Raw genomic sequence first — 127,199 nt, 5'->3', positions numbered from 1 at the left:
GGCTTGGCTGACACTCTGAATCCCTATAAATGTTAACATGCAAACTAGTCTGATTGCAACTATGTACTTTCCAGTTCGTGTGTGTGTGTGTGTGTGTGTGTGTGTGTGTGTGTGTGTGTGTGTGTGTGTGTGTGTGTGTGTGTGTGTGTGTGTGTGTGTGTGTGTGTGTGTGTGTGTGTGTGTGTGTGTGTGTGTGTGTGTGTGTGTGTGTGTGTGTGTGTGTGTGTGTGTTCAAGATGTAGAAAGCTCTCCTTTAGTATTTCCAATCCAAACTAACATCCTGTGTCTCTCCATCAGATATTTCTTTGCTGTGCTCGCCATTCTGACTGTTCTGGGGATGCTGAACGGGCTGGTTCTCCTCCCGGTCCTCCTCTCCATGACGGGCCCCCCGGCCGAGGTGACGCCGGTAGACAATGCCAGCTGCCTGCCGACACCTTCACCCGAGCCCCCGCTGCCTCCCCCGATGACCCACCACGGGTACTACACAGGCCACCATAACCCACGGTCATCTCGTCAACCAGCGTTTTCAGAGTCGTCGGATTCCGAGTATTACTCTGAGCTGACCACCACGTCAGGGATCGGCGAGGACGATTATAAGTATTGCGACCGGAGCGCCTACCTGACATCAAACAACACCGTTCCACAAGCACCATCCCACCTACTGCTGGAAGCCAGCAAGAACCCCAGCTTCCCCAAACTGACGGTACGCTGCTGAGCGACCACACCCTCTCGGCAACTTGACTCTACCCTCATGTCTGTTTCCCCTTACCCTAAACTGACCATAAAAAAGTAAATTTAAACCATTTGTTTGTTTGTTGTAGGTGGTCAAGCCATTTGCAGAAAACGCCACAGCAACTGGCGGGAGGATTGAACCATTGAACGAATCGTCACCTGTTGGCTCCCAGGTTACATGCTGGGATGCAAACAAGCGGGAGCAGCAGAAGGGCCTCCAGAGACTCCAGGCTCAGCCCAGCCAACACTTACCCAGTGACAGAGCTCACTTTCCTGGGAGGACTTGTCAAAATGGGCCCAGGCTGCAGAACGGCAGAGGGCCTCAGCCAAACAGGACTAAAGGGCCGAGCTACAGCCACAGCAGCTCCACCCTGCCAGCACAGCCGGGCCCCAGCGGGGGGCCTGTTACAATGGTCACAGCCACTGCCTCTGTGACAGTGGCCGTGCATCCAAACTTGCCAGGGGCGGCGTACCAAGGCTATATGCATGAAGGTTTTGACACCGACAGCGAATCGGACTGTTTCGAGGCCGCTAGCAGGACTTGTGGTGACAAAACAAACTTTTCTTCATGTAAGAGAGACTCTCTGGAGCTCCAGGACTTGGAAGCAACACAGGGCCAGATGGAGTACCAGCTCGGCAAGACTCAAGGTGAGCAGTTTTTCTACGTTCATCTTGATTACATATGACATCAGACAGGAAGAGGGTTTTTTTTGTTTAAACTGAACGAGGTCTCATATTGTTCTATATTCTGTGTGTTGCAGGTGGGCTGATGATCCAAGCATCCAAAGATTGCTAGACTCTCTCGCACGCTGTGGTCCCTCTTCATTGCTCTTCATTGGAGCGCCTCGATGTCCACCTTGAACTCTGACCTGTACATAGACTTTACATGCAAGAAAAAGAGGATTTACTTCAAGGACATATTAAGAAATAAAAAAAATAAAAAAAAGACTTGTTTTAAGAGTTATATAAATCTATGAGTATATATTTTAATACTAAAAAAGAGGGAAGCTATTTAAAAGAGTACTGTATAACTTGGGTATACTCTTGTGTAAAGTTTCAGATGTAAAAGATTATTTTCATGCGGGGTGGTTGATTAAGCCCCAGACATTGTATAGAATAAGATATGTGCTATATGGTTTCACAAAACGTGAGATGTTATTGAGATATTAGGTTATTGAAAATACATGGTCAGTGTTTTATTTGTATTTGTATTTGTTTTTGTTTTGTTTTTGTTTTTTTGCTGCTACACTTTTAAATAATTTTAAGCAATTTGCCTTAAAAAAAAAAAATGCAGTAACCCCTCTCCCCCCTGCTCGACTTGTAAGTGACTAACTTTCACAGAATTGTACTGTGAGATATTCTGCGTCTGACACACTCTCTGCCACCGTGCACTGTTAAAAAAAAAAAAAAAAAAAAAAAAAATGGAATTACATAGCAAATGCTGTTTTATTAACAGTAGTAACCGTTGTGCCTTCAATGTGTCCCTTTTTTATCACAGCATTCAGAGCTCAGTATTATGTTCTCATTTTTGGTGTAAATATGTTTTGGGGTTTTTTGTTGTCTGTTTTGTCTCAACCAGACACAGATTATTTGTCTGGGGCAGTAGGATGAGTGATATTTGCTTCTTGTCACCATGTGCAGTCTGACATTTGATGAATGCTTCATGTGTAATCTGTGTCAGTCGTCCTGCAGTTTCAAACTACTTGAAGGAGCTGTGATGTTGTTTTTCCTCAGCAGTTATTGTAAGCTCTACAGACGGTGATGTTTACCTTTGTCTTGGACAAAAGTGTTGCTCACCTTCTTGTATTATTTTTGAAAGGGAATTCTAAAAATCCAATGCAAAAGGGAGTGATATTATTTAGTTTTAATGTTTTTCTTCTCTGTTTTTTTAAATCTTTGCTGGCTGCTTTATGGTTCCATCGTGCTGTCGAGACCTTGTCTAATTTTTATTCAGATTGTGATGCTTCAATCTGCTTTGACTCACTTTCTAATTTCACTTCTTATTAATACAAACCTCATACATCCCATGTCATTATTTTCACTTGGTAGAATTTGTTTGTCTTTGTTTGTTTGTTTGTTTGCTTTCCAGAGTTGTCGTCGTTCAGTATTGGTCTCATCACTGCCAGGTTAAATTGCAGGGAGAAACTTTCATATCTATTTCTTTTATGTCATTCTCTAAGTGGCAGCTGTTTCTTCTTTCTTTTTCTCTTTTGTAAATATAGAAGAAGAGTCAAATAGCTGCTGCAAATTGTGAACAATTACGCAAAACGAGCAAAGCACCATTTACAGTTTGGCCGCACCGTAGACAGCCAGGAGGTGTCGTCAGATGGGTGGGTTGAGGGGTTGAGCTCCTGCATTGGTTTGTAGTTTATTTCATTAAAAAAAATGTTAATGTCTTGCCATATAAATTATTTATATTAAAATTTTATTTTTGTAGTTTGTACAGATGCTAGTATCTAGACTGAAGTTCTATTTTTAAAGAGTAAATATATATATATTATATAAATATATCTATTTGTTGCTGAGTTTGCTTTTGTTTTGTTTGCATTTTGGGAGGGAGGGGTTGACAACACTTTAGAGCAGAGGATGTGTGTGTGTGTGTGTGTGTGTGTGTGTGTGTGTGTGTGTGTGTGTGTGTGTGTGTGTGTGTGTGTGTGTGTGTGTGTGTGTGTGTGTGTGTGTGTGTGTGTGTGTGTGTGTGTGTGTGTGTGTGTGTGTGTCTGGAGCAGAGGGGGGAGTTGGAGGACCATGAAGGAGAAGGTGTGTAGGAATGTGTCACTGTTACACCTTGTGTTTAAGCAGCCTCTTGGCCCTTCCTTCTTCATTGTCATTTTTGAAAATGTTCTTGTCCATGTCTGAAACACTGTGACTTCTGAAAACTATGCTCAAGAAAACCCTTGTGTGACCGTTGTGTTCCCTCACCTGCTATAGAAATTTAACTAACAAAATAAATTGAATGAAAACAATGTCCTTTTGGTCTTTGCTTCTCTTTTCAGTTAGCTTTTACCCCTGTAGATACTGAACACTAAAGTCCCACTGTCTAATCCAGATTTTTAAACTTCAATAAATCTAAAAAAAAACTAATGGCAATAAGTGTTACTACAACTAGAAAGTAAGTTCTTACTTGGGAAAGTGTGACACGTTTCTAAACATTTTGCACAACAAACGTTTAAAACGTTTGTTTTGTTTTAAACGTTTAATAAACGTAGTGTTTAAACAATAATAGCATGGCTGTAATGTAAAGGTAAATCATATCTGGGGCTTATTTAATCCTCCTCTCCTTTGATATATGTGATTACAACCTTGTTTTTCTCTGCTTCTGCCTCTGAAAGCAGCAATAAAGCCGGAGGCGGCCATGTTGCTTGTTTGTTATTGTTGTGTGAAAGCTGTAAAGTGGGAAATGGGACCTTTCCAGATGGGAAGTATCCCAGCTCCAACCTGTATTATCTATATTACATAAAGTCAGAGGTGGGAAGCAATAAAAGAATTTCTACTCCATTATGGTTCTTTAATTTTCAGTGGTTTTTTTTTACTTTTATTTTCCTCATTTGAAAAAGACGTGTACTCTTTACTCACATTCTTAAAACTATCTTGTTGCTTCTTTAAACCTTGATCAGAATGATTCAGAGTTAAAGTGCAAAGAGCAAAGCAGGTGAAATAACAGATGTGTAATGAAGTAAAGCTCCTTCAAAAGGTTTTGGCAACTCAAAGTGTTTTTATAAATGACATTCCTACCTTTTCCAGACTCAGAACTATATTGAACTTGAACAATGATCTGTGTAATTATGCTACTACAGTATATCCATACTGACAATACCAATGGTTGTAATGTGTGTTTGTATGCATGTGTGTATGTCACATCAGCATAAAGTAGTCAATACAATACTATTACTCCCAAGACCCAATTCTTTAGGTACAATCTGTGGTGAAATGCTTATATTTGCTGATACATGATAACTACTGGCTACTTCACTTGTGACTTATCAATCAGTGGGTGAAACCACATGTATGGGTTTATTTTTTACGTTTTGCAATTTGAATACATATTGATTTGGTAACCTATATTTCATCTTGTATGTAAAAAAATTTAAAAACGGACAACTTTTAAAAGTTAATCACAGACATAAAAGTCTTGTAAAGTGCTTAGTGCATGTATTTTTATTTTCTTCCTAGGGAACTGCAGAAGAGAGAGAGTTTATCAATGTAATCGCATTTCAACAGTTCAATTAAAAATATGAATAGATATAAAATATTTTTAGGATTTGTGCCTACCTAATGTAACTATTCGACTTTACCCAGCTTTGTCAAAAACAAAGACGCAAGATATTTAGTTTGCTTTATTATTATGATCAAACATTTTTACTTGATTCTGGGTCTTAGTGTTTATTTCCTGCCACAAGAAGAACTTGAGGTTGTACCACTTGAAATATCCGGCTGGTGCCTCTAAAGACAGCGTACCGATTGAACTCAAAACACATTTTCCATCAGATTACTTTACCAACTTTGCCAGTCCTCTCATTTACTCTGAGTGTGAAGAAGTCAGACATCAATGTAAACCATTTAAGTTTCAAAGCAATTCCAAGATGGAGAAGTTCACAAATTACTTCAGATTAAATCCTCTCACAATGTCGATACTTTCCATGATATTTCATTGAGGTATTTATGACCTGTGACTCAATCCACAAAAGAATCAGATTTGTTCATGTTTCCGTTTCCTTATCATGTGACTGTGCCTGAGGCAGGTGTTTTATTTTGGAGTAAGCCTCACGTTACACTCTGTTTCCCGTCAGTCACCTGACACCCAGTGAAGAGATTGGGTTAAATAATGATCCTGTCCACATGAGCTCCCAGAGAGTTTTACTAATACTACATACTTCTCTTTTTTCGATACATTTGCCCATATTTCTTTCCTTACTTTTACCGAGGTAACATCGAAAAACCACTGAACTGAGGAGTCGAACCACCTGGAAGGTGCCTGGGATCGCTGGCTGCCCGAATCATTGTTATGACTCGTCTGTCTTAAATCTCTGCCACTGTGCATGCACACACACGCACGAACGCACGCACGCACACACACACACGCACGCACGCACGTACGCACGCACACACACACACACACACACACACACACACACACACACACACACACACACACACACACACACACACACACACACACACACACACACACACACACACACACACGCATACACACACACACACCTAAGATTCACAGGAAACTCCTCTGCATATTTGCATCACACTCTGGTAAGAAATCACACTCTCTCACACTCACACACACACGCACACACATTAAAACCTTGGAGCATCACTGCCAGCAGATCCATGCACGTACACACACAGGCCCACCTGTGTAGATGAAAGGTGGATGCTGTAAATTCCTTCGCTTCCCACACAACAGCTCCTCGTTTGTCAGCCCAGGCAGAGCAGCCTATGTCTGAATCTGATACCTGATAGTCTTTTGAAGTTGCTGTCATGCACATCCACATCTAAACACACACACACACACACACACACACACACACACACACACACACACACACACACACACACACACACACACACACACACACACACACACAGTCACAGATGATATAAAGCGAAAGCTATATCTGAGTATCACTAATTTCATGTGCACAAGCATGTCATGTGCAACATGTTCCTTTAGTTTGAAAGCTGTATATCAAGAATATTATCTTAAGCTTGATGTCATTCCCTCAGAAGAAGCATATATTCTTCATTAATGCCACAGATCAGGACGCCCTATTATAGGTCAGGGAAAGACTGGAGCTATTCCCAGCAGGCATCTACTGTACGTAAGTCTGCTTCCAGTGAAGGTGAGACTATAGAGCAACATTTATACAACTCTCTGTTTGAAGGTAACGATTTGAAACCAGGAGAAGAACTTCTTAACACTCACTTATCAAACATTCAGCCATAATAGATTCATTTACTGAATGTTTAATGATTTTACCTTCATCCTTAAAGTCTTCAGGTAATCATTTGTGATAGATAGAATTACCAATTAATTTCACCAACGGGAGGCAAATTTGACAGATTTATGTCCTCAAAGTGAGAGTGAAGCAAAAAGAACCTGCACTGTGCAGATTATAAAAATGATAGCTATACAGTTCACCTTAACATTGTTTACATAGGAAGTTTCAATCATGGGTCAAAATGCTTGCGATAGGAAGTAATTTATAATGTAAGTATCAATCGCTCCCGGTGACATACTTATTTGACTTATAATGTTTGTATCATAGTGATTTGATATCTGTCATTTCCTGAAAGTTACACGTCGAAATTTGTGCAGAACCTGTTTATTAAAACGCAAATGTATGGCAAGGAATGAAAAGACATGATTATTATATTAACTGGCGTCTCTAAACTAACAACAGGTGTGAATGTGAGTGTGTCCGTCTGTGTTTGTCCCTCGGTGACCTTAAGTTGGACACAGCATTGGGGGGGCAAACGATATTGTATATATGGGTTTGAATTATTTGATTCTAAGTCTTCAATTTATGTTACATGATGATATGTTACCTTGATCTTGAGCTGATTTGACTTGAATTAAAGTTAAGTCAATTTGTGATCCATTGATCCACATATACAGTAAATTCATCCATCCATCTTCCATACTGCTTTATTTAGTTCATGGCGATGGCGCTGAGATAACAATGACCAAAAGCAGGTTACACCCTGGATAAGTTGCCAGTACATCACAGTCAATAAATCCAGTGTTAAACTCTATTTTAAAATGTGGGCGATTCCATAAACTGTGACCAGAGTTTTTGGAAGAGACTTTAAAGTTTATTTTTCCCTGATTAAATACAGTCTTACAAAGGAATGGTAATGTTCAATGACTCCTCAGCTGGAAAACGTTAATTTGGGAACTTAATTCAGATGTTCACTACACCACTCTAAGGATTAACAAGTATTTTAGGGGCGTGTCAGACAGTGTTTAACATATTAGTGTATAACCCAATAGATTCTTTTGAGGAAATCACCAAATCACTCATTTGATATAATAGAACATATCAAATTACAACATTTAATTTATTGTTTATGTCATATTTTCTTCCAGTACTTTCTAGAACTACAGATTACTCACAGATTTAGGGTTGCAGTCTGGTAGGAAAGGTGAAAGGTTATGGCTTAAAGCCAAAACAAGAACTCATTACTCTGAGCTAAACTTTGTATTACTTTGCGTCTTGTGAGGAAAACCAAGGCTCGGTGTCAGCAGTATGTAACAGTTGAAGGAGCTCCAGTTTTCTCCTTTCTGTGTGTGTGAGTGCAGTGTGTGGGCCCAGATAGCAGCTGATAGCAGCAGATAACACGAACCCTCAGTACCAACTCCTGACCTGCGTGTGGAGGTGAGATCAATGGAGGAGGAACGAGCACAATGGAGGAACAAAGGACAGAACTCATGATCTGGTGATGCCGCTGTCGGTATGCAAGGGCGTGTGTGTGTGTGTGTGTGTGTGTGTGTGTGTGTGTGTGTGTGTGTGTGTGTGTGTGTGTGTGTGTGTGTGTGTGTGTGTGTGTGTGTGTGTGTGTGTGTGTGTGTGTGTGCACTGCTTGGGTGGCCTAAGGATGAGCGCCCATTGTTGCTGGAATTCAATAGGGCTGATTAGTGAAGAAAAGTGCGTGTGTGCGTAAAAACATGCACTGGCATGCGTGTCAGTGTGAAGCAGGGGGTGGTGGTGTATGTGTTTCTACTTTTGCACTAAGCGCGGCGGAGAAGAATGGGGGAATTAGATGTAAAGCCAGCGAGAAAGCAGACTTCGGGGTGACATACCACACAAATCTGGGGAACTGTGATTGTTTGGCTTCACATCCACAGCACTGCTTTGTCTCCGTAGAATAACGATAGAATAATAACTCCGCTACAGTCAAGAAAATATGACAAAAGACGGCTCTTGTGTTGTTTGAGAGGTAACAGTCATATCAGCCAAGGAGCACTGTTGGATTTGAACAGGTAAACAGACACTGGCAGGCCCATTTAAAGTCTTTCTGCAAAGCTGAACCGTCTCACCTCAGGGAATAAAAGGACTATAAATTATGAATAATGAATTAGACTCCTTTTTTCTTACCAAAATTTACAATATATCTTCAAATTTCCCTTTTTTAATGTTTGTGGCCACAGGGACAAGAGGCCAAAGGCAGACACCTTACACAGGTCCAACACATGATTGAATGACACAATCACACTGTTTACAATCACAAATTGATCCTACAAATAGATCTGGGAACTGCAGAGACAGAATAACATGTCAACATGGACATGGAGCCAACACAAACTCACACAGAAAGATCTGAAGCATAGACTTGAGCAACACTGCAGTACCACTACACTGCCACTACTTGTCTCTTTGGAAGTTAATTGAAATTTTAAAAAAATGATTTTTTACAACTATTCAAATAAACAAAGTAAGAAACTTTTTGTAGCCTTACAAGAAGTACATATCAACTATTGCCCACAATGCAGTAGACAAGGTGCCTTATTTGAAAGCTGAAGCACCTGCCCCTCAAATTGCTGTGTACATTTAGCTTCACTTGCTGCCATGACTTGTTTGACCCTCCAATAGATGAAGGATTTTATTTGTATAGTAATTACTGTGAGGTCAATACAGATTTCAATGTCTGCAATTATTCTCACTGTAATTCTTCATCTAATGCTGGATTTCTCAGCAAATTCTAATAATTAACAGCTTTTGGTATCCATAGACAGAGTACTTAGTAAGTAGTATTAATAGCAGTAATATTTGTGATAAAATATCTGTATGATCTTGGTCCTTCTCTTGTTCCTTTTTCATAAGGATATAAAAGAGAGATTTGTATAATACAGTCATTTTGGAAACATTGCAATATACACACAAGTAACTCTGATCCTAATGTAGGACAGCAATGTGTGGTTTTGTTTATCAGGTGGTTTGCATGGAGGAAGACAACAGAAGGAAGACATTGATTGGTTTCCGTGCTCTGGGGCTTTCTGCGGGGAGTTTGCATGATGTCCCTGTGCCTGCAAAGCTTTTTCCTCACATGATGCAGCATTCAATCAAAAGCTAAAGAATAGTTTATGATGTGTCAGGTTAATTGTTACGCCGATGGACGAGCAGTCTGTCCAAAGTTCATCCAAATGTAGGAAAAGGTTATTCAAACGATTGAAATATTAATAAAATAGAGATATACAGACAGTCATTTTTTGGGAAAAAAAATAGCAATGGTTATGCATAGCCTTGATCACGACTCATTCCTGAACTTACGATCAAAAAGCCGTTTGTGTGTTTTGTTTTTATTGTTTGAAAGTTTCCACAAACTTTCATCCAGAGTATTTCTGCTGTTTCTTTGTACAAATCCAGAAAAACACATCAACTGACTCCGGGACTCACCATTCTGAGCGCGCTCTCTAAAACACATCACTCCTTGATGGGTTGAGTTTCCTCACTGCCGCGTGTATTTATGTGTGTCCCTGCTCTGTGATTGCATACTGAACCAGATCGTTGCTCCGACTGAGATCTTCTAATCATGTCTTGAAGAAACAGAGGAAGAACGAGATCAATATTTACTGAAAACGCTCTCCAACATAACAAATGTGTTTGTAATCTATGCCGCGGCGCGTGCGTTTCTCGCTGTGTGTGTGTGTGTGTGTGTGTGTGTGTGTGTGTGTGTGTGTGTGTGTGTGTGTGTGTGTGTGTGTGTGTGTGTGTGTGTGTGGTATACCTTGGCCATGACCGGGCCTGTCGAGGGGTGGCAGGAGGAGGAGGAAGAGGAGGAGTACGAAGTTCCAGGCAATCATGCAGACAGGCGGGAGGGCCCATATAGTGTAAACATGTTTTAAATAAACAGGAACCAGCGTAATGCCCTTTTAATTGATTCATTCTGTGCTTTGCTGTTTACAGAAGGGCCTAAATATGAGCCTCGTAAGGCAGAGGCCTTGTGTTTATAAGTGGTTTGTTTGGTTCAAACAATAACAGTTTCAACACCAGACGTAGTTGTGGATCCGTCACGATGCTGTATTGCTTTGCGGCGTTGCGATTTTTGTTGTTTTTTGTTTTTTTTTCCATGTTCCCTTCCTTTCTCCCGACATCACTTCCTTTGTCTGTGTTCGTTTCCAGTTGAAAACTCCATCTTGGAGGAGAATAAAGGAGCCAGAGTTGCTCTCCACAGTGCCCCACTGTCTCCTCTTTACAATTTGCAGGCCAGCCAGGGTATGCTGGTGTGAGTGCATGTGTGACTGAAGTTTAAATTGCAGCCACAGTGTAATGATATGGTGGCATGGTATTGAGGGGTACTCCAAAGGGATTGCGGGGGCTGGTAATTAAACATATGCAGACACAGACACATACAGAGAGTGAGACACACACACACACACACACACACACACACACACACACACACACACACACACACACACACACACACACACACACACACACACACACACACACACACACACACACACACACAGGGAGAAAAAGAGAGCAAAGCTAAACACATCCAAGTGGGGTAGTAAAAGCTAATGAAGGCTCAGCGCAAGGCTGGCACAGACAGCCATTTCATGTGGTGAAGAGGAGAAGAGGAGGAGGAGGAGGAGGAGGAGAAGAAGGAGGAGGAGGACTGGGGCAGGCTGGGGAGCAATAAGGCGAACCCTTACTCCACAGAAAGTTCGGCAAACGGGGTTATAAACTATAATTGACACCATGCATGATCGTGGTTTTTCAATATCGTTTGTCTCAGGTTCTGCCAAATCATTGTCGATGCAGCGGAAAAAGGCAAACAATGGCATTAACACATTTGCCCGTACTAACAATAAAACTAACACTACAGCGTAGGTTAATTGTTCTAGTGCTGAAGGAGTTAAGTATGTGAGCTCCAAATTATATAAGTAAATCCAGCAGTCAGTAATCAAAATTCATTATTTACTTAAATTAAGTAAAATTTAGATTTCGAACGAAATTTTAAAAGATCCCAGCTATGTTTGCATTTAAACAGTAGTAATATGTATCAATACGTTTTCTATCAGCATTTTCAAAAGGCTGTGTCACTGTGAGATCAAGGTGGTAATAACCAAGATTACTGCCTTCAGTCTAATGTTGTTGTTGTTGCTGACTTCATTGATGATCAACCAAAATTTGTTGTGGTGTTTCTAAACCACACTTAAGAACTCACCGTGTGGCAGGAGATGCGGTTTCTTTATTTTCTGTTTTCTTTTTTCTAATAAATAAGACCTTCAAAGTTTTTGGTGCTCATGCTAATTATAATCTTCTCTTTGTCTCAAGCGTAGGGTGTTGCTACTTCTCTTAATAAGGAAGACTGTGCTTTCTATAAGCCAAAGTAGGATTTACAGGGAATATGCTGCTAATTGAAATCATTCACAAAAGTATTTCGGTATCAAAAATAATATTCTTGTGCGTGGATTCATTTCAAGCACAAGAGAGATGTTGACATACTTTTGTAAAGTGTGTCAAAAAGTTAAAACAAGTGATCAACATGCCAGAGCAGTGAAATGTTCAAATTCAATCAGTCAGTTTATGCTGCTGTATGTATGTATGTATGTATGTATGTATGTATGTATGTATGTATGTATGTATGTATGTATGTATGTATGTATGTATGTATGTATGTATGTATGTATGTATGTATGTATGTTGGAGGGGGGGAAACAAGTTGTGGTATAACATTGCAAGTCCAATACAAACAACAATGCAATGTTACTGTTCTTGCACAAATATTTTGGGTTACCACATGAGCACTGGGATTCAAACCAGCAAATATTTGTTTACCAATGTGCTTCCCTACCCTATAAATCAAAATATAATGCTGCATTTTACTCACAACATGCGTGTTGTGAGTAAAAAACTTCATTTTCATTGGTAACACTGGAGCAGAGCTGTCTGTAAAAGTAATTCTCACAAATGGATTATGTAAACATGTTAAACGGCTCTCTTGACATCAGATATATATAATGGCTCCACGAAGCTGCCCTGAATTTATTTTCATGACCGACTTATAGGGGCAAGATTTTTCATTAATAGTTCTATGCAACCCTGAAAATTTCTGATTCTAGAGGCCACGGGAAACAGCATCACTTTTATGATCTTTGTGTATGTCAGTAAACGTCCATTTTTGGGATTGCACGAGGGAGGCTGAGCTTCTGCAGAAAGCCCACACATTACCTAATGGTTTTGCATGTATGTGTATGTGTTTGGTTCCTCTCTGTGTTTGCCCTGTGGTGAGTGTTGATCTATTGCCCCACAGTTAGCTGGAAATGGCTCGAGTGTCCACTACCCTGAATATGATATAGCAGCATAGAAGATAGATTTCATTATGGGGTTTTTTTATTTTCTTGTTTTTATCCATTTTTATACATGTTTGTTATTGTAAAGCACTTTGAATTGTTTTGTTGCTGAAATGTCCCACACAAATAAAGCTGCCTTGCCTATTAGTCAATATCCTTTGTGGAAATATTTGGCACTTAATTCATCAGACTGTCAGATTTCCACTCTTTAATGCATTCATCAATCTTATATCACTTATATAATACTATATATAATAATAATAATAATAATAATAATAATAATAATAATAATAATAATAATAATAATAATAATAATAATAATAATTTACAGTAAAAACACACACAAAAAAGCCACACACAAAAAAAGGCCCAGAGTGTGTTTTGTTTTTATTTATTTATTTCAAACAACCTCACAAATACTTTCTAAAAGCAAGGATGATAGGAAATCCTTTTGATGAAGTTTTGATTTAAGGAAAAAAGGAGAAACGCAGAGCCAGGCATCCAACCAGAGACAGTTTCCTGTGAGATGGAAGTGCAAACCACTGCAGCACATGCAGCCTTATCATTATTTTCTTTGCAATTCTTTCAACCTGTCAGACTTAATATGAAGGAGAAAATCTAAAGTGCATCCCACCACTGTGGCTTTGGAGAAAGCTGTAAAACTGTGGGTGTAGGTGTAGTTTTTCTTTGAGATCTTTGGGGTCCACATGTTGTACCCCACACTACACAAGCAAACATATGACTGCTCTGGAGAGTCCCCATAAAAAAAAAGAGGAAAAAAAGAAAGACGGGTGGGTTTTAAGGAATAATTTCAAAAGCACATTGACACTTTTCTGCGCTATTCATGGTTTGTGGTTTTCACTGGTGTTCCCTTAAAGAGGTCGAACGCAGGCCTGGTGTATTTCAATCTTTACGGTTCGTATAAAGAAACTGATTGAATTCAAGAATAGAATTTATGGGCTAATTTCACAGGCATGAGGAAAACTGTGTTTCAGATGCATTTAATTCTGCTTCTTAAGTTTCAGTGGACAGGTTTACGTTACATGTTAAGCAGAAAACCTTATTTTGCTTTCTTGATGTCTGCTGTGAGGTAACATGCTTGACTCTCTGCAGTTTGAAGTGGAAAATGATGAAGACCAACACGGAAATTGTGAGTGACAGAGCGGCCCTGTGGACTAGTTACCCACCAAATGGAGAAACAGAGGAACCAGGAGTTGCACACTGTGGCCGAACGCATGTGTGAGGCTTTGATTGTAGAAACACTGACACTGGTAGTATTCTAAGACTGTGGCTCACAGGAAAATAAAATCCTGAAAGCATAATAAAATATTACATCTATGTAGATTTTTATTTAATAATATGGTCAATCACGGCAACCTTGCATGGGAGGTGATGTGCAAGAGGATCTGCTCCTGATGCACACATGAAAGACTCGTTTTCAAAGTCCCATGTTATGCGAAATTCACTTTAAATAGGTTTTTAAACGTATAATGTGTCCCTATAGCTTGTGCATGAGGTCAGCTCCCTCGCTTACTTGCTCTTTCAGCGAATGTGTGTTCATACAGGCGAATCAAAGATTTCCCCTTCAACACATCACATGGGGAATTAACCAGTCCTTCGAGTAGTGGATGCTCTCTTTGATCCTCCAAAATTAGTTTTTCTTTTCACAAAAGCTACCACAAAACAGACATGGAGTAGGTGTCGACATATACAGCTCATTAGCATTAAAAGGGAGAGACACAGAAACAGCCTGTTCTCAGTAGAGCTCACCAGAGGGACTTTTAGACTATTCAGGATCAAGGCTGGATTTGGAGAAATATACATTGAAAACAATGTTGTTGGACCTCTGACTCTTATGTGAAATTCTTGAAAAACGATCTAACAAGAGACTTTTAACGCAGTGGTGTTTCACTGAATTATGGTCTTGGAGAACAAGGTTTCTGTTGCTGGAATGCATCTTCACATAAAGAGCAGCTTGACAGGCTCTCTGATGACACTCTCATTAACATGCAGGAGAGACACAGTCACTGTACCTTAGGTGGTGCAGTCAGTTAAACAGCTCTTTGACACCCTTTTTAGTCTTTCTCACTTTGACAAAATGCCAAAGAAACTTCAAAAACATTCACAACTTCTGCAGTCTCAAGACCAGTCACATTCACACCCACTTGTGGCAGCGTCTTTTGTACAAAGAGCTCAGACTGCCGAATGTAGCATGTTTCACCACCTGAGTCCTGTGTGATCTTCATCACAAAGTCTCTCCAATTGCTTTTTCACAATCGGATATTTTGTTTTAAACAGATTGGATCATGTAGTTTCCTATCTGTGGGCTAATCTGTGGGCTAACCGATCTCCAAAGTGTCACAAAGTGACACTAAAACAACTTCAGGTATAAAAGATAGATGAGCTGATGTATGCTGATGATTCAGAAAATTCTGAAACATATTTAAAAAATGTTATTCAATGTGGGGATTGATTACCTTCGTTTTGTGACCAACGAATGTTGGCAGAGAAGGTAATGTTTTTGTCTGCGTATAATCATTGATTGATTGATTGATTTGTATATTTTTTGGTTTGTTCTGTATGTATGTATGTACGTATGTATGTATGTATGTATGTATGTATGTATGTATGTACGTACGTACGTACGTACGTATGTATGTATGTATGTATGTATGTATGTATGTATGTATGTATGTATGTATGTATGTATGTATGTATGTATGTATTTATTTTACTAACTTTTTGCAAAAACTACTCAGCCGGATTGCATGAAATTTTCAGGGATGATTTGTCATCGTCCAAGCACCAATCAGTTAAATTTTGGGACGTTAACGAATAAATCCTCCAAAACTGCAAAAACAAATTCCCATATAAAGCGGATGAGAGAGGCACCTCATAAAGGAGATTAAAGATCAGCATCTGTTGCCATGGAGATGTTCCCCACTCAGTGTTTCACACAGTGACGTAGCTACCTGACCTACCTAGTTAGCATCGATATGAGCTAACGGCTATCATGCTGGCGATGCTAACTCGGTTTCGCAAACAACTGTTGCGTTGGCGAAGGTCTGCGCTCTCCCGAGTGCCCATTCTAGGCTATTTATTAGTTTGTATGTCGTTATTTTACCAGCGTTTTGCAAAAACTACTCACCCAAATTGCAGGAACTCTTCAGGGATGATTTGTCCTCCAGCTGGGTTCACACACACACACACACACACACACACACACACACACACACACACACACACACACACACACACACACACACACACACACACACACACACACACACACACACACACACACACACACAGGCTCGCTCCTCACCTCACACAGTACACCTGACCCTAGTTCTAGTTGCACATGGATCTCAAGCCAAAAGATGCTGTGATTATTTTTGTGCATAACAATTAAGGGTTCATTCTACAAATACAGACCAAAAGTGTGTTGAGATGTTTGTTTAGGTGATGACAGAGGTGACGCATTACATCTGGAACCCTCGTCCCAACATAAATGTCAACAACTTCCTTCACCAAGCGACCACTGCTGTTTTAATTTAGGACACATCTGCATGGCCTACTTTGTTATATGTTTCCAGAATGTACACTAAATGCAGGATACAAACTAGTTCCAATGTTTTGATGTTGTGGAGGGGGGGGGGGGGGGGGGGGGGGGTTGTCTGGAACCTTAAAGGAGACATATCATGCTTTTAAATCCTTCCTTTTTACATATAAATCATACAGTTGTGGTCTATACAACGCGAAACTGCAATGCTTGGGTCTGAATTCCTCATTATTATAGCTCCACAGGCCCCTTTTCAACCCCTTTTCTGATGCGCTTCTGAGAGCAACTCGTTTTGGGGCGGTCTCTTCAAATGCAAATGACACACTTCATACCCCTCCTCCTCTCCAGGTTGCAGAGGTGACACTCGGTTCAACGTCACCCTGTTCGGCCATCTTTGTAGTTTGATAGAACAGATACAATTATCTAGCGGCGCAGAAACTTTATATTCACACATTATTAACAAAATGTCAACAACGGAAGATTTGTCCATCCAGCCATACATGTTGGAGCCAGAGTCGGACCCGGCGGAGCGAGATGAAAATGACGATGATGCACCTACAGAACAACGTCTTCATATGGATGTAACGCAATGGTGTGTTACTATATTTACACTAACTTCTCCATCCATGCCCACTACTACAATACTGCCTGTATTACAACGACTATTTAACACAGAAGTTACATTATAATCTAAAACGAGCACACAGCGCTAACATATGAAGACGGTGCAACTGCTAATGCTAACAAAACAATGACAGGGACGTCTTATCATCACACTTTTTAGCGTTATATACAGCTTACCGAAGTGCTCTGTTCGTCGTCTCCATAGATAGAAGGAACTGACCGCTCAATCAGACGAAGTCTTTCGGCAAATCCTTCTTTATACTGGCGGAGGTTGCTGAAGCAGTCGTCCTTAAAGTGATTCGCGCACACAAAAATGACCTTACCCACAGATGTGGGTACATTTCTGTGAAAAATAAAACTCAACCAGGCACTTCGAAAAGGTTCTGATGCTGGGAGACGGTGTAACGAAGCTTGTGGGTTACTACATCCAACAACCGAACATTTCCACTTATCCTCTCGTAACTTCGGTTGGACTACAAAATCGCAGCGAGAAACAAAAATGGCGGATTGCTCGAAATGTCGATGTCCTAATTTGGCAGTTCCGCTGAGAATACTGTGACGTCATTGTTCAAAAAACGTAATAGAGAATAGAAAAATCGAAACCGATCGCAAAATATGACCAAAACAGAATATAAAGATATCAACGGAGCACCTGAAGAGACTACTTTGAACTTTTCTGTACTTCTAAACACTCTAAATATACAACAAAATGCATTTAAGGGCTAAAAAAGTGGATTTAGCATGATATGTCCCCTTTAAACAGTGTTTTAAATAACTTAGAACTTAACTTAACTGTAACACCGCTACTTCTGACTTCAAGAACTTAGTATGGCATTAATGACAAAAGCTAGTATCGCTTTGATAATCTGTTAAGTTTAGGGGAACTTATTATTTGTTGTTTTGTTATATGTAAAAACATTTTAGAGTTGCAAAACTGCTGTCTCTCTTTGCATTACTCAATGAATCCACAAATAATTAGCTTTATACATTATTAAAAAAAAAACTGTTGTCTCCACTGTAGACCAGCTGCAATACTATTTCACTAAACTCGTGTTTACCCCTGATCGGTACTGAAGTAGTTCAGGCTGCCTGACAGGAAACAGAAAAAGGTAACACTATATGTGATGCTACCATTGGCTTGTATCAGTAGCTGTGTTTAATATAAGCATATAGGCTCCAGCTTCTCATTTCAACAATTTCATAAGCATGTAAAGCAGTAAGATCCAAATTATAGAGCATATTTCCCAATAAATTACCTTGTCTGAAATTCATGAGTGAATCAATCATTAAGACAGCTTAACACGATACAAAAATATACTCTAATAGGTGTAGTTATCAGTGAGTCATTTTGTAAGTATACAAGTATAGCAAAGATGAAGTTATATAGAAGATGGATGTATGGCATGTAACTTTTATTCCGAGCAGATTAACACATCAGTCCTCAGTTTCCGCTGCGGTTCGAATTATCTTGGTTTCTGTGATATGGAGCCTGAATTGATCGGTGGGGATAAGGTGTGGCTTGTTGTAGACATCCTTGTGTTACTACTGTACTCTGATCACTCTTTGCTACACAAACTAAGCCAGTAAACAAAATTACAGTTGAAGAAACAGATTTTTCCACCTGGCAAAAGTCAGGACGGCCACTGGCAGAGTTAAAAGGTGAATAAACTGTTAAATGAACTATTGCAAAGCTTGAAATGATGTGGTTGAGGAGCGAGCTGAGACTACATGGAAAGCCTTCTAAAATGATGGGCCAGGAACCAAAATGGGTCACTGGCATGTTTCAGTGGATCTCCACATGCCAAGAATACTAATATGCTTTAATGAGTGAATGTTCCAGGCGCACTCGGTATTTGCTTAGTTGGCCAGAGAAACTTTAAATCCCTCCTGAAGCTCTGTGGACGCACACTAAGTTCAGCTATGAAACTATAAATCAAACTTATGCTACAGAGAAATACACTTGAAAGAAGAAAGTTCTGTTCTGACATTGGCTCATGAGTCCTGATGGTGCTTTTTATGTCCAGGCCCACAGTCAGCTGTCATTGACTGCATTCTATTTGTGCTTGTAGCTATAGTGTCCTCTGGTGGCCATGTTATGTAATGCAACAACAGCTCCAACTTGGATGTTTATGTTTAAGATGTTAGTTATTATTATTATCATTATTATTATTATGAGTAGTAGTAGTGGTAGTAATAGTAGTAGTGAGACTGTTTTGATTTTAAAATAATTAAATATTGTCTATCATTCTCTGTCATTCACAAGTTGCATTATGAAGCGATAAATCTTTGCAAATTGAGGCAATAACATAGTTTCCCCCGTGTAAAAGACAGAGCCTTTAATCCATTTATCAAATTTATATAGATCAATCATGATGTGTCAATAATTGGAGCATATTTATTCACATCAAAGCTAAATTGAGGCTAGAAAAAAATGAAAGACGAAGTACATAATGGACTAGTTTGTGCACCTCTTCTGCACTTTCATTTTCTCTTCTCCTTTGTTCCCCTCACTGCTTTTTCCCCTTGTCTGTCACCGTCCTGGGTGGTTTGTGAGTGTGCTCGGCTCACGTACTGTATGCATGTGTGTTTATTTAGTCTGTATAGGGGAACAGAGCAGTGGCCTCTGCCAATTTTCTTTACACTGAGAAAATATGCTTTTGGACAGATGGAAAAAAAGAAAAAGAAGAAGGAGGGAGCAGTTAAACAGACTCGGGGCCAACAGATACAAGACCCCTCCTTCCTCAAATCAACCGCCACCATTTACCAGCTATCCAGTCTGCGGAACCAGCTCTGCTCGGTGCTGCAGCCTCTTTTCCATGACTGCAATATCAACACGTGCATAGCCCCAGTGTAGATAGAGCGTCAGCTGAGAGAGGCTGAGCCTGAAAAGCTCAATTTCCAATTAGCTGCAGCGAAACTTTGAAGCCTTATCAGAGCGAACAATTAAGTGAGTTACAGAGCTGTTTATGCGCCAACGTGCAGAGTTTATTTGAGGGAAGTCCCTCCCCGAAGCCCCTAACCCACACTCAAGCTGCTAAAAGAAAGCATTCAGTGACCTTGATGGTAAACTTTTAAGAAACATGCACAAAAATGTATACATTTCTCAAGTTAAATCACACATGTACGAGACCACTGTTGTTGGTTCACGTTAGAAGGTTACATTGAGCATCAGCACAGACTAAGTTCAATGTTTTGTGGCATTTGTGATCCACACTGTGTATGAAGCTGTGAAAAGGTGACGACAAACAGAAACACGCATGAGGCAGACAAACACAAAAACACTGCACATGTTCACGTCACACATTGGAAGATGTCATGATTTCATTATGTACACACACACACGAGCACACACACAAATCTAATGTAGGTTTTGACAACATCTTGTGATTATATTTTTTGTTGATGTTTATGAGCAAAATTAGACTGTTATCATAACTATTATTGTTGTAACAATTTTTTTTTTTTATTTCATCAGGCTTGAGATTAATTGATCTCTTTTAAAAGCAAGGTCTGGTAAATCGTAAGTGTATACTAACTACAAAAATCTACATATACATTTAAAACTGGTGTGACAATTGTCTGTTTCTCTGTTTCTTAAAAAAAGACGTGTAACTAAAGTGTGGACCATGTAAACTAGACGCACCATGTGTAGCAGCCAAGTGCGTCAACCATTATTGTGTTAAAAATTCCACATGCTACTTTTCAAGTGGCTCAAAACACCACCTTGTGGTGTAAAGTTGTATCATGAGGCTGAACTGTGCCAAGCTGATGAAGATGTTGACTTTGTAGAGCAGAAAACATATTAACACAAGTGTCTATGAGATGAAATCGCGAATGTTGCTTTTATCAGTTGTAAGGATTCACTTTAAGCTAAAATGTTTTATGTTTAATCAAGTTTTAGAGTCAAAATTGCTCAATTTAAGTTATAAATACACAATTGTTTGGTTAAAACGTCTCAGCTGGGAATTAAATTTGCACACCTTCAATGTCTTGCTGCCACCAAAATGCTGTGTCAGCTCACACTTCAACTTTCCTAAGTTGCAGGAACTCAAACTACTTAAACACTTGCCAAAGTCAATGTGTTAATTGTGCCCTGTCTCAAATGATCTTATAATGAACCAGTCTGTTCAGTGTCTCTGTAATTCAGACTCGAGTCAAAGACATGACCAAGAAGACACAAAGTGAAGACATTTTTTCTCAAGCAGGAGGCAGAAGTTTGAAATTACGCTGAGTTTACCCAGTTACCTCAATGCCACAGCGTGTTGAGCGCACAAATAAGGCTGTGAGAATAGACGGAGTGGCTGTCTGAGAGGAGGAGGAGGAGTGGAGAGCAGTGGAAGGGGGGGTGGGGAGGGCGTAAGAGTTTGGGGGAAGAGAGGAAAAGAAGGAGGAGGGAAATACCACCCACCAAGCCAGTTGTGGAGAGGTTCTGGGGGTTGGGCTGCCCACAGGAAACAGTTGTGGCTCCATCCCAGGCCTCACACCAAGCAGCCCTGGGCCACCCAGTCATCGACAGACAGACCTACCAAATGGCCTGGACAGCCAACCGACAGGGATTTGTTTATTTTTCATCCTTTTGGCTGTGGGGGGAAAATTGTTCAGCACAAGATGTTTATTAGACCTTTGATTTGTCATGTGTCAGCGTTCACTCGCAGGGAATGTGTATACATAAGTCCGGCTTGTGTATAGTTGGGAGGCTTGGGGAGGCTGAGAGGGTGTGGGCACATAGTGGGGAGGCTAGAGGGGGCACCGAAGAAAAGAGGAAAAATGGGAAAGCCTCCCACGCTGAAGGCAAGGCTGAACTGCATTATGGGTCATTCTCCAGCTGTCCCTGATTGTTGATGTCATGGGGGACTGAACTGTTGTGCCTGATTTGCAGCGGGTGTGGGAAAAGAGCCGGCATGTGGACAAACACAGGATTCCTCTCACCACATGGATAAAATGCAATAAGCGAAACAGGAGGGTAATAAACAGGATATGGACATGGCAATGAAAGGATCAGACAACAAGACAACTTTCAGGTTAAAGGTCTCATGCCACACACGGACAAATCTGAATATGAAGCTTTAGATGATCTGTCCTCGTCGTAAATGTTTTCTCATATTTCATATTATTAAAGTCTGATCTGATCTAAATGTACTGCTAATCAATTTTATGATACATGCGATAGATGACAAAACTATTTATTGGGGGAAAAAAATGGCTGTAAATACAGTATTATTATCAGAAATACATTATCAAAACTGTCTTGATAATTCCCAGTCAGGAACAAATGAGATGTAATATGTGAACAGATTTACGTGTTCTTAATGTTAATTGTCATGTGCTTTCTTTGTGTCTTATTTAGTACATAGAGGAGAAAAATCATTTAAGGGTTGTTTTATTCATATATATATATATATATATATATAGAGAGAGAGAGAGAGAGAGAGAGAGAGAGAGAGAGAGAGAGAGAGAGAGAGAGAGATAGACAGATATATTGATAGATAGATAGATAGATAGATAGATAGATAGATAGATAGATAGATAGATAGATAGATAGATAGATAGATAGAGAGATAGAGAGATAGATAGATAGATAGATAAACTGTAATGATTGTATTAGGATTTTGAGCTATTTGGCTAACTCTGATTTATTTGCATTTTTCTCATGTTCATGAATGTTCACTGTCCCTGTCAGATAAATAGAAATTGCAGAACTTTGGCATTCATGATACACATCTCACAGTAGTAATGCTCCGGGCTATGTAATCTTAGGTGTTATGAAGAATGAGCATGCAAATATATTATCATTTATTTTTATTGCAACGAAAAGAAAAAAACAGGTATAGTCAGAAGAATTAGACAACACAACTTTACAGATATTCTATATATGTATTTTTTTCAGGAACGGAGCTCAAGTGGTCAACACCTGCACTTCATATGGAAAGAAGTCCCCTGGATCACACCTGGATTTAAGCTTGGGTGCCATTTTGTGTGGAGCTTGCACGTTCTCCCTGTGGCAGCATGGGTTTTCTCCGAGAAATCTGTTTTTTCTCACAAAGTACAAAAATCATGCACTTGAGTGGATGATTGGTGAATGAATTGGTGGATCTAAATTGTAGATGTGAATGTGTGTGGCACTGTCTGTCTTTGTGTTGGCTCTGATGGACTCGCAACAAAGCTTGGGCATATTATTGAAATACATTTTTAGGACCAGATAATTTGTGATAAGTGTGTTAGAGATCATTTTACCCTAACCCGGGTGTCTGCAACCTTTATTTTTTTTCATTTATTACTATAACTTATATTGTATGGCATCTTTAGAAAGGAGTTTATGAAATGTAAAGAGTAAAGTCAACATTTTATTATCTTATTAAGCCATTTCTAGCTTTTAGCTAATTTTGTGTCAGTATTTTTAAGCCATCTGGTGTTTTCAACAATTTTTCTTTTGTTGTTGGAATTTGTATGTTATCCCCGTTAGTGCGTGGGTTTCCTCTGGGTACTCCAGTTTCTTCCCACGGTAAAAAAACATCTATGTGAGGATGGACTTCCATGTGTATGTTAAGAACAACACTGAAAATATATTTTTATTATTATTATTGTGCCTGCCTCTTTTAGAGGCGTGGCCCAAAGATTACTATTCTAGGCTGCATTTATATATTTTTTTCGCATTATTTTTCTTACGCCGTTTTTTTGGTGCGTAACTAGTCTCACACCGTTGGGAGAAACACAGAAAACACATCAAAATGTGCAGAAAGTTTGAGAATGGATCGCCATCACTTTCGTTGACAATTCGGCCACCCGTTTCCGAATAAATCGCGAAAGACTGCAGTTCACATTGACAAATTCCTTGACACATTGACCACTCTGACTTTGGGGAGACGGATTGAAGTACAGACAGACAACTCTCCATACAGACAGACAACTCTCCATATGCATTGACAAATAGTTTTTCTACAATAATACCCCCATATCGCCTTCTTTTTCATTACAAATTTGGCTGATCTCCTTTGAGCTCCTTTGATATCAGCGTCTACTATGGAGGTAGATCCAGGTCAAAAGGTTTGTTCATTTGAAAAAAAAAACGTGATTGAAAAACAATATTTTGAGTCTGAATGTTCAAGGTTTGATCTTCAATTTTGAAAATTTTAAAACGCTGTATTCAAAATAAAGATAAGTGTATGAAACGTTTTTTCACCTTACATATAATTTTGATTCAGCTCTGGAATTATTTTGATAAAATCCTTTATTTTCATTTTTCACTCTTAAATATATTTTTTTAAATGTAGGTGTTATTTTTTCAGGTTTAGGATCTTATTTTTTTTTACATTCAGATCCTGTTTTCAAGTTTCAGATTTTATTTTCACGTTCAAAACTTTCTTTCACTTTCAGATTGTATTTTTTCAGGTTCAAACATTTGGCCCGGTTCTGTTGTGGGGGCGTGGCTTCCATTGGTGGGGCGTGGCTTTCACTGAGAGGGGTGTGCCTTTCTCTGAGAAGGGCGTGGCTTCCACTGAGGAGGGGTGTGGGATCATGTGTGGGTTTGTGAGTGACAGCTTTGCAGATTGTGTTGCCTTCAGGAACAGTGGGTACTTTGAATTATGTAACGCAATACTCTCTATACACTGTATTCACCCGATAGCTGTAAATAACGTTATGCTGAGCAGACAGATCACTTTTACAGGCTAGTTTGGACAATTTTTTGCAATGATCAATATATAAAAAAAGTGAAATATTACAGATTGTTAATTTTAACATCCATACTTAAAAAACCATGTTTCCTATTTCCACATAAGACGTGAATGCAGCGCAGTATTGCTGATAACAATGGTGTCCTCGTCGGGCCAACCTGCTGGCGTGCAGTGAAGAAATACAGATATAAATATAAATAGCAAAGGTACAGTGGAAATTATCCTGAGTATCGTGAGCCTGAGTAACATTCAGAAGGACGATTTTAGGTGTCAATCGAGCAAGTAGGGATAAGCTTTGTATAAACTACCTTCATACTATCAGCTGCTGTTAATGTTCTCAAAGTGTTCAGCTCAAACTTCAGTCCTCCTCAGTCGTCCTTTTTACCAATGTTTATATGTGCCTTCTTTTAACTCTCAATGAAAGCAACACAATCAGGAAACGCCCTGAGCTTTCTTTGCAATGCTGTCACTCACAATACCACACATTATAAAATAATGTAAACTCAATGAAAACCCTTAGTGTATGTTCTTTTTTTATTATTATTTATTTTTGTTTCTGTTTGTTTTGTTCAGTTTTATTTTATGGTTGTTTAGTTGATGTGTGTATGTCTTCTATGTTGGATTGTATTATCAAAGTTATTATCATTGATTGGACTTTTTGTTTAAAAAAAATTAGAACAATCCCACACAGGATCCCACACCCCTCTCAGTGGAAGCCACGCCCCCACGACAGAACCGGGCCAAAAGTTTGAACCTGAAAAAATACGATCTGAAAGTGTAAAAAAAAATTGAAACTTGAAAACAGGATTTGAATGGGAAAAAAAGATGATCTAATCTGAAACCATTAAACCTGCAACTGAAAAAACAACACCTCCATTTAAAAAAATATATTTAAGAGTGAAAAATGAAAATAAAGGATTTTATCAAAAGAATTCCAGAGCTGAACCAAAATGATATGTATAGAGAAAAAACTTTTCATACACTTATTTTTTTTTAATATAGTATTTACATTTTTTTGAAAATTGCAGATCAGACCTTGTACATTCAGATTAAAAAAAAAAATTTTTCAATCACATTTTTTTTTTTCAAATGAACAAACCTTTTGACCTGGATCAACCTCCATACATTCGCCTGTAGTTACTTTTTTAATCTAGTCGTTTTTAAGACAACCAGGAGGTGGCAGTGTTTGGTAAAAGTTAGAGGGAGTAAAAAAAAAAACAATCACAGAAGAAGCAAAGCGTCAAGCTGACCAATCAGATTTAAATCGTTTAAAACGACGTCAGTTCAAATGTTTGGCGGAAGAGCACGGAGCTGAGGGCGAAAGAGAAGAGAAAAAGTGGATATAAGAGGCTGCAGTTGCGTGCGAACAAATATATTCTTCAGAAAGTTCAGTCGGAGGGTTTTACAGTGACAACGACAGAGACTAAGCGGTTGCTCGACAGCCACTTGTTTTGAATCTTTTGTTAGTCAGTTAGCTTTGTCAGTCAGGAACTTCCAGGAAATGGAGCATAACATATCCACACTCCTCATGGGGCTGTCGGTGCAAATCCGCCGCAGCGACGGTGAGTTGACGGTGTATTTCCTAATAACGAAGCCACGCAGTCTGGCAGCGTGACGCTGACTTCAACATCTGCTCGTGTTCCAACCAGGGCGAATCCACGGAGCCACCGTCAAGACTGTGGACAGCGTCAAGTCCACCGCCATGGTGGAGTGGCACGTCGGAAGCCAGACCCAGATGAAGGAGGTTTGCAAGCTCATATCCACCAGATAAGATTTTATTACGCCATTAAGCATCAAAACATCTGCAATCATTATGCTTTGCAACGGATCCACAGCGCAACTGGTGTGACGGTTGACACGTTGTACGCTGTTCGACCAAATCTGTGCTGCAATTGTCTTTTTGTTCTTTCTTTTTTCTCTGAAAACACTGAATAATCAACAAGTCACCTGTCGTGTTTTGTTTAGATCAGGGTTGTCAAACACATTCAGGTGCCACGAACCGCCACTTTTCATCTTACGCGGACCAGAGTGGTAAAATAGTGCCATAATCTTTCAATTTAAACTTCTGAAGATGTCTTTGGGTATACATGGTGATGTCGTTATTGTCACGAAACCAAACAATCACTACAATCTCAAGGTTTTGTTTGACATTTCTACGAGTTACTTGGTGGTTTGGCAGGTCAGATTTGGCCCAATTCAATTAAACTTTATTTATAAAGCACCAAATACAACACAGTCATGTCTAGGTGCTTTTAACAGAGAGAAACCAAAAAACGAAATCCTCCACTGGCCTTATGTCTGACACCCCTGGTTTAGATGGGAATTCAGATTTTTGTTAAGATGCTATATGATTTCTAAGTTACACTAATCACATTAGAATCTTGTGTTTTTATGGTTGTTGTTGTTGTTTTATTTCAGATTGAGCTCGGGGACATATATAACCTCAATCCAAAGCTTTTGGATTCGCTTTTGGAAAATCTCAATGCTGCCGTTCATAAAGAACAACCTGCTCCTCCTCCAGAAAAGGTAAGGGGTTGAACGTTGGACTATCATGTCACCATCTTACTTGAAATAACAGACTTTCTTTTGGGTTAGTCTTTGTTTTCAACTGAACGACTCTCGTACTGTTCTTTATTCGAGGTCAACAAGCTGTAGGGTTGTTTATGAATCCTGAATTTTCAAGGTGGTGTTTTCTGCATCTAATTGACAAAATTGGTTGGAAAACAAACAATGATTCCTCATCAAACAGCTACTCTTTTGTGCCATGATTTAAATATGGAAGGAAACCCTACACTTAAAACTATTGTCCTGAATCAATGACAAACATTCACTAATTTTATTACTTTTACTTTGGTATGAAAAATGTTATTCTGCTGACTAGTATTAAAGGACATGGTAAAACAAAGTGAACCTGTGATGGTCTCTTACCTTCCTGAATTAAATGAAGGATGTATTTGACTGTTTTCTGCTCTCCTCTGCAGCAGTATGAGACTCGACTGCGCTCATCTCGGATTCCTGCTCCTTCCTCAGGTACGTAAATAATGCCAACCATTAATTTCTGATGCAGCCATGGTCATTTCTATCACCTAATTACTTGTTTTCTCCCAAAAGCCGGAACTCCAGGTGAAAAGTCAGGTCGGCATTTACTTCCTGTTACTATGTTTTAACGGTGTATTCGCACTAAATCAGAAAATCCTCCACCTAGTTGTTTAATGGCAGTTGGAAATGATCAAACTCACTTTAGTTTTTGAAGCAACATTTGGGTCCTTCACTATTTTTCCACATTTCTTTACGTTCAACTTCACAGCTTCATTTACTAAGATTTTACTTTCCCACCCCCTTTATTCTATAAAACAAATAAATCCTAGTAAAATGTGTTCAAGTCACATTGAGCTTTGAAACAATCGTTGCTTCAGATATTGGTTTTCAGTAGGTCACAAATAAAAAATCAACACATTTGGGTGTTGGGTATTTCTTGGCATGCTGCTTTTGTTAATCCTCACATTCTTCCTAAAACGTGTGTAGAAATGTACGGTTAACGTGTGAATCGAGTTAAACATTTTAACTGGGATAGATTTCTCTTTTTGCTGATCATTTTTCAACCAGACTGACTTAAAGTTGTGGAGTTGTTTATCTTCATAATGTCTGTAAGTGACTGTTCTGCACCTTGGGATGAGGTGTATTATCTTTTTTTTTTTTTTTTTTTAAGTGAACTTATGACTGTGATGACTTGTGATTTGAGAGTCACCTGCTTTGTCCAGTTTCTTTCAAATGCACCAATGTGAGGCTTAACCACAGAAAGATCCTTCGTATGAATGGCAAGTCATTACAAGGTGTAGGAATTCAGCGGCGCAGCCGGTGACTTGGCTGTGTTTTTCTTTCAGCTGCCACTCGAACTCAGGCGCGTCAGACGTGCTTGTTTCAGAACTTGGCCAAAGAGTCACAGCAGGACGTGATCAGTCCTGATCTCCCTTCATCATCCGTCCTCTCAAACTCTGGTCGGTAGTGATGCTTTATAACCTGAACATGTCTTTGAATGCTTTGGATTTGGGTCACAATTTAGCCTTTCAAACATGACTTTGTCCAATCCTTTTTCAATTTTCATTGCACTTCCCTTCCTTTCCCAGACATTCCCAGTCAGCAGTGTCGGAGGAACAATGCCAAACCCACACAGTCGCCGCCTTTGGTGTGTGAGCCTGCGAATGAAAACGAAGAGCCAGAGCGAATGCCTCCTCCAGCTTTACCCAGGAGTCAGTAACTAATCCTACGTAGTTCTCAAATCAATAGTTCTTACATCAAAATAATGTCGACTGTTTCTCAGCCAGAACAAATCTGCAAGAGGAAAATGTCAAATGTGTTGCAGAGTAAGCTTATGATGTGGTGTTTGTCTGAAAAAAGTATATTTATTAAGCTGTTGGCATACTGATACAGTACCAGCAGCCAGAAGGAAAACCTTGGCTCAACAAGAAGTAAACAAAAACAGCAAACGGCTCTCCTCGGTTATGAAGCCTCCAGAAATCCAGGCAAAGAGGACCAAGGTGACGCACACAGTTATTTTGCCTTTTTATGTTTGTTTTTTTTTTCCAAGTCATGACCACAGTTTCTTACTTACAATTTCTTCAAACTTGCACTACTTGTATGTTTGTTTTTTTTAGCACGGGGAGGCCTCTCGACCAAACAATAAATTTTATGAGATGATTCAAGAGTTAAGGGAGACCTTGGAAATAAATCCCCTGTCAGCCGCTGACGTGGTGAGCGTGATGGTTTTTTTCTTTAAAGTCGCGCCTGAAGGGTGTTTAGGGTGTTTTTTCCTCGTTTCAACGTCTGGAGTCTTTGCAGGTTGAGCCTCACAGGATTTGCGTGTGTGTCCGCAAGCGTCCCCTCAATAAACAAGGTATGTTTGGACGGGATGTCTTCACACCTAATTTCAAAAAGGTTGGGATGTTGTGTGAAATCAAGACGCATTACATTGGAAATCCCCGAAGCCAATTTTTTTAAATTCACATTACAAAATAATTTCTGTAGTTTCTCTGAATGGTTTGAAGGTCGTCCAACATCACAACACATCTCCTTATTTTAACTATTGTTCCACAATTTATCAAATGTTCATTCTGTGTATTGTCCCAATCTGTGAACGGAGGTCATTGATAAATCTGTCATCTAAATATAATATGAACTAGAAGTTTTCATCCAGGCTTTGACATTGTTCCAATCCGTACTTCAGAGATCAATAAGAAGGAGATCGATGTCGTGTCTGTTACTGGGGGAGGAGAGCTGCTGGTCCACGAGCCAAAGCACAAGGTGGACCTCACCAAATACTTGGACAACCAGGTCTTCCGGTTTGACTACACATTTGATGAAACTTCCACCAACGAGCTTGTCTACAAGTAAGTACATCAGTGCCTTTTTCAGAAAGTTTGACGATTTTCCTTAAATAATCTGACATCATCAAGCATCTGGTTGATTTTTACTCAGATTCTCTTTTTGTTCACACTCCTCTGTCTTTCTGGGGAGTATTTTCCTCCCACGTAATGTGAAATGCTTTTCTCTCTTCTTTAAAATGCATTTTGAATTTGCACAGACTGATATTGCATAAAAACCAGTTATCACAGTTGCGTGAGCCTTTTGAAACATGTGCCTTGCACATGATGCATTTTTGAAATGTTGCACAATCCCACTGGAAAGTTAAGATGTTTGTTTTGTTGTTGTTTTTAATCCGTACTCTTATTTTCATTCTAGATTCACAGCCATGCCCTTGGTGCAATCCATTTTTGAAGGTGGTATGGCAACGTGTTTTGCATATGGCCAGACGGGAAGTGGTAAAACTCATGTTAGTGTCTGCTCACTGTGAAGGATCAGTTTGATTGGTGCACAATTTTCTACATGTTACAAAAAACAACTAACTTTTTTTGGTCCTTTTTGTTTGTGTTTTTTTTATAACCCAGACAATGGGAGGTGATTTTAATGGCCGGCAGCAGAAAACCAGTTGTGGAATCTATGCTTTGGCTGGTAAGACACATTAATCCATTCATGCTCTTGCTCCTCCTTTTTCACATGAAACTCCTTCTCCCATGTATGGCGTTCAGGTCTGCGTTTTCCCTTTTTATCAAATGAAAAACATGATTTATTATTATTTGAAACTCCGACTCATTGGCTTTGGCTGACTTTCTGTGAAGAGCAAATCAGCATTGCTCCTCTTCCCACACATTTTACCCTCCGTTTCATTTTAGTTTCATCCCAGCTGTAAATTGGGCGCGGGAAACAAATATAGCTTTGCTAGTGTGGTTTCTTATCACAATGATTAAAATGGCCAAGATATTCTCTTCTCCCCTCAAACTGGTGACTACAAACAACAGACCTGTCGACTCCCAAGATAGTTTGTATGTCTGACGGGCCCCTGGTGTCCTATGTGGTAAAGAACTGCACTTGGATGAGAGGATGTGGAGCCAGGAGCATCCTCTTAACAAGCAATGTAGATTGTTTTGTCTTTTATCAATGAATTCCTGCATGTTTCTGCTTCAGCACAGGATGTTTTCTCCCATCGGAACCACCGGAAATTTGCTCATCTGGACGTCTCTGTTTACGTCAGCTTCTTTGAGATTTACAATAGCAAGGTGAGAATTCTTTCCCATGAAAACTTTCACGAACATTAAAATCCCGAATCGAGAATAATTGTCACTTGTGCGCTTGTTTAGGTATACGACCTCTTGAATAAGAAAGCCAAGCTCCGTGTTTTGGAGGACGATCGCCAGCAGGTTCAGGTGGTGGGGCTTAAGGAGATACATGTGTCCAACGTGGACGAGGTGATCAAAATGGTTCAAGCCGGCAGCACTTGCAGGTAATTTATACTCTGAACAGGTGAATATAAAAGGCTTGTGATAGGCCGTGTTAATTTAAGATGTGAAAAGCGTCATTCTAAAGGATTTTACTGATGCACGTGAAGTGCAACATGTAGTCGGATTAAAATAACATTTTAAAAAGGCATTTCATGTAATAAAGGAATTAAAAATCAGGGGAGAAGACAAACACCTAAAAAAATTTCCACCTCTCCTTCCAGAACATCGAGCCAAACCGCAGCCAACGTGAACTCATCCCGCTCTCACGCCATCCTCCAGATTGTGCTGCGGCGCAATGATCGCGCCAACACACTGCATGGAAAGTTCTCCCTGGTGGATCTGGCCGGCAACGAGCGCGGCACCAACGACGCCGTCAACGACCGCAACACTTTGGTGGAGACTTGTGAGATAAACCGCAGCCTCCTGGCGCTCAAGGTAGACTGTGGCTGATGTGGAGGTGTTGCAGGTTGCCAATATGCAGCTAAAGTAACATCAAATAAGCTGCTGAATTGTTTCATTTGACACTCGGTCATCAACAAAGGTGTTTAAAATCTTTTCTGTTTTTCTTCTTGTAGGAGTGTATCCGTTCACTGGGCATGAACAGTGATCACATACCGTTCAGGATGAGCACTTTGACTAAAGTTCTGAGGGATTCCTTCATTGGCGAAAAGTCCAGGACGTGCATGGTGTGTTCATCCTCTCTGTTCATTCCACATCGAACGAGAGCATACATATGCTAGAACATAAAAATGTCCCCTTCTTGTGTCGCAGATCGCGATGGTGGCCCCAGGCATGGCTTCGTGTGAATACACAATGAACACGCTACGTTATGCTGACAGGTACTAAACCGCCCCGCAGCCTCGTTTTTAGATGGTTTGCTTGTTTATGACGTCATTTTGACACGAATCCGACGTCCGATTCAATAAATACTAAAACTTTTTATTTTGCAGAGTAAAGGGGCTGAAATGTGGTGCCAAAGCCCGTGGAACAGTGAAGACTCAGGAGCCTCTTTCCAGCTCCTCAGAAGAGGTAAAGTAGACTGATCCAAAATCACATTGTTTATTATTATTTTTACTCATCGTTTTTCTTCACTTTCTTTATGCTGTAGGAATCTGTGGACACCAGCGTTTATGACGCAGTGGCCGAGCTGGAGGAAAGCATTTATGTCGAACTCAAGGTAGCGTTCTTCAAACTTGGTTCTTTTCGCAGCTTATAGGCTATAATTGCTTTCAACAGTCTGAATTCTTTTTAACTTTTGGTCAGAGGGCAAATGACTTCATCAGTGCGATGGACCAGACGTCTTACAACATCGAGGCGGCGCTCCCTGACCTGCTGGACTATTCTCAAAAGTTACTGGGTTTGTACAACCTGCTGGTTTATTTTCATGTTTATCAGGAAGCAATTTCATGAATTTATCTTTCTAGAGTGAAAGAAACTTCACCATCATGCCTTTTACAGCGAGTCGTGTCACCTTGGAGAATTTCAAAGGAAGAGCCAATTTTGTCTTAAAGCACAGAATTTTGTACGTTTTATTTTTAACATTTTTCATTTGTTTATTTTTTTTGTCATTCAGATACCATTCAGGCTTTGCAAACTGCTGTTGACCAGGAGGGACAGGCCAGAAGGCCCCAATGAAGCAAGCCCAGAAACCCGCTGTTTTGTTTTTTGTTTTATGTTTATTTAATAAATGTAACTGAACACTACAGTTTAAAAAGTCACCAGCCTCATAAAGCGGTGACACTGGATTGTGTGATTTTATGCAGATGTCAAAGAGTCAATCAACAGGAGGCTTCGGCCACTTAAATTTCAATATCAAATGTTTGTTTTGGTTTGCGGCAGCACACTTGTAAAGTGCTGAACGCAGAAGGTAAACACAGACTAGCCATTTAAATTTAAGAATTGTTTTGTTGGACAAGAACAACCTTGTGGACATTTCTATTTTAAAAGTGGTTTGAGGTTTTATATTATTCACCATCGACTTATTTACGGTCTTTCTTTCGTTTGCAGTTGTGGCACAGATGTTTGTTTGCAGGTGACCCGGATTCATTTTTGATCAAGTTCCTGAAGATCAATATTGTAAATTCTGCCGAGTCCTTTGAACTGACTGACTTTTTGGCGTTTTTTAGCTCCACCTCAGTTTTCAAAATCAGGTGGTCTTTTACATGGTGTAATGTCAAAATGTCTATAAACTATTAATAAAATTTGACCATTGTAATCTTGCATCTTCTTCATTTCCGTACCACACACCACCCCTGTCTTTTGAACTAAACTGGCATCCGAGTTTGTTTTCTGATCTCTTAAAAAGTGTCTGTACAGTATTGGTACTCACCTTTTGGTTTTACATTGCAATAGATGAATATGAGAGTTAAAGTCAGTATCTATAGTAACGGTGCTTTTATCGGTGGGAAAAGTCAAAACTTTCCCGTTTGACTTCATTTATAGAGTAATTAGAAGTCCACTTTACACAAACACTAACTTAAACCATTACAACCATTGGACGGTTACATGATGTGGCTACTCACATTACAGATGAGGTTTAGTCTGTTCGTCCAGCCATCAGGTTGAAAAAGAGGTGGAGTTGTGTGCTGTCCAGAAGGTGAATGATGATCAGTGGAGATGATGTGGGAGCCTGGTAGAAAGGTGAAGATGCAAGGAGTGGAGGGAGAGAAGTGGATGAGCTCAAGAACCCGGGGTAGGGCAGGTAGGGTGGAGTGTCGGAGCTAATGAGTCAAAGGTTTTTGAAACATCTGGTAATATGTTTGGTCTGGAGACGGTGATGTTGTCTAAAAGACAAGAGGCGGGAAAGGCAAGATGCTGATGTATTGACTGGATAGGAAGCAAGATGAACAAACAGCTCAGGTTGAGCTGGTTTGTATATCTACTGAAGAAAGATGATCTAAAATAGAGGAATACTTCAGAGGGAAGTGTGTCTGCAACAAATTTATGACGCTCTGGTATCAGAAGGGTATGTCATTTAGAAAATATTGTCCAATGTCACTGTAGTTTAATATATTCACACCTCACGTGTTGTAATATTGTCTGGACTGCTTCACATCCAGAATTTATCTGAATGAATAAATCTATTAAGACCTTCCAGACACATCTCACATATTTTTCCTCTCATCTTCAGACATTCACTCTTACTCAACAAGAAACCCAACTGACTTTGATTTATGATGTGTGGTTATGTGACTGATTTATTAACTCCTTTGTTAGTTTTACATATAGGCCCCTTGGGCTTCTTTCCTCTACCGCACAGCCTGGTTCGGTTTTTGGTAATCCCTTTCCTTTATTGTTATTTCCTATTTGTGCAAATGAGGGGCCATGGTAAGAGAGTAACAGTGAGGTGAAGTTGAGCCTCCCGAGCAGCAGGTGGCGCTCCAAGCAGGACACCGTGGTGTATTTAGTCTCACAAGAGTTCCTCCTCCTCTCCCACAGTGAGGAGGAAACTCACCACGGAGCACACGGAGATGAAGTGGCTGCGCTTTTCGCTCCTCGTCCTCGGGGTTTTCTCGCTGTGCTGCGCCTCGGCCGGTGACAGCAGCAGCGGGATAAAGAAGATGAAAATGCAGTTCGCCACGGGACCTCTGCTCAAGTTTCAGATTTGGTGAGTTGTAAGAAAATGTGGCGAGTCATCGCAACGGCTAGCCGCCGAACTCCCAGCAGCGGCTAACAGCGTCGCAGGCCGAGATTTATTAACCGAGACCCGCAAGGTGCTGGAATATTTCCCCCTTGATGGTGGGATGAATAAATGTTAGAGCCATGTACATTTTGCTGATGATTGACGCCGCTCTTGTTAACGTTTGGCTGAAGACATGGCCCCACTTCCGCTGTCAAACACGAAATCCTCACGAGCCCCCCGACAGCAGATTAGCTTGTGCGGTTATTTTTTTATTTTTTTCGTACGAGGCTGACGACAATATCGGTTTAACTATCCTCAATAACTATCTATTCAGAATCGCTGGTTTTGAATTCAACATTTAAACGCTTTTTGTCACAGCTTGAAACGGAGCTGTGCGGCTTCGTGTGATATTATTACGAACACGTGTGTCACCTGTCAGGACAGTGACGATGTCAGGTGATCGTTAAAGAAACTCACAGGTTCACTGGAAGAAAGAGTATGAACACTCACACGACACCTCTGCTGCTGCACAACAACCTTTTTTTTTTCATTTATAATTTCAACTACAATAAACAAAGTTTGGGCAATCGTGGTCTTTTTTTTAAGATCTCGCGAGAACCTCACTTGCCAATAGATTGTTAATCAACTAAAGTTCTGTCAACCTACAATTTACGAAATTGCACATTGATGGATTCCCACTTACGTCACTAATATTTAATTGTTCATTTGAGCGCCTTGGGTTAGTTACTATGACCAACGGAATCAACCTTAAGTCATATGTCAATATTTGCTTAACCTTTTGCTGACTCAAACGGTTACCAATACATTTGTTGTCCACGAAAATTACAAAGAACTGCAGTCTCTTGAGGCTGCTGTGGAAGTAACCTTGTCATGCAGCCGCTGTTGTTCTGATTGTCCATCCATGTCTTCATCACAGGGCAAAAGGAAAGATGTTCAGTTGTATGTGTAATTCATAGTCACTGGAGAGCCTGAGTATCCCATCGCTCTTCCATACAGCTTTATCCTGTTCAGGGGTCGATCCCCATTAACTCTGGGTGAAGGCAGGATACAACCTGGGCAGGCCAAGGTCCGTCACAGGGCAAACACACACACAACCACACCTAGGGCCGATTAAGGGTCACCAATTAACCTCACACAGAAAGGCCCAACTAGTATTTGAACCCACGACCTTCTCAGGGAGAACATGGACCAACAAAACTCTGCACAGAAAGGAGCCCAACAGGAGGCTTTCTCAGTATGCGTTGCTAACCACTACCCTTACTGTGCAGCACCGGTTATGATCGCCCATCAGTGTAAACAGGAGATCGTTTTCCTTGTTTTATGGCTGAATTAATAGAACTGGTTCTTTCGAAGCAGTGTGAAGTCAGCAACGTGTGGTATTTGTCCATGAAGCGACAATCACATTTTGTAATCTTACCAAAAAACAAAGAGGAGACTCAGATTTGTGATGTAAATATTCTTCCCTTTTAGCTGCACATAAGCCTCAAACTCAGGACATGCAGCCACTCTCGAGTGTGACCGGTATTTCACGCTTCCCAGCAAATCATCCAAAGATACATTTGGAATTCAGAGTTCAGGGTTAACTTGTTCTGCTGGCACTGATACTATGTTAGTGTGAAAGCTTCTGTGCTCGCAGCTGAACACTGTGCTTGCCTGTCTTCTAACTGTGTGTTTGTCCCAACACAGCATTTCCTGAGGGTACAAGCGGGTGTTTGAGGAGTACATGCAGGCCCTGTACCAGCGTTACCCAGACATCCGCATTGAAGGGGAGAACTATCTTCCTATTCCCGTCTATCGGTAAGGGCGACAGAGAGAGATTATCTTCCTTGTTACAAGTAGATTACACCCAGCTTTATTGAAGCAGTCTGAAATCTGGCCTGGATTAGCCGCAAGTTTACTGAGCAATTGGACGTCCTTGTTGTCTTGAGAGACTCAGACAACTATATTTTGAAGAATTTATCTCACCTGAAATATAAGTTTGTCAAGAGTGGGGGGTGTTTAAGCCATCAGCTTTGGGAATTGCACTGTATGGACTTCTCCATGCTGCGGTCCCTGGTGTTGTAGTTAAAGGTGTGTCATCACTGAGACTGTCTGAACTCCTAATGAGCACACTGGAGATTAGCACTATTAAAGCAGTATCACACCCAGTTTTCCTTGAATCAACCTGTTTGGATTTTCTTGATGTTGTGACAATAAAAAAAATAGTTCTATTGCTCTGCATGAATATAATGGCTGGTGTAAAATGCAGGAAGTTCCTGTACCTCAAGGTGAATTAAGAGTTTTAAGCGATATAAATGTGGAAGTACAGTTTCTGTAAGGATGTGTTCATAACATGCCCTGATGGTGAAGTATGTCTTTTTATTTCCTCAGACATTTCGCTTCCTTCCTGTCTATGTTCAAACTCGTGGTGATCGGGATGATTATCATCGGCAGGGACCCTTTTGCCCTCGTTGGTATGCAAGCTCCAGGCATCTGGGAGTGGGGCCAGGGAAATAAGGTAATGAGATGAAACGCCGTATTTAAGCTCTGCTTCACATGACAATCGGTCTCCCGCAGAATGGCTCCATTCGAGGGCATATCAGGAGGCTGGGATGAGTGGAGATCAGCTTTATTTAAATACTGTTTTTCATTCCCAATTGTGTCCATAATACAAATACAAGCCCAGAGGATTTCATCAGATGCTCATTCAGAGGCTTCGTGTTTAAGTATTGTTTAGCGTCTATGTGTAATCCCCAGTGTGACAGACTCTGTGGGAAGTTGAAGATTGATGACACACACGGTATATTGTCAAATTAGGCTTTAAAATATACATATATATATATATATATATATATATATGCACATAGATAATTAGAAATTCTATTTTTCTGTGATTAAAGTATGTAGGGTAGTCAGTAGTATATATACTTTTAAATCTAGTTTGGGCTATCCATACTTTTTTTTAGATCTTAAATAAAATTAAAATTTGTCCAACATTGAATGCTGGTTGTCAATGGAGGATTTTACTGCAGTAATATTGAATTTCTTTAAAATGTAATCTCCATCTTCTATACCACTCTGTCCAGTTCATGGTAGTGGGCGCTGGAGCAAATTCCAACGAATTCAACGAAAGGCACTGATGCTCATAAAAATGCTAAACGTGGGTCCCGACAAAGTCTTTGCTGCAATGTTTGAATAAATCAGTGAAACATTGACCGTTGTGAGGACTTTGCCAGCAGAGGCTGTGTCTTCATTAGATATCCGCCTCAGTTCTTTCCCACTTAACAGACTCGTTAATCAGTGTCAAAAGCCAAGCTGACATAAAAATGGCCTTACAGACTTGATTGTTTTTTTCTTCCAGATATATGCCTGCATGATGGTTTTCTTCCTCAGTAATATGATCGAAAACCAGTTGATGTCAACGGGAGCATTTGAAATCACATTAAATGGTGAGTGTCTGCGGCACAGCAATCTGACTTGAGACGCCTGCAAACGGTAGAACTAAAGTTGTCAGTTGATGGAACAGTTTGCAGTGAAATAATCATTTATTTTTGGGGGGTTTTTCCCCACAGATGTGCCCGTGTGGTCGAAGCTCGAGTCGGGTCACCTGCCCTCCATGCAGCAGCTGGTGCAAATCCTGGACAACGAGATGAAGATGAACGTTCACATGAACACAAAACCACACCACCACTCCTAACGTCTCGGTTCAGTTCCTGGCTGGAGCTAAACGCCCCTCCATGTAAGTGCAGTCAGGAGCGCCGGGAGGGAAATGTGACTATCTAGTTTTCATATACAAAAATAAACGGTCTGATGTTGCATTTATGAAGTTTGAATTACAGTTTAGGATGGTGGATATTTAAATACATTTTCAGCGGTTGTTGTACCTGAATTTTAGAGGTTTTTTGATAAATCCTTGTCATATTGGAATTGGTTTTTAAACTGTTTTAGCAGCATTTCTTAGCCATTTTCTCCCATTTTAGTTGTGCCTTCTATATAAAAAACCCTTTTAGCCAAGTGTTAGAAATCCTTGAAAAATTGACATTGTGTCTGTAAATAAAATGAGAACCGGATAAAATGCTTTTATTTTTATGTATAAGCTTGTCAAAGGTTGAAGGAGCCACTAAACTGGTCTGTGGGACCATTTCTGCGAAGAGTAAAAATTACAAATAAGTTAAGTGGCCTCGTGTTGAAAGCCTCATATTTTTCTCTAAATTTAAATATACTTGAATAAATGTCAAGTTTTGCATTAAATTCAAGACCAACATTTGTGGCTGTTCACTAGTTTTGACCACACGTCGTGTTGATCGACTTCATTTTATTCCCGTTTCAGGTTTGAGGTGGGTTTCTCACTGGGCTGTGAGGTGATGTTTATGAAGGTCTGCGCTGAAGGCAGGAGGACTGCCGGCACAGACTGGATGCCCCCATCACTCTTCACCATGCCCCTTGGAGATGCCCCGCCCCCGACGCCAGAGCGGGACCCGTGGCAGCCAGTGCTGACCCTTCTCACTCATTTTCTTATACTATTCATACTACTGCAGATTACATCCAGGTGATAATAGTGCTCCCATCATGAGATTTAATGTTGATTCTCGTAGTCTTTAACTTGTTACATATAATTGATCTATGTTGATTATGGGAAAAAAAAATGTCATTTTTACCACTGAGCCATATGTAGACTTTTTTAAGTTTCTGTTTATTGGTCAAACTAGTTACCATGTAGATCAAGCAACATGTAAAAATCTGTCATTACTGTTGGGGAAATTGTGTATTGGTATGATTTCTGAATGATTTTTATATTTACGTACCTTGGAGAAAGCTTAGAAGATTAATAAAACTTAATGTAACTATTTAACCGTGAAGCTGTGGTGTTGGAGGTTTACTGAAGTGTGAAATACTGCGTTTTAGATGAGTAACTATTAGTTGCATCGCCTGTGGTTTATTTGGGGGTTTCGTCACGTGCACTTCTCCTATTTTCCGACACTCGAAAAATAGATAATTACTGTAAAGGACTTCTCAACAAGGTTGTAACATAAGCTTTTCAGTACCACCAACAACATGTAGTGATAATGAGTTGTCATTTTTAAAAGGAAAGAAGCAGAAGTACTTTCTTTAACCTACAGCCTGAAAAACCATAAATGCAGCAGACCAGCAGTCTGGTCATGAGTGCTCATTGATCATCCGCTTAACAAAATGCTGTTATAGGAAGTCTTCTGGCTTTACACGGATTTGATTGGACGGGATAAGTGTTGGTGTCTGGACTGTTTTAGTGCCGAAACAAAACAGCTGCTGCTGCTGTACAGGAGTAACATGATTTTTTTATGCTCAAAGAAAGCAACTTAACTCCTCAGTTTTCAGAAGGCATATTCAAAACAATGACGACCGTTATCAAGTTTTCTGGTAGAATAAATTAGAAATTGTCAATTGTAATGAAGAAAACCTAATCTCCTTGGAACAATGCTAATTATTGCCTCCAGATTCTAATGACTGATTACTGCATTAAAGGGAAACTAATTCTGCATTCAACCATTAAATGTTGCAGCTGTGTGTGAACTAATCAGCATTGTCATAAATTAAACTACAAGTTATACTTATTGTAAAAAAATTACTTTGAAATAACTAGTTTTGGAAATCTAATACTGATTTGGAATTTAAGTGGCGGTGAGGGCTCCGTTTTACTTTTAGTTTGTAGGAGAGAAAACTAGTCCACCAGAGAGTCCAAACCAGCCAGCTATGCCAAAACATTGAGCACAATTCAACAAAAAGTAACTTGCTGCACATTTATTCACCAGAGATTTCTGTGTTTTAGTGAAAGTAGTGCATCTAGTTGCTGGTGAAGATGCACCAGAGCCGCGCTGTGAGGGTGAATATACGAAAACATGGCAAAGGCTGCAAAAGTACCTCCACCAGAGGACAAGGACGGAGACTTTTCACTCTTTTCTTTGCCATGTTCACTTTATCATTCTGTAATCATCCATCTCTGCACTGCAGCAAATGAAGACATTTGGAATTGACCAAAAAGTCATGTGACCGATCTGTCTCGTAGATGGAGACTAAGATAGAACAGCAAATAGCATCTGATGATACTTTAATTCAACAGCATCAAATCAGACAAGTCAGAATAAAAATAGTACAGACAACGGATAAACTGAGGAGTTTAAATCCATCAAGAATCCCTGGGGCGTGTACTCTGGAGGGCTCGATCACAATCTAGAAGTTTCTCTGCAGTGGCGTGGAAGCGAGAGATGATTGACCTCCGCTCCTCGTCGTGCCGCTTCTCTGGCCGGGTCACAGCAACTTTACTCTCACACTGAAACGAAGAGGTTGGTTTGATATTAACCTGAGTGGTCTCGTCTCACGCAACACCAACAAGGTGTCTGGGGGAAAAAAAGTGGGTTTGTGAAGGAGTCCAGCTTCACCTGAGCACAGCAGGGACCCACACTGAACTTTGCCTGTTTGCCTTTTGCCAAGAAGCACACAAACACTTGGTTTTTCTCCAGGACTCGGACTCCCACCATTTTGTTGAGGGACAGGAAGATGGGGTGCAGGGGAGTCGGGGTGTTGGTCAGACTGCTCCAGTTCCACCGGCACACGCTGGCACCCGTGTGCGCAAAACGCTGGCCTCCTGACCCGTTGAGGATCAACCTGCCATGTGGGCACACACACATTCATGACGGAGTCAAAGCTCCCTGAGGGGTTATTTGGTTTGTCTTGTCAAACGCAGTCTGCTTGGAACATTTGTGTGTTTTTACCAGATTTGTCCATTACTGTGATTACACAATGCACGGCCGTGAGAATGAAAAATGGCCCTCATTGGCTGATCTGGAGCACCGACGTCGTCATATACGATGCAGACGCTTCCATTTTGCCCACTGGGAACCACAATAACAGCCAAGAGGCCTGAGGGATACCTGCGACCTCTGTGATAAGGACTGGAACGCTTGATGGACAGTAGATTATCATTTATTGTTAAAAATCATTACAGTGAGTGACAAACCGAATAAAACAAAAGTACAAGGACATATATCAGAAGGTGGAAGATATTTACACCCAAGAACAAATAGCAGAGCTATGGTGATAAGTTGAATCTAATGAGTTACGTTCATGTGCCGAGACACTCATGTATAAAATACCACCATAGTTTAAAAGAGGAAGTTGGCAGCAACAAGTCGTTTAGTTTCTAAGGAAGAAACTTTCATTCTAATCACAGCTTCTTCATCAACTTGACTTTTAAAGTTCTGGAGGAACCTTGTGAGGTCACGATACAGGGTACAGTATCACCAAGAACACTAAGACCTCAGGCTTATCTGCTTTTAACGGCAGTTTGAGCTCTTTTAGTTTTGACTGGACGACGTATCAAAATGCACAAGTCGAGGAAAGAGTAGAAACTCAACTAGACGCAACAGTGTCATCGGCATAAAGTAGATTATATACTGTAGTGTACTATAATTTATCAATAGCCAATTTGTTCTTTTCATTATGTCTGCAAAGCCTTTTGGTCTCCATGTCAAAACACTCAAAATATCAATAATTGGTAATAAACTATCAGCATTTCATTGAAGGATACAAAATGTGAGCAGAGCCATCAGGGGATGCAACGAGAAAAGTGCTGCCATCAGAGTAGTGCCTCTGAACTCCAGCCACATTCTGGTTATATAAACAACAATGCACAAAGTCACCAACGGTTCTGTGTTCACTGGATTCTCTTGAAAGGGTTTTGTATGTAATCCTCATAATCAGCCTATACGATACAGATGATTATTATTTTTGTCTCATAATAAATCAATGATGGTTACACAGCATCAAATCATCAGAATACAACTGAAAATTTAAATCTCTTCATTATTTGATTCAACTGTGAAACTTCCATATATTAGATATTTCACAAACAAACAGAAATATTTCAAGCCCGTCTTTCTTGCTTATGTCATGAAAATTAAAATGATTTTCTGTCTTGAAAAACGCATGCAAACTTTAATTTAGATCACATTTAGTTTATGTTATATGTGTATAAAAACTGACACGTTTATGAATATCTATGAGTTTTTGGCTAATTTGGTTACAAAGAGTTATTAACATTATCTTACTCATTCATAACAAGATTTATCTTGTCAGCCAGAATTTCATTCAAAATCTGAATTGTTTTGTTAGTCATATAAAATTATGGCCTCCAGGTAAAAACTGATCTCATTAATAGTGATATCTTGAGACTGTTTTTTTGATGTTTCTATTTTATAAGATAAAATCATAAATCAAAACCAAACAGTCTTGAAGCACTTCAGTTCATTCGTGATAATATTTAAAATATATGGACGCTTTACTGAACAATACAAAATAAAAATGAAAGTTTTCCATTGGATGCTCACTTTTGAGTCTTTCTTGTCTGTCGGATGCAGTAATAAAAAGTGTCCACTAGAGGACAGTTAATGCAGGTACTCTATCTTTGCAGTGTCCACAAGTTTTTGCCTCAACTTTACAAACAATAAAAATAGATTCTATTAAAAAATTATGCTTAGAGGTCAGTGGAAATGTGATGGCACTGGAGTCAACTTCCAACACTAACATCATTTGATGACATTGAAGATGTGCACATGTACCTGGTGATAACATAAGCCAAACCGAACAGGCCTGTGATCAAATATAGGGAGCACCACCTGCTCATCCTTCCTCTTCTGGTCCACTTCTCCTGGATTACGACGGCGCAGTATCCTCCATTGTTCCACCGGAGGGGCAAGGAGTGAGAACCTGAGGACGTGTGGTTGTGGAGAAGACGCTGTATGACACAAATAAACTGCATTAGTCTCACAAAGTCATTCACTTGTATGCTTTTCCATGTTTCATGGAATAAAAACTACACGGCGACGACTTACATCCCGTCTCTACAGGCAGTTGAACTGAGGGCTTGAGCGGGAATGACGATTTCAAACGCTGAATTGAGTAATCCTTCGAGACAGAGGACTTCTCTTGATCATAGGAGTACGATTTCTGAGGATTTATACAAGTGTCATGGTTAACAGGAGAATTCCTGAGGGACAAAACTATCTTCTCCTTCAGCTTATGACACAGCTGCTGCCACTGTTTTCAGCAGAAATCAGAGAATCCACAGTGCAACAGGTTTATCTATTATTTTCAAACACTGCCCGCCTCACCTCAGTGTTGGAGGGAAATGCTCGATCCAGTGGAGGCCTGGGCCTTTCTCCACAGTACTCCTGTCTTACTGTGTAGTCGTGTGGTGTGGACGACTGGAACCGAAGGGCAGAGTGTAGAAACTTGAGTAATCTGTGACGTGATGCTGCTGCAGATTTACAACAGCAGACAGAAATGTCGATTTCATACCTCCGGAGGAACAGCTGGCAGATTCCGCTTGTGTCTTTCAGACTCCCAGTTGTATCTTAAAACGCCGACTCTGAGGTCATAGAGGGGCGGCTCCCTCAAACACTCCGCGCATCGCTCTTGTGTCGTCTGAACAAACACAGAAAGCCAATAAAATCCCATGAGGTCAGTTGAAACTACAAATTTGATGAAAGGAGATCACTTCACTGTCACTGATGTCTTACATTGTCGTCGAGGATGTGCGGTGGATCGTTTTCTGGAGTTGCACCAGCATCTGACGGAAAACAAAAGCCATCGCAAGGAGATTACATTTAGTCACTGTGGTCTAAAATAATGAAGCACATAAAAACGTGCTTGAATAATATCCCACTGTTTTTTTGTTTTGTTTTGTTTTTCTCACTTGCTTTATTCTTACCGGCAAAGTCAGACTTCATTCTTCTTTCCTTTCTGAGTGAATCAAAGTCACAGCGCTCACATTGTTAGACCCAGACTGAAATTGTATTCTGCTTCGTAGCTATGTGTGAAACCGCAGTCCTGTTGATGGGGAAGAATAGAGTAGAAGAACCTTTAGGCTCAATAAGACATCGCACCTGTGAGCTCTGGAGTCTGCTTTGGCCAGTGAGGAGGAAGAGGAGGAAGGACGAGGCAGGATTTTATTCTCAATGACTTGGTGGTTAGAAGAAAGCAAAGATATGAGCTTTGTAAAAGCAACCGACGGAGAAGAAACAAGTATATCCAGATAACAGTCTGAGATACATACCTGTCTGAGCACGTTTGATGAAGATAAGACACAACCTATACAAACAAGAAGAAAGGAGATCATTTGCTCTCTTTTTTCATAGAAACTCTCATCACTATTTCACATTTTCAGACGGGTGTCAGTGTTTTGCTCTGAATTGAATCAATTGTTAAGCATAAAAGGGAAATAAGGGAGGTCCAAAAGGTATAAATACAATTACATCAAAGGAAATACAATATTGATTTGGTGAAAATCCAAAGATACTGTCAGTTCATTGTTTTAATTTCGAAGTTATATCTTGTAAAAATGGCACAGCTTCAAAAACACAAAGAAGTTGCACTCACCACAGAGGCACCAGTTATTAAGCAATTCTCCCCTTGCTGATGTTGTCCGTAACCATGGAGACTGGCATGAGCTGCATGGCAATATGTAAATCTGTTAGGCTACTTAACAATGATGCAAAACATTGTGTAAAGTTTGAGTCCTAAACTTGAGTAGGACTAGATTTATCATGATCTGTTTCAGTTGGAGGATATTTATGCCTGTTTATCACTTTAAAAAAAATAAATAAATAAAAGTTACACGATGCAATGATTTCTAAAACGTTGTTGGTCTTGTTTTGTTCCACTGTGTAGGCTTTCAAGGGATCATGGGTAAAGGGGAAGTGTCCAACCAAATATTAATCTTCACAGTCATCTGCACCATAATCAGAAAAAAAATGAATGGTAAAGGGAGACGACAAAATAAAGGCATTAAATGAAAAATGAAAAATGTTGGGCCACAAGCCACGAGTTGTTCATGTCCGGAATAACTATTAAAGGAAGATGTCAGATTCTAGATTGTTGATTGATTGATTGATTGATTGATTGATTTAATCACGGTGACAACAGAACTTTAAACTTCCGATCTCTCCTGTATCCCAACACCGAAGGGTTTTGCCAAATATAACCCCACAAGATTAAAAGATTATGATAAAAGAAAGAAAAGAAAATGGTTCACAAAGGGGGGGGGGGGGGGGGGGGGGGGGGGGGCTGAGAAGAAGGAAAGGTAAGCTTTAGAAATGTTGATTCCCCACAAGTTGATCCTCCACAGTTCTCATCCATGGCGCGCTAGTTTACGCAGGTGAAGCCAGTTGACGTTTAACCATCAGTCCGTCTGCCGCCACGCCCGATTGGTTTATTGAGTGACTGCTGCTGGTTGAGCTGCTGATAAAACACAGCAGGACACACACTCCCTCATCAGAGCAGCTTCTGACGTCTTTCACCCTTTCAAGGAGCTACGTGCAGCGGAAAGAATGTGTAAAGAAAAGAGAAAAAGTTCTACTGTTTGCTTGGTTGCAGCTGTTTTTCTGTCAGGTTTCTTTGCCCAGACGATTGATGCCTTTCGGCTGACCAAAACGGCGACGCGGGATGGACAGGGAGGGGTCGGTGATGCCACGACTGCCACTGTCCAGCGGGGGAAAGTCTTATTCGGGACGGATTTTGAGAAGAAGTCAGATTTGGCTTCTTTGGTCCGGAGGGCTGCAAACGCGGAGGATGTCCAGGCAGACTTTGCAGGTAAGTAATGCTCTGGTAGAGGGAGCAGCCGACGCACAGGAATTTTATGTTCAGTGTGTCACACTGACCAGAATGTACTGAGACCATGCTTCATCTTAAATGAAGATGACCATGAGCACAGCCCTGCCTCTTGCAATGAAGCACTTATCTTTGTATATATGACCTAAATTTTAAAGTCTCAGATCAGGCTTATCTTGACACTGACTTAATTTCAAATCATTGGAATGGATGCTAAGAATGTGTCTACTATTCAATGTTTTCCTCTTATCTTAACACTCAAATTCCACGTCTCTTGTCAGGTTGGCCAAATAGACTCTCACAAGATGCCATGGCCAAAGAGGCAACATGGAGGCAGATGTCCCCGTCGCTGCAGTGTGCAGGGGATCAGATGAGGTTCAGAGTTGTTGGACAAGCTGCTTCACAGCTCGCTTTGGCGCAAGGTAAAACGAGGCTGGCTTAGCCGTGCTCTTACATTTGAGTTCCCTACTCTTGCACTGATTTGTTTTGTTTCCCCCTCAGGAAACTCTCTACCACTACCTCTGACCAATATCCCTTCAAACTGTGGCTTCAACATGCAGAGGAACTCCATCGGGCTCATCATGGTGGTCCCCTATGATGGCTGCAATGTAGTTCAACAGGTATTTTCAGTCTTTCTTTACAAAGTGTAATTTAAACCTAAATTCATTCCAAAATATTTCATTTAAGTACATGTGTACTTTCAGACTTTAAGTTTTTTTTTCTTCTCAGGGTGGAACTTTTGCACTCCCTCTTCGCTTTCAAGGAATTCCAGTCCTACTGTTGTGCGCCCGACAGACACTACCTCCATTCCCAAGTGCTCACTTTTTGCCGGTACCCCCTCTAATTGATATTCCTCCGGCACTGCAAGCGCCGAGCCCACCAGTGCCTCAAGTACCCCAGATGCCCATTCCCCAAGTACCTTTGATACCTCCAGTTTTTCAGGCCAATGGGTTCTTGGCTCGAGAAGCATTAGATCCCAGATTCCACTCGCCTCTTTTCATTCCATCCTTTTCACAGTTTCCCACTTTAGCAAACCCTCTATTGCACATACTTGCACAAAACCCAAACTTCTACCCTGCACAGAACACTTTAGCTAAACAAATGTTCCCTTCACAAGCCAATGCACCACTGCCCCGTGCTCACTTGCCCCCTTCACAAGCCAATGCACCACTGCCCCGTGCTCACTTGCCCCCTTCACAAGCCAATGCACCACTGCCCCGTGCTCACTTGCCCCCTTCACTTCAGCCAGGTGTTGGACATTTTCAACCTGTGCCTGACCCAGGAGTCCAACAGTTTCCATTCCACACACATTTTCTGCCAATGTATCCTCAAGGGTTCCCTTGGACTCACCATCTGCCTGAAGAAAGTGACCCCTGGCCAGGTATGAGTCCGTCGCCGAGTGACCCCAACCCAGGAATGACGCACTCTCAAGAAAGGATGCAGGCGCCGAGTGATCCCAAACCAGGAATGACGCACTCGCAGGAGAGGATGCCCTCGCACAGTGACCCCTGGCCAGGTATGATGCCCTCGCACAGTGATCCCTGGCAGGGGAATTTGCCCTCGCAGAGTGATCCCTGGCCAGGAATGAGTCATTCACAAAGTGATCCCAAGCCGGACATTATACCCTTACCAGAGACTGTGGACTTTATCTCCCCTTTGGCTCAGTCGCACCATTACCTGCACAGCCACCCATTCCATCCTGCTTCCCTACCGAGTCTTCCTCACAGTCACTCACACCATCAGTTGGACGTTTTCCCACCACCAAATACAAAAAGCTAATGGTCTAATTTTTGTACCTCCTTCAGGGTAGTCTGCTGAAACTTGAATAAAATGTTTAAAAACAATTTGCCATGTTGACTTTTTTTTTTATTAAAGATGTCCTAGTCCACATGGGAACTCTACTCAAGTCTTTTCACAAGACATTGCACTTAGGTTTTTTTTTTTTTTTTTTGACTTTGAGCTGCCATTTTCATAAATTTCAGAATTTTAAGGTCTGCTTGTCCAAATGGATGGAAGAAGTCACTCTGGATTAAAATCCATGGAGAATAATATGTGGTCAACTTCTGAAAACTGATTCCTCTCTCCAGCTCGTAGAGTATCTCAGCAGGAACTGTGATGCTGCTGGTCAATGGTAGACTTGGTGCTCATGATGGGAGCAGGGGCTCCAACTCTTGGCTCAAGGAGGTTTAAAGATGCCAGTGAGCCTTCCTGACCTGTAACCTCATGTTAGAGGTCTTTTGCATAACTAGGTGATGCTCTACATTCGTTTCCATTTGAACTAGTATATAATGAAGTAGATGGTCAGCAAAAACTCAGTTCATCCCCAATATGACCTATAATTTCTTGGACTTGCCCATTGAGCTACATATTAAACAACCCAAGAAAGGTTTCCAGTAAAGTCAAAACTTTAAAATTTCCCACCCCAACTAATGCACACTTAAGTGAACATGTGTGACCTTGATGGGTTGTTCCATTTGAAATTTGCTGACACTCCCATGAGAACTTGGGTGATGCTCACTGAAGTTTAAAATCTTCTGGACAAATTAAGTCACTGCAAGCAGCTGTCACACGGAAGCTTTGATTCGGAACATGTTGCACTTCAACTGAACTCTATCTTTAGGGCAATAAACCACACAGGCCACCAAAATACCAACTTCATTCTTGACTTTATCAAACTACCGTCTGCTATATGTATGGATTATAACTTCTAATGGTTTTTAATATTCACTGATGATCCAAAGTATTAAACCTCTGAAAATCAGGAAAATATTTTTGACTTAAGTTCCACAAACCAGGGACATGTTCTAGACTTGGTTTTTTTCCTAAGGTCGAAACATTTTGGGAATTGTTGGCGTTTCTGATCATTACTTTGTTTCATTTAAAGTCTCCATCTTGACTGAAGGAAAATGAGTTAATCAGAGAATCTTACATTGATGAAAACACTCATACATTCTTGACCACGACATCCGCTCACACACCAGCTCTGCCTTCAGCTCTTGTCAGTGGCCTTGTAGAGAACTTCAGCTCTGAAGTTATAAACATCATTGATGGACTTAACTCAAGTCAGAGCTAAAGTTGTCAGTGATGGGAGAAAAACCCCATGGAGGAATGATATACTGTTAAGAGTGCAACCAGGCAGAACACAAGTGGTGAAAATCAAAACTCCACGTTTATTATGACATCTATCAGGACACTACAGGAGTCCAATGGTTTTCATGTGGGGGAATGTTAGTGCCATCCTTTTCTACCTACAAGCAGCACCGGGTGTCCTCCACACACACAAAGCATGTGTAATAACTATTGTTCATCTTATTTCTGAAACAATGGAAGTGAATTATATTATTTTCTATTATAGTTTGCTGTTGTTTTGAAAAGCTCATTGTCATCCAAGATTTGAACCAAAAGGAGCAAAAGGTAAGCTGTAATATCTTAGATTGGTGGTATGTTGCATGTAATGTCAGCGCAATATAACTTGGGTCGCTCATATATGCATTGAACCGAATCTGACTAAACACAGAGCAAAGTAAAGTGGGATACTTGTAATACCACAATTATCCACGGAGGGGCGCTCAGATCTCACAACTCACCTGTACCAACAGATGATTGAAGTATTTATATCTGTACTTTGATGGTGTTAATGTGAATTTCCCGTTTTTTTAAATCTATGGCGTGTGTGTGTGTGTGTGTGTGTGTGTGTGTGTGTGTGTGTGTGTGTGTGTGTGTGCGCGGGCGGGCGTGGGTTTGCGCGCACGCGCGCGCGTGTGTAAATGTAGGAAGTAACTTCAAGACAACTTCACGCGCAGGACGACGGGTTGGAGAGGGAAACCTTCCATTTATCGGGAAAAGTTGTGATTCACCAGGAAAATACCGCCATCGGCCTGGAAAACTACTTTATCGTGTTTTATTTGAAGCAGTGTCCACCTTTTACCCGGTTTCACCTTTGTTGGGGACGCGCAGGTGAAGTCAGGCTGTATTTTTCCTTCAAGTTGTGTGGTTGGGAGTTTCGTTGAGTCGGACCTGGGGTGCGAGGATTTGTCCCGTTTCTCCACTTGTAAACATGAAGTGAGCAGTTTTCTCCCCAAGGTGAGACTTGTTTTTATTATTCTCTGCTGTTTGACGGTCCGTGTGTGAAGTGAGAGAATTTACAGTCTAAATGTGAATTATGGCTCATATTATACATGCGCATGCGTACATGCTGTTGACAGTTTTTTTTGTTTTGATTTATTAGTTTCAATATATTTAGAATTGCCAGATCTTCCTAAAGTTTACCTGCTTGTGCTTGGCATGTATGTATAATTTCAACGTTTTAACTCTGCTGTACTCAAGTACATTTTTCAGGATTTTTAATTTTTCTCTCTCCATGTGACAAATACCTGTACTTTCTCCTACTTAAATTCTTAAAAACAGTTTCTCTCCTTGTCTTAGCCTGGATCAGGACGATTCAGAGCTACAGAAAAGAATCAAAGCAGCTGATCATAACAGCGATTCATACTGAAGTAATCAGATTACATCAGTAATGACTGAATGCCAGAAGTTTAATAATCCAGATCTATCTAAAGTTTTGATTTTAAATCATGATGTTTTTTGTTTGTTTTGTTTTTTTAGTAAAAAGCACAATGTAGTTTTAAGAAATTAAGTGTGTGTGTGTGTGTGTGTGTGTGTGTGTGTGTGTGTGTGTGTGTGTGTGTGTGTGTGTGTGTGTGTGTGTGTGTGTGTGTGTGTGTGTGTGTGTGTGTGTGTGTGTGTGTTATGTTTCAGTGCACTGTGTATTCATGCTTCGCAAAACCAAAATGACAGCATTTTAAATTTGAAAGTAGAGTCAGATAATCCATGATTAATTTACAAAAAAATCAGTGAACTACAAATTTTAAAACAATTAGATCACTTAATATTATGCAGCTTTATCTCTGGCTCAAAGTATTCATATAGTAGTTACAATTGCATGTGAAATGTAAACACCACCACCAACAGAAAAGGTTTGAAATGCTTTTAAAGTGAATTGTGCACAAGTGAAGTTTGAGAACCCCTTTTCCCATTCCCAATGATACCATTTATTATTTTGTATTGGTGTGAGGCAGGGGTGGCAAATGTACGGCTTGTGGTCCGAAATGAGCTCATTTAGGGTTGATCCAGTCTGGCAATTACCTCTGGAATTAGAAAGCATTAACATTTTTCAATAAGAGACCTGAGGTAGTTGTGCCAGCATTGTACTTGCATCACAACCATGCAGTGGTGCACATGCACGCTGCAGGCTGGTGAAAACAGTTTCCCCATACAAACAAATAAATACAAATACATGTCCACTGGATGAGTTGGTTTTAGCACATTTTACAGCATTTTGTACAAGAATGGCGGAATGGGGAAATTCCACTAATTTTACATTAAAAAAAGCAACATTATTAGGTTTTTAGAGAAAAAAAAGGGGGAAATAACTGTTGAGTTTTTCATTATGTTTTCATTAGTCTTCATTAAAACAAAAGAAAATATTTGGATTCGTCATTATTTAAAGGTTATTATTCCATTGTTTTATTTTATTGGTGAATTTGGACTGTATGTTGCCCTTGAAGTACTGTTAGTTTGACACTGCTGATTTGAAGGTTTCACAGTGAGATATTCTTTAAAAGTAACGCAGAAACATCAAATAAGAACAGCTTCAAATTCACTTCACAACAGTTTCACGGCCCTGCAGTCCCAGTGCTGTTAAAACCTCTCCCTAGAGAATCATCTGTTCACAAAGTGCAGTTTAGTGATGACAAGCCACTCATGAGAAAACTTTGTGAGCTGAATCCTACAGGTTTATTTAAAATGAAGTGCAATGGTTGAGTGTAAACGGTCTTTTCCTCTGTTTCACTGTGTTTCCCTGCAGCGGATGTCGGCACAGAGTTATGCTGAAGCTTCCCTCTGAGTATCAGGATGAGCAGTACAGATCGAGCCTGGTCCTTTGAGCAGGATGGAGAGGCCCGTGTGGTGCAGATCTACCCCAGGGTGTCCCAGGACACGGCCGCTTACTGCCCCCTGCAGGTCAGCGGCCGCGACACGGCCAGGGTGGTCATCCACAACGCCGTGGTCACTCTGGGCCTGGACTCCAGCCACACATACGGTCTCCTGGAGGTCAGGGAGAGTGGCGGAGAGGAGACGCCGCTGGACGTCGGGGAGTGCCCTCTGGAGCGTGTCCTGCTGTGGCCCCCGGCGGTGCAGAAGTGGCACCCCCAGATCCAGGGGTACTACTTCATTCTGCAGCAGCAGGCAAATAAAGCAGAAGAGAGGAAGGAGGAGTATGACGACCTCTGCAACCTTCCCTCTGTGACTGAGCAGAGCGTCCTGGAGGCGCTGCGGCAGCGCTTCTACAAGCACAAAATCTACACCTACGCCAGCAACATCCTCTTCGCCGTCAATCCCAATAAGTTCCTGCCGGTTTACTACAATCCCAAGTATGTCAAGATGTACGAGAATCAGCCGCTGGGCAAGCTCAGCCCTCACATATTCGCCATAGCCGACGCGGCCTTCCGCGCCATGCTCAACCGGCACGCCAACCAGTGCATCGTGATTTCTGGCGAGAGCAGCTCGGGGAAAACCGAGAGCAGCAGCTATCTGATTCACTGCCTGACCGCACTCAGCCAGAAGAAATACTCCAGCAGGGTGGAACGAACCATCCTCGGGGCCGGGCCGGTGTTGGAGGTAGGTCACCGTGACGCCAAGCTGCACAACAGCAGGGAAACAACTCCGTCTCTCCAGACGTGTCCTCCATGGGACCCTCGGACGTTTAGCACATTTAACTTCAGCCGGTCAACATTTCTAAATTGTTAGATCGACAAATAAGAGATGTTATTATTCTAATTTGAGATCCAATCATCTTCTATGCGGCCTAATTCAATAGAAAGGCCCCCAAACTAAACTTTGTGCTGTGGAAACCTCCATGAAATATATATATATATTTTTTTTAAAAACAGCCAAAGAGATATTTGACTGTCATCATGTAAAAAAAGAAAATACCAAATGAGTATAGATCAATATCAATTTCAGAGCTAAAAATATATAATTTACACAAATACATGTTTATTAATGTAAAGATTTCCAAAGTGCACTAAAATGTATTATCAATACTGCATAAATATGAGGAAGAAAACCTTATTACAGTTATCTGTCCAATCTATCTTCATTAATAAAGCACTTAAAACAACCACAGAGTGCTGCACACAGAAATAAACAATTTAATAATTTTCTTGTGCAATTTAAAGGGGACATATCATGCTAAATCCACTTTTTTAGCCCTTAAATGCATTTTGTTGTATATTTAGAGTGTTTAGAAGTACAGAAAAGTTCAAAGTAGTCTCTTCAGGTGCTCCGTTGATATCTTTATATTCTGTTTTGGTCATATTTTGCGATCGGTTTCGATTTTTCTATTCTCTATTACGTTTTTTGAACAATGACGTCACAGTATTCTCAGCGGAACTGCCAAATTAGGACATCGACATTTCGAGCAATCCGCCATTTTTGTTTCTCGCTGCGATTTTGTAGTCCAACCGAAGTTACGAGAGGATAAGTCGAAATGTTCGGTTGTTGGATGTAGTAACCCACAAGCTTCGTTACACCGTCTCCCAGCATCAGAACCTTTTTGAAGTGCCTGGTTGAGTTTTATTTTTCACAGAAATGTACCCACATCTGTGGGTAAGGTCATTTTTGTGTGCGCGAAGCACTTCCAGGATGACTGCTTCAGCAACCTCCGCCAGTATAAAGAAGGATTTGCCGAAAGACTTGGTCTGATTGAGCGGTCAGTTCCTTCTATCTATGGAGACGACGAACAGAGCACTTCGGTAAGCTGTATATAACGCTACAAAGTGTGATTATAAGACGTCCCTGTCATTGTTTTGTTAGCATTAGCAGTTGCACCGTCTTCATATGTTAGCGCTGTGTGCTCGTTTTAGATTATAATGTAACTTCTGTGTTAAATAGTCGTTGTAATACAGGCAGTATTGTAGTAGTGGGCATGGATGGAGAAGTTAGTGTAAATATAGTAACACACCATTGCGTTACATCCATATGAAGACGTTGTTCTGCATCATCGTCATTTTCATCTCGCTCCGCCGGGTCCGACTCTGGCTCCAACATGTATGGCTGGATGGACAAATCTTCCGTTGTTGACATTTTGTAAATAATGTGTGAATATAAAGTTTCTGCGCCGCTAGATAATTGTATCTGTTCTATCAAACTACAAAGATGGCCGAACAGGGTGACGTTGAACCGAGTGTCACCTCTGCAACCTGGAGAGGAGGCGGGGTATGAAGTGTCTCATTTGCATTTGAAGAGACCGCCCCAAAACGAGTTGCTCTCAGAAGCACATCAGAAAAGGGGTTGAAAAGGGGCCTGTGGAGCTCTAATAATGAGGAATTCAGATCCAAGCATTGCAGTTTCGCGTTGTATAGACCACAACTGTATGATTTATATGTAAAAAGGAAGGATTTAAAAGCATGATATGTCTCCTTTAAAGTCCAAAATACAAAAATAGTTCAGTTGCATTTTAGCCTGAAAACCAAAGTCAATCATCCACAGAGCAGCTTGACACTTTTCTCCGTGTGCAGAAGTATTTTCAGGTAAGAATTATTGCGACAATTATATGATTTGAGGTAAATACTAACAGTTTAGTACAGGATATTAAGTGTTGTTGCCTTCTCCAAATAACGGTGCTTTTATTTTCCCACGAGCTGCGACTGGGACGGACGTTGTTTTGGGTTGTTTTGTTCTTTTTCCATCACATGTGCATTAGTGTTTACTACCTGCAGCTTGTTGCCTTAGTTTTCTTTCTAATGATTCCAACGGTTTAATTAGGGGTTGTGCCGACTGGCGATCAAATTGATTTCACTGGACTCTTTTAAAAAGTTACTTAGTGACGTAGAGACAAACACATCTGTCTGAAGATATTTTCAATGATGGACTTAATTTTTATTTATCTGCATTTATTTTTATTTTTTTCAAATTTGCATGTTTTTAATGTATTGACATTTTTCTTACATGTTTTCTGTGCCTGTTTTGTCTGGAACCTTAATGCACTGCTGCCTGTTTTGGCCAGGGCATTCTTGAAAATTTAGAAATAAAAAGTAAATTATTGCAACGATTGTGAGGCCCACTGCTCTCCATCACTGCTAAACAGGGAGACCGTAACGTTTCTGAAATGCCCTCGACTGCGTTTGTTATGAAAACGGTCCCACACGAGAGTTAATCTGTGCTGGAATGTAAAATGACGCTATTTTCGAGTTTGTCAGTGTGTAAATGTAAACGGAAGCTCTCCCTCCAATTGGTCTTGGAAATTGTTCACAATAGTAAACCAAAAAGTGTGCTGTGCAGTCGACTTAACTCAAAATGCTCCAAGAATACGACCCCTAAAAATGTAATTAGACAGAAATTTAAGTTGTTTTTTTATAATGAACAGATAGTTTTACAATGGATGTAATCCGACATGGCAACGTACATCATGACAGAGACGTTTATAACGCTTGTATGCACAGTCTGTGATGTATACCCTGCCATCGCCCAGCTGGGATTGGCCCCAGCAACCCGTGAACCTAAACAGGATAAAGATGGATGGATGGAACGTTATTGCAGGAGCAGTGGAAAAGAATCTTTTTGTTCACAGGAAGTGAAAACACACTTTAAATAGCACCAACCATAGTTGAGCTGAAAGCAAGAGTGTCGAAACCTTTTTTTTTTTTATTGAGCTGGCACTGCGTTAGTCGTTGACACGACACTGAGACCAGAGATCAGTGATACCGCAGATAAAAATAGCTGCCACATTGTGAGCTATTGGTATTCAATGGTTTTTAATTCTATCATGTTACCGTTCCAGTTGATTCAATTTCAGTTCGACACCCCAGATCTAGAGCGTAAAGACCAAAGTTCCTCTGTTTCTGCTGCAGGCTGAGGAGAGTTTTGTCAAGCAGATGGAGAAGCGGCTTCACACCGAGCTCCTGAGTCACAGGTTTAGTTAGTTTTTTCTTGTTTCATGGCTGCAGCCAACGTTCAACATGAAGCTCGCTCTGTTTATTTTTTTTAATCATGCAAATAATCACCAGCAAGTTACTGATAAAGAAACCTCAGCACTTCCTGCAGCAAATATATCAGTGGAACAGTCAGAGGACTCAGTGTTCGATTCCAACCAGGGGTGAGAGCAACTTTACTTTGCATGTGTCCTTTACTTTGCATTTCCTTTTTTTTTTAACTGTTATTTAACCAGACAGATCAACAAGAAAAAATTGTTATTGACAAAAGCACATTTTTTAACTGAATGCACTGGCCATTAAATCAAATTACATATATGTAATTAAATATAAGTTACACAATCTTTAAGTGTTTTATGTATGTCAATTTCAGGCTCCATTACTCAAAAAATAGCCAATTGATGCACAATGGCAGCCACTTTTGGATATATTCATGACACATTCACATGTGGATTCATTTATTTATGTGGTTTCTATAAAATATTGAGAGTTCACCTTGTTGGTCTAAAAGACTTTTTGATTGGCAAAGTGCAGCCGAAAGATGGAATATGAAGTGTGTGAACATTTACCGGCGTGAATAAGGACGACGCAAACAATGCCGCGTTTTTATCGCACGTGTGTCTTTCGACAGTTTGTGTGAATGAGAAACACTTTGTGTAACACAAGGCTGGAGTTTTCTGGAGGTTTTTCACAGCAGCTGAGTAACCGGACACATCAGCCCTCTTCTCCCTCCCTCCCTCCCCTCCTCTCTCGCTTTCTGTTTCTGTTGCTGTTGCACAACAACATAACATCTAACTGCCGTGTGAAACGCTGAGTTTTGGAGACAGTTCAGCCTTTCAGAGCCTCAAAACTTCTGTTTGCTGCTGAGCTGGCAAGAGCCATGAATATTAATTTAAAAGTGCAAATAAGAACTTCACTTTTTGAAAACTGTTCTGAGGACAATTGACATTTAAACTAATATGTTTGTTTTATTGTAGTGTCAATAGCTGGCATTCAGTTTAGTGTGTGTAGATTACTCAGAGTATTAGTTACCTCTTAACTGTCGGATGTTTTATTTGCCAGTTGCTTTTAAATTATGTATTTAGAGCACATTTTTCAGACAATCAAGTGTCTGGTGAATTGTTTTTTTAAACAGAATTGTCGATAGAAAACAGGAATTCTATACAGAAAGTCTCATTAAAAAAAAAAGATTGAAAATGTTAGTCAATCAGTCGTAATTGAGGATATTTAAAGGGCCATTTCTATAATAAATAAATCAAACATATCTCAATATCTCGACATACAGAATTCAACAATTTGGACAAATCTCTCAGAAGATTTTTGTAAAAGATAACCTATAACCTATTGTGTGTACCACCAGTAATTGTATTAATTGATCTGGATATAACTGTTAAGAAGCATCATGTGTATTTTGATTAAATTGTACAATTATTGATTTGGAAGAAATACAGAAATTACCACAGATGGTCACTCCCCCAATAAAGATTATTAACATCAATTTACAAGCTACAAACTTGCAAATCAAAAGGTTCAATTAGAGTAAAGAGCAGGGATATTAGAATACTAATTTATATTGTTGGTGACTCGTTTTAAAGGTGGGAAAGTAGATCATGTGGTGTAAATTGTATTTGAATGAGGAAAATCACACACTTGGGGCAAAAAATATACTTATATCCCCCAAAAACTACTTAATCTTTTTTTCCCACATCTGATATCACATAATCATTTGAACTTTTTTACTGCCGTGATACCACAGAAATTGTGTATTATATTGAATATACTACATGCATACATATCTATATTTTTGTGTTGCTTTAATACAACCAAAGACGTTTCTTTGATTATCAGTAACACTGATCTTTATGCATTATTCTTTTTCGTGCCAGGCCAAATCCTAACAGTTCTACTTATTTATAGTTGATTACAGGAATGTGAGTCGTTGTAATTATTATTATAATTACAATAAACCAACAGATAATAATCCCACCTCCGGTCAGGAGGACTTGAAAACAAGACCTCCAAAACCTAAGACCAGATTAGTCATTTATGAGCTCCCAGCAGGGTTTTCTAATTTTCTGTGAGTTAAATCCCACAACCAGCACAATAACTATTTTATTTATGCTGCATTTGAAAGTACCGGCTCCAGTTTGTCACTTTGAATTATTTGACTCTGCCCCAGCTCCAGGAATATGGACTCACAATGCGTAAAGCAGGAAGATGTCTATTCCTGGGGTTTTTGTGTGCATATTGTTTTTCATCAGTGAGGTAGTTAAGCTTTCACAAGGATCCCTTACCGATCACGCACATCGAACCACGCACACACAATCTCATGGGAGGCAGCCTTTATCAGGCAGTGTCGAAATATGGATTCTCGTACAATGAACTGAACAAGTAGAGTTTGTGATTTTAATCTGGTGAATGGACCTTTTCTGGCCTTTTTACGTGTCCCAATCAGCTTTTTAGAGAACTGCAGCTGTAACATGAATAGAGGGTTGTTGTTGTTGTTGTTTTTTATCCAAGTGTAATTTGCTGTTTTTGTCTTTTTTTAGCTGAATAAGTGTTAACCGGTATCTAACATCAGTGTTCCTCACCTGTCTGCACTTACACTATTTCCACATTATTTAGACTTGCGGAAACTGCTAATTGCTTTCATTGGTTTGTTGGTGAAAGGGGGGTGTGTGTGGCTTCGCTGTAAAGTTTGAGTAAACAGAGACGAGAGAGTCTACAGCTCGTCTTGGAGACGATCTGAGCTGCAAGGAAAACGATGGAAGGGAACGAGAGGCTGTAAACGCTGCTGAAAATGCTGTAGTGTTTACTGCAGGTATGTGGTGGCCTGCTGTAAACACGTAAAACTCAAAAAATGTGCCATGGTAATTATGGACGCACAAGTGAGAAACAAGTTATTTGTGTGACTTTATAAAACAAACAAATTACAAGATAATGTGAAGATTTGTTGTTGAGGTCAAAACGACGTCAGAAGCACGTGTTCAGTCCTGTAATACTCCTTCGTTGCAGGTTAAGGGAGAAGTGGTTGTATTCAGTCAGCGTTTCAACTTGTTAATGTCTTCATCACAAAGGACGGATACTGATCAGACGCATGTCCACTTCAGTCACTCTTCTCTCTCCTCCTCCTGGGTCAGTGTCCAGAAAAGGCTTCAAGATAGTCCGAACCAACCGGGACTGTAAGCTTCATTAGATAGAAAAGTTGAAGCCAAGCTTTAAGTAGAGACTATGTTTGAGCTGAACTGAAACTAGGAGCTGCTTCCTCATGAGAAGAGTCTGCTGGATGAATGCTCTGCCTCCTACTCTGCTTTTAGAAAACCTCGGAACCTCCAGTAGAACCTCCAGATTCTGAGAACCAAGTGTTCTTCTGGGCTGAAATGGGAATAGCAGCTCTTTAAGATATGATGGAGTCTAGCTGTTTAGAGCTTTTTAAGTTAAAGGAAGAATTGAAGTAAATATTGATGGATTATTTCCTTAAATTTGGTCGCAGCATTGTCTGACAGGCGTCTTGTTTATTTTAATTTCTTACCAGATGAAGCCAGTAAATGTAAATTCAAGCCATATCAGGAAGAGTTGTCAGGAAAAAAAAGTTCACTGATCAGGATCTGTCGTGAGAACACGGTCTGAGTGGGTTGATTCTCTTTCTAAAAGAAAAGTGTGTAGTCAGAGTGCACACGTCTGCCAGTGTTTGGCTTTGCTGTAATGTGCTATCGAATTAGAGAATTGTACTTTGGACATGTTGCTTTTCATTTGAATTTGTTAGAGTTTAGGAGAAATGAGCAACTAAATGAAGCAGAATTTTAGGCCTAATGTTTTTTTTTTTTTTTCTAGTTTTATTGTGAAACTACAAGTTAAGTGTACATGATGTTCACAGTATGATTAATCAGTGGTGTCCAAACAAAGGGATTTACCTTTCTTAAGAGGCAATCTCAGAGTATCCAAGGAAAAAAAAAAAAAAGGTCTGCCACTGAAGTGTTGATACGGATCACTATGGCAGTTTCTGTGAAGCAACTTTTTCCTATCTTGTGATTTCCTTTCTGCTCATGAATCACTCCTCCGGTTTTGTTCCTTTTTCTGTGTTGTCAAGCACAGATTTTCTCTCCTTTTATCAGTCTGACTGTGTTGACTTGCGTCACAATAGCGGCTTGCGTATACAATGCCTATTTTAATCCTCGTGGTTAATGAGTGCGTCAAAGAAGGCTTCAGCTTGCTTGATTCTGAAATTAGGGACCATTAATAAGCCTCAGGTGATGACTCCTCCACCGAAACAAACCTTTGTGTTTTTTTATTTTGAACTGGGTGTTTGGCGATCAGGAGGCCCGGCACGGTGCAGCTCAGGGGGAATGTGCAGGGCGTTGTCTGTCAGGGAATACCGAGGAGAGGAGAGAAACGAGAACGTGTCGGAACAGGCTCGGCCAGGTCTGCTGGCAAACCTGCGCAACAGAGAGTAAATCACTGCCCCGCTCTCTGTTTTAAACCACTGTCTCTCTCTCGCAGGCTCTGCTTCTCGTCCCTGCTTCCCCCAGCGATGTTTACCTCGAAGGATCTGCGACTGAATTTCACACGAGATTTCAGTCCTTTGTTTCCATATACTTGGCGCCAGATGCATCAGGTGTTAATATGTGAAGCAGCGCCGGCCAGGAAATAGCAAGTTAATTCTTCTGTCACTGCTTTGTGAAAGAGTCTTCAGTTTTCTTTTTATTAAAGTTTTCCATTGATTCAAAAAGTTAAAAAATAAATAAATCCATATCACAAACAGTTATAAAATCATTGGTGCGCCTGATTCCATGCCAGACACCTGCCAAGTGCAGAAAGAATTTCATCTGATCGCTGTGACAAATTGTAATTAATTGGAGACGCGACAATGCGGAAATATGCACATTTGCACAAATAATCATTTGGAATCAGACTGATCAGGTTCTTTGTCTAAGTTCTACGAATGTTGCATAAACTGTTCCCACAGAAGAAATCCCATAATGCAAACAAAAGAAGCAAAAGAGAAGTGCAACTAACCTGTTGGAATATATTATATATTACAATGATCCTAGTTGAAGTTGCGACTACGAGATGGACATACTGTATGTGAGAAACAATCTTCCCTTTGAGTCATCCTGAATTTGTGCGTCGTCTTATGTTCACCCCAATGTTTTATAAACATAAACAAAAATGTGGATCAAAATTCACCTGGATTTCACATGCTAGTTGCAGAATATTTGCTCAACGTCACTTGATACTCTCAGATAAAAACATGGAAAAAAGGAAAATATATTGACTGAAAAAATACAAGTGATTTTGTTACAGAAAAGGATATTTCCTCCTCTATGTTTACAAAAAGAAAATCATTGACACTAACCTGCATGCACACCTGGGTCAGAGCGACCATGAGCAGCCAAACCTGTAGGGGGCAGTGTAATGAGAAGCATGAATGAGAATCACTGTTTTTCAAATACCTGGGTACGTGTAAACGTGGCCTCAATAGAGCTGAGAAAAACCCGTTCTTCAATTGGATGCTTGTTCTCACGTGGACGATCTCACTACTAATGTACACAGAAGTTCTTGTGAGATTTTAAAGCTGCTTTGTGTTGATGTAGGAATTTCTTTCAAAGAATCTAAATATACATTACAATTCTTGCATGATTTTTTTTTGGTAAATAGCTGGAAAAAACAAACAAACACACTCATTACAATCTTTTGACTGACTAATATATAAAATACTTTATATAGACTGAGTCATTTTAACATAAATGTTTTTGCTCTTGATAATACTGGCTGGTAAAATGAAATCTAATAGACTCTACATAAACATGGACTCTGCAATTCCCACGTAATAGATCAAGCTTTGTTTAGATAATGATTTAGGTAATTTTAACTTAGCCTACATTATACAACTGTTATTTTTAAATATAAAAAATTCTTGCGTTTGTTTCGATTTTTCAGCCTTGAAATAAATTCCTTCAGCCATGACTTGAGGGTATCGCAAAACATCTTCCTTTTGTTTTAGTTCTCTTCGTTTTCTTTCTTTGATATGACAACATAGGCTACAGCGATGTTGTGAGAATTGTTAATTGTTGTCACATCTGTGGCTGAGTTGAGTGTGTTGTCGCCGACACTGCAGCACAGGAATGCTTTGAATCCCAAATGCTGTTAAATGTGTTTTTAATTTGAAATATATTTAGCTGCATTACGGACTGCATTAACCTTTTGTGTGAAAAACACGGTGCCCACCAGGACCGTGTGGTGTTTTTCCAACAATAAATTGTGGATTAGACTCTCTTTGTCTTCTCCATCTTCTTATATTACTCGCTTCAGGGTATTTTGTAGGATGTTGAGTGTCATAAGATGCATTAATCATCAGATTAAAATGAACCCCATAACTCCTGTGTCCCTGATTATTAGGACGCTTTTCCAAGTTACTGTTATCTGGATGTTTGAGATATTTTTACTTCATAGTGGAACTATTTATGTTTAGTGACATTAAAAAGACAAGAAAAGGAAGAGCAGGTATCTCTTTCTCTGTACCCCCCAAATGAAAATCCATCCTACCGCTTTGGGCCAGTATCCTGGGGAAAAACAACCCTGGTCTTATATTCAAACCAGTATAATAATGCTTACATGTGATAAGCAGAGCAGCAGTATGATAACGCCACAACACTTGGTTTTGGGGTGTTAAGCAACCCCAACATCACTTTAAGAGGTTTTGACACCTTGAAACGAACCAGACTTGGCAGCTATGATACTGCTGTTTATGTGTTTCGCATCTCTGAGAAATCTTTACGGAGGATTTCGCCGTCTGCTGCGATTCAGCCGAGTCCTGATCCCCGAGCTGCAGTAAACCTTCCAGAGGGTCCAGATCTCCACACGTATACGTGTTTGTGATATAGCACTTTTTAGAATATACGGAAAAATCTAAAAGAAACACCTTCATCGCCGTGTCCAGCAGGAGATTAGACCCCAAACCCGAGAGGGCAAACACCTGTTTTCCAACTACCATCTGCTTGTTTTTCTCCCCACATCTCTTTCACTCTTGTCCAGACTCTCTATGTAAATGTCACTGATAAGGAACTCAAGAGAAGGTTCCTGCACATCTGCTCTGTATGCATGCACTGAGGTGCACAGAATCTGGAACATTCCTGTGATTTCAAAGCCATTCCTGACGGCGTGTGATCAGAGCAGTCTGCAGGTCTACCTCGCCATCTGTGCAGACGATGCTCCAGCCTGTTAGGACAGGACCCTCAGCAGAGCTCCAGTTAGGATGATGTGGGCGCAGTTTGGGGCTTTTCTACTCCATCAAGCTTGACTTATAAAAAGGAGAAGCTTATTGGCCCTCTTCTAACTCCTCGAGAGCTCGTGCCAGCAGGCCCTGCCACTTTTTAGCTGAGCTTATATACATATGAGACCAACATTAGGGTTCCTCTGGTGCTGCAGAACATATTTTAATGGACTTTTCCCAGATTAAACAGTGAATTTGTTAAAGTGTCCTGTGTGTGTGGGGGGCGGGGGGACCGGGTTAGGGGGATACCTTTTGTTTGCATGAATTTGCATTCATTTCAAATGTTTAAGGGAACTCACTATAATGATAAAAATAAGCTTCATTGCAAAACCATAAGTGCAACAAATACAGCACTTGTATACTGTTATGTCAGATATTTCAAATTAAAAGGATCTATTTGCAGGAGCGTCCCACCTTCCACAAACGGTGTGTTTGAAAGCCCCTCTCTGCCCGTGTCTGTGGGAAACATTTCTGTATTTGTTTGAGAGAAAACGGTTCTTCATGTCTTCAACAGGCCTTCGGCAATGCCAGGAGTGCAGATAACAACAACTCCAGTCGCTTTGGGAAGTTTATTCAGCTCAACTACCTGGAGAGTGGCGTCATCAGAGGGTGAGGCTTTTTCTGCAGCTCGGTTCACCTTTTTCAGTTGGTCAATACAGTATATTTTTATCATTCAGGCATTCATTTTGCCTCTCGTGTCTTATTTGTTCAGTGTCAGCATCCTCTGCGACGTTTCACCGATTTTGTTTCCATTCTGCCGTGTTTTACAGGGCAGTCATTGAAAAGTACCTATTGGAAAAAAGCCGACTGGTGTCCCGGGATAAGAACGAGAGGTATGACTAAGACTCAAGAAGAGACAAACATAGAAAAGCTGCTTCACAAATGCATAAACAGTAACACCGCTATAACTGCACCAAAATGATTGCAAAAGCTGCCACATCAATTCCAAAGCAACAACCGGATTTCGGAAGTAAAAACACAAATGGATAAGGAACAGTCATGATGAAATGACTGTAAAGCACACAAATGCAAAACTCTACAAGAGAGGTACAAAAGCCACAACACCTATATAAACCCAGACGACAAATGCAAAAGCGGTAAACAGACAGGCATAAACAATAACACCAATGAATGAGCAACAGCACGAATACAAAACCTACAAGACAGATACAACAACTACAAAAAAGATTGCTAGTCCTGCTACGCCCGTGCAAAAGTTACAACGAAAAGCCACAATGTAAGTTTAAGGAACAACATGAATGAACTAAAACAAAAACACTAAAGCAACCACACAAAGTCAAAAGGTCCACACAAACACACTAGTTCAAGGTTCACAGCCTGAAAGCAAAAGCCAGAATATGAATAGAAAAGCTACAACGATGAGATGAGTGAGCAGTATCTGCTTATGTGTGATGGTCATGAGGGATTATTGTTGGTGTTTGAATATAATAATGATTTGATGGGAAAATGCAGCAAAAGTGCAGTTGACGTAGCAACATGCCATTTTGTCTCTGGTGCACTTTTCTTTCTTCTTGCCAAACTTCTGGAGTCTCATCACAGAAACAGTTCCCTCAACATCTCAGTCCACTAATGCAGCTTTTATCTTTCACATTGCAATGACCTGCGGAGCCTCCGTATTAGTATTGGCTGTGACACACACAGTGTTCCCTCTGTGACTTGTAGGAACTACCACGTCTTCTACTACCTGCTGATGGGCGCGTCCAGAGACGAGCAGAAGGAGTTCCACCTGCTGAAGCCACAGGATTATCTCTACCTCAAGCAGGTTGGCCTTTGATTTTTACTACAGCAGCGACACGGAAAGAGACTGAAACCATGAATCATTAAATGGGGGGAAAACACTGGTTGATTATTTATGGGAACTCAACCGCATGGTCTCGAAACCTTCCAGCATGTCAAAGCAGATAAGTGAAACTGATTTGAAGATAATGCAGAAGCATTATCTCCAAAACAACATTGTCATGTGGAGGATTTAACAATCGTTTCAACATTTGTAATGATATTTCAGTGAAAACCTTGACATACTTTACCATTTTCTGCTGTTTATAAATGAAAATGCTGCTTTCAGATTGACTTTAGACTGAAAACACAGAGACCGGCTGAAGAGTGATCTTTGCTTGGGATTTTTCACTTTATAATCACACCGCAGCAACCGTCATTCGTCACACTTTCACCCAAATAAAACAGGATAAAAACAGTCCAAGTCTGCAATGTAAGTGACCGTAACAGGCTGAGACTGCACCTGTAGAAGAAAAGAGAATTCACCAGTTTTACCTGCAGTTTCCTGAAAAGACACAAGTAAACCAGGAGTGTCCAACTTTATGGCAGTGACCACTGAAGTGTCCAGTCAAGATGACCTCGCAAAGTGAAAAACAATACATACAACCTTAAATTATTTTAATCAATTTAACTGGGATTCTTTTTTTTTTTTTACACGGGTGATTGTGGCGTTTGGATTAAATAAAGATGAAACACCTGAGCTTAACAAAATATTATGAAATATCCCTCTTTATTTTTTATTTTCAAAGCTTTCAAACTGAAATTATAAACAATTAAAAAAAGGGAGGGATTAAATATTTCTGTTTATGTGTAATGAATCAAAGTTTGTTCGCTTTTCTTTACTGTGTTTTTTTTTTTTCACTTTCACTTGTTCTTTCCATAATGGTTCTGCTTTGGTATGTAAAGTTAATCTAATCCTTGAAAAGCTTTAAATCAGATTTTGACGTGATTTGAAATGTAAAGAATCATATTGACCCACTTACACTACAGTTGCATTAACATCAGGTTTGTGTAGGGGTTGTTGTTGTTGTTGTTGTTGTTTTTCTTAACCTAACAACATTACAAAGTAAAACTCACAATGCATTAACTTCCACAACTGTGAACTGTGATTTTGTTTTGGAGTAATTTTTTGACTGATTTCTTACTTAAAAATATAATTTTGTTCATCACTGTGGCCATAAATTTTAATTGCATTTATTAATGATGTATTAAGGCTCGCAGACATTTTAAAAAGTAACATTGCTGTTTAAAAAACCCCCAAAAAACCTTGAATATAACCACAGTGAGAGACCACAGAGAAAGATTTAAAATAAAAGTTTGTATTCCATGTGTTTAGAATTTAGATTGACAGTTTAGTCTGTATCCATGCATATCTTTATTTTTCTGTCTGTCTGGTCTACAGGAAGACCTCCATTTGGACCTTGAGAAAAAATGTGGGAATGAGTTCAAGAGGCTCCATCAGGCCATGGAGATGGTTGGTTTCCTGTCCTCCACTAAGAAACAGTACGTATGATTAAATAATGTGCAGCACAACTTTGCCCTTTGAGGAGAAGTCCGTCCGTCCGTCTTCGTTCCCTCTTGGTCTGAATGGGCTCTCGGCGGCAGTATAGAGGGCTCTTCCTCTAGCTCTTCTGGGGCGACCCCAAGCTGTTCCCAGACCAAAGCTGAGATATGATCTCTCCAGCGAGTCCTGGGTCTGAGCTTCAACTATCAGCCTTAAGCCTCTCCGGGCGTATCTCATCCAGTCCTGGGGCCACCAAGGAGTTTTTTTGACTGTCACGTTGACCTCCAGAGAAATGGACGAGGACGCCCCAGAAGCCTCAGGCCCCAGATTCAGGAGATCCTCAAAGTGGTCCTTCCACCTCTGAAGGATATACTCATTTGAGGTCACAGGATGTCCTCACTTGCTGAGCACAGCTTAAGTAAGCCCTCTCCGACAACAACCCCCGCCGCCCCAGCCTCTGGATGGTGACCCGGAACCTATTTGAGGCCGACCGAAAAGCCGTCAATACCTGTCTGCTGAGTCTGGAGTTTCCAGAGTCAACCAGCCCCTAAAGGAAAGATATCTTCCTGGAAATATTTTGCCTTCTAAGGCCAACAATGTTTGCCTTAGCAATTTCCCTCCTGAAAGAGGACGCAGCAGTAAAAGCTGATGTATCTGCTGACACTGAAGCTCAAACTTGCTTTTCCAGGTGCGTGAATAGAAGCTCACATTTCACATGCATAGTCCTCCCAGACTTTTTTGAGACATTTTCCCCAACTTGAACCTATTTAGAGACGCTGCACATACATTCGGCGGCGTGCGGTATTATTTTAGCAGAGCAAGAGAGTTTCTGTCTTCCACACTGGTGTCAACGGCAGGTCAGAGCTTGTCAAGCCAAGCAGGAGAAAAATGCAGCAGCTACGTCGGCTGACAGCCCCGGGACAGAGCCCGAACAGAAAAGCACCAGCAGCATAGTGAACAACCTGTTCACGTGCACACACACGTGCACGCACACACAGAATTGTTCGCTCTGGAAAACGTAACAGAATTAGAGTCCGCAACTTTTAGGATCAGTTAAAACACTTTCCTCTCATAATGAACCTTAACAAACCATGTAAAGCTGCAGCTCACGTTCTAGACTGTTTAGATTTATCCCACTAAAGTTTGTGAGGCGCTGCAGGCGAGTCACCAGTCAACCTCAACCACAAGTTTTTGAAGCAATTCAATTATATTTTTTGATTCAATTTTGTTTCTATAGCGCCAAATACAACACAGTCATCTCAAGGCACTCTTACAGTGGAAAACCCCAAAACTCTTTAAGATATGATGGAGCCTCGTTGTTCAGGGCTAACTAAAGGTAAAATAAGAGCTTTAAGGCTTTGTATCCAAGAGAGGAAAAACAATTCTATAAGATTTTACAAGAAGCCAATGAAGAGAAAATATATGGAAGAAACTGTGGTCTTTGGAGACTTTTTATATGCTTTTTAGACATTCGGATGATAAAGTATTACAAGAGCTGGACATAATACTTTTATACTCACACAAAATCTGGAAAAAAATGTTTTACTTAAATGTCAAATGTGTTTCCTCAAGTTGTAAGATGTAAATTTCCTTGAATGATTCCTCCCTTGTGACTAAGTTAATAACATTTAAATATTGAAATAACCTTTTATCTACATGTATTTTTGGGAAAGCCACAGAGCAGATGAATTTTGGAGTTAATTCTGTTGCTTCACCGGTTTGGCCCGACTGAGATCAAATCCACTTGTATGTCTCCTGAGCTAAAATGAGTTTGACACCTCTGATCGAAGACAGACTCACAGTGCAGGCGTCCATTCAGGAAATCAAGAGCTACAATGAGCCACTACAGATAACAGGAAGGGCAGCGTGTGGCTTCAGAGTCATGCACTATTCTATTGCAAACTTGCTGCATTCGCCCGAAACAACTTAACAAGTGGATGAGTAGTTGCAAGACAAAAAAAAAAAAAAAAAAAAAAAACAGTTCCAGCTGAATTGCAAAGCAGGTCAGATTTACGAGTGTTTTGAATACCTACCTGCAGCAGCGTGGCGCACTGGAGCTTCACAAGAAGGTCAGATAGTTGACAGCAGGAAGTCGGATTATACGTTGTCATTGCAGATGCTGTTTACATTCTTTTCCTGCGCTATTTGAAATGTTTAGAAGGTGTTTACACTGTAATGGGCATGTTAGGGTTTCTGATGTGCGCCTTAACAAGTCATCAATCAGTTATTCTGTTGCCATTTAGTGATTATGAGGACCAGAAAGTGTCTAGACGCCGCTGTCCTCCATGATTTCAGTCTTTAGTGTTGTACTATATCTGTTAATTTTACTAAAATGCTACAGCCCACAGGGACAAATAACAGAAATTACTTTTGATTTTTTTTTAAAAAGTGTTTTTGTTTCTACCGCAGCATATTCTCCCTCCTCTCTGCCATTCTGCACTTGGGGAACGTTACGTACACACTACCAGAGGACTCTCAGGTCCTGGAGGTCGGACCTGCTGAAGTCGTGTCGACATTGTCCGACCTGTTGAAGGTACATTCATCAGTATTTAACTTGCCAACCAGAGATGACACTGTAAAGAAAGAAAGAAAGAAAGGAAAAACACACTGTTTGATTTATCAGCTTTACCGATACTTCCTGGATAACATCGAGTTTCATCAATAAAACCTTAATATAGCAGTTTATATTTCTGGAGTGGTGAAGAAATGTCTCCACTGACTGTGTGTTTTATTTGTGTGTTTTCAGGTGAAAGAAGAGCAACTAGTCATTGCTTTGACCAAGAGGAGAGTGGTGACTGTGAATGCCACTGTAGTTTCACAGTACACATTACAGGAGGTACAAACACAGAATCAAACCTGGGTCTTCCTGCAGTGAGAAATAAAAGCCTCTTTGTGCTGCATTGTAATCCTTACAGTTCTCCTTATAGTTTATCCATTTGTGTCACTGTCCTTTTAGAATTTGTCCCATACTTTCGACGTCTATTTAGACATTGTTCATTTAAAAAAAAAAAAAAAAGCTTTTTGAATGGTTGCCTGGATATATTTCAAAGTAAAAGCAACAGGCCTCCACAGCAGCTGCAATTATGCTTTAAATTATCTCTACTGCTTCTTTATGTGTCCTGAAATTATAATTATTACCATGAGAGGAAACTGATTATTCAAGAAGCAGGCAAATGTATAGAAGAAAGGATTTTGATGACCAGTTTAGAAGATAATTTAATTGTTGTCGGGAGAATTTCCTAGTAAAAACCTCAGGGAGACGGAATACACATTAATCAGACTGAGAACAATTTAAAAAGTTTAAGACAATTTCATTTCATTATTCTTGCAGGAAGAGACGATGTCACAGTACAACCTTTGCATGATTGTCCAGGAGTTCGTCTCACTATGAAGTCAGACAGTGCCTTCTTAAAGGCTGAATTGTTTTGAGAAAGATCCACGTGCTTCCTGCATCGTAGACTCTGAAGGTTACAGAAAGTACCACAGAGATTCCAAAAGTGCTGACACAGGTCATCCTTGAAACTCAGAATATGAACTTGCACATCATTCTTTGTGGGGAAAAAACAAGATTTCCCCAACAATTATCTATGAAATAACAGAACAATCCTTGCTACTACAAACTCTTATACATGTTTTCCCCTCTTGGGAGAACAAAGGGCTTAACTTTATAATATTTCAAATAGTTTACAAGAAGCCAATGAAGCAATATGGAGGAAATAAGATCTTTGTCAGGACATTCACTGTCCTGATTGGAGACTTTCTACAGTTATTGGGACATTCTGATAATATAGAATCACAAGAATCTAGTCCTAAAGAAATGGTATCTTATTTGACATTTCATTCATGGACCTTTCTCATGCTTTATTTAATTTCTTTGTTAAATTTTTTTCTGTTCTCAGGCCATGTCGATGAGGGACTCCATGGCCAAGTCGTTGTACAGCGCTCTGTTTGACTGGATCGTCTTTCACATCAACCATGCGATGGTCAACAGACGAGACATGGAGGACTCAGTGTCTGTAAGTCAGAGAGGGCCATTTAATAAAAAGCTGCAGTGCTGCTGCTGGAGGGACGTCGGCGTCCTCTGGTAGATGCAAATGTAACTTGCATGCAAAACTCTGTGTACAGGTGTGAAAACTGGAATGACCAAAAAAACAAATGACTGACACTGCATTTCTAATTTGTCTACTACTTGAGTTGCTCTGCATGCAGATGCAGCAGTGAAAGCAAAAAAATTCTGTTTTTTCCCTTTAGTTGTTTGCGTTAATCAGATGCACTGAACGCTTTGCCAAAATAAAAAGCCAGTGTTTGCGTTCTAAAACAAAGCTGTGGTGCACTGTCACACTTTTCTGTCATTCTGTAAATCCTGCAGGAGCAGCACCTGTGGAAGGATCGATTGTTCATGTTTTATGTGACTGTTTAACATTACGAGTCTGGAAGAAATGCCTCCACTTTCCCCATAAAGGCTTACTAAGAAAGGATCAACTTTCCGGACAGTGCTGCCCCATGTAGACGGCCTTCAGAACGTTTTAAATGCTTCATCTTTCATAGATATTTTCCATCACAATGAGAAACTGCACAAAAAGACTTTCGAAACATTTCGATTCGAATCGGCTCAGGATTAGAAATCCTGTTTTCAAATGTGTTACAATCTCTGTGGATTATGTGATGTGTTTACTGTTTTGAGGGGCCTGTAATATGCATCTGTGATGCGGATTGTTGTGAGTTTGCTGTGAGCAGCAAGCGGCCTCACGTCCCCCGGCTTGCTTGTGGTCTTTTCAGTGTTTGTCCATCGGCGTGCTGGACATGTCTGGGTTTGAGGACCTCAACACAAACAGTTTTGAGCAGCTGTGCATCAACCACACCAACGAGGTGCTGCAGTGTTACATCAACCGGAGAGTTTTCACGCTCGAGCAGGTTTGTGCCCTTCACACCCATTAACGGCAAAAGAAGAAATATCAACTTATTTCCTATTTTCAGTGGGGTTTTTTTGGTGTGTGGTGTAAAACTTCACATGCAGAAGGTGGCATCAGAGGCGATGGGATAATATTTGTAAAACAACATCCTGGTTTTGAGGTCCTCTGTACATTAAGAGAGTCATAAAATAGTATTTTAAATTCAACAGGAAACCACTGAAATGAAACTAACATCCTGCTAGTTCATAGATTGGCCGTACACGTCTCCCAGATTCATTTAGACATCCTGATAAAAGTCCAATCCGCGCGACAATTTAAGTGGATTAATTTCACATTTACATTAAAAATATTTCATACTGTAAACCACTTTACATTTTTAAACTGGGCGTTTCAATCCAGTGAATTTTACCGTAAGGCGACTCCAATGACGGTGAATGTCTAAGCAGGCGGGACGTAATAGTGGTTTGTGTGACGTAATTCCGATGAATTCCAGGAGGATTACGTGTCCGAGGGCATCGCCTGGGAAAACATCGAGTTCACAGACCACAGCGGCTGCGTTGAGCTGATCAGCGCAGAACCACTTGGACTTTTCCACCTGCTGGACGATGCGAGCAAGTCAGTCAACATGCACACTGAGCGTTTTATTAAAGAGAAGATCATTTTAATGTTCTTCAGGTCATGGTTTAGCCTCAGTTTTTTTTTTTTTTTTGCATGAATCTTGATAGTTTGTTCTTTCTCTCTGTGTCTTCAGCCTCCCTCAGGCCACAGATGAGACCCTGTTGGACCGGCTGAACCAGCAGCATCGACGTAATCCCTTCTTTCTACCCTCTCCGAAGATAGAGTCCACCTTCGTCATCAAGCACTTTGCGGGGAGAGTTAAATATCACATCAAGGTGGAGTATGAGCCCCACACAGCAGACATCTCGCACTCCACATGAGAGAAACCTAACCTTGGTGGCTGGCGGTGGCCTCTGTGACACTCTGGGTCCACTCTCACCTTGTTAGATAAGCCAGTGTGGGAAAACTGCGGTAAATTCTTTAACATAAGTCAATTATTAATTCCAAGCAAACTGGGAAGTTCAGCGCTGGAAATACTTTGTGAATACGTGTGAATAAACAATGGAAACTGTTGTAATGGGAACTGTTTCTAATCCTGATCCAGCAGCTTTTGTTTCAGAACCTTTTTTTTTGTGTGTTTGAATTTGTTCCTTTTAGCTGCCGATTAGCCTTCTTTGTTTTCATCGTCACAATATTAGTTTCTGTTGTTCTCCTTAAACACACAATTTTCTCACATATCTGAAGTCTTTTTTTGCTGCTCTTTGTCAGTTTTTAATTTTTACGTCGTTTGACCAGCCACACATCAAACATGTGGAAAATATTGTAATATAATTGGCTTTTTTTTTTTACTTCAGGATTTCCTAAAGAAGAACTCGGAGCACATGCGTCCTGAGGTCACATCACTGCTGCGGACCAGCAAGCTCTCCTTCCTGCATCACCTGGCTGCTTCCAGCCCCGAGGCGCTGTTCAGATGGGGCGTCCTCCGAGCAACCATCCGCATCCTCGCCATGTTCAAGCACTTGGGACGCCAGCGGGCAGAACTGAGTAGGAAGCTTTAACTGCTTATTTAGCTGCACGTTGTTAGAGGTTTTCAAAATGACGCAGTTTAGGGATCTGCAGCCTGTATGTTCAAATGACCTAATCTGTGACCAACTGTAACTAGAATGTGGCGCATATTTTAGTTGAATCGTGAGACGTTCTTTTGTTATAAAACACTATACGTGGACTCTTCTTCTGTGACACGTTCTCACCATTTCAGCTGTTTGAAAGCACTTTGCACTGTTATCACATGAACCACCGGTGGTAACAGCTGCCATGCAAGGTGCTCAAACATCATTAGTAGAATCTCGGTTTCCGTCTCTTCCCCAAGGACACTGAAATATGGACAAGATGGTATAATAGCCACAGTTGGTATAATTTAAATGTCACATTTGTCACCTTGAATTGAAACCTAAGAGTCCATTTGAAAGGTAAACACTGTGCAACGTAGTTAAAAGTAAAAGATGTTTATTCACACAGAACAGTATGAAAGCTATAGAGAGACACTGCAGAGAGGCCGAAGAGCTGCAGATTGCAGACACCTGATTTTCTCAGTCCAGTCACTTTTTCTGTTGTGCTCTTGTTAGAATCACACTTGTCCGAAATCTGATCAAATAAAAAAAATTTTGTTCTGTCCCCCACAGTGGCGGCAAGACAAAGCTCACGTAAGTCCCTCAAAGAGATGAAACAGCGCAGCAGTCAAGTGGATCGACTGTCCAGGTGAATGAAACAAAGCAACATCTGCTTCAGATGTTTGGGGGAGTCACATACGATTTTCACTCTACTGTACCTTTAAAAAAAAAAAAAAAGAAGCATCTTTACTCTTTTGAGATTTGATTCTGACTCTTACAGCAACAGCACGACTCTGGATTTCTCCTTCGACCGCTCTGATGAACATCCTCTGGATGTATTTGAGGATATTTTTGCCAATTATGAAAAGACAACGTAAGCGAGCGTATATGTTCCTCATTTTCCGCATGTTTGTTTCTGAACGTTTGTGGGTCATTTTTCTGTTTGTCTGTTCTGCAGGAAAAGTAAAACCGGTCGCCAGAAGCAGCTCATTCCCAAGGTGAAGTGTTCATACAGTCTTAATTATGTTCTTTTATGTCCAGAAGTCTCACCCTGAGACTGCTCACCAAGATATTTGTGTTTTCTCAAACAGAACCTCATGAATTTGCACTCACTACAACATATAGTTGGCCTCACAGCACACAGCCGAACCAGCAAGTCCATCTTCCACCCCCATCGGACGACGAAGCTCCCGACAGTGTGCGCTCAGTTTCAGGTGTGTCTTCTGATTCACTTCACAGAGTGTGTTTGTATCACATTACATTCACTGTTGGGTAAGGAAACATCACATTTTGGTGTCAATATAAAATGAACTACGCATAATGTACCGAAAATAATACCGATTTTTATCAGCTGACTAACTTTGGGCCTGAAGTTGGGGCTCCAATAACACCCAATAATGGAATAGCTGCTCAGCTTCCTTAATACTTTGTTATGCCAAAACAAACTACTGTGCCCCTTCTCCCCCAGTCACCAAACACTGCAAAACACATGGGTCACAATTCATGGGTAATGTGGAGATTTAATGACTGGCTGAATGATGTAAAAGCAACATTAACACCGTGATCCATTTTTTATCTTAGCCAGGTAGCATTAGCATCATTTAGCCAGATGCAGAATGCAACTGCTAATTAAGTGAACTAAACGTGAAATATATTGATATTATATAGGTATATATTTTGAAGTGTCCTTGAGCAAGACACTGAACCTCAAGTGTAAAGCATTTTGGATGCTGCTAAAGCCTTAGAAAAGCACTATATAAATGAAATCCATTTATAACACGCTGATAGAGACGTAGACATTAAGCATGAACAGGTGAAATGATGTTTTATTAATTAGCACTGTCCATTGAGACTTTGGTGCCTCATGGCTCAGCAGCTAAGCAACACAGGTTTTAGGTTTTTTTTTGCTAAATGGCAGACTATTTTATATACATGTCAAATTGAAAGCTAAACATGTAAGAAGACCGCAAAAGTACAAGTAAGGATCTTTGCTTAAGAAGGTTTTTCCGGGAAGTTTAGAGAGTCTCTACATGTTGTCACACCAGTTACCGTTATGGTTGAGCACAATAACTTGTATTAAATGTGTTGTACAAAATGTTTTATTCTCTTCTTATTCGTTTTTCTTGTTTTATTCTGAAAAATGAGATATTATCAACAGAGAAAAGTCCCAATATTTAGCTGTTGTCAAGGCTGTGAAGCATTGTGGTCACTGCAGAAACCAGCACTTATTTTGCTACAGTTGTTGGGATCCATATGGACTAACAAGTTAGATTTATTTAACTTGAAACTACTGTCTAAAATAGTTGGAAAACATTTATTTATATATATGTGTGTGTGTGTGTGTGTGTGTGTGTGTGTGTATGTGTGTGTGTGTGTGTGTGTGTGTGTGTGTGTGTGTGTGTGTGTGTGTGTGTGTGTGTGTGTGTGTGTGTGTGTGTGTGTGTGTGTGTGTGTGTGTGTGTGTGTGTGTGTGTGTGTGGGTGTGTGTGTGTGTAACATTCATAACTGTTCCATTTATGGTTATGTTACAAAGCAAGCTTGAGAATTAAATTTCATCCCCATTACACTTAGAATAAATACAGTCCTATATTGTGTTTTGATGAAGACATAATAGATTTATCCTCAATTTGTTTTGCTTTCTTTCATGATTTACTCGCAAAATTTCAGTTGCTTCTACGGTGCCTGCTCAAACCTCTCTGGCGCCCCCTAAAGGAGGCTTTCCCACACACTTAAATACCGCTGGCAAAATGGAATAATTTTGTGTGTTTCCTTGCCTGTCTGTGAAGTGTTTTGGTTAAGTTTGATGAGTCATGCAAAAAAGTCTTCATAAACATGTAAACCGCTCATTTCATAATTATGAAAAATGTAATAATGATGAATATGAACGGCTGAAAATCTGCCTGTTTCTGTCGGGCAGGCGTCACTCGGGAAGCTGAAGCAGACGATTGAAAAAGCCGAGCCGTTCTTCATTTTCTGCATTCGCTCCAACGCTGAGAAGGTGAATTCATCTATGAACCTGTGAATCATTCTGGTTAATGTTCTGCACATTGAGCTGAATATTTCACTTCAATGTTTTTTTGTTTTTTTATGTGTGTGTTTGCAGAAGGAGCTCCATTTTGACGAAGCGCTTGTTCAAAAACAGATAAAGTACATGGGCATCCTGCAGATTGTTCAGATGCAGAAGTCCGGCTACAGCGCTAAATACACATTTAAGGTTCTTAAGACTCATACTGAATATTGCATGAAAGTGTAATTTATATGGTATATTCAAGAAGGATTGTTGACACAGTTTTGTGTCCATCGATGAGAGGAAATTCATATTATATCTTTCTTCTTTTTTTATGACAGGAATTCTTTGAAAAATTCAGGAATTTATTCCCACGAGGAGCCGCTGCAAATCCAGAGCAAATCACTGAGCTGTTTGAGAGGATGCAGTTGGAAAAGAGCTCCTACCAGATCGGAAAAAACAAGGTGATTCTCCCATATTTCCACAATACATACTGTTTTTATAAAATTCAATCACGTGCAGGAATTTTGTGAACACTGAAAGAGTGCCACAGTGCAGTTTTTGCATTGAGAATGCTGGTAGAGATGGACAGAGACTATCAGAAGGAGCTTGCATTGTATATTTGTGGCTCTACAGCGGAGGTATCAAGCAGTTTTAGTTCAGACATCACATGTCGCACCACTCACGTCCGCCAGACCAGTAAAATGACAAGATGTTATTATGTAGAAAAGCAACAGCTCTTGGTTATTTTGATCCAAATAAGTACAAGTTTATTTCCAATATGTAAACATTTAATGCACTTTTGACAAACTCTAAAACGGACCTCAGTGTTTCTTTTCAGACTGATGCTGGAAAAGACCTGTCACTTCTCAGGACTCACTCACTCAGTCATCATGCATTATTTCACAACCTCAGCCTCATAGTTTGGGTTTGGACATCCTGCTGTTGTTATATGTCTGATAATCTTACTAAAGCAGTGCAACACCCAGTGGACAAACAAGAGAAAGGAGACACTCCTGATCTATAGAAAACATACAATGAGTCGGGACATGGTGAGACAGTGGCTTGTTGTGCAGTCAGAGAGACAAATAGCTTCAGTGTGGGATCACATCAGAGATCAGCTTCTTGTGTTTGCAGTGGTGAAGTACAGAATGAGACATGAAGGTCCATGGACCATGATGTGGAAACGCAAGTGGAAAAATACCTGCAGAGGTCTGTCCCGGAGAGTAGAGAATTGAAGTGGTAGTGTAGAGTCTGGAGAGACAAGATATAATACAAGCGTGTAAATTGGAGGGAGGCCAGTGGAAAGATGAAGACGCAATGAATGGAGGTCATGAAGGTGGATCAATTCAAGTATGTGGGGTCAAATATCCAGAGCACAACTGATCTGACTCCGGGTCTTTGACTCCTGCTTTCTAGCTCTTGGTCTTTCATTCCTGGTCTGGATTAGGGGTAGAACGTGAGGGTATAATAAAATCAGCAAAAGATAAGAGAGCTGCACCATCCAAACTGACATGATTAGATTAACAGGATATTTTCTTTAGTTAATTAAAAAATGTTCTGGCTGTAACATTTTCTAACAATGTACAATTACTGAAATGTGACTTGAATTTAAATATCTAGCAGTTATTCAACATTACAGTGACGATACTGTGATGTCCTGGGGGAACTGTAATGTCTCTGTATAGACATACTTTCTGTAAGTTTTTGAATTTTCTTCATCTCGTAAACAGTCTGGCAGTTCTAGTGAGGAGAATCTTGCAGGATAAACCCTGTTGCTGATGACAGGGTATGAGAGTCACTCATTCTCCCCGTTACGTTTTCTTGTGAGTTGTGCAGTCCCATCTGTTTCCTTCGGAAGTGTTCTAAAACACAAATGACCCGAAACTGCAAACTTTCTGCAGGGAGTGAGTGGGGAGTGGGGTGGGGGGGGGAGTCCAGTGGGCCAATGTGGATTTACAGTCACGGTTTAAATGTCGTCCTGTCAGGTGCTTCTGAAGCAGAAAGATCGTCGACAGCTTCAAGACGCTCATAACAAGGAGGTGATACGTCACATCATCATCCTGCAGCGCTGGTTCCGTGCTTGTCTCATGAAGCTACACTACATTGAAAGGAAAGACGCCTCCATGATCATTCAGGTGCGTTCAGTTCCATCGTGGTCACCGGTCCATCGTGGAAATATTATAACATGCTAATTAGTAACTGTTATTATTACTTTAAACTGGGCTCGTCTTGTTAACTCGATTGGTTCTTTCTGAGTTTCAGTGACGTGCTCCAGTAACACTGCTCGACAATGAAGTTCCTCCCGTCACACTTGTGGAAATATGTGGAAGATGTTAGCAATCAGTCACAAAATTTCTGAAATGTTCAGAGTTCCTCGTGTTATCAATATGTAGTGTAACCTAGTAGGGCTTCCAGTTATGAAGAAAGAGAATTTCTTCATTTCTTATTTTTATACCTTTACTCTTAAGAAATATTACCAAAATGGCGGAGCGGATGTAAAACTGCAAAAATACTTCATGTTGTTTCAGAGGTGCTGGCGTGAGTTTTATGAGAAACGGAATCGTGCAGCTACAGTGATCCAGACAGCATGGAGGACCTCGACGAAGAGGTCGGAGCAGCAGCAGGAGACGACGGGCAAAGATCGGCTCCAAGTTCGACCTGGACGAGAGAGGTACACACGCTGGGTTCGGCTGGTCTGGTTACAATAGTATGAGGTCGTGCTGAAACTCAACAGGTTCACATCTGATTCATATTACTGTTGTCAAAGTGAATGAAGTGATTACCCATCCAGGCATTATGACTATATATGTCCCCTCCTCATGGTACATGTGTACACGTCTATATCTCAATCATATTATGGATCTCAATACATTCTGGATCCAGAACATGATCTGGATCTTACTCTAAATTTAACCCCTTGTGCCTCAGTAAGCAGACTATTGTATTTAATGACAAATTAATTCACAGTTCATAATAATTTTCTAATGGATCCAGACTTTTTTACCCATATTCCTGCATATTATCTGTTAGTCTGCCAAATTTGTTCACAATCCTGCACATAATTTTTTGTCATTCTAAAAATTCCAACATTGAATATTGAAAACTTTCAATAAATCTTTTGTTATTTGTCCCCCACGGCCCACCTTCAGTTTTGGAGTCACTTTTCTGAAGTAAAGATGATCAAACAGCTTGTTAGTAATGTTTTTCAAATACAACTAAACAGTGTTTGAACTTCTCAGTTGCTTCCAGGTTACAGTAATACTTTCAAAAAGCTTGCTAACAACAGTGTCCAGCAGCTTCTCCTCCCTCTGATATCATCGCCAAGTTCATTGATCACAGCTGACAGAAATCATCGTAACACCAAGAGCTGAACATTAGACCCCAAATATAAGGCGACCCAGCTGTTTCAGACCTATTTCAAAGGAAAGAACTCTGAACGTCCCAGACAGTATTATGATGGTGGTCGTGTACTCTGTGGTAATTTAAGAAAACATTCATTCCTAAGCAGGGGGTAATAAAGCTGAGATTCCCGAGGTACAAATTTGGATGCTTGCATGTTCTCCTTGTGCAGACGCAAGTGTCCACAAACATGCATCTGATGCCGATTGATGAATGAATGTGTGACTGTTCGTCCTGTGATATCTATTATAAATATGTACGTTTATAAACTATTGACAGCTGGGATAGTTGTTGCGCATCTGTCCAATATTCTATACAACTTAAGGACACGCTTTGGTTTGTTTGCATACCAGCCTGGCCAAAAGAGAGTTGAAGAGGCAGAGCAAAGTGGAGGTCAGCCCCAACAGGGTGCAGCTGAACAGACCCCTCTCCCTCCCACTCGACACCAGCATTGGCAGCGGCGACCCCGACAGCCCCTCCAAGCCCAGCTCGCTGCAGCGCTACAAAGACATGGGGGGCATCAAGGAGAAGGCCGTGAAGTGGAAAGAAAGACAGAGCGAAGGGGACCCCACGGACGACTCCAGTCCTGAAATCAGACAAAGAACAGAAAACAAGAAATATGAATATGTGTAAGTCACTCAGTTTTTGTTTTGGAGCGCCACGTTATTTTGGTCAGAATATAATGGGTTTTGACACAAGCACAAAACTATGCAATTGGTGGTGTTTTTGGAGGAAGTTATCGAACATATTGGAAAGACACAATAAATAAATTTGAATGTGGGGTTGTGGGACGCAATGGAGAAGATGATCAGGCACAGTCACAAAGTCAAAATTTAATAAACATATTTTGGGCCAAATATGATAACTTCTGTTTCATTTGAGTTCATGAGCAGAGAGCAGAGTCTCTGATTTACACCACCCTTTCAAACACGCTGCAGTAAAATCATATGTGATGATAAGCAATGCAAACATCAAGATGTAGTGAATCACATTAATCTATGAGCATAAAGCCCTCTCAGTATTTTTTGGGATCTGTAGCACATTTACAATATTGCAAACAGTCTATATGGATTGTGTGTGTTATTGTGCATGGCTGTCAGAGCCGGATGGTTTTCTCTCCTTCCATCCTGTAACCCCAACCACAACAACAGAAAGTCTGATTCTATGCTTGCTAATGAGGAATTGGAGGGTTTTCTTCTGTTAAAGTGCCGTCAGATGGCTGTGATGGATTTGGCGCTAAAGAACTGGAATTGAATTGAATTTATTGCAAAGTGTCGTACTTGAGTAAATATTAGAATCAACATGTTTTCTCTTGTTTGTGTCTCCAAATAACAGCAACAAAGGAAAGTCCATGTCTGTAGATGAACTGTCCCGGATCAGCTCATCGGGCTCCGAGTCTTCACACTCGAACAAGGAGGTAACCTTTACACGTCATTACATCATTCAAACACAGAAGTAAAGTTGTTGTGTGGGTTTTTCACTATGCCGTCAGTGTGTTGTGCTGACAAACACATGAATGGAGGCTCTCTCCACATGAGCCATGAGGAGGGCCCCCTCACGAGCCTCTCCCCTCATCACCTTCTCCCGGGCCCGATTAGGTCCCAGTGCGACTCCGCAAACAGAAAAAACGCAAGCGGCGCTTAGCCTACGCCCGCAGCGGTTTGGTGATGGACTTAATGGGCTCCAAAAAGGAGAGCGAGTACTGGAGCTTTCCGCTGCCCCCCATGAGCCCCTCCGGCCTCGTCCTGAAGAGCTCGGCCAGTAGCGTGGACGTCCGCGCCCTCAAATCCCAGGTCAAGGTACTGACTGAAGGGACGCCCCGACCACGAGTCTCCTCTGCATGCAGGCCGCACGCATGTGTCTGTATGGAAGAAATCTCACGCACCAGAAACTGAATTGAAATGGGGGAAAAAAATTGAGATTGAATTTTCTACTTTGACATCGAATTTCACTCAATGTGAAATTGAAGAAATTCAATCTGAAATTGCTTTTAATCCAAATGCAATTTCACTTGTTGTCTGTGTGTTCATGGCAAAGCTCAAGTGAAAGAAATAGTTTTATTTTTTTTACCTCGTTCTTATCTAATAGTAAAGGATTTATTTTAAAAAGTATGCTTCTAATAGTTGTACTGTATGTTTTTGTCCTGAGAAGCTCCTGTTACAAATATGACACACTGCTGAATATTCCTCTTCTTTCTGGATTTTTTTCTAATTTGCTCTATAACCAGAAACAATCTATGATAATAGTCCAAAACTCAGATGAGCTTTGGTCCATTTCAAATTGTCTTTAAAATGCACAATTATTTCTCAAAATGTAACATTTTATTGCAAATATTGTATAATAGTGCAGGACTGTAAAAAGTGGTTGAATACATTTTTTTAACTTCTTAAACACGTATTTGAAACCTTGCAACAAATTAATAAATAAAGAAAATGGCTTTTCTCTCGAAAACATGTGACAGCACTTGACTGAGATCGAGATGAGATGAAATTTTATGACAAATTAATGCAGAAATCTACTAAATTCAGTAAGTTTTCCTGCTTCTTCATGTGAACTTCAGTGTCTTACATTAACTTTCATTATATCAAATTTCCTCTTTGAACTGGGAATTAAATAGCATCCAAATATTTACAAATTTGGGTTCAGTTTTCTGGTTGCAAAAGATTGGTTCCATGTGTATTTCCCAAGTGGACTTGCTTGGATGGCTTGCATTGTCCTGAGACTTCTGCTTTCTTCAGGACAATCGGAGAATGAGGCGCTGCTTTCAAGCAGCCAATTTTTAGAAAATCCATTTTTCATGCGGCTGCAGCCAAATGAACAGCAGGCTCACCAGGTAAAGAACAGATGTCGGCGTTTCGGCTCGCTGCTTCGTTCCCACTCATTCAGATCCCGTTTGACGCGCTCGTAGTTACAATTCAATTTCACTGTGGGTTTTAGTGAAGGTCTATGTTTGTGTTTAGCTTTTACCAGAAGTCTGAATAATCTTGAAAAATGTACAAACAAGGCAATTAATCAGTTCTGGTTGACAGATGTGCTTCAGTTTAAATGTAAACTTTTACATGTCTGTATTTAGTGTCACTTTGGGAATATCTAGATATGTAACCTTAAATACCCGTAAGAATCTGAATTGAAGTTATTAGTAGTAAAGTAAAAAAAAAAAGTTTTCCTTCCACCGACTCACTTTTGAACATTTCTTTTTTTTTTTGCTTTCTTCTTTTAACATCGTTTTCAATCTATTCAACTGAATACCGGTGTATCTCAAAGCAATAAAAAACAAAAGTAAAGTTTATATTTCCCCAAATTTGACTGTGAATCCATAAATTGTTCAACTGAAATATTTGAAGTTGTGCTGTCATTCGCTTAAAAAAAACAACCAACTAATTAATAGCACAATGTTCTGTAATTAATTGCGATTAATCGCATTGTTTTTCTACTGAAGACTGAAGCTTGTAATGGATATTTATTCAGAGAAAACCACAGAATTAATATCGACTCAACACACGCACACTATATTTAAAATCAAAGACTATTTTTCTAACGTCCTTTTAGCTTTCAACATTAGCAAAATAATAAATATAGTAATTAATTGAATTAATTAATTAATAAACATCTAACATAAGTCTGGGTTTTGTTAGAATGCAGAAACAAAGTTGTGAACTTATTACATGAACAAAGTGGCAATAATATACTGTAATATCCATAAACAGGAGAGAGAGAGAGAGAGAGAGAGAGAGAGAGAGAGAGAGAGAAGAGAGAGAGAGAGAGAGAGAGAGAGAGAGAGAGAGAGAGAGAGAGAGAGAGAGAGAGAGAGAGAGAGAGAGAGAGAGAGAGAGAGAGAGAGAGAGAGAGAGAGAGAGAGAGAGAGAGAGAGAGAGAGAGAGAGAGAGAAGAGAGAGAGAGAGAGAGAGAGACATGGCACACACACACACACACACACACACAGGAGAGCCAGGGAAAGGGAGAAAGAGGAGAAATTAATATTTTCCCTCCAGCTTTAGAATTTGGTGGCTGCCGGTCAGCCAACATGGCAACCTGCTGCTTTGCTGCAGAATTACTTCTGTGGTCGTTAAATTCAGCTTTACAAAGTAAAGCTGCTGACTTTCACTTTCTCAATCAGCCGTCAGGAAACTTTTTAAAGTGGAACTTTCTACCTTAAGTTAATTCCATATCGTATAATGTAAATGTCGCTGGGAAATAGTTAGATGCTCATAGCAATACTTTTTCATCATTAAATTGATTAAACTTGGAGTATGCATAAATGTTTGTAAATCATCTTACTAAATTCCACTAACATGCTCACAGAGTTGGTAAAACAAACTAACTGAAGGTGTTGGATTGTCAACTGGGCAAAGATTTCTTTGCATGATGAGTAAAAGTGGTGAGAGGTTGCTACAGCGGTGTTGCTGTCGTATTGTGTCGATGGAATGCGGTGTGGTGGTGGACAAGCTGCGGGAATCCTTCTGGACTGGTGCAGCCTCTGCAGGGGGAAAAACCGGGGCTGACGCTCATACGAACATGTTGGCTTTTTGTTTTTGACGTTTCTTGGAATTTTCCAACGCTCCACACTTTGCTAAATGTGTTTGTTAATCCTCTAGCAGTTACAATCCGAACACGACGGCGCAAGATTCAGCCTCCCGGCCAGGACCTCCAACGAGGATTCAGGGCAGCATGAGTCTAACCAATCACAACTCACCTCCCCAGAGAGGTAAAGGTCTCCTCAGTTACCCCTCTTTTCACTCTAGCACCAAGATTCATTTTCATTTCAGGGAGAAGACAACTTCAATGACAATGTCTGTCCTATAAAAGGATCAAATATGTGGACTATTTATTCATAAAATATTTAATGTTACGCCATTATTATGTGACGTGAATTGCTTTTTGATTATTGGTCTTTTGTTTCTTTTTTGACAGAGTTTGGTTTCTGAGTAAATTCCTGAGGCGGCGGCCTGCCAAAACGCCTCCGAGCAGCGACTCTCACCCTGATAGAACTGGTAACTTAAACTTTCAGATTGATGATTCCTTGTCGTGTTGTAATGAACAGTACTGATACTTCAGATCGAGACTTAAAAAGGCTGAATTACATGAAGCAGGGTGCAATTTGCTGGAGGGAATGGGTGAGTTAAATTTAAGAGTTTTAGCCTTAAGTTACTATTTGTCACATGACAGATCCTCCAGCACTTTGGGACTCCCTGGTTTATTTCATCACATTAATTCATGTTGACTGTGTTTTTTTAATTTCAATTGTGAAAATATGTAATTTAGTCTAATATATATTACAGTGAAATTCCACTTACTCTCTGTTTTTGAGATATTCTTTTCATTCAGGACAATTTGAGGCTTACATGTAACAGTCAGAGTACAGTCATCTGTATTGTGTCCAGCATGTTTAGGTGCAGGAAATAGCAGGTTGACCGGGGGTCAAGCAGATAATAATAAATATTATTATTGATTAAACCAAAAGTCGTTTTTTTGCACTTCCAGAGATCAAACATTTTCCGAGAAATCTTCTCTTTTAGGTTTTGAATTTCTGACCCATTTAATCCAGTTATCTATCAAGTTATCATTTTGGACACTGAATGTGAATGTTTATCTTTCCATCTCATAAATCTGGTTCACATTTGTTTTATTTATTTATCTATTTATTTTAACAAAAGCCTTTCTTTCGTCATACGTCAAAATGTCCTAAAGATCAAATGGGTGTCTGCAGGAAAAAAGTGATATTAACTCAATGTTCAGGTTTTTATGAATCTCTATAAAGAAAGATTTAATTGGAGCAAAATATCCTATTATGTGGCAGGCTTCCTGAACCACAGGCTCCAAAATCCTGTGTCAGAATTTAAAGGGTAGATACTCAATAGTTTATGAGAGTGTGTAAAATAAGGTGGAAAGAAAACTGTATTTCAGTGTCTGCTTTTTTTTTTTTGTATGTAAACATATGTTGACAGATTCTTAAAAACGAATGATACTAGTTAACTCGCGTGCTCCTTCGTTTCCATGTCACGTGACTGAGTTCTGTCTGCGTCTGCCGTCCACAGTCAGCTTGAGCAGCAACAATCCAGCTTCGTACAGCTCGTCCAACAGCAGGAGGCCCACCCATAACCCCAGCATCAGAATCAGCCGGGCCACAAGGGCGCAGCAGTGGGACGTGTCTCTGGACCGAGAGATCAACGACTCCAGAGAGCTGCGGAACCTGGACGAGTTCCTGGGCAATCAGGTGAGATGGTCAACAAGGTGAAGCACAGCAGAAGATTTCGATGCTTCACCCTGAACTGTTTAAGATATTCACGTCAGTGTAAAGCCGTGTTTAACACAGCAGTGAGTTTACATGAACACCTCCAACACACTGTGTAGGTTATTACATCCTCCACCCTCTGACATCATTTATCTGATCACACAGTGTGAAAGCGTCTTGTGTGAAGTCAAACATCAGTCACTGATCACAGCAGAAGGTAGAAAGTATTTTCACTTTGGTAGTGTCTTTAAGTAGATTTTTCAGAGACGTTTCCTGTTCTTCTCTCCGTTTGAAGACAAGTCTCCTTCTGTCCTTCAAATGTTTGGTTTAGCTTCCATAAGGACCATTCAGCTCATTTCTCTCAGTCATGATTTCTTCTAAAAAGTGAACGTGAAAACAGTTCTTTTTTATATATATATATATATATATATATATATATATATATATATATGTTTATTGATTTTTAATAATACAATACAATCAGCAATCTGGTTACATCAACCTGTACCAGAGGACATGAGCAAAACAACACATGAGACGCACATTCATACATCCATCCACGCACACACACTTAGTGAAGTTTGCGCGTGAAAATAAATAAACAATTTTAAATAGACCGTTGTACAGTACAACATAATGGCTTGGATACAGAAATATTAATGAGGAAAAACAAGAATCAACAAAAACAACAAAAAAAAAAATCAAATAAAAAAAATAACTAATTTGTTATGATGGTCATGTAAGGTTCCCATAACCTCTCAAAGTCTCTTTGTTTTCCTTTTGCAATATAAATTAGTCTTTCTAGTCCAATGCATTCTGAAAGTTCTTTGATCCATTGTTGTGTTGAAGGAGCCTCCATCCTCTTCCAATTTAATGCTATAGCTCTCCTGGCGTGTAGCAGCCCAAAATCCAGTAGTTTCTTTTGCTTCCTTGTTCTTAAAAAGTTTTCTGGGTACCGGTATATGCCCAATATACAACGTTTGGCAGAAAGGGGAATCTTCACTTCAAAAATTTCTGATAAGCATTTAAGCACATCCTTCCAAAATTGTAATATATCTTTACACTCCCACATACAATGTATTAGTGTCCCTTTGTGATCACGACATTTGGTGCATGTGTCTGGATTATTGCTGGATATGTGATGAAGAATTTCAGGTGTTATATATGTCCTTGTCAGCCACTTGTATTGAAGTAACTTTAGTCGTGTATTAATTGTTTCTTTTTGAGCTCGCAAACAAGCTTCATTCCAATCTGCTTCATCTATATGTTCATGTATGTCATTTCTCCAAGCATTTAATTTATCAATCGCAGATAAACAGTTCTTCTTGCTACTCCCTGAAATTCCCTGGTGCCATACAGGGGAGGTTTCCTACATAGTTTGAAAACCACTGATCTCGATAAACCCTGAAATGTCCCAAAAGAAAAAACTAAAACATTTCCTCTCCTTTTCCATCAGGTGAATGAACTGCGAACAAAACTGAAAATCCTGTCTCCCACTGAGAGGATTTTCCTCACCGCCACCATGCAGTTCAGAGACACCATCAAAGGCATGTACTCTGTGCAGGTCAGTCAAAGCTTTTCCTGGGAGAATTGGTACCATTTAGTAGCAAATACTAACTTGTGTGCAGCCGAGGAAAGTATCAGAACTATCAATGCTTTTCCCACTAACAGAAGCCTAAGATTGCCTACAAAGATCTGATGAAGGGCTACCATAACAAAGTGAACTCACTAGCCGGACCCAAGGAGAAGTCTGAAGTGTCACTGGTGGTAAACCTGTTCCAGTCGGTGCTGGATGGCTTCGTCAGGGGCGAGAAAAAGCGAGGGGAGCCTGAGCAGACTAAGGTAATGGTGCCACCTTTGCACAAGTTAAATCATCATAAATCTTCCCTGACTCGCCCGTCTAACCTGTTGATTCTCTCAGGCTACAAAGTCGACAAAGAAGAGAAGAAAACAGGATAAATGTGTAAGTGAAATATACCGTCATTTCCGGACTATAACCCACTACTTTTTTTTCACACACTTTGAACCCTGTGGCGCATACAATGATGTGGCAAAATTATGAATTTTTACGGGTTAACGGGCTTCATGCCGCCAGATTCTACTTCCACATGTAGATACATGCTGTTTTGAGCCTCTTCTTCTCCAAAACTTGCCCTAAAAGTGATATTTCTGCTCTCCGTGACCTTGTCTCGTGCTGCTTTCCGTGGTCCAGAACTCCAGCAGCTGAGAGCCGGTAGTGATGCGTTCAGGTGCATCGCGTAAAGCCGCGCTGCTGGACCCTGTGACTGAGAAATCAGCAAATAACCGATAAAATACTTTATCAACAGAGATAAAAACCCTCTGTGATTGTGTCTCTCTCTCGCGCTCTCTCTCCCTCTTTCTCTCTCTCTCTCTCTGGGTCTGTGTGCCTCCAGGCGGATCACACACACACATACACACATACATGGAGCACTTGTGTGCAGGAATTTCCAGCACTATGAAAGATTTGCAGGAATTGCTGAAAATATGAGCAATCCCTGTGTTCCTGCAGTGAAATTCCTGTCCTGTTACAACAGCTTTTAGTCAAGTGCGGCCTATATATGCATTTTTTTTTCTTCTTCTTCTTCTTTTTAAATTTTGCGGGTGCGGCTTATATTCAGGTGCGCTCAATAGTCCGGAAAATGCGGTAAGTTGGTCTCCTCACCATGGCTTCGTGTAAATAATCCCAGTGTGTTGCTGTGCTTCCATTCGACCACAGCCTGACAGTCCTCTGGATCACCGCTTCAGCACATACCTGGTCAACATCATGCAGTCATGTGACTTGTGCGGCTCCTACATCTGGGCGATGGAGAAAGCCTACATGTGCAGTGGTGAGTACCAAAGCTCCGAAATCCATCAAATTGTGTGTGGAGAGGCGACTGTGTTTATCTCGACTTCTCCATGCATGATTTCATTTATGCATGTGTAATCCAGTTTTTGGAATGTGTATGTATGTTGGAAAATGTGTGCGTGTGTAAGCTCTGATATGTGCATGGAATTTTACAGCTTGATAGCATTTCTTTTGTCTTAACAATATTTATTAATTTTGATCATACACACTCACAACTCTCCACATGTAAGCACAAGTGATTTTGGTACTACTTCAGGCCAACAATTTAGAAACACGTGATTCAATCAGCCTCTATCTCTTCCTCTGTATTATTGTGTTAGCTTGCAAGCTAATATGCCACAAGAAATGTCTCGGCAAAATCATCACGGATTGTTCAACACGGCGTGCAAGACAGGTGAGAGAAGACCGTCTTCAAAGTCAAGTAGCCCAGGAAGCGTTCACATGGCTCCCTCATGACTCCCTCACCTCTTTTCCTCACGTGTGATAGAATGACAGCTTACCAGGCTCGCTTCACTTCGGGGTGGAGGTGTGCGTCCTCACCAGCGCAGCCAACCCCGTGCCAAAAGTGGTGGAGCAGCTGCTGATGCATGTGGAGATCAATGGACTCTACACCGAGGGCATTTACCGCAAGTCGGGCTCAGCTTGTCGCGCGAGGGAGCTCCACCAGATCCTGCAAGCTTGTGAGAAATTCTCCCTTCGAAAAGCCTTTGTCTTAGGATCTTATAAATCCTCTCAGCCGTGGTCTGCGTCACAGCATGAAGTCCCACAAGATGAGATTCTGTTCAAATAAGCACAAGAGGTGCCAATGTCTTATCCTTGATGGCCTTGATCTGTAAAGTAAACATATTTTGAGAAATGAATGACATATTTCTCCTTCTGTGTGTTCTGTCTCGTGCCATCAGATCCTGAATCTGCACATCTAGATAACTACCCCATCCACACCATCACAGGCCTTGTTAAACGCTGGCTCAGAGAGCTGCCCGATCCCCTCATGACCTTTTCCCTCTACAGCGACTTTCTGCATGCTGTGGGTAAGAATCTCAACAGAGGGAATGATAAATGCACTGCATTTTCACCGCTTTTCAGCAACTGCTTCAATCTGTTAAGGCTTCTTAAGGCTGTGCTCTTAGCAGTCTTCCAGTCGAAACAATCAAAACACAATCAAGAGAACCATCATCAGATTTTTCCTCCTTTACAAGGTCATGTTGCATTCGGTAGTTTAAAAAAAAAAGTGCTTTTGTTCTGTGAGGTTATATTCTCATGATTGTTTACAAGGCCAAGCGAAGCTGCAGCGCCACATGTTGGACAGTATTGGACCTGCATAAGTAATACATTAAATCGATGAAAACTCCAATAATAACAACATATTTCTTTCCATTTTATTTTCTAATCCACATTATTAATAATGATATTAGTAAATCTGTTGCTTTTGTTTCCATAATTGCAAAGTAATTACTAATAATTGATTAATTACAAAGACTGAACTCTGTGAATACATGTCGTTCACATTTTAAACCATATATTATATGAATGAAACCCAAATCTCTCACCAACTCAAATATTTCGGCACAGATTTGCATGTTTACATCTTGTTTTCCTTCAGAAATGACAGAGAGGTGTGAGAGAATAAGAGCTGTGTACCAGAAGGTTGATGAACTTCCTCCTGCTAATTACAGCACGCTGGAGCGGCTTATCTTTCACCTTGTCAGGTAGGAAACTTGACTTACCTTTTTTTTTTTTTTTTTTTTTAAATACTGCAGTAAAAGTTGCATGAGATGTTGACTTTTGCGTATTTCAGGGTTGCAAAGGAAGAAGAGCACAACAAGATGTCACCAAGCTCTCTGGCCATCGTCTTCGCCCCCTGCATCCTGCGGTCGCCTGATTCTGACGACCCCTTCCTCGGCATGAGGGACGTGTCCAAGACCACACGGTACACCGCCCTGATGCAACTTTCTCAAAAAAATGTTTTATTCCTGTCATTCGCGTGCTCTTATCAGAGCCTCGATGTGTTTGTGAAAACTGGTCTCTGTGGTCTGCAGCTGTGTGGAGATCCTGATATCAGAGCAGTTGAGGCGCTACAATGAAAAGATGCAGAACATCCTGGCGCTGGAATACGCCGAGGCGCTGGCTGTGAACCAGCTCAAACTGAAGAGGCAAAACACGGTGAGCGGTCAAAGGAAGGTGGCAACACCAAGTGTAACTGCATCTGCTAATAATCCTATAATATTCATCTCGAACTCACAGAGATGTGTTTTAAACTGTTTGATCATCTGCCACTGCCGCATGCATGCTCACTCCGAACCATTTCACTGAGCTACTAGAGGGCAGAAACGCCACAGGTCTCAGTCTGTAGCTTCTGTAAAAAGAAATTGACTGAAAACGGAGTGCAATGATTTACAAATCTGTTGAACTCCCAGTATAAATAATTTTGAAACTGAGACGTTTTACAATTTTATGGAAAGTATGAGCTCATTTTGAATTTAGTAGCACCTCGGAAAACATGGGACAGGACCTTGTTTGCCATTGTGTAGGATCGTCTGGTTTTAGAAACGCCGAGAGTTCAGACTCCTGTGATCCCTGCACAGGTCGTTGAACAGCCCAGCGAGCAGGAGGTCCCCGAGCGAGTTCCCGATGAGACGGATGAACGAACCCTCATGGAAAGGATCAAATCCATCAAGCAGGAGAAGTGAGCAGGACATTTTTCAGTCTCGCTTCACCAGCCGAGGACCTGAAACCACGTTGGAGTATTAACGTCGTGTCCTGATTTGCAGGGTGGACTTGGCCTGCAGGTTACCGGACCTGGAGCAGGAACACTCCGACGACAACATGGACTCGTCCTCATCGATGAGCACAGACAGCTTAGAGGATCGGTTAGATAGCCTGGACTCGGAAGGTCAGTAAAGAGGTAAAAAAACCTTTCCCTTCTTCTGGGCTTGAAGAGACCGCCACTCAACGTAATGTTATCATACGAGAGGTCTGACGTAGAAGACCGCAAGTCAAGGTCGGAGACGAGGAGCATAACTGAAAACATTCCATACAGGTCTATTCATTGGTGCAACATGCAATACAAAAGAAAAACAACAACTTAGACAGACTAAGTCTAAAACGATGCTCGCAGAGGTTAAACATCACCTCTGCTCTCTGAAGTAGGTCAGTATTTCTGAATTCCTGTGTTGATGTAGAAACACGGGTCACACCGAGATTCCGAGGAGGCGGGAAGGGCAGTTCCAGAATTCTTCTGTTTCCTGCAGGGAGCACATTTTTTTCCCTTGTCTGAATATATACCCAGAAAAACGGGTTAACTGTGAACTATGGGGAGCAAGAAAATACACCAAACCAGGGGATGTGTGTATAGAGAATAGTTGGAGTTTAGGGTTCATTACAATTTGCCACATTCATATAAACTAACATGACGAAATGTGAGCATCTGTTTATCAAGCAACAAGCTTCTCATTCAGTTGGATTGTTTTCTTTGACATGAGATGATCTCCCTGGATCTTGTACAGTGGATCTGGATGATCCTGTGTTCCTGCTTCATCATTTTTTGTTGAGGTGCAGAGTTTTTTTAAAGGCTTCCCATCTATTAAGATTCATGGTGTCAGCTACCTCAGACACTCGGCCGGCTTTATGCCACAACATGCAGGTGGCTGGTAAATTAAACAGTGACATGCAACAAGAGTCCCCAGGAATTGCTTTAGTTCTTCAGTCATGAGGTTTAATGGTTTTTTGGGGTTCACATCGTAAAGCAGACAGATTTGACACCTCTGAAATTAATTCAAGTATATCTTCTTAAAAAAGAAGCTTGAAGTATTGATAATGGGATATAATATCTATTGTGTATTTTCATTGAAGTTGGTACTAGTGGCTGTTCTCTATCTGGGGAGGTCTGTTATAGAAGATACATCTTTGGTTTCCGCTTCATCTTCATTTTCCTCTTCATTGTCTTTATCACTCACTGGTCTCTCTGCTTGGAAAAGAGAATAAGAACACAAATCATGTGAAAGCATCATGCTTCTCCGTATGCATTTGCTTGCTGTCCTTTGCGTCTTCAAGTTGAATTGTTGGGTTTTTTTCTTGAAAAGTGCCTTGACATGACTGTGTTGTATTTGGTGCGACGTAAATACAACTGAATAGAATAGAATACACAGTGAAAACCCACAAGGAAAAATGGAAACTGTACACGGAAGGCCACGGAATATTCTCGCTCTGATGCCACAGCGCTCGCCACTCCACCACCTTGCTTGTTTACATGTGATATGTTCACTAATCTGATGCTTGCACCACCAGGAAAGGCGGCTGCACAGTCCAAAATGCAGAGGCCCGAAACTCCATACAAACCACCTGGCCTGGCGCAGAGGATCAGAAGACTGATTGCTCGGACAGACACGGAACAGCAAGAACTCACTTCAGAACCAGAGACAGATGACAGCCAATCCATGTGTGTTTACCCCCGCCAAGATGGCCCCTCCTCAAACATAAAGACTCAGAATGGGAGCTTCGACGATCTCGACATCCCTTACATCGATGAGGAGGATGATGATGATGAAGATCTCAGCTGAGACGGACAGCACCAGTTGTAATGATCTGAACATTCCCAAGTTGGTGTTATCACAAGCAAAAAAAAACTTTTCCATGTGTCTGCTATGGAAACAAAGTGCTCTGCGAGTGTATTTTTATTTAAGTCATGTTATTTCCATCAATTCATTGTTTGTGTCATTTGAAAAAAACAAAAAAAATTTCAAAGTTGTATAGCTCTTCTGTTTGACGTCTGGAGAAAACAACACAACATTAGGAGGAGTGACTGTGTACCTGTGGATCATATAAAAGTTGTGCTACTGATGTTTATTATGAAAAGAAAACTACAACTGCTTGAGAGAAGTTCCTCCCTTTTACATATGAATGACTCTGTTGTGTGAGGCTGCAGATCAGACTCTGGGTACGCCATTGTGCATTTAAAACGACTTATTGGTACGTTTCTTCTGGTCTACGATCTGCTGTGACCGATCACGCGGTTAGTATGCCTGTAAAGCTTTTTAGACTGACTGACTTCATTTTTATGTTGCACAGTGATGCAGTTTCACCAAGTAAACCTTTGTTCATAAATTTTTAGTTCATAATTTTTTTGCATGCTTGTTTTTGTGTAATGGGAATGAATGATGCATATGGATCCCTGCATCTGTGACCATGTCACCAACTGAAATAAATAGAAAACATTTCTTTAGTTTTTTTGCTGTGACAATTCCACAGAATGACAATCACATTGGTAAGTTATGCGGAGTTCCAAAAAGGTAATTTGACTTCAATCAAGAAGAAAACATTTGCTTATATTGGTAAGTAGTATTTATTTAATGAAATACTACTTCTATAGCACTTTTCCCACGAGTCACGTACCTGGAGAAACTATGAACACACAAGAGCGAACAGGCAGATTCAACACAGAAACCAAGAGGTTTACACTATGTTCACGGCAGCCCCGTTTGCCCGAAACGTAGTGTGCCGTGAGAATTTGGCCAATTTTTTATTTTCTTCCCCAGTGGCAGCTGTAGTGCCGGAGGCCTCCAAGGCGCACTGCGATTCATCCAGCAGTCTATCACGAATGCAAGCGCGTTTCCTCAAGGTCTGTCACGTTCTGGTGGGACCAATCACGTGTCTCGGGTTCTGAGGAAGGCTTGGCATGTTTTTTTGACATTCTCTCAAGGCTTTCTACGGATGAAACGTGGACGCCGGATCATTTTGAAGCACGTTTATGTCCCCAAGGGCCACCACAAGTGGAAATCATTCAACGTGTTCACATGCTTGCTGGGTGCATACATCCTGTCTTTGCGTCGGTAAGAAAAACAACCAGCAGCTGTTGCAGAGAGGGATGGCCATAGCGCAACAGGTAGGAAGGAAGAGGATGAGAAGGGCAGGATCCATGTGGGTGCGCAAATGGTTGTCCGAACACAGAAGGCAACAGCTGGGGAACTACTCCACATTTATTACCAGGGAGCTCTGCACCGAAGAGGACAAATCCTTCTCAAACTATCTGAGGATGCCTCCAGAGCTCTTCCACGAGATCCTGGAAATAGTAACAACAGCTATCGAGAGACAAGACACAAGGTTCCACTCTTCCCTGCCACCTGTACTGAAGCTGTCAGTGACACTGGGGCATCTGGCGACCGGGGACAATGACTCGTCAGTCTCCTGTCCCTTCTAGTGCAGTAAAGCAGCCATCTGCCACATGATACCAGAAGTGTGCAAAGCCATCGTGGAAGCCTACAAGGATGAGGTTTTCGCCGTTCCTGTGACGCCCGATGAGTGGAGAACCATTGGCGATGATTTTGAAGAAAAGTGGAATGTGCCTCATGTGGTGGGATCTCTGGACTGGAAGCATGTTGCCATCTGCAAGCCACCCAACACAGGATCACTGTACCACAATTACAAGGGTTTTATCACTATCCCTCTTCTCGCTTTGGTGGCCATGTCAGCTCACGAGGTGGACCATGAGGATGAACCACATAATCTGGTCCCTGGCAACTAGAGAGATGATGTCCAATGGCAGGACGTGAACGCACCCCCAGAAGGAAGAAACAGAGACACTGTGGACACGAAGCACCAACGGGAGTATTTGGAAAGGTACTTCAACTCCCCGGCCGGTGCTGTGGAGCGGCAGGACAGAATGATCACTCAACTGTGAAAGACAGTTTTGTGTAAACGATTGTATATATTAATAAATGGCTTTTTATTATGTCTAACGGGTTTTATTCTAAAGTTAATGATTATCTCACACATGCAAGGGTCTGTCTTTCGATGGGTTTTAGTCCACTGTGGATTATTATACTGTGCATCACACTTTTTACTGGAATTTAGGCTTTTTGATGTTGAGCACTAAAAAGAGGATTTTTTTCCAACATGTAAATCAAGTACATAAAATCATTTTACAGAGTTACAATTTTTTGTTCTGGCGTTTTGACTTTTGAAACATTTGGTGTTGAGCACTACTGAAGAGAATTTCTTTTCTGAAATGCGCATTGAAGTGCATCTAAATTTGATATCAATGCTATTTCTTATTCCGCCTTGATTTCAGGTTCATTCCCCCCCTTGTATGTCTGTAAATGACCTATGATGTGTCGATCGCATAATAAACCCCATTCACTGACTCATTTTTGTAGAAACTCATCTCTTGAAAATAAAAAGAAGGAAAAACACAAGTTTGCGTGTATATATTTTCTAAAGAATACCAATTTCTGAAAAAGTTCACTGGTCGTCGTCCTCTGCCGGCTGACGTATCTGATTCAACAAGGAGGAGAAGGAATCAGAGGCGGGGGCGGGCATCAGGTTGGACGAGATGTCTTGCACTCTGTCAGCTGAGGAGGATTGCTGTGACTGTGGTTGCTTTGAGGTGATGGGCGTTGGACAGGTGACGTTCATCTGAGGGAACTGCTCTTGTACTCACGGTCGATCCATCGAGTGCCGCAGATTGGGTGGGTTACTCACCTCAGCATGCCACTGGGAGGGAGGTGGCTGCCAGTGTCGGACCGGAGGCTCACTTGGACGACGATCAAAACGCTGGGCTGGAGGATCTCCGTACCAATTACAGGGCCGCTGTCAATCGACTGGGCCAGGCTGTGGTTGTTGTTGTTGCTGTACCTGCCCAAACTGCAGCCGGTCCGCTTCATTCTGGGACTCGTGCAAGACTTCCATTATTCTTGCTTCCGCTGTACGTCGGATGCGTGGTGGAAGGGTCCGCAGACTTTCGTCAACGTATGAACCAAAAGTGGTGGCTGGGTGAGCCTGGCTCTGCCACTCGGTCAGGAAGGTCTCCAGGAGGCCCATTATGTGGTCTGGTTTGTTACTGGCCATAGAGGACATGTTTGTACAGGTTGGAGTGCTGGCAGGTGAGGTAAGAGAAGCAGGTGGATCGCTTTCTGAAGCTTCTGCAGCAGGAGGTGCCAAAGTAGCATCAGCAGGTTGAAGTCGGGCAGTGAAGCTCGCTGAGGTCCTTCTGGCCATCGGAGTGATGTGCTCCAACAGGAACTGGAAGCGCTGCCAAATCCACCTGTTGACACAGAAAAATGTTTTTACACATGCAAGCAAATATGTTTTCAGTACATATATAGTAAAACATTTGATGTAGGGACGCCCTAAAATCCAAGGGCAAGTGTCCCCTGAAGACAGGTGTCCTCTCTTCAGAGGGAAAAGTCACGAGGACAAATAGTAGAACCAGTTGATATTGAACGAACCAAACATCAAATATGTTATTGGTTATTTAAATGTAAATAACTAAATCAATACAACATGTATACAATATAAATATATATATATATGGTGTAAACAAGATAATTATTATATAAGACTGAATTTACTTCAGTCCATTTTTATCTTGAGTGGACCAGACTAGTAAAATATTGCTATAATAACCTTTAAATTTACACTCGAAAGTTTTTCTTTGTTGTGGTCACAGTGTATGTAATGAAATTCTCTATATTTTTACAACATCAAACAGTAACTGAAAATGAAGTCAACATTCTGGTGCAAAATACAATGAAATGTCATAAAAAAAACTTTGTATAAATCCTTTATAACCTCTTTGCTGGATGGGACCAGATTGGAGACTCTTGCAGTCGGTTTTGGCCCACGGGCCTTATATTCTCTACTGTTCAGGGAAAGTGAAACTTAAGCAAGCGTGACGTCATTCTCGTCATCCACCCTGTGAATGGGTTACAGGTCGTCCCCTCTTACCCGGGTCCGCTCCTCAGAGGGTCTACTATATATCAAATATAAGCATCATTGAACTATTGAACCTAATGTATATTCTGCCCTTGCAAATATGATGACATGCATTTAAAGAAATACTGGTACCCTGTTAAAGTGAGACTTACAGTTCGGTTGCGGTGAAGTGGTCTGCAGCTTGACCGGACTTGGTGACTGCTTTCTTCAGTTTGCCGAGCTTCGTTCGCATACTGTCGTACCACGTCTTCAGCTCCATGGACGTACGATTCATCTTCCTGGCCTGCTCTGTCCACAGTCTCTCTTTCGCTCCTACGTTTTTATAACCAGCCAGTCTCTTGGAGTACAGTGTCGGATTCTGCTGGAGGAATTCAATGATAACCTCTTTTTCATCCTCCGAAAAGGTGGTGACAACCCTGGGGGCTGCCCTCCTCCGAGTCGATGCGTCTTCTACCTCAGGTTCAACCTCCAGACCCGTGGCAGGGTCAGCAGCTGCAGCAGAGGTACGCTCTCCATTGGATGGTCGTGAAGCATGGTCTTCAGCGTCAGGCTGCTCCTCCTCTACTGCTGGTGGTGGTGGTGCAGGACGGGAGGCCTTCTGACCTTTTAATTTCTTTTTTGGTGGCATATCTTCTTGAAGTTGTTCTCTCGTTGTTCGCTCCGACTCCAATGAAACTCCTACCGGCCTCGGCTTTTATACTTCCTCCCAGAACGCGCGCGCCGTGGCACACCGGAGTAGAACGCAACGCGTCGGGTCCACGTAATAAAACGTAAAGGAACCGTGAAACAACTGTGATCGGACGCGCATAAAACGTCACTTCCTGTAAGCTTCACGTCCCACCGTGTCGATGGGTCGCGCTACGGACCGCCTCCAAGTTCTATTACGGTCTATTACGTGCTGCCACGTTTTGTGACGTTCATCCCGTTTTTTTGCTACGGGCTACTAAGTCTCTCATCCGCACCGTGGAAGCCGTGGCAAATTTTTTGACAGTTTAAAAATCTGGCACGGCGCCCACGGCAATCACGACCTGTTACGTTTTCCCATCCCGTCCCCCTGCGTTGTCTCACGTCCATCCCGTTTTGTCCACGGTGGCCTGAAACGGGGCTGCCGGGAGTATAGTGTAAACGTACCCTGAGCCCAAGATGAGAGTACGAACAACTATACTCCATATATCAGGCTATAAACATGTAAAATAATAAATGTACCTGAAATAACTTTATAAAAAAATTTAAAACTGAAAATGTCAATGTGTTGCACATGCAATCTGAATAAAATCGAACTCCAAATCAACAAAATGCTGCTTCTGTGCAATTACAGCCACATGTTTTTATAAATTTGAATTTGTTTACATCTCATATTCACAATATAAAATGTGTGTAGAAACAACAGTGAGCATTTGTTCAATATGTACACATATTGCAGTGTGTGTGTGTGTGTGTGTGTGTGTGTGTGTGTGTGTCTTGAGATCCCTGATTTCATTTCAGATGAGCAATGCATAAAATCAAACACTTTTCTTGTGACTAAATTTGCTCCAGCTGTTCAGTTCACATCTGATTTGTCAATTAACTATTAATGATGACACAGCTGGTTAAAATACAATATGCAGGCATTAAAGTCCATTCATTCGGACATTTTACATGTCTTGCTTCACAAATCTGTTGTATTTCTTAATGCTTTTATTGGATAAAATAATTCTCCGTCTGATGTCTTAGTTGTTTTTTTTTCAAGCATTTTCATTCAAAGTTTAACTAAAGCTGCTGTCGGAGACATGAGAAGCAATGTCAAGATATTTGTAGAAGTATGCATAGAAGGAGCATCGTTGCTTCTGGTCTGCTCACAAACTATGACTAAAACAAATCGTTATTCATACTATTAGTATTAGTATTAGTATTATATTGAAAAAACAGGATGAGGTATGATGTTAAACCTGGATTTGCTCAAGCAGAATAGTTAGTTTTTCTTAATTTCACCTGTAAGACATAAGAAGAGACCTATTTTGTTATTGTATTTGGATTTGTTGGACAATGTAGAAGAGGCATTACTTCTAACATTATTTGATTCCAGATATTTAAAAGTTACTTTTATACCAGTGATTGAGGAAGAAAGATTCAATCTCAATAGAACTTGATTTAGTTTTTTTGTTGTTGTTGTTGTTGTTGTTGTTGTTGTTGTTGTTGTTGTTGTTGTTGTTGTTGTTGTTGTTGTTGTTGTTGTTGAATGCTACTTTTGTTATATAACTCATTTTTGTAAACATATAATACTTTGAATCCAATAAAACTATGAGGTGACTTTGACTAAACTTTCAGTTTCTTGAAGCCAGGACAAGTGTCCCCTTCTCTGGAAGTCTAAATATGGTCATCATGTATGAAACATTACATGGAGTCGTGGATCACAAAGGCTTTTTAAGGTGTAAACTGATGAAAACAAATGTTGTTTCTAAAATACAGGACTGAATCAATGGAGGAACGAACATCTTGTACACTTTCTTTATAAACACAACCACGCTCCTTATAAGGCATTTCCTTTCTGTTACCCGCTATGTGATTTTCGCCGATCAAGTCTAACGTAGCCACTGAAATGCGCGCATTGAGTTCGCGTGCTTGCGGAACAGCCAATCGTTGGGCGTTATTGCACTCAGAGGGCGGGACAAAGTCCAGTCCCGGAAGAGGAGAAGAAGTGAGGTGGGGATGAGAAATCATCGTTGAGTTAGCGCTCTCCGCTAGCTGCTCGGAGCTGGAGTGTGATGGTCTTACAATCCAGATTACTATAATAATTCACCTCGGATAGGCGCAACGATGACCCATTGACATCAAGAATGGACATAAGTTAACAATGACGGGGGAGAAAAAGAAGAAAAAGCGGCCGAACCGCAGCATTCTTCTTGCAAAGAAAATTATAATAAAAGATGGAGGAAGTGTGAGTTAAATATTTATTTTCCTACGTTGTCTGAACTAGCTCTCTGTCTCCGCGCCTTTGGTGAGTAGAATTGTCCGTTGGGTGGAAAAATACGGCTGTTCGGAGCGGCATTTCCCGCAGGCTGCCAGGTATCGATGGCTAAACGTTTGACCGTTAACGCTGGCTGTGTCCGCGGAGCTCAGTGGCTAACGCGGCTAGCCGCGAACTAGCATCGGCCTTGTGGTCGTTTACACGTCAGCTCAGGTAACGCTAACTGGCTAATGTCGACTCCGCTCACGAAGTTAACACACTTCATCCGGAGCGTTTTCACTGTTCAACCCAACTCCGAACGGCTTGTCAAGTCTGCCCACGTCTTGTGTAAACCGCGTGTGGCAGTAAGTCATCCAGTTAGCCTCCTAGCATGTGTGTTTAATTGGGTTTATTTTTACCCTCACGGAACGAACAGCGGCACTTTGTGTTCGTCTGAGCGAAAACAGACGAGAGACTATGATTATTTATTACACGCCTCGTACCTATAAATGTCTAAAATGTTTATATTCAGGCGATGGCGTTTAAGTGGTGGTTTTGGTTGAAAACAAGCTAAGCACTACAGACGGATAAAAACATTGAGTGAAGCTGCAGCGAACTAGAAATCAGGCAACAAAACACGTAACATTCACGAAATACTACTATCCAATTAAATGTGACCTCATATATCACATCTGTCAGTCCTCACATCTACATCAGTGTGTATGTGTGTGTTGCCTGAAATGATCAGACATGAGTTTACTTATTGTATAGTTTTAACTGAAAGTGTAATATTTTGATCACTCCATTGACGTACATTAGAAACGGTGGTAAACCTACAACGGAAACAATGGTTGAATTGGAAAATCATTCAGAACTGTACTTTAAAACGTTTTTGTGAAGACAATGCATTAGGAGTTGGTGCATGTGGTTTCACATTTTTATAAAGTGACTAAAAAGTGGAGGCTTGTGGGATTGCTCAAAGTATTTTATTAATTTCCGGAAGTAGTACAGCCCTTTTAAATTTTACATCACGGTAAGATACTAACTACACTAAACATGTTTGAACGATGTGCTTTTATCTATCGTCCCTATATTTCCTTGTTAATCAGTGTTCAAGTGTTTTCTTAACACTTAAGTAAGTTTTACTTAGAATCACAGTCATGTCATGACACAATTGATGATAAAAGTTGCAATAAAATCAAGTGAACCACTCACAATGATTTAACATTTCCCGCATGAGAAGGTACCTGGCATCAGTGTTTTAACAGGAAGAAACTCCTTAGAAGAGTCGTCTCGGATGCTTTTGTCCTTTCACGCTGACCATTTGGGGTCAGTTGGGCGGTGAAGAGGGGAGGGGATCGTAAACACTGGGCAGTGTGATGGGGTCATTAACCGTACATCAGGAACTAACAGAGACGGTAGATACCAGTAGGAAGATACAGAGAGGGAGAAACCACAGCCAAGCCCCCCTTGGCATATCGACTCCATTATTACAAACATGAAATAGAATATACACTGTAACAGCCAGGAGAAAAGTGGGCTGCTCAATGCATCATGGGAGCTTCCCCAACAGCAGGGTCACTTGAGCTTGTTCTGTCTTGAAATTAACCAGGGACCTGATGTACTTTTTTTTACTAGGGCTATGTTTTTTGTGGCACTTTTTTTTTTATTGATAGTATGATAAAATCATCTTTAACTGGACATTTCCTAAGTTGTCAGCGCACACACTCAATTCACTACTATGTCGGAAATTCTAGTTGTTTTGATTCATTATACAGTGAGAGCAATGATTGTCCAAAATTAGACTCTTGGCATAGAGTGAGTATAGTGGGATTGTTATAAATGCAGTGAGGCATCAGTGCTGGTTATGTAATCAGTTGGGCAATAACGCCAAACACACGGGAAGTTCATATGAAGGCACAGTTGTAATCTTAATGAGAAGAATGGTAAATGGCTGTTGAGTTTTAGTTGTAAACATCTCCACGAGTGACGCAACCATGTGGCTTTGCTCCAAGCAATCTCTCGATTCTTGCTATTGCTTTGCCATTGCTGTTCTGACCGCTCAGCCATTAAGGTTTGACTGTCCACCTCCAGCATTAACAGTAATAGGTTTAAATGATCACTAATGAATGACAATGCACATTTCCTAAATGCATGACTGGTTTGTGTTTCAGTTTAATAGAAGCTGCAAAAGGAAGCACATTATTCCTCTTATTTTTAAGTGGCAGGTAATGTGAGGATACTCTCACTATGACATAGAATGAAAGTGCTTCTCATGTACCGGAGCCCTGTAGGGATTTTTGGCAGAACTTCAGTATGGAGGGGAAACCTATAACTGACTAATTCTGCTTTAAGATTTTTAATTAAGTATTAAGATGGTGACTTGTTTTGTTTAGTTTAAGAACAGCTGGCTAATTGAAAGGAAAATAGTCAAAATTCATATATACTATTATATTGTGTGTATTATGTGGGATATTAAATGCTGTGTACTATGAGCGACTTTGCTCTGTGCAGTACTTTCAAGTTTAGCATCTTTGAATTACTGTGAGTTTGGGCCCAACTGTAACATCATCAAAGCGAAGTGGAAGCAGCTCTCATGACGTTCTCGCTGTGATCAGCTGTATGATCGCCTCAGATTGGGCAGGATAAGAGCTTAAACCATTTAAAACTAGACCTGATCATGGCTCACACCGCTGGTTCGGTGCAGATCAATGTACAAATGCATCGATAAATTGCTTCTGCGGAGTAGTGCATCTTTTTTTTTACTGGCATGGTCGACATGCTATGTTTTCATTTTTAAACGACTACAAACTTTGCTTATTTAGCATGATGACATCTTTTATCTCCCATTGCAATGTTTGGAAGATGCCGTCAACTCCAGCGCTTCCATAGCAAAAGGGGGCATCTGTCAGTGATGGGTGATGACATGATGGACAGCTGCTGCCCAATACATAAATTAAACTAGCCTAATAACATTGCTGGTGTTTAGAAGAGAGGAGGCGGACATTTAACAGTTCTGGCTGCAGCAGTTCCCAGTGATAGACTCTCAAAAATATTTGTTTGTTGTGCTGCAGGTTTTTTTGTTGAGCGAGCTCCGAGGTGCTTTATGCTGTACAGTACTCTGGAGTTTAGCATCCCAGCACCATGTATTCAGCCTCATGCATATTAGGCCTGTGTTGTTCATGCAGGGGCACAATGACTGGATTAATGATGTTCTTCAGGTAGTATGGGCTTGTCAATGTACCATTCACAAAGTGTATCCCTAATCTGGCGTGAATGCTCCCGGGTCCATGCAAGATGGTGTGGTTGGGTCCTCTTGCAGGTCGTCTAGCATGTAGACCACGTTGATGTAAATGGTTTCCAGTGGTCTAATGTGACACTCCGATTAAACGTTCTGCGGAGCTCTGTTCACAATGAAGCGGTCATCAGTGTGGGATGTGGCAGAAGGACATCCATTTTTATTTCTATATGTGATTCGTCCAGTCTCTGTTCAACCTGCTGATGACACTCTAAGCTCAGGGGACACTTCCATTTAAGAACTTCCTGTTTGAAGCCTTGCAATGGCGACGCTTCAAACAGGAAGTTATACTACCTTTTGTGGAGGTTTTGACTTGTTTGTTCTTGCAGTACTTTTGACCATTTTAATGTTGTAAACGTCTTAGCTGTTTCAGTTTATTCAATTTTTACTGTTTAAGCCTTTTTAGGTCTTTTGGGGGGACTATTTTTTAGCTGTTTTCATTCTTTTCTTGAACAGTTTTTTGCAATTTCGGCTCTGTACAGCAAGATTTTTTGCTTTTTTCAAAGCTGCAGGAATCAACTTTAGAATTTTAAAATGGCTGAGGAGGAGCATAGTTGGATAAAACAAGAAATTACTAATATTTCCGGTAGCGATGAAGGGACCTTTAGCCGGCTACATGTGTGTAACCTTAATCCAAGTAAAGCAATATAACAGAAAGTACAGATGTCAAGTAAACAATTTAGCAGTGTCATTTTGCTGTCATTGAGGTCCTAAGTAGAGTAGGTGTGACTGGATTAATGAAGCCAGGCCCTGCTTCTAAATTACACTCGGCCTGTTGAAGATTTTGATGATGCACAGAAAACCTCATCGTGTGAGCTAGATGAAATGCAGCCCATGAAAATGCAGACCAAGCTTCTTCTTTTTTTTTTTCACAGGAGCACTCTGACTGTGATAAATGTGCGACAAGGTTTTCTGTATGTTACACTAATTTCCTCTGTGCTTTAGCGCGATGGTCTGCGGGATACAGCTGGTTCCAAGCGACTTGTTCGGCGACTTCCTTTTTAACTAAAAAAATAGGCCTCCGTCTGTTTATATTCTCCAGATTAATTGTGTACGTACAAACATGCCAGACATTGTTTCCCCGATTTTTTTTCTTCAAGAGTCTATTGTGAGTAGTGTGTTGTGCTCTCACCCATCAGTGGAGCTGTCCCGACAGGATCAGGCCCTGCAGAGTCTTTACATCATTAGTCGAATGCCGGCTTGAAATAGATTCCAGCTTAAGGTTTGATCTGTTAATGTGTGAACAGGAGCTCGGATGCACATCGAAATCTTCTGTTATTCTTCAACTAACAACCGTTTGCTTCTGTGTGCTTCTGCCTTCAGCCCCAGGGAATTGGCGAGCCCAGTGTGTACCATGCTGTGGTGGTCATCTTCCTGGAATTTTTCGCGTGGGGTCTCCTGACCACCCCGATGCTCACGGTAAACTCGAACGCACGCACGCGCGCGCGCGCGCACACACACACACACACACACACACACTCTGTGGAAGTGCTGTTATGTAATCTGACATAACGGTTAACAGCACTGCTATCCTCTCTCCTTTGAAAGCCTCGCTCACAAGTGGCACATCACCGACCATCAGTGTCTATGAATAATTGAGCCGCTGATCAATTGAGCCACAAACAGCCAGGCGCAGTTTTCTTTGTGGCTGTTTGTGTCAACAGATGTTTAGTGAGACGCTAATGAACTGAAGAATACAAAAAAGGCCATCTGTGCCACTGTATGAGCACCTGAAATTGTGCTCGTGTTGTAAAAGGTGATAATGCTTTTCACAATTTATATAATTGAGATTTGTCCACACACAAAAAAGCTCCATAAGCTTCATAATTGTGATATAGCTACTAAAATCACAAATACATGAACTATCTTTATGTTGTCAATGAGAATATATACTTGTGGTATCAGTATTGACTAAAATGGATCCTTTTTTTTACACAGAATTTGGTCTAAATTTCTTCATCCATTCACCTTCTATACTGCTTCATCATGTTCAGGGAGGGAGGTGTGATTAATACATTAATAAGAACTAAATGATAAGCAATATTTCCTTGCCTTCTAAGATAAAAAGTAAAAAAAAAAAAAGGTAAAAATATTTCCACAGACACTGGTGTCTGGATTTGAACCAATCACAACGTCAGGATTCGGTGACGACTGGCTCTGCCCACTTACTTCATAAGTTCATGCCTCTCATATTAGTGTGTGTGGATTTCCCGTACACTCCAACATTTTGGCAGAGATTGGCAGGCATACACAGTGCAGCTGCTGGCCGGACCAGCGAGCCACACGTTCCCCTCTGCACATCAGAAAACTGCACACCAGCGTGGTTTAAGTATTTGGCCTGAGGCTGCGTTGTTTGAGAGCTTATATTTACACACACAACAGGAAGCGTTTCCTCGGCATCGTTACTTCTTGTTTCATCCAGAAATAAGGCATCTATTAATACTTTTCTGTCTTCCAACTGTATCGCACATTTTCCCCTCCAACTTGATCTACTTTGGGGAGAAGCCAGTATCTCAAACGAATGCTGAGTAAACATCTGTGCTCCACATGATGGGAGCCAGAAGAGCTTATGCAACTCGGGCGTTGTGAAGAGGTGGCTGTGCGCGCGACTGCCGAGCATTAATTACCGGCGGCTCTCCGTTGCCCCTCGCCGTCCTGGGAAGAGGCAGGATTAGCATTTTGGGCTAATCAGAGGCCGCCTGAAGATGAGAGGAGCTGCTTCATTAGTATCCAGCAGCAACAGCCTTCTCTGAACATTCACAGTCTGCATGTGTGTTGCGATGAGCAACTCCTAGAGGAAGTGGAGAGACTCTCAGCTCACCTCTCTGAACAGTAGCCAGATCCAGCGTCGGACTCGACATGTTTGAAACTAAACCAAAGAGTTTCCACACCAGAGTTTCCACACCAGAGTCAACGACACGGCCTGTGGACGTTGGACTTGACACTCACTGTTTGAACACACTGTCAGGTTGTTTCTCTTCTGCGTTTGTACAAAGATCTTTGTTGTCACAGTACAGCAGCTGCAAACCAAACAAACGGACACATTTTTATTACGTTGACTGTGAAAACTTTAATTTCAGTTTTGCTGTATACATCTAAGTTGACCCCTAACATTGAAATGTTAAAAAACACACACAAAAACTCAACAATCTACAACAGCAACAAATTTTTCAAGTGACGAACTGTACTGAAAAACCAGATTCGGAAGTGGAGAACATCGTTAGTTGATGATAAAAGAACAGAACACCAGTTCAATTATTACATTAGAATCACATGACTTTCTCTGAAGAACATGATTCTATAATTCCAGTTTATCACCTCCAACAACAGCACTTTAGTAAAGCTGTTCTTTCTCGGTGCTGTGACTAGATAAAAACATCACAATGTTTCAGAGCAGTAAGTTGTTGTTGTTTCAAAGTGGAAATTTTGATCTGGAACATTTTCCAGTGTTGAAAACATGGATGAAAAGCAGACAAACAAGTGAAGTGATACCATAACGTAAATGTGTGTTTATAAATTCCTCTGTTTCTTCCTCTATCAGTTTATGCTTTTTTTTTTCTTTTTTTTCAAGGAAGGAAAATAGTATCCGTTTGTAGTTATGTGCCAAAATAAACCAGTTTGATGGTTTTCAATGCAGCCCTGTTGTAACTCAAAATGTGTGCAGTATCGTTTTTTCTTAAAACTAATTTCACACCATGTGACGTTATGTGGATAAAGTGTAAAAAGCAGGTGTCAAAACTTAGTTTGCTTTCTTGCAACAGTTGAATTTGATTTGCTTCCACTAAAATATAAACGTGTTAATTTGACTTGTCTGCTTTCCAGGTATTACACCAGACATTCCCCCAACACACATTCCTGATGAATGGACTCATTCATGGTGTGAAGGTAAGACACCTGTCTTCTCATTTTGCTGGTTTTCCAGATGTTTCCGCTGTTTAAAGTGGCTTGAAATGCCGACCTATCGCATGCAAAGTGGAAATGAGCACAAAGTATTTTTCAGGATCAGGCCGTTTTTGTACCTGATGATAGTTTTCTATATGTGCGTTCACACGCAGCCACACAATAAGATCCGACATCAGCGGATAACCTACATCCTTCTGTCTTGCTGTTGTTTGCCCGTGGAGGACTTGCTGAGCATGTACGCACTTGCCGAGTGACGCCCAGCACGGCACTAGTGCAGTTACATGTTAACACACCTGCAAGCTGTCCAGACCTCGCAGCAGCTTCAGTGTGCACCGAAATGCTTCAAGTTCACCCTCCCACAAAGCATTTGGTTCAGTGACTGGAACGTGTTTCAGCTTTTTATCTCTATTTTGTCACAGCTCACAGGACTTGTCATGCATATCTCTCATAACTATCAGTCCTCGACACTTCCACAATTTAGAAAAACGAAGAATCGCCACTAGAAAGCAGAAAAATATAACATTGAGCTTGTATATTACACCACAGTTGTCATTAGAGTGGCCCAAAAGACTTTTAATACTTGGCAGTGTCACACATTTGTAGCATGAGCTTCTCAAAAATGTCAACAACAAAAAAAACAGATATTGAAAGGTAAATTTGTCATTAAAAAGCTAGCAGAAGCACTCACTTATTCTATGTTTGACAATTCCACAGTCTTGAAAACAAAATTGAATTACCTTACCAGCTCCTCCATCTCTCACACACACCAGCTGGTCTCAAGGTGCTTCATTATTGTTTTGTCGTCTCAGGTTTCAAGTATTTATTTCAAGCAGGAGGCAGTCGAGCGCTGCTTCAAATTTATTTAAGCACTTTGACGAGCAGCATTATGGTCAGCATGGCCTCAATGACTTCTTCTGGAAGAAATAGTATCGGATAGATCATTGGTTCCCAACCTGGGGTCCAGGACCGCACCCTTTCTTAGAGACACTCTGGGACTTTCTGGAAAAAGTATCAGGAAGCACTGAGAAACCACAGACACGATTACCTTTTTGAAGGAATCAGCTTTGATAAAAACTCTTAAATTGAGAGGCAGATCTAACATAGCAAAACTATGCTGGTTGTGCTATTTTGTAATTCTCCATGTTATAGAGCAGAGTAGTATATTCATGTCACCTGATACCACTTGTTTCTCCAAATCATTTTTCTAATACTCAACTAGAGTCAACAATGTGCATGTGTGCATTTCGGAAAAATCTTGACGCATGCAACACTTTTCTGACTCGTTCTACACTCTTTCTGTTTGTCTCCTTCTTCTCCAGGGCCTATTATCATTTCTGAGTGCTCCTCTGATCGGGGCGTTGTCAGACGTATGGGGACGCAAGTCCTTCCTGCTGCTAACGGTCTTCTTCACGTGTGCACCCATTCCACTGATGAAGATCAGCCCATGGTGGGTGTACCATACAGCCAAAGATGTTTCACTGTTTTACTTGATTTAAACTGTAACCTGTGCAGGCTTAAACGTCTCCCACTAAGAGCAGTGATTCAGCAGCTACTTTAAACATAAAATATGTCAGATAGTTTGACAAGCTTTAGTTTTAGCCATTTGACTTCCTCTCCTCACAAGATGAACTGATTTCCTCTTTCAGGTGGTACTTTGCAGTCATCTCCATGTCTGGCGTTTTTGCGGTCACCTTCTCTGTGATCTTTGCCTACGTGGCGGACATAACGCAGGAGCATGAGAGGAGCACAGCGTACGGCTTGGTGAGGAGGCGGTTGAATGAAACCCTTTCAGACTAAACCATCGGCAGCTTCCTGCTCGGCTCGGCTCACCTCAGCTCTGCTTGACCTTCCCCTCAGGTATCGGCCACCTTCGCCGCCAGCCTGGTCACCAGCCCGGCCATCGGAGCCTACCTGTCTGTGGCCTACGGCGACACTTTGGTGGTGATCTTGGCAACCGCCATTGCTCTGCTCGACATCTGCTTCATCCTGGTGGCGGTGCCGGAGTCGCTGCCAGAGAAGATGAGGCCGGCGTCATGGGGGGCGCCGATCTCCTGGGAACAAGCTGACCCTTTCGCTGTGAGTAACAACATGACGGCGTTATGAATACATTTCAGTAATCGTGTGTCCCAGTATTGTGTCAACTACAGTTGTCAACAAATTATTATCACTATATCGAGAAACATAATGATCCAGATTCTTTCACATTGTGTCACACAATCAATTGTACTCATTTGTTTGGGTGTATTTTGCCTCAAAAATCAATCCATACACTTATCTCAAGCGGTGTTGTTGGCGCGTTTGTCTAAAATAGATATTTATCAAGATTATGTCAGACAGCAAGAGACATTTTAGGCTAAATTCAAATATACTTTATTATTTGCTGTGTTTGAAATAACTTTATGATGCAACAGCAGCTCAGTCGCAGCAATGGAAGCATAAGTTGAAATGTAGCTATTGTTCTCCTAATCTCACTTTTTATTTACATCTTTCTTAAATCTTAAATGAATGTGCATCTTGCATTCAAATGAGCAATTTATACTTAATTTAGCATCTGCATGAAAGTAAAAAAACATTTTTTCTTTTATATACACATATGTATTAAAGCTGTATGTTTGTGTCTATTGATGGTGAGTGAAAACTAATTTCCTCTCAGACGATTAAAATTCCAAAAGACTCTGACTGTGGTAAAGGAGTGGAAGGTTTTGGTTGCCTGGGTCGTCCTGGGAAAACATTTAAGCAATGGAAACAACATCCTCTACAGGAGAATTGCTCCTTTCCCAAAAAACAAGCACATTTTTATATTCCAGTCATTGTTCATTGCAGCAACAGATGACACATAACCTGAATGTGAGAATTACATTCAGGTAATTGTTATAAATCCTAATGACCGAACACTAACTACAACTTGGTGTCGTTGCTTCAGGTGTTAAAAGGGGTGGAATTTACCTTGATGTGTGTTTTAGTAGAATTAGTGTTTACATCTAAGAATTGGTCCTATTTTATAGTTTGTACTTTTTGTGCCCATTTCGTCTTAATAGTCACCAGTCCTTATAAGCACATCGACAAAAAGGAAATGTATACAGTGGCACATATTTAGCATTTGGCATGTTTTAAAGATGTTTCAGGTGGGTTTTTGACCGAAAATCAGGTTATGTTATAGCGACATGTTTTCCATTTTGTGAATGATCATAAATCCATCCATCTTCTATACTACTTATTTCCTGTTGGACGTTGTGGTGCGCTGAAGCAATTCCAAAGTTTCAGTTGTAAATTTGGCTGGAAATGTAATTTGACACCTCGAGGTCGGCCTCTCCCAGTTTTTGTCCTCCCTTACTAAATGCAACCTCTAAAGGTCTCCTCCGTTTCCAAGACGACGGTGGATAAGATCTGGCGTGGTTTCCGTGACATTCGTTTGATCCACAGGAGAATAAAACGCGGCGGTGTCTTTATTGACTCCTGGAGCCCAAAAGTCACTCAAGAGTCAAGTGCTGAAACGTTCTGACTTGATCCTCTGCTGTGGAGGTTGTTCATGTTTGGATTTCTTATCTGACCGTTGTCTTTGTTTTCTCCGTCAGTCCCTGCGCAAAGTGGGCCAGGACTCCACAGTGCTCCTCATCTGCATCACAGTGTTTCTCTCCTACCTCCCCGAGGCCGGCCAGTACTCCAGCTTCTTCCTCTATCTCAGACAGGTAACACTTTGCGTTCCCTGCTGACACAATACACGCTGACCGCAGTCATAACTACCTCACAGAAAACACCTGACTCAGACAAATGTGGCGCTGAATTGTTGAAGATTGCCACTGATGCACTATTAACACATGCTTGTTTTTGTGATTAATTCATGCCATTTGTTAAGTAAATTAAAGGAAGGAATTGTAAGTCTTTAGAAATCGCTGAATCAACACTCTATGCTTGCCTGTTGTCGATGAGATGGGATAAACAGGTTTGCTGGACAGTCTATTAATAAGGAGAGGTGGTGACACTACTAATGAGTTTAAGTAGAAGTACAGATATTTTTGTTGAAGGTATGTAAGAAAATCAGAAAAGCCCAGCTTCTGAGATGTGCTGAAGTTGAAAAGTAAATTTCACTTCATATTTTTTTTTTTTTACTTCTGTTGGTGAACATTACGTCTTTTTAAGACACCTTTGTGTATCCACACAATATAGTGGTCAGTTGTGATGTTTGTCACTGTGGGTTTTCCATCTTTTAGTAATGTTCCTGATGACTACTTTCTCTGTCACCTCAATTACAATTCCCTGGCTCGAGGTGACTCCTCTACCGACAGGACAGAGTTCAGGAAACGGTCAACATTTAAAGCCTTATCAGGTTTCAAATGCTGCTAAAGTACAATGCACTTTTCTCTGTTCACTATTCTTTCATTTAGCATTCCTGCACCGTGTATTCAGACTCAACATAGCGCCAATAAATTCTTGAAGCCTTTAAGCATTCAGCTAATTTAAGTGGATCCTGAGGTCCTGTGATGATCTGCACTATACTCTCAGACCCGGTGGGGTCACAGCGTCTCTGGGAAAACGATGTCAAATGAGCATTAGTGTGGCTAAGTAACGGCAGCAGCTATTCTTGACAAGTTAAAATTCAAATGCTTGTGTTGCATGGAAGTTGTGTTTCGCTCCATCAGAGTGAATATATGACATTTTTCTGAGGCGGCCTATATTTTTTCAAGATCAAAGAACTAACAAATTGCACAGGTTTCATCTTGCCCAGGTGGTGCAGGCTGTTGGTTTATAGCACAATATATGTTCTCTATAATTCCCATTTGGCTTTGAATGCCTCCACCTTATCTGCCAACGTAGTTGCTGTTTTCCCCTGAAGTGACAGATTGAGTTTGTTGAGCAGGTTGAAAAAAAAAACAACCTGAAACTCTGGGCACCGATATGCCCGACGGCCATCTCACTACTGCGTAAGAGAACTCGTCAGTGCTCTGCGTCAATCTCCTGATGTGGTTAATAACTTTAATCACATCTTGCAAGACATCATTAACCTCAGGTGACATTTTGCGACGTGCCAGCCGGTCTCTATGAATGACGCAATGCGTTGACTCACGTTCAGAAGGAACCTCCTTAACCCGAGCAGTGAAACCAGAAAGCCGTCCAGTCATGGCCGCCGCTCCGTCTGTGCATACACCACCACCACTAAATGACCAGGCCGCGTTTCCTGACATGTAATCATTCAGATCCCCGATGCTCTGTAGCTGTGGTGTTGGTTAACAATAATGCACATTATGTATCCTCATGAATATATATCGCTCAACATTCTCTGCTATTTTACAAGTTCGGTCTTGTTGTGGTGGTCGCTGAAATAGGAACCTGTACCACCCGTTTTGTTTCAGCCTCTCCTACAGTGTCAGGAGGCAGGATTAGCGCTTCACCAATAGTAAAGACCCCTGCTGTACGTCGCCTGAATGAATTGTAAATACCCCCGTTGGGAAACAAGTGAATTTCTAAGCACTGTTGGAAAGTTTGCTTTAGCCATCATCTGGAAGTGGTTTTCAGCTTTGATGTGAACTTTAGGAGACGTTAACTCCTCCTTTTTAACAAACTACTCGAAGTGAGGGTTCTAATCTTTGTGTAAATAGTCTCAGGTGGAGCAGTCGAGCAGGTCTGACTCACACCGGCTCAAACTTCCCCAGGGTTGTCCCTGGCTGACATCACTCATCGCAGCCCCCTTGTGCCAGAAATGCTTTTTTTATTTCTTCATTGTGGTAAATTAAAAGCTCATCCAGCCGCGCCACACCTGCTCCTCCCTTCACTGTGTTTGACCTAAATACACCAAGATAAGGTCTTTTCTCCCTGAAACACGAGTCATTAACAGAGTTGTAAGAACGCTTCTTTCCTTTTCACTTGTCTGTTGTGGGTGGTGTCCTGACCTGCGTCATGTGAATGCTCTGTCGCCCTCAGGTCATTGGCTTCTCCTCTGAGACGGTGGCCGCCTTCATCGCCGTTGTGGGGATCCTCTCCATACTGGCTCAGGTACGCCAAAGAAAACCGGCTTTTCCAGTTGAATCGGTCATCGGTCCTTTTCTTTTTATGCTCAGTTTGGTTCTGGATTCTAGCAGCCCTGTTTATCTGCACCTGCTTTGTATGATGGAGAAGTTGCAACAACTATATCAGACTTATTGAGGCAATGATAAAAATGTTTTAATATTTTTAAAGAACTGTATTGAGAGTAGATCCATATTACACTGGTTTGAAGAACGACTTCATGTTTTTATTTAATCTACATATGTTATGTAGAGCGTACAGGCGGGTCTCACAGAAATCTGAAAACAAAAGAGTTTAAACTGAGACTTGGTAAACTTGTTTATTACTCATAAATTGAAATAATTCAACCCTTTTTGGTATATTCTTTGGATTGTCATGACTTAGATGCTGAAATCAAAGTACAGTATTTCACAATATTACAAGTTTTTCCTACTTTTTTGTTTTTAGATCACCGGTGAAACGTTTTAGTTTGTGTTATTACTGTAGAAAACTTAAATACTATTGACATTTCAATGATTATGTGCCGGTGTGAGGACCTGCATTTGATAAAGAAATATTCCTGTCGACAATTTTAGGTAAAAAGTCTGTATTTTAGAAATCAGTTTAATTTTGTTATTATACTGCCATATCTAATATATAAATTATTTTGAAATCTTAATTAGTTAATGGAGTTTATTTTTTCCCTCTGACTTTCTGTTAAATGTATTAATTGTCTATAAAATGTGGAGGAGAAATCAAAAAATGATCTCCACAGTGTCTCAGAACGTAAGTTTGGATCTTCCGTTTAGTTTATTTTCTTGTTAAAAGATTTCTGTTGCGAGGCTCAGGTATGATTCATTTCCTCCACTGATCACAGCCTTCTACCAACAGTCTAGTAACCACTTGTGTGTCCTCAGACGGTCGTGTTGGGCATCCTGATGCGTTCCATTGGGAACAAGAACACGATCCTGCTCGGCCTCGGCTTTCAAATCCTCCAACTGGCCTGGTACGGCTTCGGCTCTCAGCCCTGGTAGGTAGCAACGCACACGTGCACACGTAGTGTGTCAGGCTGCTCCATTTTACAGCGGTCACCACAGAAGGTCACTACAACTTGCACCGTAGGCTCATGGCCAGAGCGGAGTTTCGACCCTGGGTCCCTCACACTCGAGGTCAAGACTTAACTGAACGTCATCGGGGTCGGGAATACAGTAATACGTTGTTTCAGACAAGTAAAATGGCTGAACTTGAAAAATCAGTGCAGTCAGTCTCTGGTTGTTAGATTCTCGAAATTCAGCTTAGATTCTAAGAAACGTGAAACCAAATTGGATTAGACGTGTATACAAGAATCATTTGCAGTGTTTTTTAACATCACCTGTTTTCTTTTCATTTGCTTTTTAATTCATTTAAGTTGGCGTGTTTTTGTCTCTTTATGCTTGCTGTCTGCTTTAGTTTGACTCTGAACAAGAATGTTCTTTGTGTTATTATGTATTTTCATTGCAACAACTAAATAATATAAGGCAAGTTCAGCCTTTGTTGCCATGATAAATTTGAAATATTTGTCTCGATATACTTCATGGTTGTTTAGTACAACTTGTACGGTGTCTCAAGTTCATAAACGGACTTATTTGTGAGGCATTTTGCAACAGAAAAGCAGAAAAAGTCTATTTGTTAACTTGCACCAAACAAACTTAGTATATAGGTTTTATTTCCAAGATCCTACTAAGCAGTTTAAGTATTAATTTTTAAATGATGATTTGAGGTATTATTTATCGTGGAAATACAGCATTACTTAACCTTTTTGTTTACTAAATATCAATGCTTGTTGTTGCACTGCCGAAATAGACCACTAGAGGGAAGCATAGCCCCAGTCAAATCAGAACTCAGTCCGTCTCATTTTGACTGGCTGACTCTGGAAAATCAAATCTTCTTTAATGTTCAAATGTAAAGTGAAAGACAGTCTGATGCTGAGATGAACTGAAGATTTTCTGTCAAATATTTTATAAAAGACCTTATGTTTCTTCATGAGTGTTTAACAATCACACCAGACATTGTTTTGAGTGTGATTTACCTTAAAACAGTAAATCTGATAAATGTAGAAACACAGGCAGTCAGTTTTCCTCTGTATGTAAAGGTTGATCACAGCAGCCTCCATTTGTCTGGGTGTTTTGGCCTGGAGGAGAAGGAGCAGGAGCCACCATAATATCTATTGATCGTGGAAGAAAACAGTCCCATGTCTCCTCTCTGCTCCTCTGTGCTTCAGTCAATACAACGGAAATGTAGTTAAATAAAGGTCATGTTGGTCCTGTGATGTGTTAAAGGACGAGTCCTCCACCTGGTCTGCAAAGAGGAAAAACAACCTCTCCTCCCTTCAGGGTTTCTGCCTCTGTGAAGTAAAATCACTCAACATCTGAAGCGGTTGCTTCATAATGTACTCCCTTGTTGTATTTTGGACTGAAGGTTTTAAGTTGAGGGTGTTTCATCAGGTTAACATTAATCCCGTGTTTGTGTCAATAACTGGTATGTTGTTGGTTGTAGGATGATGTGGGCTGCTGGAGCCGTCGCAGCCATGTCCAGCATCACTTTCCCCGCCATCAGCGCCATCGTGTCCCGAAATGCAGATCCTGACCAGCAGGGTAAAAGACCCCCACCCCCTTTGCTGCCTGCGTCTCTCTCTCTCTCTCACTCTCACTCTCACTCTTTGTGTTTCCAAATCACAATATGTCACATTTTCCTCCCTTTTTACCAGCCAACTATTTTTTTTCTTTAAAGAAAAGGCATTTAGTGAGAATTTTTTTCTCTCATTCACAAGTGATTTTATTAAATTTTCTTTTAAAGAATATTACTGTAACTGTGTCAGGTTATAAAGACCTTACACGATCCCTGTCACGTGTCTCATCCAGGTGTTGTCCAGGGGATGATCACTGGGATCCGGGGTCTCTGTAACGGTTTGGGCCCGGCACTCTACGGCTTTGTCTTCTACTTGTTCCACGTGGAGCTGTCCGATACAGACGGCTCCGGGAAAGGTGCCAAACTCAACATGGTCAACCCCACGGATGAGGTGAGCGCTAATGGAAAGCATCTGCCATCATGTTAATGTGAGAGATTCTCAATATGATCATCTGTACCTGGAATCTGTGTACAGCAACCAGTCTGGACAATGTTGTACTGCAGAGGTTTCCTAACATCTGGGAGTAGGAGCAACACTTTTCAGGACGTGTTTTGTTGTTTATTGTTTTTCTTCCTGGTTTTGTTTGAGATTTTCACCGACTGAATAAGTTTGTCCCTCCTCTGCAGAGTGCCATCATCCCCGGACCCCCCTTCCTCTTCGGAGCCTGCTCAGTGCTGCTCTCCCTGCTGGTGGCGCTGTTCATCCCGGAGCACACGGGGCCCGGCATGAGGCCCGGTGCCTACAAGAAGCACAGCAACGGGGCGCAGAGCCACTCCCACAGCCCCCAGGGCAGCGGGGCCGAGGGCAAGGAGCCGCTGCTGGAGGACAGCAGCGTATAACCTCAGCTCACGGGTGGGGAGAGGCGGGGGGGCCGACTCCTCCCTCCGTCCACCCAGGGAAGCCCCTGCAGTCATGGACAGATGCACACATTTCACCACAGGGGGCTCGCACACGCCTCCTCGAGTGCCACGAGGCGGTGTTTGTGTCTGCGTTAGTGTCCACAGCACAAAAGTGGGCACTCCTTCTTCAGCAGCCCTTTTTTCTTTCTTTCCCTCTTTTTTTTTTTTTTTTTTCTCTTTTTGTTAAGACAGGCCATGTAAGGACTCTGAACAGTGTGAGTGTTTTTGGGCTGCAGTGGAATGTGTGTGTGTGTGGATGTGCTATACTGTGTGTGTGTGTGTGTGTGTGTGTGTGAGAGAGCTGGACTCCAGTCTTTGGTTTCGCAAAAGCTGTAACAGAATGGAGCACACATCCACTTCCTCCCCCCCACCTCCACCCCCCGCTGTGATATTAGTTTGCGAGTATGAGTGGGGGTGCGTGCGTCTCTGATGTCACTGAATCCTTGTGTGGCTCTGGATAATCCTCATCAGTTGTGTTTGGTGGTCCGGCAGACGTGTAACAAACAGTGGAGCACTTGAGCAACATTGTCCCGCCAGCGAGCTCGTCTCCTGTTGGCCCCGCCGTTTGCGGCCGTTAGCCTGCGTGAGGAGGAGCCCCTGCAAAGCGGCGTTGGAAAGACGCTGTCCCACCTCAGTGACGGACGGTCGATATTACAGGGGGGGGGGATAAGCTTTGTTTAGGACCACGCTTTGTTTAAATATCACACTTCTATCCAAGAGAGGTGGGAGACCAGAGACCACTTTATTAGCTGAAACTGTTTTTCAATGTTTACTCGCCATTCTCTAGATCAGTAATACCGTTTGGGTTGTATATTTTCCTCTGTTCAAACTGAAGGCTTAGTTGCGCTTCAAGTTTTTATTCAAGAAACAAATGTTGCCTTGAAGTGACTTAAGATAATTCTATATAGAGACATTACGCAACCTGTATGAAGACCACGGTCTGAGAAGGCTCTGTAATCTTGTGCTATTGCTCCCATCGGAGCCGTTACACACTTTTTATTCCTTTGTACTCATGCCCTTCCTGTTACTAAGTTTCCTGACATTTATCGCCATCAGGGTTGAGGCTTGCGGAGCTGTGGATTTTATTTTCAAAGCCTCGAGACCGTTCGGAGCTGCAGCGCGGCTATCAGTGACTGCAGCGTCTCTGCATTAATATCATTAACGGGATATCAGTCGTGCTGCTGCCATAGAAAACTCAAAGGTTAGACGTGATGTAGTGTGGTGGATGCGAATCATTAGTGACCCCTGACATTTAGGACACAGCTGTGAAGAAGCACAGCACGTTTCTCAAACTAACAGGCGGTCAACACTTTTTTTTTGTGTGTGTGTCTTTTTAAAAGTTTCATTTTGACACCGAGCGCCTCGTGGGCATTAATTTGTGCAGAAAGTGCTTGGCTCAACAACAACAAAAAAAGAAAGTCAAACAGCACCACCTACAGGAGGAAAACAACTGCAGACAAGGAATGTGAGTGTTCATCCCGACAGGCAGGGAAAGGAGCTTTGTCAATCCTGGATCCAACAAAAACATGTTGCCCTCAAGAAGAAAGGAAAATGTAAACTTATTCTCTATCTCGCCCCCTGCAGGCAGCAAGAGTAATGACTGAAGGACATTTCCAGCTGCCTGTACTCAGGGAAAGATACAAACAGGAGTCTTGTCTTCTAAAAGTAAGGTAACTAAGAGGTGATCTTGTCCCAGGAGACGAGGATATATACACAGCAGAGTCGGGTTAGGATTAAAAATGCTGTACTATCGATGTCTCTCTTTGGGACTACAGGTGAACAAATACTCCACCTACTGGCAAGGAAAGTAACTGCATGTTATGTGAGATGTCATTGTAGATTTTCTTCTAAAGGACAAGTTATTGTTTTCTTTAACCATGATTTCCCATATTGCATTGGTTCATAGAAACATCAAATACTAACACATGAATGTTTCCAGTGCTCCTCCAGAATTGTATCATGATAAATGGGTGAAAGTAATATTCATACTGACATGAACTAAACTTGGTTTAAACTTAAATTCAGCACTATCATTACATGTAATCTGGAATGCATCAAACAACAATCTGGAAAAATTAAACTGTTGGTTGCAATTCTTCTTGCCGGCAGGGGGGGGAGGCACTGAATCCTAACTGCTGCTGTTCATCGTCCTGCCAGCAGGTGGTGATGTTTGTACTGCGGCTCTGTACATGCTGCTCCCACCGTCTTAACATACTGTTAGCTTTGTGGGGTGGATGTCTGGTCACTGTAGCTCACAGCAGGTTTCATGCCGCTCGATATCTCTGGCCTGAAATGTGCGTCGCATTTTTGTGCCAAATTCTTTGGTTTGTTTGGTTTTTTGTATTGTGTGTGTGTGTGTGTGTGTGGTCGTACACTTGAGTGACTCAGATGTTTTTTTGTTTTTTTTCTGTTTTCTCTTGTCTTAATTTCTTTGGCTGAAGATTTCATTTTTTTTTTTTTTTTTTAATGCTTTTGTTTATTATTTTTTTAATATTTAGCTTTTTAAAAACCTGATCCAGGCATCTTTAGGACTCAACATTGTTGCCAGACGGTAAAATATCGACTGTCCACCTGCCTGTTTTCAGTCTCGGTCTTTATTTAATAACAAGCATTTCACCGTGGTTAGTTACATTTGTTGAGTTTGTTTCTCCCACATGATTTCTCAGTAGATCAGAAGTCACTTGAATGTTTTCTGAGTCGAGTTGTGGACCACACTTCACCCTCATCATTTTGAGTCAACCTGTTAGTTTTATTGAATTTTAATTCAGAGGGGGTCGTGGCTACATAGGAGGCCATTAGTGTTGGAGAGCTCGCTGCGTTGCGGTTTAATTTCGCATTAATCGGACCAACACTTTAAACATGAATCCAGATCCTACGTGAATTGGAAAGATTCTGCACCAGCCCCACGTGCTCCCGTACAAGCCTCCATGCAGACGACTGTAAATGTAGAAAAATCAGCTGTGCGTGTGCAGCAGATGTAAATATTTATCGCTCAAGGAGAGACGGCCACCTCTTGGTCTATTCGGTTGTATGGTGCAATTATTATTCTATATTTCTCAAGACTTACCTGCTAGCCACTCCAGTTTTTAGTACAATGTGGTTTGTGGCCTGAACCCCCCTCTCTGTGTGCCTAAAATTAGCCAAGAAATGAGTATGGCAACGTAAGTAAATGGTGGTTATTATGTAAATATGGGAAACTAATGACAAACTATTTATTAAAGGTTTATTGTACAATGATTTGTTTCTGTGTGTCTTTGTCATGCTGAAATGAGTGAAACACTGAACAGTTGGACATGTGCTTTCAAAAGTTTCCAGAAGGTTCAAGTTCACCTGTGAAGGTGAGAATGATTTTAGGTTCATCCTGAAATTTCACTCGAAAGCCCAGTATCCTTAGATTCTAATTAAATTCAACTTGGATTTCTCTGAAGTCACTGAATGTGTGCAGTTAGTGTGCGTTAGACTGATTGAAGAAGAGAAAGCAGCAGGAACATTGATGGCAGTTAAGAACATGCAGCTCAAAATACAATTACAAATTAAAGCTGCAAGCAGCGTTGGCCGGGACCTCGCCCCCTGGCCCGTCGGGGTCGGCCCAGTCACAGCGTCTGGCTACTTAAAATGTTATCTACCTGAAAATAGAATTAAGGACATAATTTATACATGTCCTTAATTCTATTGCCAGTCTTGATGAGCGATGAGTTTTGGAGCCGGTTTCATGGGTCAAATTTGGGCTAATAGCCGGATTTTCAGGAGTGAAAGGAAAAAAAAATAAGAAACGCAAGAAACACAATAGGGTCCTGGCCTCTCGGGCTCGGCCCCTAAGAAAAGCTGCAAGCAGCCTTGATCGGAACCTCGTACTCTGGCCTCTGGCCCATCGGGGTCGGCCTCATTCATCACATTCACCCAGTCACACACACCAATGGAGGTTGCAGGGCGCTGCCACTCCAATGGGAGTGGTTTGGGGTTCAGTGCCCTGTCTGGGCGTCATATAAACTTCCACACCTCTAGATGACGTGACGCAATGGGGGGGGAGTGACACCTCCTGGAATCAAACCCAAACCTCTCTCATGACAGGTATGTTTCCTAACCACTAGACCAACAGTGCTCATGTGCTTATGTCAAATCTGACAATACATTTGTAAATATGTCATTTATATATGACAAGCTCAATAAAGTATTATGAATCCATGTTATCCAGGGCACACGTTTAGTCACAATACTTTTTGGAGTGATTACCTTTATATCAAAAGAGTGATTACATTTATATTAAAATTTCAAGAGCATCTTTTTTTGTAGTTGAATTAGGAAGAGAAGGGGTTCGTTGGGTTTTTCTGTTAAAAGCACCGAGAAATGACTATTTGGTGCTAAATAAATAAAATTTCATTGATTTAATTAAGCCATTTCTTCTTTGTGGCTTTATGATCTCATCTTTGGTGATAAAACAATAAAATGTCACAATTGTACTTCACAGACACCCTTTGAGCTTTATTTCCTTTGACTTCAGTTGAATTGTCCCTTCACTTGCCAGCGGTTGTGAGACACGTCTGACCTTTTCATCGAGGGGACAGAGCATTCATTTTCTCCTGCAAACCAGGAGTCGATCTGCACCGTGTGGAGGAAGGTTCCACCTGGACAGAATTGAGCAGAACAGAGAGGCAACAAAAACATTCGAAGATGTTGCCAGGGAGGGAAACAGACCTGTTGAGGCAGGAACATCTGCAACCTCAGTGAGAAACTCAGCACAGCCAATACCAAGACTGGGAGCCGTCACGGGGAGGGAGAAAGTGAGTACATCCTTTTTGATTCCCACCCAACGGATTTCATGTCATGTTCTTTTTTCCCCTCTGTAACAGTGCATTGAAATGACAGTTGTATTTGCTGCTATATAAATAGAGTAGAGTTGAATTGAATGTCTATTTTCAAAACCCGTTTGAAACCACTGAGGTGGGACAGATCATTCTAGTTCATATTCATTCTGGATAGATGTCAGCGAAGGCGGCGTAGACATTGATTAACAATTGTGTATTAGAAATTTATTGTATGAGGTATTGAGTAAACTTACTTGAAGATGAAAGTTGGGAGTGGAAAGTAAACGTCTCCTGTAGGCCAGTATGATTGTAGTTTGTGGTTCAAACATTGAGGGAATTTCAAAACCATCTGTGAGGTATCATTCAAAATGGCATTTTTCCAGACAAAATAAAATGAACTAAAACGACTTCACAAACTCCAGGCCTGTTTCTCCAAAACTGGGATTTAGAGGAACTACTGAGGACTACATCTGCAGAAATGTGTACCGTAAATTGAAGTAATGTTTGACAGGAATAAATGATCACTAAATCTAAACAAAACTAAACTTATGCTCTTTGGGATTTGTCAGATGAATGCTAATGCAGTAATATCGATGGATGAGATTTACATGGTAAGAACTCATGAAATCAAATTTCTGGGTGAAAAACAAAACTGTCACGTTGAACATGCACAAAGCAAACTGCCTTGAGGCATTTCAATTGTCAGTAATTTCACATCCACACTCTCTACTGTAGACTAATATCATCATATTTAAATTACTGTGCAGAGATTTGAGGCAATACCTACTAATGCTCACTACATTTAGTCTGTACTGTAAAAAAAGCTTGATACGAATCATTCACAACTAACCATTACAGACTCACACAAGCCCACTATCCCTAAAGACACAAATAATAAAATCCACTACATACAAATCAAATAAATTACTCCCAGGGAACATCCACAATTTTTTTTTTCTCAAAGTGATGGGGGATATAAATTAAGGAAGGAAGTACATTTTAAACATCCACGTTCAGATTTGTGGCGTTTTTCCTACAGTGTGAATGTGGCCTTTCCTCTGCTGTCAGATAGAAACCCTCAGCAGTCCTCGGTGGCCTGTGAGCGAGGGCTGGAGGCACTTTTGATCAGACGGAGAGCTTTCTTGTCTCAATAAATTCCTGAACACCATTTCTCATTCGCTGACGCTTCACATGCGCAGACTTGCCCTTATATGAGGTTAATGCTGTTTTCACGTCACTCTCGGCGAGAGCGCCGTGTGAAAGGTGAGCAGTGGCCACCGTCTGTTCAGCGGCTCATCACTCCCACCCCCCTCCCTTTCATCTGCAGAATGATGTCTTGCAGTCGCACCCCCCCCGCTGCCGTTCCTTCCATCTGAAGGAATATGATGATGTACGCAAACGTCTGCAAGTGGAGCAGCAGGTGTTGCGTGGTCTTAACCCAGGATGAAAGAGATAATAATAAGACTCTTAAGCATAATCCATGCCCATTGTTTCCCTCCGAGCCCTCTAACTGTGTTATGCACTGCGCTGGATTTAGTTACGATGGACTCATCAGCACAATGGGCTCTCACATTGAGTCCTGATAATCACAGACCGCTGTGCACACTGAGGCATGTCGGCTCCACCGTGATGCACTCTGAAACTGCGTGTGGGTTTCTGTTTCTTCCACCTTTTTCGAGATTCTATTTTACATGCTGCTTTAATCCCCATTGGAACACTTGTGGCTATATGCAAAGACGAGTTAATGCTTGAACCTGCTCGTAACAACAGAAGACAACAAGCGGCAGGTTCCAGCTTTCTGAGAATTAGAGGCAGACCGCCTTGTCAGGATTAGCAGCTCTCTGGCAGGGAAAGGATTGGGCATGTTTTAACAGGAGCAACTTCCCTGAGTGCTTTGGGGAAGCTGCTCCGATGACTTCCAAGGCGTAAGAGCGAGGACTTCCAGAGCCCCTCCAGTCAGTGCTTGTGTGTGTGTGTGTGTGCGTGTGTGTGTGTCGTCCCCCCCGGACATGTATTTGTGCTCGTGTTGATCGGAGCGAGGGGGTGGAAAGAGGCCATGTGACTATTTGGGGTAGCTGCTGGAATGTATTGTCATGCAGAGTCGCTGTCATTGCACATTTACTTTCCAGGCTTCAATTAGGTGCATGAGAGTGGAAGAGTGCTCACTTGTTTGAAAAGCTGGCCTCCTGCACTTGGCTGAAGGCCATATTGCAGTCGGCAGCGCCATAGCAATAAACGTGAGTGTCCATTAACCTCGGACATAGGCAGAAGCCACAGGGAGGGAGATGTCCAGGGGGGTTCAGGACCCTATCCTCCCAAAAAAAGGAAACCCTCCACAAGAATCATCCAAAGTTCTTTCTCTCTTAGTCTCATGTCCCCCCTTCAACTGTCTCCCACTACCCTTGGAGGACCCTCAGCCAATCCCAGGCCATCTTGGAGATATAATCTTTTAAAAAGCCTGTGGCCTCAAACCAGTTGGGAATGAACGGTCCACGTCTAATGTAAAGTATCCAAGCGTACCAATCCGATGCCCAAAACACCTCGACTGCCTCCTTTTAATCTGTAGGCGTAGGGGGTCTACATTCCTGCCCAGCTTCTCAACTAGTCACAAAGAGTAAGTCACGACACCATCTGAACGTTTAATAACTCATTTTAGCTATCTGTATCCTATAACCTTAAAGAAATGAGCAAATATTACCTAAACCACATTGTGTTCATCCATTTGTCGTTGTACCTGCTCAGTCCAACGGATGTCTTCCAGAGCATGTTGGCCAGGCCAACACAGGAGACGTAGTTTCCTCAGAAGAGTACCCCTAAATTCAGATGCCTTAAAGAACCCAGACAGACATCTCTCTGCCCTTAGTTTCCTTGAGATGATCCCAGCCAGGCCAACACCAGAGATATAACCTCTCCCACTGGTCCTGGGTATAGCCTTGTAGAGACTTGTAACAGTTGGTCGTGTGAAGCAAATCTCCCGTGGAAAAGCAATCAAGAAGGCTTCTTAATCGAATGCCTGAGCACATCAACTGGCTCTTCTCGGTGCAGATAGAAGTAACTTGGTTCTCACGTCTTCTCATCATGAAGGGTCAGTCCTGCCAGCCTGCAGAAAGATCTCATTTTAAAGGTTTTTATCTCATTCTTACAGTTAAGGCTTATGACAATAGCTGAGAGTTAGTTGATTATTATATAGTGACCCTAATACTCCTGGAGTTTGTTCTTTTAGCCTTGTAGCCTGTTGGTGACTCGTGTGTGACCAATTCACGGTTGGAGTTCCACCCAGTCACTGAGACGTACTGTAGTAAGTTTGTTTTATTCAATATTACACAACAAAAACTGAGAGGGTTTCACCCAGACCCCCTAACTGTCACACGCAGATGCTTCTTCTCTCGCTAAGCAGAGTTGTGGGTTGAATACTGAACCTCATGATGTTTTTCACATAATTTATTGCAGTTTTATTTTTTAACAAGAGGTTATGATAAAACAATAAGACAGCTCAACCCTTTTTAAGCCTTCTGGTACTGAAATACACTTTTCAAAGAGAAAGAAACTAATATCCGATATTGAGAAAATTATTTTAATACATGTTGATTGTGTAAAGATGCTGATACAGCTCAGTTATTGAATAATCATGAACTATATACTTTTTTTTATAAATATGTAATGGTACTAGAAATTCGCCATCCCCTCAGATATTCATTGTCCACTCCAAAAGTGACACGAAATTCCCACCGTTGACCTCTGAGACGCAGCGATCCATCAAATCCTGCCTCGCAGTTTCAAGTATTGTCTTTACAAGGAGTGGAAACGGCGGCAGGAAAACATCCTTCTTTGACAGAGGTAGACCTCGAGAGAAGGGGAAGTTTGACCCGGCCGGTGGATGTCCCGCTTCGATCCGGCCAAAACGCGGCCGCATCTTTTCCTGCGGCCAAACAGCGCGGCTCGCTGGCGTCGAGGAAGAGCCCCGGGATGAATCATGTGTGAACCTCATTGTTCCTCCAGTCAGACAGGTCTAACCTCTGCCACGTTCCCATGTTCTATTAGCGGACCACCGATGCTTTCTCACGTGACGTCCCAGCACTGGCTGACGATTAACTCGGGGAAAGGTGAGGGCCTCCTTGGGCTGGCTGAAAGGTCAGCGGCTTTGGACACACTACTTTTTTTTTTTTGTTCCCCTCATTTGAAACTCCTAGCAGGTTTCCTCCGCAGCTCTTAGAGAAAACCTGAATCAAATAATCCCAGCGAGTTTTGATCTGTCAGTGACTGGCATGTGTGGAAATACCCCACTTCACACGGGGGAAAATACATTTGAACAAGTTCAAACTGGAAACTTCCCACAGAG

General features: G+C 41.1%; 5 protein-coding genes across 9 annotated transcripts in view; all 5 read left to right on the top strand.

Annotated features, from left to right (window-relative positions):
• Window positions 1-2,128, top strand: part of ptch2 (patched 2) — a gene marked incomplete at its 5' end in the record, with an annotated part of 28,740 nt that extends 26,612 nt beyond the window's left edge. Inside the window, 3 exons of the mRNA XM_080464319.1 lie at window positions 298-703; window positions 822-1,380; window positions 1,494-2,128. Of these exons, the coding sequence (XP_080320445.1) occupies window positions 298-703; window positions 822-1,380; window positions 1,494-1,528 (1,000 nt within the window). The 3' untranslated portion in view covers window positions 1,529-2,128. The remainder of the gene's footprint in view (window positions 1-297; window positions 704-821; window positions 1,381-1,493) is intronic.
• A 24,063-nt stretch (window positions 2,129-26,191) lies between these two features.
• Window positions 26,192-33,962, top strand: kif2c (kinesin family member 2C). Of its 2 annotated transcripts, XM_080484605.1 has the most exons (22): window positions 26,195-26,475; window positions 26,563-26,657; window positions 27,332-27,439; window positions 27,895-27,943; window positions 28,025-28,048; window positions 28,798-28,911; window positions 29,041-29,163; window positions 29,345-29,451; window positions 29,569-29,664; window positions 29,753-29,807; window positions 30,138-30,300; window positions 30,653-30,743; window positions 30,859-30,922; window positions 31,436-31,527; window positions 31,609-31,751; window positions 31,971-32,184; window positions 32,325-32,435; window positions 32,521-32,588; window positions 32,700-32,778; window positions 32,858-32,926; window positions 33,013-33,106; window positions 33,323-33,962. In XM_080484605.1, exons 1-22 carry the CDS (start codon window positions 26,415-26,417, stop codon window positions 33,382-33,384), a joined length of 2,082 nt encoding a protein of 693 aa, XP_080340731.1. In that variant the 5' UTR covers window positions 26,195-26,414; the 3' UTR covers window positions 33,385-33,962. The 2 variants fall into 2 exon arrangements, with proteins under 2 accessions (XP_080340732.1, XP_080340731.1); XM_080484606.1 differs by lacking the exon at window positions 28,025-28,048 and having other exon boundaries at window positions 26,192-26,475.
• A 1,223-nt stretch (window positions 33,963-35,185) lies between these two features.
• Window positions 35,186-40,966, top strand: selenot1a (selenoprotein T, 1a). The gene is made up of 6 exons (XM_080476947.1): window positions 35,186-35,356; window positions 37,079-37,189; window positions 37,763-37,889; window positions 38,733-38,820; window positions 38,944-39,110; window positions 39,702-40,966. Exons 1-5 carry the CDS (start codon window positions 35,220-35,222, stop codon window positions 39,066-39,068), a joined length of 588 nt encoding a protein of 195 aa, XP_080333073.1. The 5' UTR covers window positions 35,186-35,219; the 3' UTR covers window positions 39,069-39,110; window positions 39,702-40,966.
• Window positions 40,967-50,779: 9,813 nt separating this feature from the next.
• LOC308114865 (myosin IXb) lies at window positions 50,780-94,890 on the top strand. Of its 4 annotated transcripts, none has more exons than XM_080472097.1 (41): window positions 50,780-51,097; window positions 52,881-53,692; window positions 64,794-64,888; window positions 65,050-65,112; window positions 65,963-66,062; window positions 67,479-67,579; window positions 69,990-70,113; window positions 70,327-70,416; window positions 71,480-71,596; window positions 72,360-72,494; window positions 72,987-73,108; window positions 73,245-73,386; window positions 73,906-74,095; window positions 74,734-74,809; window positions 74,942-75,034; window positions 75,119-75,158; window positions 75,252-75,374; window positions 77,078-77,158; window positions 77,264-77,374; window positions 77,509-77,631; window positions 79,156-79,305; window positions 79,699-79,841; window positions 80,923-81,198; window positions 81,905-81,986; window positions 82,168-82,368; window positions 85,165-85,274; window positions 85,481-85,560; window positions 86,605-86,783; window positions 88,258-88,365; window positions 88,473-88,643; window positions 88,723-88,764; window positions 89,539-89,650; window positions 89,991-90,064; window positions 90,158-90,350; window positions 90,573-90,701; window positions 91,274-91,379; window positions 91,469-91,600; window positions 91,710-91,833; window positions 92,256-92,356; window positions 92,442-92,563; window positions 93,958-94,890. In XM_080472097.1, the coding sequence occupies exons 2-41, from the start codon at window positions 52,928-52,930 to the stop codon at window positions 94,227-94,229; spliced, it is 5,598 nt and encodes a 1,865-aa protein (XP_080328223.1). In that variant the 5' UTR covers window positions 50,780-51,097; window positions 52,881-52,927; the 3' UTR covers window positions 94,230-94,890. The 4 variants fall into 4 exon arrangements, with proteins under 4 accessions (XP_080328223.1, XP_080328225.1, XP_080328224.1 ...); XM_080472099.1 differs by having other exon boundaries at window positions 92,442-92,575; XM_080472098.1 differs by lacking the exon at window positions 82,168-82,368.
• Window positions 94,891-101,045: 6,155 nt separating this feature from the next.
• On the top strand, window positions 101,046-121,281 carry mfsd14a2 (major facilitator superfamily domain containing 14A2). The gene is made up of 12 exons (XM_080488239.1): window positions 101,046-101,296; window positions 105,927-106,022; window positions 108,426-108,488; window positions 109,826-109,953; window positions 110,153-110,267; window positions 110,364-110,582; window positions 112,082-112,195; window positions 114,426-114,497; window positions 115,406-115,518; window positions 117,024-117,121; window positions 117,389-117,546; window positions 117,783-121,281. The coding sequence occupies exons 1-12, from the start codon at window positions 101,213-101,215 to the stop codon at window positions 117,993-117,995; spliced, it is 1,473 nt and encodes a 490-aa protein (XP_080344365.1). The 5' UTR covers window positions 101,046-101,212; the 3' UTR covers window positions 117,996-121,281.
• The last annotated feature ends 5,918 nt before the right edge of the window (window positions 121,282-127,199 follow it).

Source organism: Lipophrys pholis (genome assembly GCF_963383615.2).
Source record: "Lipophrys pholis genome assembly, chromosome: 1".
Taxonomy (NCBI): domain Eukaryota; kingdom Metazoa; phylum Chordata; class Actinopteri; order Blenniiformes; family Blenniidae; genus Lipophrys; species Lipophrys pholis.
This window is presented reverse-complemented; position numbering and strand designations above follow the sequence as displayed.

Bases quoted from the DNA above. Each gene is read 5' to 3' on its own strand.
- kif2c (XM_080484605.1), top strand. From the start codon at position 26,415: ATGGAGCATAACATATCCACACTCCTCATGGGGCTGTCGGTGCAAATC. The intron at 31,528-31,608 runs GTGAGAATTCTT...GCGCTTGTTTAG, and splicing joins TTGAGATTTACAATAGCAAG to GTATACGACCTCTTGAATAA. The intron at 32,436-32,520 runs GTGTGTTCATCC...CTTGTGTCGCAG, and splicing joins AAAAGTCCAGGACGTGCATG to ATCGCGATGGTGGCCCCAGG.
- LOC308114865 (XM_080472097.1), top strand. From the start codon at position 52,928: ATGAGCAGTACAGATCGAGCCTGGTCCTTTGAGCAGGATGGAGAGGCC. The intron at 65,113-65,962 runs GTATGACTAAGA...TGTGACTTGTAG, and splicing joins TCCCGGGATAAGAACGAGAG to GAACTACCACGTCTTCTACT. The intron at 75,375-77,077 runs GTGTGTCTTCTG...TCTGTCGGGCAG, and splicing joins CAGTGTGCGCTCAGTTTCAG to GCGTCACTCGGGAAGCTGAA.
- mfsd14a2 (XM_080488239.1), top strand. From the start codon at position 101,213: ATGACGGGGGAGAAAAAGAAGAAAAAGCGGCCGAACCGCAGCATTCTT. The intron at 106,023-108,425 runs GTAAACTCGAAC...TCTGCTTTCCAG, and splicing joins TGACCACCCCGATGCTCACG to GTATTACACCAGACATTCCC. The intron at 108,489-109,825 runs GTAAGACACCTG...CTTCTTCTCCAG, and splicing joins GACTCATTCATGGTGTGAAG to GGCCTATTATCATTTCTGAG.